The sequence below is a fragment of the Bos mutus genome, chromosome 7 (genome assembly GCF_027580195.1).
Source record: "Bos mutus isolate GX-2022 chromosome 7, NWIPB_WYAK_1.1, whole genome shotgun sequence".
Classification (NCBI taxonomy): domain Eukaryota; kingdom Metazoa; phylum Chordata; class Mammalia; order Artiodactyla; family Bovidae; genus Bos; species Bos mutus.
Window position 1 is genome coordinate 86,494,462 of NC_091623.1, and position 144,179 is coordinate 86,638,640.

The window sequence follows — 144,179 nt, forward strand, 5'->3', positions numbered from 1 at the left end:
TTCCTTGGTACATGGCCGCCTTCCTCCACCTTCAAGCCCGTCAGTAACAGTGGGTTGAGTCCTTCTCACATCACTCTGACCTTCTCTTCTGCCTCTCTTCCTTTTAAAGACCCTTGTGAGTAAACAGGACCTACCCAGACAATCCAGGATAATCTTGCTTTCTCAAGACCAGTTTATAAGCAACCATAATTCCATCTCCAACCTAAATTCCCCCTTGCCATGTAACATATATTTACAGGTTCTAGAGATTAGGACATGGGGGCTTCCCAGGTGGCTCAGTGGTAAGAGTCCACCTGCCAATGCAGGAGACACAGGAGACGGGTTTGATCACTGGGTTGGGAAGATCCCCTGGAGGAGGGTATGGGAACCCTTTCCAGTATTCTTGCCTGGAGAATCCCATGGACAGAGGAGTCTGGCAGGCCACAGTCCATGTGGTCACAAAAATTCAGACATGACTGTGTAACTGAGCATGAGCATGGGGGTTTAGGACATAATATAAAATAATCTAGGATAATCTTGCTTTATTCAAGTTGGCTGATTACTAAATTAGACTTCTTTGGGAGCCATTATTCTGCCTACCATACCACCCAAGATAATGAGAATATGTATCCACACAAAGACTTGTGCATGAATGTTCATAACATTATACATAATGGCCCCAAACTGGTAACAACCTAAATGTCTGTCTACTGGTTAACAACAGATAAACAAAGTATGACGCATTCTTAAAATGGAATATGATATGGAAGTAAAAAGGAGCTGTGGATGTCTGTTACCTCATTATGTAAAAACATTGTGCTAAGTGAAATGAGATGCAAAAGATATATAATTCTCCTTATATGACATTTCCAGAAGAGGTAAATCTACAGACAGGAAGCAGATCTGTGGTTGGTCTGGGGACGGGGAATGGGGTCTGGCTGCAAATGAACACTGGGGAGCTCCCCAGAGTGATGGAAATGCTCGGAAACTGAATTTAGACGATAGGTGATGGTTACACAGTTCTATGAACTCCCTGTACAAACCTTTGAATGATATAAGGTGGGTTAATTTTATGGTAATTTATAATTCACTGAAACTCTTCAGGGAGAAAAGTGTTTATGCAGGTCCAACAGGGTTGTGGCCTGGTAGGAGTTCAAGGCCAGGTGAGGAAGGCGGCTGAGTCTGGTAGCAGCCTAGTAGACCTGAGGGTTTGATTATGCACGGGATGACTGAGCAGATAAGTAAATATATTAGGATAATCGAGGCTGGTTTTCTCACTATTAGAGGAAGGAGTTACAGATAAGGAAAGGGGAAAGTGAGATTGAACCCAGTGTTGTCAGCCTAGAATTGGAGGTATTGGTATAAATACTTGGTTTTAAACATAGATAAGTTTACAAATTAGCATATATGTAAATATGATGTATATATATGTATTCACATATGTATATATTACTGAGCTCTTTCTACTAGGAGGGCATAGAAACACCTACATAGCAAATAGCATACCTGGTTGCTAAGGTAATGGTTTCTAATGCTGGTTTTCACTGAAGAAGATCAGGACTGCTTGGAGAAATGGCTGATTCCAGGGGTGGGGCAGGAAAAGAACACAATGAGTTGGAAATACCTCCTACCAGAAAGTATGGAGGTGATCAGAGAATGATGTGGACATGTCCGAAGAACATGGAAGTCAACTTGAAAGGACTCCCACTGGTGCAATCTGGGACATTTGAGCATCATATTATATAATAGTAATGGGTTAAAACCTAATAGCATTCCATGAGTCCACACTGGTTTAAATTAATGCAGAAAAGAAAGCTCTTTATCATGGTAGAATGCCAGCTGATCAATGTAGAAGGACTGATGGGGTTAGAAAAAAATCTCCACTCGGCATTCATTATAGTGGTAATGAATTCAAGTAAAACTCATTCATTAAAGTAGTTTCCTATTAAAACATTCAGGGACTTCCTTAGCAGTCCTGTGGTTAAGACTTCACCTTCCAATGCAGGGGGTGCCAGTTCTATCCCTGGTTGAGAGCTAAGATCCCACATGGCTTGTGGCCAAATACCAAAATATAAAACAGAAACAATATTGTAACAAATCCAATAAAGACTAGGAAAAAAAACCCAAAACATTACAAAATATATTTGCATGCAATGATGAGCCAGGCCTTGCTGCTGCTGCTACTAAGTCGCTTCAGTCGTGTCCAACTCTGTGCGACCCCATAGACAGCAGCCCACCAGGCTCCCCCGTCCCTGGGATTCTCCAGGCAAGAACACTGGAGTGGGTTGCTGCCTTGTTCTGTGCTAATCGGATATGTAGCACCGTCCGTTCCTACCTTGAATGGTCACAGGCTACTTTTTTAAAGTTTATCTGTTTCATGGCTCTGCATTCTTTTCCTGGGTGTCTGCTGTCAGTTAGTAGCTGTCTTTTTTTTTTTTTTTTTGCTGTGGCCTGTATTCCATCTGCAGGTAGTCCTGCTTGATCTTATTGGCAGCTCCCACCTATAATTTCCAATCTGTTGTGGCTTAGGACACCATAGGAACAAGCTTGTTAGGGGCAGCACCACTGGCTCTGAGGGACTTGTGCATGAGGAGAGGGCATGGGCTTTTGTACATGGAAGCTGGGACAATATTTTGGCTGCTCAGAGACCTTGTGGCCTATTTCCTGGCTCCTACGATACTTCGAAGAGGTAAGATTGCCTGAGCATTGGATATAACTAATGACCGCCTTTGGTTTGGGGGGACATCCGGTTTCTTTTCCTAAAGCAGAGTCACTTGACAGGTCAACATGAGAATACACACTCTCTGGTCACCACTGGAGCCCGTAGGTTGCCCAGTGTTAGTAAATTGGCTGAGGCCACCTGCAGAGGGAGTCAACCATAGACAGACGCTTGGGAGATGGCTCCGGGGGGCACACCAGTCAGATGATCCTTTTAGTGAAAATGAGCAAACTCTTGGCTGTTAATGAGCCGAATAATTGCCCCAGTCACCTATCCAGACTCAGACCCTTTTGCTCAGAGACAAATGCTGTTTCTTCACTTGCCAGTCCACACATTCCACAGGCCTGTTCACGTCCATGTAGGCTGGGTCATCATGAACCCTGCAGCTGTGTCTGTCTTTAGCTGTCAGGGCCTGGGAGGAAGATACTTGCGGGGGCATATCCTCCAGACAGCTGTCATGGGGCCAGAGCCCTCACTGACAGTGACACCTCTGGGACTGGGAGTATGGGCAGGACAGATGGCCCTGGGCTATGGGAACCTGTCCCAAGATGTTTGGTCTACCACCCACAAATAGACATCCATCATCCTGAAGCTGGAAATTTGGTTTCTGTACTCATTTTTATGTGTGTTTATGTTGGCTGCTCTCCTCAAAATAACCTTGGCCAGCTGAGGAATAAGGGAAGTCATGCTGTGTCCACTCTGAGAGGGTAATTCCAAAGGGATGGGTGGGATGGTCAGGGACTTTTCTGATAGGGTACGACATGCCTCTGCTTGGCTGAGCTTGGTTTTAATGTGGGCCGAGTGCTCTCTTGGGAGTGGTAGCGAGGGTATGTCATGCCAGAAGAGGCCCCAGAAGCCAGCTGGCACCACGTGGAAGGCAGTTTCTTCCAAGGAGCAGCCATCATGGGCCGAAGAGGGTCTGGGTCTGGGGCCCATGCAGCAGAGCCCTCAGTGGCCCTCCTTTCTTCTTCTGAAAGTGAAAGTTGCTCAGTCGTGTCCAACTCTTTGCGACCCCACAGACTAGAGTTTATGGAATTCTCTAGGCAAGAATACTAGGGTGGGTAGCCTTTCCCTTCTCCAGGAGATTTTCCCAACCTAGGGATCAAACCCAGGTCTCCTGCATTGCAGGCGGATTCTTTACCAGCTGAGCCACCAGGGAAGCTCAAGAATACTGGAGTGGGTAGCCTTTCCCTCTCCAGCAGATCTTCCTAACCCAGGAATTGAACTGGGGTCCCCAGCATTGCAGGGAGATTCTTTACCAACTGAGCTATCAGGGAAAGCCCTTTCTTCTTCTAGGCCCTGTCGTATGGATTTGGGAAGTACCTGTTCTTTGTGTACCCCTCTGTACTGGGCTGGGCACATGCAGCCTTCTCTGGTAGGAAACACAGGCTGGGAAGTGACGCTCTGGACTCTCACATCTGCCAAGAGAAGGGGACAAGCTACACAGTCACTTCCTCCCTTTGCTTTGGAGCCCCATGTCCCCATCTGTCATTGAGGGGGCCAGATTAGAGACCCTCTAAGGTTCCTTCCAGATAACATGATACTTGCAAAGCCACCTGCCTGGAAACTGTCCTCAGTGAAGGATGTGTCTGTCCCCATAGGTAGACCCCTAGGCATGGAGTTCATGCAAGGCAGGGGATCAGTGGCATCCTTGCTGGCAACTTTTAAGATTTTTTTTTTTTTCTTTGAGTTTATACTTGGTCACTGTGGTAGGTCTAAGTGTGAGTTTCTTTTTTTCTGTTCTACTTGGGATTCATTTGGCTTCCTAAATCTGAGGGTTAATATCTTTTACCAATCCTAAAAAAGGATCGGATGAGATATACAATAAATAAACTTTCTCAATCGATATTCCATTAAATTTTGCAAGGAAGTACTTATGACAGAACCATTTACTTTTTGCTCACAGATTCGTAGGTTGGGCTCTGGTGGCTCCACTCCACATGGAGGGTTAGATTTGGATCTAATCCACATATTGTCATCCCAGGATCCAGGCAGAGGGGACAGCAGTTACCGGAGACATGTGAGAAGCCAAGGCAAACCACAGAAGCACATTTAAACTCTGTACTTCATGTCCACTCACAGTCCATTGGCCAAAGAAAGTCACATGGCTACGCCCAGAACAGTGGGTGGGAAGTCTCGTTCACTCAGGGAAGGGGCTGAGGAAAGATGTTTTTTTTGCTGAGCAACAATGCACTGTATCACAGTCTGTCCACCTAGCCACAAATATCCACTTTAAGCCTCAAGCAGAACACACTTCCTTTCTCCCCAAGACTGTCTGAAGTTTTACCCAATGATAGAATCCGGCTCAGAGTCTTGTAATCTCCATGAGGTCTCTTGGTCCAGAGTCTTGTGAACTAAAGAGATAAGTATTTGCTCTCTACCCCAGCCCCTTCCCCTGCAAAAGGAGAAACTACACAATGTGTAATTGAAAAATGGGGACAGTGACCACAATTATTATTCCTTTTGACTAGGGGAAGAATGGGAGGCCCAGAGCAGTGGCCCATGGTAGATTCCTCTTTCTGGGAAAATACAGAGAGATCCTCTTCTTGGGAGGGTAGGCAATAGTCCTTGATTCTTTCTTGAATATTCCTGGATTCCTTGATTCTTGGAGCAGTACCCACATCCATTGTTCTCCGTGGCTCCTGGTTTCACCTCCTGGGATTTTCTCCCTCTTCCATTACCCTCCTTGCATCCCTCCAAAGAGAGTGTTAGAATGTATGCCTTCCTTCCATGGCCGAGAAACTTTCTATGGAAAGTGGGGGTGGGTAGAGGCAAAGGCTTTTTAAAAAAATCTATCTACGTTTGGCTGCGCTAGCCTTCGTCGTGGTGCGCGAGGCTTTCTCTAGTGGTGAGCAGGGGCTGCTGTCCAGTCGTGGTGTGGAAGCGTCTCACTGCAGTGGTTTCCCTTGTTGCAGGGCATGGGCTCTAGGGCTCCCGGGCTTCAGTAGTTGCAACACATGGGCTCTAGAGCGCAGGCTTAGCAGTTTTGGGACACAGGCTTAGTTGCTCCGTGGCATGTGGAATCTTCCCAGACCAGGGATCGAACCCATGTCTGCTACATTGGCAGGAGGATTCTTAACCACTGGACCACCAGGGAAGTCCCAGGTGCATTTTTAATGGTAATATAACACTCTCAGAATCATGTTTTAAAATGTGTTTGATTTTATTGTATTTTTATTACTTACCTCTAAAAATGTTTTTGAGTTCCAACTGCATACGCCACAAGCCTTTGGAGGACTGCCCCTCCCTCTCTCCTTCCCTTTCCCTCTGCCTCTCTCTTTTTCTCTCTCACTTTAATTATAGGTATGCTGAGTTAATCAGGCTTCCACAAGAGGAAAGCCTGATTTTGTTCTTTATCTACCAGGTATGATCTTAATCCCCTCAGATTTTAGCAAATGCTATGTGATGGTCACACCTGTGATTCGATCTGTGCTCTGAGACAGTGTCTTAAAGCCTGTGCCCTTGATTTGGTCTTTGACCTAAGACTGCATCTTTATGGCCATACCCTCAACTTGGTGAGAAAGCAGTTCCATGTTGCAACTTTGCAAGTCCAGGGATTTCGGGACCCTCTCCATTCTGCTTGCAAACTGGTCCCATGGTCAGTTCTTCCCTGCGCTCACTTCTCTCCTGTGCCACCCTATGAAATGCAGTGAGTAACATCCAACTCACTCACAGAATCATCTTTTATGACACTTCTTCACGGGAAGCCATAAATACACGAGGTGAATCTCTTTACGGGTTTCCAGGGCAGCAGTTTTCCCACCACATAACGCAAGTGCCGTTTCTCCAGCCCTGCTTAGTGTTCCTGTCCACCTGCTGCCCGGTCCCAAAGCCAGGGCCACAGACTTTAGGCTGTCATAGCAGCCCTCACCTAGGCACCAAGTTCTGTATTAGTTCTAGCAGCAACAATACTTTCTGATAACTTCAGGGCTTACAGCAAAAACAAATGCTTCCTTTTAACTCTGGGATGTGCAGGGCTTTTGTTCTGCTCCACGCTGTGGGTCAGGTCTGGGTCCATGCCACTCTTTGAATATTCTGGGCTCCAGGCTGAAGTGCCGACCGCTATGGAGGGTGTGCTCATCTCATGGTGTATCACAGAGTGTGAGCACTGGCTTATTTTTACACAGCGGTTCTTTCATTTCCCGCCCCACCCCACCATCCCATTCTATCTTTGTGCCGGTCTCTAAGTTATTTGTTTAGATCTTTTCCAGTGAGTTAATTCTCACATCATCTGTGTTTTAACTGTTCATTGGGCATTTAATTTTATGTTTCATTTCTGGAAATTCTAAGTTGATTCTTTTTCAGGTATGCCTGGACAGTTTTGAAATGTTCTTTTTGCATTATGTTTAAGCTCACTGGTCTTAATTTCGGTTTCATGTCTACAAATTTAGTATCTGGTCCTTGGGGCCCAATTTTGCTGCCGTTGTTCTTGCTGACTCTCACTCCTGGTGCCTTCTTTGGGTCCTTGGTAATTTTTCATGGCGAGTTCATAGCTGACTGATTGTAATCTGCAAGCTTCTTGGGAGGCCTGGGCTGAGCGTGCATCCCCTAAGGAGCTTTTGTGGGTGCTTCCTCTTGCTGCCTGAGGATACCACTCTCTGAAGTCACTTTTCTTTTGTTTTTCTTTTTCTTTTATTTTTTTAATGTGGGCCATTTTTAAAAAGCCTTTATTGAATTTGCGACAATATTGCTTCTGTTCTGTTTTTGGTTTTTTGACTCAGTCCAAGGCATGTGGGATCTTAGCTCCCCAAACAGGGATTGAACCCGCACCCCCTCCATCAAAAGGTGAAGTCTTAACCACTGGACCATCATGGAAATCCCTGAAGTCACTTTAAATCAGCATACCTTCCAAAAGTTTCCCAGACTGAGAAGGTGTTGTAAATTCATGTTCAGAGCCAAGCCTGGAGACGGCCACGTTTCCCAGTTCTCTTGTCCCAGGGACCGAATTGGAGGAAGTAGATCTCTTGCAGAGTCCTGGGTCTGGGCAGAGGTCTCAGTTCAGACCTCCCCCTTGTGTCTGCTTCTGGGTTTGGCAGAGGCCCAGGGACAGCTCATGGCTTTAGTGTTCACATGGCCTTGGCCTCCATATAGCACTGTCGCCACATCTGTTAGCATTCCCCACATCTGTTCCTTGCCTCTCTCCCTGCCTTCTTGGCTTCCTCTGCTTCGCCTTTGCATTTAAATTTATCTTTATTGTGTCCAATCCAGCATTTCTGGATGTTTATAGTGGGAGGGTGGTCGGGCACAAGGGTAGAAGGTCTCCCCTCCGTGGGATACTTACTGCTTCCTGGGTGCACAGCAGGCCCTGTTTCTCTAGAGGCCTGGGGGGCACAGTCCTGGACGCAGCCCAAGGACCACCCAGAGGAAGGAAAAGGCCCACGTGCCCTGCATTCTCGTCAGAGGACAGGGTGGATGGGCAAGGAGGGATGGTAGAGGAGTACTGACTGTGAATTTATTGAGTGCCTCCTGTGTGCAAAAGTCCCATGTTAGTGCCTCTCTACTCATATTTCATCCTATTTAAATATGGATTTAAATCCTATTTAATCCTCACATCAACCTTTTGATAGGCTTATTATTTAAGCCTTATATAATCCTCACAACAATCTTTTGTTTAATCCTTCTTATTTAATCCTCACAACAACCTTTTGAAAGGCTCAGAAATGGCAAGGGATGTACCCAAGGTCACACTTGTAGTGGGCAGCCAGGTTGAGAAGCCAGGCCTACACCATTTTCGCTTCTTTAGAAACCAAGGCGCAGGTGGGCCTGGCCATCTGTGATGGGCCGTAGGAGAAGCAGCCTGACCCGTCATGTACTGCCCTGTGCAGCTGGGTCTGAGTGTACATGTGCAAGCTGACAGGGGGCACCCATGAGGGGAGCCTTGAGGGGACATTCCCCCTCGTCCCTTTTCGTGATGGTTGTAGAAACTCAAAAGTGTGCTTTTTAAATGAGGTAGAGAGATGCTGTATTCTCTGGGGGCAGGGGGCTGTGGTGCGGTGGGGGCTGGCAGGACGGCCCAAACCCTGTCTTCTTTAAAGTCAGCGTGTGGAGTCACTGGTGACTCCAGCATGGACTCTTCAGGTTGAGAGGCAGGGGTTGGGGGTGGTGTGGATGGGGCTTGGCCGTGTGGTGCTCACTCTGCAGAAGTCCTGACTGCTCCCGAAACATTCGCCAGCCAGGACTCAGGGGGCCCTGGATCCTCAGGTGTTTTATTATTTTTGAAATCTAGATTATTTCCCAAGGATGACAGCAGCTTTGACACACAAGTCTGGCTCAGACTTTCTCCCCCAGCCCAGCAGTGTCTGCGTACACCTTTGCCTCTGAGCAAGCCACATTTCCTGTCTCCTCCTCGGCACTGCCCCAGACCCCAGGCAGTCTGCTCCTTTGCAGCAGGGTGTCCCCCTCACTGAGAGGGAAGGCTTCAGCAGATGTTGGAGGCAGAGCAGAAGGAAGCTGCCCTCAGCGGATACTGAGACCTGTGCGGTGCTCACCTTGGCTTTCCCAGGCCAGCAGGGGCAGGGTGCTCTGTCTAAGGAGTGGGGCAGGATGCTCTGTCTAAGGAGGGGGTGGCCTGGGGGCTGAGGGGCAGGCTCAGCTGCTGCACAGTAGTGCCCTGAGCTGACTGTAGGTCCACAAAAGCTTTCTGGGCACAGCAGCCTGGATGCTGGGCCTCTGGGCAGAGTTCTGTGGTAGGAGGGCAAATGCCAGGGCAGGGAGCAGAGAGTTTCAGAAAGTGGATCCAGGATACAGATGAGCCTATTTGCAGGGCAGAAATAGAGATGCAGATGGAGAGAATGAACATGTGGATATGGGAAGTGGGAGAGGGGCGGAAAGATTAGGAGACTGGGAATGACGGACGTGCGCTGCCATGAATAAAACAGACAAACAGTGGGAAGCTGCAGTATAGCACAGAGAGCTCAGCTTTGTGCTCTGTGGTGACCTAGAGGGGTGGGATGGGGGTGGTGGGAGGGAGGGTCATGAGGGAGGGATGTATGTATCAGTTCAGTTCAGTCGCTCAGTCGTGTCCAACTCTTTGCAACCCCATGAATCACAGCACGCCAGGCCTCCCTGTCCATCACCAACTCCCGGAGTTTACTCAAACTCATGTCCATCGAGTCAGTGATGCCATTCAGCCATCTCATCCTCTGTCATCCCCTTCTCCTCCTGCCCCAATCCCTCCCAGCATCAGAGTCTTTTCCAATGAGTCAACTCTTTGCATGAGGTGGCCAAAGTACTGGAGTTTCAGCTTCAGCATCAGTCCTTCCAATGAACACCCAGGACTCATCTCCTTTAGGATGGACTGGTTGGATCTCCTTGCAGTCCAAGGGACTCGCAAGAGTCTTCTCCAACACCACAGTTCAAAAGCATGAATTATTTGGAACTCAGCTTTCTTCACAGTCCAACTCTCACATCAATACATGACCACTGGAAAAAACATAGCCTTGACCAGATGGACCTTTGTTGGCAAAGTAATGTCTCTGCTTTTGAATATGCTATTTAGGTTGGTCATAACTTTCCTTCCAAGGAGTAAGCGTCTTTTAATTTCATGGCTGCAATCACCATCTGCAGTGATTTTGGAGCCCAAAATCCACTGTTTCCCCATCTATTTCCCATGAAGTGATGGGACCAGATGCCATGATCTTCGTTTTCTGAATGTTGAGCTTTAAGCCAACTTTTTCACTCTCCTCTTTCACTTTCATCAAGAGGCTCTTTAGCTCCTCTTCAATTTCTGCCATAAGGGTGGTATCATCTGCATATGAGGTTATTGATATTTCTCCCAGCAGTCTTGATTCCAGCTTGTGCTTCTTCCAGCTCAGCGTTTCTCATGATGTACTCTGCATAAAAGTTAAATAAGCAGGGTGACAATATACAGCCTTGACATACTCCTTTCCCAATTTGGAACCAGTCTTTTGTTCCATGTCCAGTTCTAACTGTTGCTTCCTGACCCGCATATAGGTTTCTCAAGAGGCAGGTCAGGCGGTCTGGTATTCCCATCTCTTTCAGAATTTTCCACAGTTTATTGTGATCCACACAGTCAAAGGCTTTGGCATAGTCAATAAAGCAGAAATAGATGTTTTTCTGGAACTCTCTTGCTTTTTCCATGATCCAGCAGATATTGGCAATCTGGTTCCTCTGCCTTTTCTAAAACCAGCTTGAACATCTGGAAGTTCATGGTTCACGTATTGCTGAAGCCTGGCTTGGAGATTTTGAGCGTTACTTTACTAGTGTGTGAGATGAGTGCAATTGTGCGGTAGTTTGAGCATTCTTTGGCATTGCCTTTGTTAGGGATCAGAATGAAAACTGACTTTTTCCAGTCCTGTGGCCACTGCTGAGTTTTCCAAATTTGCTGGCATGTTGAGTGGAGCATTTTCACAGCATCATCTTTCAGGATTTGAAATAGCTCAACTGGAATTCCATCACCTCCACTAGCTTTGTTCGTAGTGATGCTTTCTAAGGCCCACTTGACTTCACGTTCCAGGATGTCTGGCTCTAGGTGAGTGATCACACCATTGTGATTATCTTGGTCGTGAAGATCTTTTTTGTACAGTCCTTCTGTGTATTCTTGCCACCTCTTCTTAATATCTTCTGCTTCTGTTAGGTCCATACCATTTCTGTCCTTTATCGAGCCCATCTTTGCATGAAATGTTCCCTTGGTATCTCTAATTTTCTTGAAGATCAGTGGAGAAATAACTCCAAAAAGAATGAAGGGATGGAACCAAAGCAAAAACAATACCCAGTTGTGGATGTGAGTGGTGATAGAAGCAAGGTCTGATGCTGTAAAGAGCAATATTGCATAGGAACCTGGAATGTTAGGTGCATGAATCAAGGCAAATTGGAAGTGGTCAAACAGGAGATGGCAAGAGTGAATGTCGACATTCTAGGAATCAGTGAATGAAAATGGACTGGTTTGTGTGAATTTAACTCAGATGACCATTATATCTACTACTGTGGGCAGGAATCCCTTAGAAGAAATGGAGTGGCCATCATGGTCAAAAAGAGTCTGAAATGCAGTACTTGGATGCAATCTCAAAAATGACAGAATGATCTCTGTTCATTTCCAAGGCAAACCATTCAATATCACAGGAATCCAAGTCTGTGCCCCAACCAGTAACTCTGAAGAAGCTGAAGTTAAACGGTTCTATGAAGACCTACAAGACCTTTTAGAATTAACACCCAAAAAAGATGTCCTTTTCATTATAGGGGACTGGAATGCAAAAGTAGGAAGTCAAGAAACACCTGGAGTAACAGGCAAATTTGGCCTTGGAATACGGAATGAAGCAGGGCAAAGGCTAATAGAGTTTTGCCAAGAGAATGCACTGGTCATAGCAAGCACCCTCTTCCAACAACACAAGAGAAGACTCTACACATGGACATCACCAGATAGTCAACACCGAAATCAGATTGATTATATTCTTTGCAACCAAAGATGGAGAAGCTCTATACAGTCAGCAAAAACAAGACCAGGAGCTGACTGTGGCTCAGATCATGAACTCCTTATTGTCAAATTCAGACTGAAATTGAAGAAAGTAGGGAAAACCACTAGACCATTCAGGTATGACCTAAATCAAATCCCTTATGATTATAAAGTGGAAGTGAGAAATAGATTTGAGGGACTAGATCTGAAAGATAGAGTGCCTGATGAACTATGTATGGAGGTTCATGAGATTGTAGAGGAGACAGGGATCAAGACCATCCCCATGGAAAAGAAATGCAAAAGAGCAAAATGGCTGTCTGGGGAGACCTTACAAATAGCTGTGAAAAGAAAGAAGCAAGAAGCAAAGGAGGAAAGGAAAGATATAAGCATCTGAATGCAGAGTTCCAAAGAATGGCAAGGAGTGATAAGAAAGCCTTCCTCAGCAATCAATGCAAAGAAATAGAGGAAGACAACAGAACGGATGTATGTATGCATATAGCTAATTCACTTGGTTGTACAACTTTATAAAGCAACTACACCCCAATTTTTCAAAAAGAAGAGAAAATGGACCCTGGGTTCAGGTTGTGGTCCATCGCTTGCCTGTGTGACCTTGGGCAAGTTGCTTGACTTCTCAAAGGCTCACTCTCCTCCCACCTTGTGAGTGAGAGTAACAGCAGTGCCCTCCTCTGTGTTGTTGCTGCTGCCTTTTGCACAAGGCCTGACACATGCTAAGCAGTCAGTTAGTGCTCCCTGTGGTTGGTGTCATTGTGGTCGGTGTTAAGGAATCCTGGAGTCCATGGTGCTGACTTCCATTGGCTCTGGTCTGAGCGTCAGGATGACAGCTCAGACCATAAAGCCCAATAATTCAGAGCACCAATGTAGAAAGTGAGTTGCCAGCCGCTAGTACTGGCGCAGTGACACCCCTCACTCTGGGAGGAGGGCATCTGAAAGGCCAAGTGGGATGAGCAGGTGGTTGAAGGGGGAGAGCCCTCCTGGTAGGTTCTCCAGCGAGCCCGGCAGGTGAGCCAGTCTTCTCCTGCTTCTCACTCAGAGGCAGCTGGTCTACCCTGCCTGCCTCCTGGAGGTCAGGAGACAAGGGTCTTTCCTGGAAGAAAGCTGCAGAGGAGCCTGGGCTGCCAGGGATGAGAATCTGGAGAAAGAGCAGGCATACTAGGACCTCAGAGAGAATTAAGAGAAAGCCACCATGTCTGACATTTGGAGGAGGGTAGATACTTACCCACTAGGCTGCACTGTGCCTGGGACTGGGGTCTGGTCAGGATCTGCAGGCTCAGCCAGCTGCAGAGGTGGGCATTGATCCTGGACTCATGGACTCCAGAGCCCGTTCTCAGCCTGCTTGCTGTGTGTATCCCACTGGAGCTTCAGTGTGTGTCTGCTCAGAGCCTGCTCCTCCAGCCCTCTGTGGCTCTGCATCCCCTACATCACCGCCTGGCATGGGCTTCACAGGGTCAAAAACTGGTCCAAAACCAAGTGGCTGGAGCCCACGCTTGGAGCTTTGTTAGGTGGTACCATGAAATATTTGAGTGGGGGCACAGCAGCCTGATGGGGGAAGGTTTGGGTTAAGTAGTGGAGGGCCTGGGTTCTATTTCCCAGTAGGGCTAAGGGCATGCCTGACCTTGGAGCCAGCCCTGGCCCAGAAGAGGGGCCTTGTGCCCCTGGGCCCTCAGAGTCATGTTCATCGGGTGATGCTGGGAGAAAGCACTTTGCAGGGAAAGCTATGTTTCATCTACTGGATTTCCTTCCTTGCATGACACACGTGATTCCGCTAACCCTTTCTTGATGGCAAGTCCATCTTTCCCTGTTCCTGGGGGTGTGTGGGCCACTTATGCCCCCAAGATCTATGAGGACAGACTCTTGTAGATGGAATACAATACCCCACTCCCACCCAAAGGTGCTCAATCCTAATCACCTTTACATGGCACAAGAGACTTTGCAGATGTAATAAAGTTCAGGATTTGGAGATGAGGTTACATGGCTGGGTCCAGTGTAATCATAAGGCCCCTTGTAAGTAAGGGAGGAAGGCAGGAGTGTCAGAGACAGAAGGGGTGGGATGACAGAAACAGAGGTCAGAGAGAGGCAGAGAGGAGTTGGAAAGTGCTACACGGCCAGCTTTGCAGATGGCAGAAGAAGCACGAGCCAAAGACTGCAGGCGGGCTCTTGACACTGGAAAAGGCAAGGAAGTAGGTTCTCCCTCCGCCCTCCCCACCGCCCCCAGAAGAAACACAGCCGGTGACACTTTGATTTTTCGTATAATGAGACCCATTGTGGACTTCTGACCTCCAGAACTGTAGGATAGCATGTGTTGTTTTAAGCCACTAAGTTGGAGATAATTTGTTACAGTAGCAATGGGAAAACAACTCCAGACACTAAGACCTGAGGGCCTGAAGGAGACGATGAGCACGGGGCCTTCCTGGATCTGCCCCAGAGCCTCTGCCTGGGGCCCTGGACACTGCTGTCTGCATTGGTTTCCACTTCTTCCCTTGCCACGACCGGACACTCTGCTGGTGTGTCTTTGTGAGCATCTTCTATCTTCTCGGTGTTCATTTCCTTCAGAGTTGAGTCCAACAGCCGATCAGGAGCAAACAGAAAAGATAGCAGGCCCCTGAGGGAAGATCAGGCCTCACTGACGGGGAATGGAGCCCCCTTTTCCTACCAAGTCATAACTGTGAGCTTTGTGACAACAGTTTCTCTCCATTTGGCTGCACTTCATCAACAATTTCTGGCCTTATATCAGTGTTCCAGAGGGCAGAGCTCCCAGAAGGCTGAGTGCCAGCCAAAAATGGGTTCCATGTGCTCTCAGGGAACACAGGACAGCTCACTCCACTCTCTGGCCTTTAGAGAAAGCCAGTACAGGAGTGGAATCTGAGTTTTTATCAGAAACGCCTTTGGCTTTGGTGTACTCAGAGAGCAAGCCCTAAAGACGGCATCCGATTGGCAGCTGGCTTTGTTAGAGGAACTGGCAGGCTGTGGTGATAGACAGGGGGTGGGAGGGGGGTCCATCAGCTTTGGTGTTTTGCTTTTTTCTAAGGCCTTAGGAATCTTCCATGACTAGGCCAGCCTTTGCTCCTAGCGGGGGCCTCCTCCCAGAACCTGATTGATCCACACATTCCTTGACATTTTAGAAACTTGAAAAAACAAATCAGCTCTTTATCTAAAGAAAAATTTAGCACAGACAATTAACCTTGGGATATGGGCATTTCACGGAGAAGGCAATGGCACCCCACTCCAATACTCTTGCCTGGAAAATCCCATGGATGGAGGAGCCTGGTGGGCTGCAGTCCATGGGGTTGCGAAGAGTCGGACACGACTGAGCGACTTCCCTTTCACTTTTTCACTTTCATGCATTGGAGAAGGAAATGGCAACCCACTCCAGTGTTCCTGCCTGGAGAATCCCAGGGACAGGGGAGCCTGGTGGGCTGCCATCTATGGTGTCGCACAGAGTCGGACACGACTGAAGCGACTTAACAGCAGCAGCAGCAGCATGGGCATTTCAAGGCTGTTATAAAGGAGAGTGAGGCAAAGACAGAAAGGCAGATGGACCAAGACAGTGGTGCTTACCTCCCCAGAACTGACATGAAGCTGGTAGCTGGGTCTTGAGTGGTTTCTCTGCACTGGGGCCTCAGTTTCCCCACCTGCTACCCAGGTGGTTCCCCATGCACCCAGCCACTGACTTCTACCTCATACTGCCAGTTGATTCTAAGCCTGAGTATTGCCACAGGCCTGTGTTTTACATGACTTTACAGTGAGGAGGTCTTGCTTCATTCAGAAACAAGGAGAAAATATTTCATGAATGATTTCAAGAAATTCTCCTAGAAACTAAGAATTCCCTGAAGGTGGTTAACAGACAGTTCTCAGAATTTGCAAAGAGATAGTCACTTTTCCAGGTGCTTCCAGACTAGGGTGTGGCAGAGAGATGTCAGACCTTTAAGAGGAATGCCAGGCGGCGGGACTCCTACCTCAGTCCCTCCCCACCCCACCCCTTCCTGAGGGCACTGCCAGAGGACTTCTGTTGGCCTGGCCTCCACTGCTGGCTGCAGGGCTTAGGCTCTTGGAGCCACGGTTAGTTAACTCTGGAGTTTGAGCCCACAGAGAAAGTTTGATTTTCTGCAGCAGGTAGTAAACTGTCCCCACACACTAGACCAACTCCCTGAGCCCTGAAAGTGTTGTAATAAAACCACTACCTTCCCTCCCCAACAACCATCGCCAACTCAAATGAAAATGATTCCTTTGTAGAGTTGCTGATTACAAAATTCAGCTAAGTTTCTTGACACCAAGTGTTTCTTACTGATTAAAGGACCTGCTTGGCTTTCCAGCCTGGAGTGTTCTGTTCTAAAGAGTTCATGGTCATGGCCTTTGGAGTGTGAAAGAACTGAGATTTAAACCCAGTTCTGTCTCTTTCTCCCATGTGAGCTTCTCACTTCTCTTGTTCTCCAGAAGGGGAGACTGGTGTCCTCCTCATGGACCTATTAGGCTTGAAGCTGCCATGTATGGAGTGCCTGCATGTGTGTGCACGCTCGGTGGTGTCCGGCTCTTTGTGACCCCATAGACTGTAGCCCTCCAGGTTTCTCTGTCCATGGGATTTTCCAGGCAAGAATACTGGAGCCGGTTGCCATGTCCTACTCCAGGGAATCTTCTCGACCCAGGGATTCAACCCACGTCTCTTATATCTCCTACATTGGCAGATGGGTTCTTTACCACTAGCGCCACCTGGGAAGCCCAGGTGGGAAGCCTGCACTAGGGCATAATAGTCACAGCAATCATGGTGGGTGTGTGTGTGTGTTGGGGACATCACTGTTCCTATCTTAGAGACAGATTATAGACTCAAAGAAGCTAAGTGACTTATCCAGGGTTACAACTTATAAGTGGCAAAGCTGGAACTTGATCCCAGAAATCGACTCAAATGTCTGCGTTCTTGACCACTGAGTTCATGCTCACCAAGTGCCCAGGAGGCCTTGTACTTAGTAGGTGCTCATGCAGGTGAGTGAATAGAGAAAGAGCTGTGTGCATGTCTGCAAACCTGACCTGAGAAGTCCTATCACAGGCGTGAAACCGTGGCTTCTGTGACCTTGGCATGATGGCAGGCACACGGTGCCCTTGGGGATTGTTCCAGGGTGAGGCTGGGCAGGAGAAGGCCCTCTGGGATGCCTGAGCTGTCTCGTCCTCTTCCTCCTGGGTGAGCATCACTGGAGCTCGAGTCCAGATCCCAGATCCTGGAGGCGGGCACAGAGGTGCTTAGATTTAAGGGGTAAGTTCAAAGCAGAAAGGAAGCTCTCTTAAAAATGAAGGGCAGTGTGAGTGTCGGGGCCAAGGGAGGATGGTTGAGAATTCCTAGTAAAACTTTACAGCTTCCGCATTTCCCCTCCTCTAAATCTTCCCATGAAAACCGTGCGTCTGGGGGGGCCGTCTCGGCTGAGTGAGGGCAGGAGCCACCCATTAGCCCAGCTAGGGAGGGCTTTCCGGCTTCATTAGTGCTGCCCGTGGTCTGGTGGACAGTGGCATGCTAAGTGGGTGCCCGCTACGGCCCAGAGGTGAGGAGAAACAGCTACAGACGCCCGCGGCAGCCGGGTGGTGCCCACGCTGCCCTCCAGCCCTGCCGGGCCGCATCTGTGCAGAGGAAGCTCAGCTGTTGTCCCTTTTATGCGTATTGACTTAGTGGAGTGCAAACATGTTAAAAGTTCACTTTCTCCTTTATGGAAGTCTATAAAAAGGCTCTTAAACTGGAGTCCTAGGGCTTCAGCGAGACACACGTAGGCTCGGGCCCTGGGGAGGGCAAGGTCCATCCCTCTGCCTCCAGCATGGGGTGTGATCCCCTCAGCACGAAGCCTGAAAGCCCTGGTTTAGCCAGCATGGCTGCGGTGGACGCGTGACAGTGGGCAGAGAGGTCCCGACTCAGGGGCTGCCTGAGGCCTGTGGGCGGTCTGAGCCCAATGCCTGGCAATTGTTCAGTGACTTATAGACAAGTGAACGAAGGCTCTGGGGCTCATGCCAAGCGCCCAGCCACCGTTGCCCTGTCCTGCTCCCTGTGCCTCGGCATGGGCCACAGCTAGGGCTTGGGGCAGGAGCGCCTCCTGCTCGCAGGTACATACAGTGGCATGTCCGCCTGACACCTGCTGCCCCTTTGCACCCTGCTGACCTGACCCTGCAGAGGGCCGCACTCCCTGCAGGGGGCTGGCAGCACAGCTCGGGCCTTCCTCCATTGTCTGCCCCCATGGTCCACTGAGCTGATCCCTCCAGGAACTCGTAGGCCTGGTGGGCTGTGGCAGCCCCCCTGGCCAGGAGGGGTCTTCGCAGATAAGGCTGGGCTTTCCTGAGAGGAAGAAACATTCAGAGCTACGTGAAAGGCCAGAAGGGAACTGGCACTTTTGGGAAAGAGCAAGCATTCCTCTGGGTGCAAATCTAGTCAAAGCACAGAGGGTCAGATGGAAATCCGCACCTGAGGGGAGGCTGGCTGTGCAGTTGGAGCTGGTTGTGCCCCTCTGCCTTGCTTGATTGAGCTCTTAAGTCCATTTTGTCTTGAGTAAAATGGAGATATGTCACTAACTGGAGCATGTTTGGAAGGTGGGGGTTAAATGTAATACAAGTATGAGGCATGCAGCAGTGCATGGATTTTACTGTTTCCACCATCACAATTATCAGTCCCTGTCCCTGTCATTATTGGCAGTATAGAAACATTTGCTGGTGGAAGTGCCTCGGCCACGGTTGTCGCTCCACACACTAAATGGTATGAAAAGCTTGGGGTGTTGCTCGGAAGCACTCCGTGGACTGATGTTCTAGAACAGAGCTGCCCGATACAGTGGCTACTGAGTACTTACAAGGTGACCAGTGAAAACAAGGAGCTGAATTCTTAATTTTATTGTGTTTTAATGAATTTAAATTTAAATAACCACATGTAGCTAATGGCATAGCTACATTGGATGGCACAGTTTTAGAAGGTTCCCCCCAAACTGGGCATTGCCCAGCTCCTCTCTGTGCTGTGATAATACAAGATGGGGAAGGGCTTGCCAATGACACCAGCCCCTCAGCCATACACAGTGCTGGGTTACAATTGACCATGGTATTGATAACCACGTGGCCACGTTCCTTTGAAGCTGGCCGCATGGAGATGAGCTGGCTACTGTCAAACACTGACCCTAGCCAGAGTTTGGATTCTAGCCATGACAGCCACGAGGCTTCTGACCTTTATGGGAACCAGAGCAATAGAAAGAAGCAGCTCATTTTGATGGAGCATCTGTCCCTGACACTGGGCTGCCAACTCCATTTTAACAGATGAGACCACCCCTGGAAGAGGCAGGGTGACCTGTCGGGACTTCATCCCCTAGCGGTTCCTCAGACCACAGAGATAAAGACGAGCCAGGTTTTGCACTGACTGAGGAGACACCAAAGTACAGAGGCTCAAGGTCTCAGGCTGCAGAGTGGAGCTTTCCTGGCCAGGCAAGGCATGGTTTCCCATCAACAGCTGTGGGGATGCAGGCTCAGAGGGTCAGGGGGACCAGCCCAAGACCCCACAGGGAGGTGGACAGCCACTGGCAGCAGGATGGAGATCAGGGGCTAGGTCTCTGAGCCCACTTCTCCCATGCCCCCCTCCCCGGTCCCCCCGCAACTCTGCTTCCACTTCCTGCGGCCACCCTCAGCCCCTGAATGGACAGGCCCCACCCCGGGGCGCATCCTCATGCACTGGAGGGTGGGCGGGGCCCAGAGTGGGGTGGTCCTGCCTCCAGGGGGCGCGGTGTTTGGTGGGGTGGGGGGCTGACAGCTGACAGCCTTAATGGGCACATTGTCCCCTCACTGCAGAGAGCGCCGCCCGGCCACTTCCTCACACGCCGCGCGCTGGATGAGCTCATGTCTGAGGCCGCGGGCGGCGCGGGGCGGCCGAGCTGGGCTGCAGGGAGGCCCGGCGGCCGCGAAGCCCGAGCGGCTGGGGCGGCAGAGTCGTGAAGCGGAACGTTGTAATGAGCGACGCCGGCTGGATTTATGGGGCTGCGCACGTGCGCCTGGCCTTCCTGCGAGGGCCTCGCCTGGGAACAAAAACAAGCCCTGGCCCAGGCACGGCGCGACTGGGTCTTAACAAGAGCCCACTAATTACTGGAAGGCCTCGGCCAGGTCCCCGGCCTGCAGAGGAGCAGAGTCGGTGCTGCTTCCTGTGTCAGCGTAGGCTTCGCTGGAGCCGGTCTCTTCCCAGGAGGACGTCCAAGGCCAGCCTCTCCCTGGCTCTATGGCCTCGTGGAAGGGGCTGATTCCACCCGCCCCCATCCTCAGTTTTCCTCATCTGTGAAATGGGATAACGCACCTTATGAGGCCATTGTGGGGCGTTCTAGAAGGAGCAAGAGTTGACTTGAGAGGGACTTACTCCTGGTTTTGAATCCTGTTCAGCCAGGTTCCTACTGTGTGGCCTGGCCAAGTCACTGCACCTCTCTGGTGCAAGTTGCCTCACCTAGAGTGTGGGGATAGGCTTGTTCACTGTCAGGGTCATTGGGAAGGTCTGCCAAGAGGACGCATGCAGGCTCCTTGGTGTTCCTAGCATTCATACTGCTGCCGCTTCTCCGTGCATGATCACATCCCTGGTTGTGGTGTTAGTGCGGTTTCCCCTGAGCGTGGAGGTGGCAGACAGGGTCTTGAGCGGCTGGCATCAGGTGATCCTGCCCTGCGCCCTGGTGGTCTGAGCAGCTCAGGGTCGGACCCACGTCCTGTCCAGGGCATTTGGAGACTCACCAGGGCCAACAAGCGCCATGAGCTTGTGATCACAGCCTCTCTCTGCTGGTGGGGAGCCTGATGGGACCAGGATCCAGGCCTTGGACTGAGCTGCAGCCTGTTGTCCTGTCCCGGGGCTGGGGCTGTGAGAGGCTTCCTGACTCAGGCATGTATGTCGGGGTCATCAGGAAATGCTGCCCATGGCCCACCCAGGACACCTGCCCAGGTTAATACCCTTGCCTGTGAAAGGTGTGACCTCAGCCTCACTGGCACACAGGCCAGGGCTCTCGGCCGCCGTCACACAGAGGTTTCTCCTGCACACATTTCCCGCTGCTGTCCCTGTCTATTGATACTGTGGATTTAGCATCTAGCCAGAAAGTTTCCATGTCCACACCCTTTTCAAATCAAGATCCAGGGAAGTGGAAACAGCAGATACCACGAGATCCAGGCTGCCGTTAGCTGTGCGGCCGGCTGGCTGGTGTCAGCCGAAGTCTGGTGCCAACATCAGACTTGACTCTGAAGCCTCTCTGTGCACACACGGAGCCAGAGACCCAGTAGGGTGTTGCTCCAGAACCGGAGCTCCAGGAGTGGGCGTATGCACCTGCGTCTTCCTCCTTCTTCCCCTCTGAGTCAGGCACTCTGACTGCTGGCTTGCTTCTGAGGGTCCCAGCAGGCTCGGCTTGACCGTGATTTGTGCAACCCTGAGAGAGAGTCCCTCTTCCCTTCTTCTTCCCTGGGGTGAGGCACTGAGGATGCCACAGGGCACTCAGGGAGGGTGGGGTCTTCTTTGCTTGCTCACTGCTGTACATCAGAGCTGAGGGCGGTGCTCGGCCCAGAGGGCTCCGGGGGTGTGTGTGAATGAACAGTACTTGCTGTCTGATGGGGAGATGGCCGTCAGCGCCAGACAGCTGTCCAGCAGGTACAGTGCTGTCACTGGTGGGTGTGCAGGCTACACCAAGGAAGGACACCCAGCCGGACGATGGGGTCAGGAGGGCTTCCTGGAGGAGGTGGAAGGGCAAGAGAAGAGACCCAAAAGGTCAAGCAGGGTTACACAAAGGCAGCAGTCATGTGTTCGGGGCCGAGGAACTGACACATGCCAAGTCTTGCAAGCAAGATATGACTGGCCTGACACAGAGTCAGGACAGGTATAAAGAGGGGCGGAGGTGGAAGGTGAAGCTGGAGAGAACAACCAGCCTTCCTCCATTCTCAGGCCTTTATCGACTTCGAAGACAGCTTTTAAAACTTCCATGGATGGTCTCATATCCTTAACCATTTTATAAATGGAGACATCGACCATCACCTCAGGTGTGTTAGGATTGAACCCTCTGTGTGTATGCAAGTCTTGCATGCTGGAAAGGGCCAAGTGATGGGGTATGGTGATGGTTTCGGGGTGCTGCCCTCTGAGTAGCCCTGGGGTTACTGGGGACACTTGAGGCAGAGGAGGGTTCAGCTGAGGGGCCCCTGGAAAGTGAGGCTCCCTGGGGGTCACCTCAATGGATGCTGTCTGCATCCTCCAGGTGTTAGGGTCTGCTCATAATGAAATCCTGGAGGGGCCATCAGTGGCTGTTGGCAAGCATGTCGTAAGTACTTGGCTGAGCCTAAGTTCCCTGAAGTTGGTCCAGCCTTTGCCCAAGGTGGCATCTCGTTACAGAAGCTGTGTGGCAAGACCAAGTAAGTAAGTGGCTTCTCTTCTGGGGCTCGGAGGCTGTCTCAAGGTGGGAATCCGTAGCTCAGACCTGAGGGGCCCTAATGAGGAGCTGCCAGGGTTCAATTAGGCGCGCGGCCCCAGCTCTGCAGTCTTTGACTGACAGCTCATTACCCTGCTGCCATTTTGGGGCAGTGGAATTTAATCTCCCAGATGGGAAGCAAATCAATTTGCCCATCGGCCACAGCTGAGCCTCCTTGAACTCAACTCTAATTTATTCTCCTAAGCTTAGGAAGCTTTGTCGTTTCAAGGTACAGAAATATCAGGTTTCCCAGCCAGCCTGGGCATGGTGTGCATAGGTGAACATGTCGAGAAGGTCAGGCCTGGAGCCCAACCTCCTGTTGGTTGGTGGGGACTGTGCCATCAGCCTGGCTAGGAGGAGACCAGGGTTCTTGCCCGGGAGGCCAGGCTCATCTGTGGGAAGGTTGTATATGGAAATTGAGGGCCATGTGACATCCCAGGTCATTGGGATCAAGGTCGCCTGCCCAAGAACTCAGCCTGGAAGGGACTCCTGCCAGCAAGGCACATGTGACCGGCTCACCTGGGCCGCCTGCATCCTGGGGCCACGTTCTTCTGTGTTGGGGTCGTGGCTCTGGTTTCCTAGATTTAGACACAAGAAGATTCAGAGGGTGTCGTCCTGGGACTCTGAGCTTTCTGCCCTCCCTAGTGAAAAGTGAAAATGTTAGTCACTCAGTTGTGTCCGACTCTTTGCGACCCCACCAGGCTCCTCCATCCATGGGATTCTCCAGGCAAGAATAGTGGACTGGGTAGTCATTCCCTTCTCCAGGGACTCTTCCTGACCCAGGGATCAAACCCAGGTCCCAGCAGATTCTTTACCATTTGCGCCACCAGGAAAGCCTCCAAAGTGTCATCATAAACCCACAGTGCACACAGGGACCTTTACCTTGTAATACCAGGTCTGTGCTCAGGACTCAGGTGGCCTCTCGCCAGTGATGACATTACCTGTGGCATGTGCGCCAGGACATGTGACGGTGCCCCCTCTGCTGTGGGTGCTGGGCCCCAGTGGGCTCTGGCAAGCAGTGGGTGCCCCTTCTAAGCATGCTCAAGGGAGAGTTAGCAGAAGAAGCACATTCAAAGGGTGAAACAGGCCAGGGAGGGCTTTGCTGAGCAGGAAGGTAAGCTGTCTTATAGAGCAGAGAGTCCTGGCTGATTCTGTTCAAGGTGGATGTTTCTCTGCTTGTCCCTTGATTTTGCCCCCTCTGACACACAGGGCCTGGAGTCTCCTGCCTTAGGTGAGTGAAAGTGAGCACATGCACGTGTGTGGGAGGGTGTGTGCATACACGTGTGAGCATGGGTGTGAGTGAACATGTGCGTGATGGTGGGTCACTTGAGTGGGAGCAGGGGAGTGAGGGGAAAGTGCCCTCTATGGAGAGAGAGTTTCTGAGATTCTTTCTCTGAGTTTGACAAAGGCGCCCGGCTGGGTTGGTTTTCAGGGGTCAGGGAAAGGCCAGTCTATTTACACACCTTTGCTGAGGAGCATGGAGGGGCGGTGATGGGGGCCGGGATTAATGAGCAGTTTTATTGCCTTGCCTGTCAGGAGGGTCATGCGATATTATTTTGATATCGGGGCCCCCAGAAGCAAACACAACGGGCCAGGTTATAAATGGGAGAAAAGCCAAAGAAAAGGCGGCCTCACCCTTTGCCATTGAGTGTTTCCCTTTCTTCTCGGCCAGGGTTGGCCTGGGACCCTCCTCCCACCCCCAGTGCCTTCAGGTGGATCGCTTCGAGGCGGCACTGAGGCCAGCTCCCAAGATAACACCGGTCAGTGGCGCCTGGCCATGAAAATTAAACACCATGGTTGCTAAAGAATAAATGGGCCATGCCATCCCCCAGCCACCGTGGCCTCTGATGAGAGCTGGACCACTCAGGGTGACTGAGGATACAGCCTGCATGACACAGAAGGAAACAAGGGGGCTACCAGCACCCTGAATCGACTGGTCCAGGCTACTACCGTCTCCAGGAAGGCCAGACTCAACAACAGACCAGCCGTGGGGCCTCAGGGTTTTGAGGGATGTGATGGAGTGAGAGAGGGCAATTACTGCGCATCTCTTATTCCCATCCCTTCCCTTTCCTTTTTCTCTTCTTTCCTTCTTGCCTTTTTTTCTCTGTCAGGGCTAACTGTATCTAGGACCAAACACAGTCACCTGACCCAGGTAAACACACCCATGGATGGACAGCTCCACATGCTGGGGGCAGGGATGGGGCAGAGCTAGGGCTGGCGTGGCTGCCTGGCTGTGAGCAGGCCGCAGACCCGGACCTCCCAGCACAGGGACACGACGAGCTTCCCTGGCTGGGACAGAGATGCCTGTGTGCCGTCCGGCCGCTCGTCCCTGTCTCCTGGCTGTCTTGGCTTAGAGGATTCCAACCTTCCCCACACAGCCTGGCTGTAGGTTGTCTGCTCCCAGAAAGTCTCCCTGAGCACTGTGAGCCCGTGGGTGCAGCTCCCCCTGCCAAGCCCCTGCCCATACAGTGGCTAAGTCTGTGGGTCACCCACACTGCTGGGCAGAGGCAGCGTCTCACCTGTCCTTGCAGGAGGCCCTGGCCTGAGCCTCATTCAGAGTAAGCGCCCCGTGAGTCCTTGAAGCCCACTGCGCATGTGTGCTATGTGCTCAGTCATGTCTGACTCTCTGCGACCCCGTGGACTGTAGCCTGCCAGGCTCCTCTGTCCATGGGATTCTCCAGGCAAGAATCCTGGAATGGGTTGCCATTTCCTACTCAAGGGGATCTTCCTGACCCAAGGAATGAACCTGAGTCTATCGCATCTTCCTGCACTGGCTGGCAGATTCCTTACCACTGTGCCACCTGGGAAGCCACTGGATTGTTTTAAATACGTGTTTCTGTTTGCCTATCATCCGGGTTCTGGGTATACCCCCAGGCCAGCTGCATAGGACCTAGAAGTTGAATAGGCAAGAAGCCATGTCTCACTGGAGTAAAATTTGGGAGTGCATACCATAGGAGGGGCCAGTCCCCAGGGCAGAGGGGATGGGAAGAACTCCATCTATAGACATAGACAGTTGAGTTCAAACCCCATTCCACACTGATAGCTTGGGGGATACACTTCACCTCTCTGTTGTAATTTTTTCATCTATAAAATAGGGAGGGTATGATCAACCTCCTAGGCTTGCCATGAGAAGTAGATGAAATGATGGATATAGAGGACCAGTACACACACGTGTCCACATGCACACGCACACACACACACTCACACAGTAGTTGTCAGTGTGGTCCCAGTTGGAGCCATGGCACTGTGTTAGATCTCAGATGTCATTTAAGGAAGCTCATAGGCTTTCTGACGAAATCGTCTGGATTATTCGGGGCAGAGCCCAGCTGCCGAGGGCAAAGGTTGCTCCTCAGAAGTAAGCAGGAGGGGGTGTTGTCTGCCCAGCTGCCGGCACAGGCTGCGTTGCCGGCTGCATCCTGAGGTCGGGCTGGGGCTCAGGCGTGGTGGCCGTGGGGTGAGTGGCTCCCTCCCTGCTCACTGCAAGCCTGCCTCCAACACAGCTCACAGCACCAGGGAGATGGGGACAGCCCTTACCTCTGCAGAGGCTGCAGGTTTCTCCCTTCCCAGAATAATCTCACTTCTGGTAAATTTTACTAACTGCAGACTTTTCATTTGAGGTCTGTGTACGTTTCAAGTGGTTCCTTGCACTCATACCATTTTTTTTTTAAGTAATGAGCTGTTTTCTTTTTTCCCTGTAAACATGAGGCCGACATCAGAGAACAGTTTTTGATCTCAGTTTTGAAAACAGACAGGGTGGTTTAGAGACGATGGGGATCCCAGGCGAGGGGTTGGCGTGCTTTCCCTCAGTGTCACTGAAAAGAATTTCTTCAGTGAGCCCACATTTCAGGGGCACAACACACTCTGGATTATCGAAAGTTTAGAAACACTTAGGTGATTATGGTAAATAATTCACACAAATCCTGACGAATGCAGTCTATTCTTTTGTGCACAATCGAAGAGCAGAAACCTGCAGCGCTCTCCTCTCTTGGCTTCCCATCCTTTGAGTGACATCTAGTGGACGATCTCTGATAAACACAGGACTGGGTTTTAAGGTGTTCCTTTTCCAGGGCGAAGGAAATGCCATTTACCTAGAAACTACTTAAACCTCTGTTCCATCTGTGTTTCAGTCTCTGAGTTGAAAATGGCACCAAGGCCAAGTGGCCTCTCTTTGTTGCTGATTAGTGTGCCATCTTGGGCCTTGTCTTGGTGGTCAGCATTTCTGTGTTTAAATCTGGTTATCACGAATTACCAGTGTGATCACAAGGTACTCAATCTCTCCCAGTCTGTGTTCTCAGCTGTAAACTGGCTCTAACAAAAGGACCTGCCCTTCAGGGCTGTCACAAGGGCAGAATGGATGATACCTGTAAGAGACTCAACACAGTGCCTGGCACACAGCAAATAACCAGCTCCTAGAAGCCAGCGTCCACATCACAGGTGTCATCTGCACAGACAACACTCTTGGGTGAATGGATACTCAGTATGGTTTGTCCAGGAAGACGTGTGCAGATATTACTGATGGAGTGATATCATTTTTAAGATGCATCTTCTTTTTTTCTTATTGTTTTAAAATTTTTTATATTGGACTATAGTTGACTAACAATGTTATGTTTCAGGTGTACAGCAAAATGATTCAGTTATACATGTATTTATTCTTTTTCATTGTTTTCCCATTTAGGTTATTAGAGCATACTGAATAGTTCCCTGTGCTATATAATAGGTCTTTCTTGATTATCTGTTTTATATATGGTAGTATGTATATGTTAATCCGACGATGTATCTTTAAAAAAAAAAAACCTTTCTTTTTGCCAAAATATAATTAATAAGTAGGAATATGTGATCTAGACACAGTAAAGATCTTGGGGGGAAAATGTAAGTCTTAATAACACCTTATGTTTAGGAAAATTTCAAAAAATCTTTCAGGTTTGAGTGAGAAGTGTTGTAGTTGCTTTTTCATTGAAAAGGCTGGTTGTGTGATGGCTTAGGAATTCTATTTTTATTTCATTAGGCACAGTTTGGAAAGGAAAAATGATCCTTTACATTCATCCAAGATATGCAGCGTGCTATGTATTTCCTCCTGGGTAAAGTCTGCTTTAGAATCAGGCACGTTTCTTTTCTAAAGTGACAAAAGCAGTCTTCTGTGCCTTTTAGGCAAATTTAGATTAAGGTGAATGTACCTTCTGAAGCATAGAGTGTCTGCATTTTGCTAACAAGTTGAGATAGCCAGAGTTTCGCTACTCTAGTGTGGCAGGGATCATCCCTAAACACCCACAGCTGTAAAAGCTGACAGCATGATGGGGGCCTTGGTGACAGCACCTTCCTTGCCTTTGGAAAGCTCCCAGTAACAGGGACCCCATCCTGTAGGAAACAGCATGGCCCGGGTTGAGGGCTGAAGGCTTCTGTCACTCCATCTGGCAAGTAAGTGGCCCAGGGGCTCTGGGTCCAGCCATGAGTCAGAGAGATGGTAAGGAGGGAGGAGGTGGCAGGAGAAAGCGGAGCTCAGAGTCTAGAGATCCAGGCTGGAAGACCAGCCTGCCACCTGCCACCCACATGGCTGTTGGAACATCTGCTTTCTCATCCATGAAATGGGATCGCACCCTTGCCCGGTGTCATGGGATGAAAGACTTTATACGAACTCCCCCCCTAGAGACCATCAGGGTCTGAGGCTGCTCTCCCTACCCCAGGGTGCAGTGACCACTGTAATATTTCTCAGGGGTGGGCTGCCCCACCCAGGGTCCCCCATTCCTGTGATGAGAGAAACCGACTTAGGACTCAGGGCACAGTAAGTTGGAACACACCAGTCAGAACAGTTTAACATTTTACTAAATCAATTCACACAAATTCCAAATTGCAAATATAATTAAGGACAACAGATTCTGTTCTGCCTTTTAAATCTTTCATTTTTCAAATCCAACATTAAGACAAAAAGTAAACAAAAATTAAGTCTGCTGCAAATTCATGATTTTTCTTCTTGAGGGGAGGAAAAAAGGAACATTATAGTAAAAAGAACGCCACTGGGTGTACAATAAAGCACCACGACACACGGTTACAAAACGGGCTTCCTGCGCTCTGCCCCACGTAGAAGACTGCTCTCCCCACTGCTCTGCATCAGGCAGGATTCCATTAAAATAAAACTATAAAATCTCCTAGGTTACACTAAAGTCAGACACGGTCTGGAACAGTGCTTAACAACAGTAATGTCAACTATCAGTGCTAACGTAAAAACATTTTAGAAGGTCAAACACAATTAAACTGGAAACCAAAACCTTATTTTCCCTAGATGAGCAAAACTGGGGGGAAAAAAAAATGAAAGGGTTCCCGCCTCCCACTAGGAGTGGAGGGGATTTCTTTTTTTCTTTTCTTTCTTTCAAATTGGAGGCGGGGGCATGGTGCGGGCTGGCCTGCAGTTCCTCAGCCTAGTTGGCATCCAGCTTGGCCATTTCCTGCACGTATATGCCTATACTCTCACTGTCGAAAAGCACAAAATACACCGTTTTGATGGAGGAGGACATTGTGGACACGAAATAACTGGAGATGGCCTTCAGGATCAGCTGAGCTGCCGTCTGCTTCGGAAAACCGTTCCTGTGAGAGAGAGAACGAGGGCTCAGTAACTACGGGGCCACGGCGGCCACCGGTCCACCCTCCCCAGCCACCTCCTCCCTCCAGGAGCTCCTCGAGTTCCCTGTGCCATGGTGGCCTGGTGCTGTGTTGGGGTTCACGAGCGGCCCTCAACCTCTGGCTGCTAGGACACAGGTGTGAGAGCCCAGGGCCACCAGGCAGGGGAAGGATGAAGCGGCGGCAAACTGTGTCCTGCAGGAAAATACGCTGTGTGCTCCAACAGGGGGCGTGCCATGATGCTTTCTGAGAGGCAGTTAGCAAGGCGACAGGTCTGTGTTTCGTGGCGTGTGGGGCGTGTGCTATCTCTTGTGGGCGGTGTGAACACTCACGGTTCTCTTCCCAGCATCACTGGGACTAGCATGGGGCTTGAGATACAGCCCAGGCTCCCAAAGGCTCCCCCGGGGGCTCAGTCTCAGGGGTAATGGAGGCTGGAGCTTCTCCAGGAAGCACCAGCCTCTGTCTTGTCCACGGTAAAGGGTTGCACCCTCCCCATGGGCCTTCCGATTTCATGGGTGCCGAATATCCTCCTCCCAGTACACACCAGCTTGGACACCCCATAGGCCTGAGTGTCAGGGAGCTGTGTAAGGGAACAGCCCTGGGACAAGTAGGCTCTTCATCCCAAGGGACAGCATCCAAGTCTCCACGCCAAACTGACATGAATTCACATACAATTCCATTTAAAGTAAATGTCACGTGGCTCAGAACTCAGGCAAGAATCTGAAAGGCAGGACTAACAGGATAAGCACTCTGCTCCGTGTGTGCCCGGGGCCGTTCCTGGGCAACATTGCAGGTGCGGACCCACAGGATCCAGGACTGTGACTAGGCTTAGTATAGGGCAGATAATGGCCCTGGATTCAGGCTCTTACTGACCCATCTACAGTTCAGGATACTGAGGGCAAGAGTGAGGGGCTGGAATCCACGGGGATTTCTTTGTTCATCTGCAGGTCTACTGTCTTCCATCCGACCTGACCTTGGAGTGTGAAGTGTGGGGCCAACTTGATTTTGCTTCGAATGGTGTGCCTGCTGCCCGGCGAGAGGCTTTCAAATGTGTCAGGTACAGGATTTCTCCCTGGCTCATTCGCTAAGCGCTGTGAGATGTGCACCACCTTAGCTTCTTTTGGAGTCGCACTTAATCTCGTCAGCACTCAGAGCCTTTCAGGGCCGAGGAGAAAGCCATTCTTGCAACTTGCTTTCAATCAAACAGGGCTTCACTCAGCTTGATAATGGACCCCTACTAACTCCTGAATGCTTCAGAAGTGAAGTTCACTCTTAGATGACACGGGCATCACCCCAGACCTGTTCCCAGTCTGTGCAGAGGAGCCTGCAGGCTGTATGTAGTAGGTGCACCCCAGAGTTGGGGCTCCCTCACAGGTTCCCCCGCCCCAAGCACAGGGCACTCCTGGCGGCAGCCAGCATACACGAGCCTGTAACCAGACCAGGGTCAGAAGCTGAGGGAGAGCTGCAGAGGTGTTCTGGCCAGGATGGTGCTCCGGACAGGCAGCCTCCACCTGAGGACCCCCTGGGGGCTCTGTGCACCAGCAGAGTTGGGGTGACCAACAGGCGGCCTGGGGTGGAGGGTGGTGGGAACAGTGCAGGAAGTTTCTCATCCCCACTCCCGGACCTGCAGGCTCAGCCTGGCAAGAAGCTGTTCTCACAAGCCTGGCTCAGCTGCCTTGACTCTCCTCACGGGAGTCAAGAAGCACAGAGGCCATGCTGTCCAGGATAAGACGCAGGCTGGAATGACTGCACGAAGTAAAGCTGACCTTCTATTTTGGCGCTTCTCTCTGGTGAGTGTGCTGTGGGGCACCCAGCTCACACCCTGGAGGGGCTACCCTTCCTTCCCCACCCCCAACTCTTGAAAGGGGGACCAGGCCCACTTTGGGTGCAAGCGTGCAGGCACAGGGTCCCAGGGTCACCCGAATAAGGGCCCCCTTGAAGCATCTCACCAAGAGCAAATGTTTATTTTCCTGCTGTAAATACAGATGCTGTCCGGAGAACTCATCAATTAAAACGATCCCACTTGTTCTGATCCTGATGAGAAAAGCATGAGAAGGGGCAGGAGTGGGGTCGCGGGGTGGTGGTGGGGGGCAGCAGCAGGACCGCAGAGCTCCACCCACCGCTGGGGGCAGCCTGCACTCAGGCCAGAAACTCCAGGGCCTTCTGACCAGGCAGAGCTCGGCCTGTACACACCACCTGGCTAGGTAGGGGCCGGGCAGCACTGGGAGGTGTTACCTCTGCACTGGAAGCCCAAGACCAGGCTCCACAAGCCCCAGACACCCTACTAACGATGCCCTCCTGGGTGTCCTTGCCTGCATAGGTGAGCTGGGCCGAGGTGAGGGACTCTGTCGTGTGGCCTGATGGTCACAGCTCACCTCCTCTGGCATGTGCCCCACTGGAGCTGGCTCTGGGCAGGGCTTCGTGAGCTGCCCTCGTGCCACTCTGACGCTGCTCTGCCCGAGCCAGGGGAGATGGTGTGGTACAGAGACGTGGCGGGGCCTCTCTGGGGCGCCCTCACCAGGCCAGCCACTGCACCTGTTGTGCCCAGCACTTTCTGACACAGACCTTCTCCCCCAGCTTCCCATTCCTCTGCCCTGGAGGATGTGTGACTCTGACTGAAGGGATATTAGTCCCTGTTCCTCTCAGTCAACAGTTCTCCACTTTAGCTTCTATCAGGATTATGGAAGGGTGGCCAACATGCAGTTTTCTGGGCTCCAGCCAGGAAGTCTGATGAGGTGAGCCCAGGGACCATGCTCTGAGAGCCACTGTTCTACACACAGTCAGGGTAGACTTGATAATCTGAACTTGTACTGTGGGCCCAGAGGTTAAGAACCTACAAGTGGGGAGGTCATAGAGCTACAGTGCCCAGGCCTGTATGCCCCACTGTTAAGGGAGCACAGGCTGATCTGGCTTGTCCTGCAAGGTTGCTGTTGGGTGACTATGAACATGATCTGTTTCCAGGAGACCTCTTGCTGACAAACGCAGACCTGTGTCCGAGGCAGTCACAGCCTGAAGAAGAAACTCAGCCATGGGACTGTGGTCACTCTGGACCACACAGGCCACCAGGAAGGAATGGAGGTGGCAGCAGCTTTCCTCTTGTCTTCAGGTACGGCCTCAAAACAATTTCTAGTAGGCACACTTAGAAGTATTTGTAATGGAATGGAATGTGTAAGACGCAGCAGCCTGGAGCCCCACAGGACTTGAGTCTGGGCCCTGGCTCTGTGCCTTGTTTCCCCACCTGGTGAAATAAGGCGGGTAATCAAGTATTTATTACCTGGAGAGGCTGTGCACATTGAACAAGACACTACACAGAGCCCTCAATCAATAGTGTCACCTATAAAGTGGGAACAGGGTCTTTCTAAAGGTACACATGGTGGGAAATGGCCTCCCAGGCCCTGTGACAGCTGGGATTGGGTGACTGCTGCTGTCTCTGCTGACAAAGTTGTAGTCAAGGCACCCAGAGGGCCGCCGTCCAGGCCTGCAGCATCCAGTTCTCGTGGAGGGCCGTCAGCCGTTGACTGCTGTGGTGTGGGCAGGGGCTCCATCGCCCTCCTGGTGCAGCTCCGACCAGTTTAGAGAGAGGTGCTCACCTCTGTGTGTCTCACTCATCTCTTGGCTTAGTGGCTGGCTGGCTGGGCTCCCTCGTGGGTGGAATAACCGCTGCCTCTCTGCTTGGCTGGGTCTTCCTCTCCAGTCACTCTGTTCTACCACTGCCGCGCTGTGTCTGCCTCCTGGCTGAGACCAGTTGCCACCGCTTCTAGAGTGAGGGTGGACACGGGCTCCCACTCCAGTCAGATCCCAGTCTGAATCGTGCCGACCTCTCTCAGCACAAGCTTCCTCCACTAGGAAGCAGGTTCCGCGTGGTGCTGACGATGGGGATGCAGGTGGGCTTTCCCGAGAGCTGGGAGCCCCCCATGTTCCATGTGGCCCCTCAGTGTCTTAAGGTGCTTTGTGAGAAAGGGCTTCCCACCCCTCAGAGGGTTTATCTTCCACTTTGACCTTTTTTATTGCCTTGACCAGACTAAGAAGGTGTCTAAGCTTCCCTGAAGTCACTCCAGTTGTGTCTGAGGCCTCAGTCTCCATGACTGTTGCAAGTGGACCCCATGGGCTACCTCCGTGTGGTGCCCTCCCAGGTCACCTGCTCGGTGATGGCTGGGGGCTGTCTGTACACACTGGTTTCCTGTCCACTGTCCCATCTGGATGGCAGAGATTCGGGTTCACAGAAGAGGGTTTCCTGCCTCCAGCTGGGCTGAGCCCCTCTTCATTTAGGGCTTTGCCAAGCGTCCCTGCTTCCAGTGAGCTTGGCCTCCAGGCCTGGTAAGGCAGGCCTGCAGGCCAGGGGCAGTGCTGAGGAGGCTGACCAGGGACCCAGAGATTCCTGTGGGGAGAGGCTGTGTCTTGGGAGCTGGAGAGCCCAGGTGGATTTTCTGGAGGGCAAAGACTAGAGGCCCAAGCCTGAAGGCTAAGAACAAAAGTGGCTTCTAGATGGACTCTGGTCTTCACGGACCAGGCCACCTGTTTAGTTGTCTCGGCTGTTTGGAAGATGGCAGGTAGCTTGCGTGATGCGGGCAGAGTGTCTGTCGCCCCATGTGGACCCCGTCTGCTGGGAGTAGGTCTACTTCACACTGTGCTCCTGGGCCTTCCTGTGCTCTATCTGGCTTTGAATAACTCTCCAACCAGAGACAACTCTATCCAGAGGTAAAGACCAGGCTCTCAGGGTCTGAGCTGAGAGCAGTAGGTTACAAGAGGGTGAAGCTAAAATTCAGAAGGCATTGGCATCCAACGCAATGCCTCCAAAGCCAGAGAGAGGCCAGGGCAACAAAACCCCCCAAGAGGCCTCTTACCTTCTCTTCAGGGCTCATGTAAGTAATTCTCCCCAATAGAGTTTGTCTCTTCTTTGTATTTGTCTTCTAAGGCCCATGCCCAGGGAGCAGGGAGGCTGATGCTGTGGCTGGGCAGGTCAGGGAATTCCAAGCAGTGTTTCCAAGGTTGTCTAAAATCTCCCACAGAGAGTGTGCAAGGAGTGGTGTGATCCTCTGGCAAGGCTGACCAGAGGGGACACTAGGTGGGGGTTCCATGTGCCTAATATCAAGAGCACTGAAGCCAAGGGCCTTGGATGAAATGCTGGCTCTGCAAGTACATGCTGTGTGACCTCTGGTGAGTGACTTAACCGCTCTAAGCTTCCCCTTTGCCTTTGAGTTGAATTAACAGTGCTGCTCACCTTGTGGGATTGCTGTGAGGATACTGCAGATAGGAGGTTTAGCACCACTCCTGAAACTCAATGAACAGCCATAAATGGTAGTTTGAAGAAAACAAACTGGCTTTCCTTTTTAGGCTCATAAATCTAAGGAGAGTTTAATCAAAGCCCCACACTAGCTGTTCCCCAAGTGCTGCCCCTCTGGAGAGGGGTCGTCCCCTAATGTCAAACAGAGCAGAGGGAGTCGGGGGGAATCCATAAATACTGTGAGCAGGATGCCCAAGGACAGGAGGGCCAGAGGCGGTTTCCCGAGCCCAGGGCTACACTGTGGGTCTCATTTGCCTTCAGTGGGCTCTAGGATTGGCTCCTACTCTTAGGGGCTGGAGGAAGGCAGTGCAGGGGTGTGGTCAGCCTCCACATGCCCGTGACACCGGGCCTTGGCTGAGAGAAAGTGATCCCACAGCCCTTCACCAACATGTTTGCATTTATATTGTTTTCATTCCAGCATGACTTTTATGCTGGAGACACTGGATGCCACAAACAAGCTGTTTTATTTCCCCTCCTAAACCCCACTGTGATTTACTGGCCGGCTCTGGTGTAATCCCATTCTCTGCTCATGAAAGGGAGGGCAGCTGTTTACACGGCTCTGTGGGGCAAGGTCTGCCCCACAGATGTGGGGCCAGGCGGCAATGCACATGTGCTTGTCTTTGGCATTCTGCCCTCTTAAAAGCTTTCAACTGATTATTTTTTAAAACATTTTACTCCGTGAAAAATGTAAATAAGTTTGTAATAACAGATGCTCTTTTTATGGGCATGACTTCTATGCTTCAATTAAAAATTTCCCAATAGTCATATGAAGGAGCGTGAAATTATTACCTCCAATAAAGACTCCTCTATTGCTTCTCTCCTCGGAAGCACCTTTCATCAGAGTAGATCAAAGTGCATCCGAAACGCTAATTAACTGTGCCTTAGAACCGTCTGTGAGGAAGGGCAGTCCCTTAGCCTCACTAGCTGATAAGGCAGGCCAGGGACAGAGAGGGTGATTCACTTCCCAAAGGTCACACAGCCATGCCAAATAACAGAATTTCTGTGGGAGGATGGGAAAGTGGGAGAAGCAGGAAGCTGGCTAATTATGCTCAGATCCAAGAGCACGTTGTAAAAAAAAAAAAAAACTTGCAAGGGCTCTGGGACTGAGTAGGGTCAGTCCCTGGGGAAATTCACTGCTGGGTGCTTGCTGACTGCTTTATGGAGGGTGCGTGTCTGCCGGGTGCTCTTAGAACCAGCCGAAAGGGCTGTTAGATGCTCTAGCTCGGTCAGCTTTGCTTTCTTTTCAATGTGTATTTACATGGTATTGGCTTTTAAAATGATGGTCAAGTTTTGCTTCTGGCAGAAGAGAACAGAATGAAGACGTATGGCAACTAGAAAGACAGACGACAATCCAAAACACCAACGGCGTGCGTTCTGGACGTACCTGCACTTGGAGGTGATGGGGCCAGAGCACGGGGCAGGGTGGGCACGGGGACTCGAGGCTGGGGCGGCGTGCATGTTCCCTTGTCCTCTGTGCAGGGTCCAGCCTCCCACACACCAGCTTCGCTAGTAAGCCCCAGAAGAGAGCCCGCTTCTGCCCTTGTGCCCCCTCCCACTGCCCAGAACTGCAGGGCCCGAGGGGAGGTGTGGCACCCATAGCTCAGCTCCAGGAGGGGGACGCTTCTTCTGTCCTTGCTGGAGAGGGACGGGGAGAGGCAGAGGCTCCGGGGAACAGTCTTCCCGTATCAGGCCCTCTGGTGTGACTACTGTGACCCTGGCACACGGTGCCTGTCTGCCTACAGGCAAGGCCTTCTGCGTATAGTGGCTAAGCTCCGCTCAAGCAGACATCCCAGGACCGCTCTGGCATGTGGGCTGTGGGCCCCTCAGTGATGGCACTGTTCAGGGAAGCAGCATTACAAGGTCTGCACAAGGGTACAACCAGCCAAGTCCACTCTCTGTCCTCCTCGTGGGTTTGGAAGGGGAATGTTTGAGAAGAGCAGCTTTCTATGTGCACAAAGAACGGTTCTGGCCCAGGAGGACAGTGTAGCTGGCCGCGTCACGGGGCGTCAGTGTGCTGGACCCATGCTATACTGCACAGCCCACCTTCCTCAGGTGTTGGGAGGCACTGATGGCAGAGACCCTGCAAGGCTCTCCGTGTGCGCAGGATGCCCCAGGGACCGACACCTGCCGACACAGTGCCCTGTGCTGTAGCAGCTCTGAAGGCCACTTTCCACTTGCTACTGTGCCCTGTCCAGAGGGTGAGGCTTCTAGAGGCCTGAGGCTCAGACCCTGGGGAGGGAGGAGCCTGGAGATGTGACGGGCAGTGAGACACAGCCTCAGAGGCAGCCATCCCACCTTCTTCATGGCAGAGTTCTCAAAGCATGCTCTTTTCAGAGAGCACCTTAATGTCTGAGCGGTCCTGAGATGCTGCATGATGAAGGGGACGATCACGTTTCTTTTACAGGGTAGGGGGTTAGAGCCAAAGGCGGGGTTCGTCTGCCTGCTATCACTCGGCTGGTTAGCCAGGCCCAAGCCCGAGTGCAGTGCTGCTGACAGGCAGGGACCTTACGGGCTATGTGCTGACATCTGGGGTGTACCACCTGGGGTCAGGGGGGGTTGTGGTTGGGGGCTTGTGGCTGAGTCCTACCTGCCCCATTAGAGGTTCAACAACTCCACCCTTCCAGGGCTGCCCCTCTGGGTTGTGTGTGTGTCTCAGGGGCAGTTGTACTGTTCCCCACAACCTCTGTAAGTCTCCCTGGGGAGATTTCAGGGCTGGGAAGAGGGGTCAGCCGTTTCACGTACCTGCCCAGTCAGATCCACCTCATGCGCAGGGCAGTGAAACACAGGTAGAGAGGAGGGTGGAGAACACTCGGGAATCCCACAGGGAAGGGGCTTTGCCTAGCGAGCGCTGGACGCAGCCTCAGCTGAGCGTGTGCACGGAGCTCTCTGCCAGTGTGGCCCACACGCCCCGGGGAGGGCGCCACATGCCCTTACCTGCCGCTACCGATGGAGGGAAAGGCAATGGACTTCAGCTTCTTGTCATCCGCCAGCGCCAAGCAGTTCTTCACCGTCTTCTCCAGAAGTTCCTCACACTTGTCTGCACCCCAGATGGGACTGTTACAGTGGATCACAAACTTGGCGGGCAGGCCATGGCCTGCGCTGACAGCAGCTGCAGGGGACGAGCGAGGAGCAGTGAGTGGGGTTCCCACACAAAGCGCAAGGACCACTCTCCAGCACATCCCCCCAGACGCGTGGCCCCAGAGCCGCCTCCCTCTAAGGGGGACGTCCACCCCCACACCTGGGAAGCCGGCGTTAGGATGCATCACCATCAGGAACTTTAGCCAAGGTCACAGTAAACACTCTCCCTACCCTCCCAGAAGGCAGAGCGTTAACCATCTAACTTGACCAAATGTGTCAGAATGTTTGTAGCCTCCAATTAATTGCCTTCTGGGGTCTCCAACCGCCTTTCCCTCAAGTGGATTCATGTGCATTTAATTATGATGTATCTATAAATCTCTCAGACATGGTTCAGAATAAACCTATTGGGAAAGTAAATAGCATGTCTGCTGTTCTAGTCTTCTCCCTGACCAACCCATCCTGCTGGTTTTGACAGAATTAATTGGACTGTGTTTTTAGGATGGAACCGTTTCCCATCTTACTCTCTTCCTCTCCTAGGAGAAGCCTCTCTCCAGCTAAAGACAGTGGTCTGGGTCTGCTCCCACCAGGAAATGTGACAGGTCAGCCCCTGGCTCCCAGGGCATGTACCAGGGTTCCCATCCCAAAAGCTGCAGCGCAAAGAAGGTGGTTCTAGAACCAAGGTGTCTGATGAATGCTGCCTGCCAGATTTCTGTACAGGAGCACACTCACGTCTCCATCCACCGTTCCACTAAGACACCCAAACCTTTTTGATCAAATGTTCCCTAAACCCAATTTGTGAAGAACACCCAAGTGCTATCCAGGGGTCTTGGTTGTTACTGGGTCTGCTATTTGACTAGCAGAATCCAGAGAAGAGGGATTTGTGAGAAGTGTCTCATGCAGTAGCAACAGTCTGAACCCAAAGTCACAGGTCTGACTTTGAGTCCTGGCTCTGCTGACTGGTTCAAGAACTGCGGGCTTGACTGACACCATGGGACTTAATTCACAGGTCTGCCCACATGAGAAGTAACTGCTAAACCATGCTTGGAAAAGATAAAACCTCTGTTAGCAGTGATTATCTATTTCCTTCATACTTAAAAATATTTTAAAACATTTTCTAAAATAGATCTTAGAATAAAGATCAAAATGTGTTCGCATTTTTGGAAACAAGCAAACATACCTTTAGTTGTGCTAAGTCTAATGGGTTGGCACCAGCTGTGGCTCCTCTGTCACCAGCTACGATGGTATGTAGCAGCATCAGGGCCCCCCTCTCATCACACCTCCTGCTGAGGGCCACCAAACGGGCTTGAACTGAAGTACCAATGGGAAGGACGCCGGGCTAGCACAGAGAGGCGCCAGGAGGGGACTGAGGAAAGGCCAGGAGCCCCTGGCTGGGTGCTTTATGCTGTGCGTGTCCTCCCTGTTCAGTGTGGGCAGTTCCAAGGGCAACTTCCTGCAAGAGCTTGGTAACTGTGCCCCAACAAACTCTCTTCAGTGCCTTGCCCTTTGCAGGCAAAACTGAAATGAACTGGCAGAGCAGAGGTCAAATGCAATGCCACCCTCTTATTACCGCTCATGTGCAGGCACTGAGGAAGGAGGCGTAAGGCCTGGGGGACCCTCAGAGAAGGCTGTGTGGGTGTGACCTAGGAACCATTGATGCCCATACTTAATTAAGATTCATTTTAAAAATCATAAATAGGATGTGGAATGGGCACTGGGGAACCATCTAGTAAGAAGAGGAAACGAGCCCAGAGAGAAAGGAAGGGAATGGTCTGTTCTCACACAGCTGGTGGGTGAGTCAGCCTTGCCCCCTGTCCTGACTCTCAGGTGCTCAGGAAACCCTGTGTCCACCTAAAATCCCCCGGTCCAGGCTGGCAGCAGGGAGCAGTGCCCTGCCTTGAGTTCTCAGCAGTAATTCTCCTCATCTCACACTTCATTTTCTTACCCCTCTTATCAGGAAAGGTATAATTGGCAAATGAGAGATGTGTATTTATATTACTCCCATTAAAAACACAGATGGCTGAATGGAAATGATTCATTTGCATCTCTCATCAGCAATTTTGCAGATGGCTCAGTATCACTATAATTCTCAGCTCTCAGATTTGCCAAGTTTGGCTTCTGTAACTGCTTAAAATTTGAGGACTAGACATCAAACATTTAGAAGCTATTTTAAGTAATAAGGAAAAAACTTTAGAAAGGCAATTTTCACAACCCTTAACTCTCCTGACAATTAGTGTGTGATAAAAAGTCTACCAGGCTTTCTTCTGCCTCCATCTCGGAGACACCCATACACCTCTGAATTCTAATCTGTCCTGTAAAATGGTTTCCGTGATACAGCATGTACCACTCCCAGATAAGCAGGGTGCTGCCCCTCCTCACCTCCAGCTACTTCCAAGGGCCCGTTCTTTTTCCGGAGTTCCAGGACAGCTTCCACAAACTCCTTGCCACCCTTCTTCTCTAGCGTGTTTCCTAGACAAGAACAGGGCGAGGTCAGATCGCCATCCCCGGGTCCCAGGGCACACACAGACACTTAGCATGTCAGATGATTACATACTAAAAATGATCTGACCAGCTAAATTCCCAGGCAGCTGCAAGATAGGAACAAAGCTGTGGCTGAGTCAGAAAAGTGAAACTGAGAAGAGATGCACTATCAGCCAGTCACCACTCTGCACGGCTGGTCACTGGGCCACCTCTGCTGCCCCTTTATGTGGGGGTGATGGGGTGACCCTGGATGTGCCAGAGATGTGAAGGCGACGCCTGTTCTCTGCAAGCATGCCTGTCTCGCATGCTTTCCACCAGCGTGAGAAACCAGATGGTGCTGGCTTCCAAGGCTGATGCCTCCCCCTGGATTTTCTTCCCTGTCTCTGGGAGAACCCCCAAATAAGGAGGTTTTAGAGGAAGCATAGCAGGCCCCCATCAGGCAGCTAGCTCTCCTCTTGGCAGCAGGCCCAGAAGAAAGCATTCAGATTTGGCCACCTTTGGGCTAGCCCTACTACCACGCTTAGTTTCTATTTTGCAGCTTTGGTGTCATGTGTGAATTAAAAAAAAAAAAAAAAAAAATGGCCTCAGACAGTATTTCCTTAATCACACTAATGACTCAGAATCGTTTTAGGTAAAGGAGGGCAACATCAGAAACAGAGCTTAAAGATGAACTTAAAGCTTGGAAAGAAGGATGTCTGTTCAGGACCAGATTTTAAAAATCAAATGGGATTTGGGGAGCACTTCTTCTTAAATTAGGGTACTTACTAAGTAATCAATTCCTCCTATGAAAGCCAAGTTCCCAAATATGATTATCGACACCTGTAATAAGGTCTGTGGGTTAAATGTCTCACTAGGGAGAAGCACTCAGAATCATCCTTTTAAGTTTGGCCAGCATGGGGCCTCGGTCTTCCCTAAGCTCTGCTTCCTCAGCTGTGCACATTTTAAAGTACATTCCTCGCAAGAGGATAAAATACTCCCCTTAAGATTCACCGTTTGTCATGGAAAATTCCAGGTGCCCCCGGCATATTCTGTTATGGGTCAGTCAGGGTGCACTGGGATGCACCAGCCCAGATTCTCTTTGGATTCACCCTGGAATGACTAGGTCTGATTATCTTAGAGAAACCTGCCTCATTAGCATGTTATTGTGGAGGGGTGAAGTAAACCCAGGAAGTGTCTAGAAGGAAAAGCAGATGGCCTGGGCACTGTCACAAATAAGTCAGCACAAGGGCTACTGGCAAGCACCACCTATAAGCCGCCCACTCTACGAAGTCTGGGGGCCTGAATGGTTGTGAGCAGCAGGCCATCATCCATGAGGAGCTCTCAGCTAGGGGAAGGCCTGGCTTTCAGACAGAGATTAATGTGGGATCCCTGAGGTGGGATCCAGTGCCCCTCCTCGTTAGCCCGCAATGCCCACAAGCCTTCACCTGTGCTGGAAAGCAGTGAAGTGGGCTTTAAATGGCAGAGGCGTGCAGAGGTAAAACACATCCGCCCGCTTCAGAGACTTTCACTGACAGCGGCAACGGCCTCTGGTGTTTGTGACAAAGTTCAGCATCCAGGACAGTGCCCAGTGGGCTTAGGGGAGCAGGCTTGGGCCTCATGGCTCAGCTTCAACCACCGGGAAGTGCAGAGTTTGAGGCTACAACCCAGGTGAGTGAGGCCCAGTTACAGGATCACCCGAAACATCCATGCAACTGAGAGAAATGAATCTGAAGTCTAAAGTCGCTGGATCCCAAACACTGCTGACCATCTACACCTGGTCTGGCCTTCCCTCCTCATCCATCCTCCAGCTTGAGGGATGAATACGAACATGCTCTAGGCAGGACTATTTCAGGACGCATTCTCTAGTCTTCCTACTCTTTACGAGGAATGGGAAATTTGGAAGGTAATATCAGTGCTGTATTGATACTACTGACACCTTTCTGAAATAGAAAATTTAAGAAAATGGGCTGATTTATAATTAAAGGTGTTTTATCTTAGGAAGAGTGTTTACTTTAAAATTTTTACTTATAATTAAATCTTGCTTTAATTAGAAGTGAAATTTGCACGTTAAATTACACTTAATGCATTTCCCAAACTTAAAAATTGAATCCTAGATTGCAGGCAATCAACCCGGTCAGGACTTGACTCCTACACACACATATGTATGCACATGTTCATGTAGACACACGTGTACTTTTTAACAAGAAACAGGCCCATTTCAACTGTATTGTCAACACTCTTAATGTAAGACTCTTGCTTTTTAGGCTTAACTTCAGGGTTAATCATAAAGCAATTGGCTTATTTGCCCCCAAGCATAAACATGTGTTACTCCCATGAGAACAAGAACATTATTTCATGCTTAGAAAGCAGGCATAAGTATCAGTGTTCAAAACAGCCTAAGCAAAAATTTAGGCTTGGACAAATGTCAGGCTCAGCCTGTGGTCTATTTCACTGTTAGAAAGAACTTTTTGATGGGTAAAAGTTAATCACTGGGGCTAAGCATTCCTGCACTCGCATTCCTTCTTCCAGCAGTCTCGGGACTCGGGAATTCACACCAAATATGAGAAGTGGAGTGATTACATCCTCGCTTCCTCTTTTCCCCTCTCACACATCAAAGTGGGAGCTGGAACCAATTGAGACCATGTGTGAATCTGGTTGACCATTATTTTGGTATTGTAAGAGATCTGGGTTCAGTTCTAGTTTGGACTGGTTCAGAGAAAAAGCACAGAGGTGGGCTTTGGAAGCCCTGAGTTCTAGTCCTGGTACAGTCTTGCTCCTTGGCCAGTCAGGTTGTCTGGACCTGTTTTGATAGTGTCTGGGAGTGACGTGCCAGGTAGCCTTGGCAGAGCTCTCAGACCCAGGTTAATTACATGTCACTGAGGCTACTCTTCCCTGCCCTGTGCACATGAGTGAGTTAAGGGCATGTGTGTCAGAGAGAAAAGCACTAGCCCTGTCATTATTCCAAGGAGACCAGTTCCATTCATGGTTTATGAAGGACTGAGCTCTTGTGGGGTGGGGACAGTTGGCTCTGCCTGTTACCCCTGCTGGCCCCTGCTGGCCTCAAAACCTCCAGCTCCACCTCCTGGTGTGGCTAATCCTGAGGAAAGACTTCCCAAGAAGCAGCAGGCTGGCCCTTCCTTTCTCTCCCCTGGGCAAGATTTTTTTGCCCAGCAAGTTTCATAATTTCCATTTCACCCAAAGTCTGGGACGGCAGGATGAACCCAGGCTTTAGCCAATCCTGGCTGAAAAGATAAGCCCTTAGCTGTTTGTTTATTTATTTTCCTCCAAATCAGTACTTCCCTCCCATCAAGTTCTCACTTGGTTAAGAAAGGAAGTATCTTTCGCTTAAGCTGCCTGACTTAGGAGCTCTTAAACTCCTCCAAAATCTTGAGAAAGGGGAGTTTATTTTAATTGCCTACAGCCTGATTTCATTTGGGCCTAGCAGGTTTGGCAAATCCTGACTTTCCATCCAGTTTGTCTTTCCATCCTTATCCAAAATCCAAAATGCCCAGGAGAGCAATCAGCCCAAATCCCAGTGGCTGGGGCTGACTGTGAACAGCGGGCTTTGTGACTGACACTGAGCAGAGTTGGATAGCTACAGATTGCTAAACTGCTGTGCTGCTAGTGTCTGGGACACTCATGCAGATCCCTACAGCCTCATCCTTCAAGATGACTTCACTTCTGTCCTTAATAGAAACGTAGCCAATTCTCTTTGGAAGCTGGTGTTGGAGTCTACACTCAGAAATGCTGCTCTCAGGATCAGCACGCTTACGTAAGAGTCATACGTGCACCTGAGAGCAAGACGACAACAGCGAGCCCCTCTCACGAGCCAGACGTGAGGCGCGGTGCTTCGCTTACGTGACTTAACGTGATTCAACACAGTTCTCATTGTTCACACTATTATGGACAGGGAAACCGAGGCACTGAGGAGGAGTCAGGTGACTTGCCGAGGCCCCAAATCTGGGAGATGGTAAGGTTAGGATTCAGGATCCTACCTCCTACCTAGCTCCAAACCTGCGCTGTTTTGCCATCACTCCCCGATGCCCTCACACCCACATTACAGAAGCCCCTCAACACATTGGTACAGCAGGGCACTGTCTATGCCAGTCTGCTCACTCTGCCTTGCCCCACCCACAGCTACTTAGGGCCAGATGCCAGCTACTTAGTGCCAGATGCCACCATGTGGGTCAGCTGCTGGGGAGAGGAAGGGGCTCTCTGGGTCCAGGAGAGTGTTTCTCAAGAGTGTCTAGAAACACAAAATCAGAATGAGGGGACCTTCGTGCACTTAAGGTCTGAGAACACGAGAGTGGGAGAGGGTTGTCAAGTTCCCCCAGCGTGCACTTAAAGTTGAAGGCCACTGTCAGGAACGAGTGTGCTTCTGACACAGACCTGTGAACAGGCGTTGCTGCGTGTCTGGTCCATAGAAGGGCACAGAAGCGGTCATGGATGCCACGCAGCGCATTGGGCTGCATCCCCCTGGCAGCTTAAAGCTGTGCCTCAGGAAGCAAGTGAGGACATGATGTTGCTGAACCAGTTTCCAAACCAGAAGTGGGCCCAGCTGGGAGCGGCATGATGTAACCTGGCTGACAGTTAGCTGTACTTCTCGCATTCACGACCCGGGGACGGGAGACCCGGGGAAGGTCAGGACAGCTGGAAGTGTGAAATGAATGCAGCCCTGCATAGCTGTCAAAGGATCAAGCTGTCTGCGGCGGCCGACTGACCATGCACACACACACTCGGCAGCACCCGGCTAGGCATTACCTACTTCACCACCGGTGTAGAAGTCAGTGTTTGTCGGGTGAACGACAGCATCACTGTCGATCGAGGCAATGTCAGCCTGTACAACTTGCAACTATAACAGGTAAACAAATGTATATCAACTGTGTTGGACCGAGACCCACGCACAGGCACATTTACTAAGGCCCCAGTGGCAGGGCTGGCCTACCTGGTCGATTCCAACATACGAGCCAAAGGGCAGTCAGTCCACGAGGTGTGCGCACGTGTGGGTGGGGGTGAGCGGAGGAGGGGAGGGATATCAAATGTGACATGTTTAAATTAAACATTTGAATGACAGGTCCAAAAAAAGAGAAACACACACGAGATCATTTCCAAAGGTTAAAAGAAAGAACAACGAATGCCCCGTTTCACTTCGCAAAAGCCTGTAAGACTGGCACCCCACTGAGAAGGCTACTAAAACATGGCATCTGGTTTTTTTTAAATGTGGACTATCAGGCCGACCAAAACAACAAGTTTCTCCATTTTCTCGGCAGCAGTCACCGTTTAGGGTTTGATTTTTATTCCTGTGAAGTTCATCATTTTGTCTACCTTCAAGGGACATTTCTTGAAAACGGAGAAAACAGTATAGGTGTGCACAGAGGAATTTTTATTCTTTATTCTTCCCCTTAGATGTGTAAAAATATTTTTCTAGGCCTACCTCTTATTCTAATCTTGTTTTTATGTATATTGTGAATAGATGAATCCTCACCTTTTCTAGCTTGTGGGCACTTTTTTTTTTCCCCCTAAAAAAAGAAAGTATCTGTTTAAGGCAGTTGGAAAACAAGTTCAAGCAGGGCATTTTTGAGTCCCAGTTTTCACGTCTTCAGCCCATTACTGCACCCAGTTTGTGTGGGTCGGGCCTGGGCTCTGGCATGGGTGTCTCTCCCGGTAAAGAAATCTGCTATCTTACAAAGGTGGCCAAAAATGAGAGCTAAAGGCACACAAAACATACCTAAGTCAGTATCAGATATACGGCTGCCTTGGTGGGCACCTGCTGCCCCCGCAAGGCTCACAGCTAAGGAGATAGAAGCCTTCATTGTGCCCTGAGCCGACGGCTCCTCTCTGCAAAGGTGAGACCACAGAGTGGGACTCCTGAGGGCTACCTCTCAGCTTGTCCTGAACTGTCCACCCTCCTGGACAGGGACTCCACAGCTCTGGCATAGTTTTCCTCTGGAGGAACTCACTCAGAAAGAGAATGAGTGCCTTCTCTCTAATATCATCTCAAGCCAAATAATTCATGAAGGTGGCACCCAGTCATATACTGTTTTCAGTTGTAGGAAAAGTTGAAGTGGCAGTACGTGGTAAATTTGGGGGAATCCAATTTGCTGGTGGATGAAAGACACCTAATAATATCCTGATGTGCAGCTTAACCGTCTCCCTTCTCAAGTGTTTTCATGCTTTGTTTAACTGTCATTTCTAATTAAGGCTTAAATGGAGAAACTCATTTTGTAGTGACCTGAGATGTTTCAATTCTTAAAAAAAAAAAACAAAAAAACAAAAAACACAGTTTTAAAAAATCCCCCCCAAAGTAACCAGCAGTCAGTGTGATCATTATGGAAGAGAATTTAGATGGCAATATATTTATAATCAAGGGGAAAGCAGCCAATAGGGCTTAACAAAACATAATCACATCATTCCCAGTTGGAAGGGCTTAGAGTAAGTAGACATTCAGTGTCTACTCTCAAATATTAATCTCGGTTTTGGGAATTTAGTTTGACCATCTGTAATTTGAGAAGATGAAGAGCCTAAATTCTGGATTCCATAACTTTTCAACTGACAGCTGATGGTGCCAAACCCCATCCCCAATTACCTAGGTCATCTTTAAGGTCAATGTCAGCATTGGTAGGATTGATTATGGCCTCCACCTCAAAGCCGGCTAAATTACTGATTTCACTGTGAATAAGGTTCAGCTGAAAAGAAAAGCATGAGGTGGGAAATAACAGGACAGCTGGGAAGTCACAGAGATGGGAGCCTTGGGATATAGATGAAGGGCAGGGGATACTCCAGGTGCACTGGGCACAAAGGGGAAGAGGGACTCTGGCTAAAATGAATCCGTTTCAAACAAAAGACTCAAATGCCACTCAGGATGCTAAAAAGAAGCAAGCTAGGCTGAGGGTCTAGAACCTGTTTGGTGATGCCTGGGGCCAAAGGGAAGCCTAAGCCAAGTCAGACTGAGGGGGTCTACCTTCGTTTAAAAGGTGGGTGCCAAGATCTGGGTGCCAAGGTACAGCAGCTGTCAGGACCCAGAGTCAACTCCTCAGGGCTGGGTAGGGTCAGGGGGTATATGGAGCCATCCTCATTTTTGAGCAATGGGATGCTGCAGAAGTCCTAGCTGGTCTGGGCAAACCCCTAGCAGCTCTGCCATTCTCTTCCAAGCGGCCATGGGTTTCTCAGGCTCTTCATGTCACTGTGAACACTGGCTAAGTGGCTCCCGTGCCCTGCTCGGGGGTGGTGAGGAGCAAGAATGGTCTGTTATTTAGTAATATCTAATTTTATATGCCTGTTAGCTATGTGATGCTGAAGATCTGACCAAACCCAGGAAGAAACACAGTAGTTCTCCATCAAGACAGTATGTCTTTTAAACTGGGTTCACTTGTTGGTGAGGCTACTCTGAGGCACAATGGGTAGAGTGTTTTCCTTGAGTGACTTTTATGAATATCCCACCAGCCGAGTCCTTGTAAAGCGCCACTGCATGTCCTGCCTCCCCGCTGCTATTCTGGTGCCACAGCAACCCTCACTCTGAGAGGAATCTACGTTCTAGACTGGCTGTCAGAGGTGCAGGGGGATTGAGCTGACCCAGGACTCCCCTTCCTGCTCTCAGGCCCAAGGGCCTGCAGCGGAGTGCTCACTCTCTCCCAGGGAAGATGGCTGTTCTTCAGTGACAGAAATTCCGACCAGCTGCACAGAGAGCCATGCCCAAGCGGCCCCCAGAGGAGCTGCTGACCAAGACAAACTGCAAGCCTGGCTCGGGGAGCTGACCACACCCCCTGGGCCCAGGTGGGGCAGGCGTTCACCCCCCAGGAAAGGGCCGTGTGCGGACACTCGGCCGGGATGCTCCTGGCCACAAGCTCCAAGTGACTGAATTTCTGGGGCCAGACCATTTTGTGCAAACAAAACTAAACAAACAAACCAAACCCTGGCATTCTATAAGCTATAGAAATATTGCCCCCCATTTCTGATTCCCAGAAGCAATAAGCAGATTCTCAAAACAGGGACCTGCTTAGACTAAAAGTTGTGGAAATGAACTGGTCTTATGGCCAGGGAAGGACCCTGGCTAGACCTCACCACAGTGAAGGGAGGCCCATCTTTAGTTAGGGCTCAAAGGGAGAAGAAGCCCAAGTTCTCTCCACTTACACTTTCTGCGGTGTGATTCTCAGCACTGCAGGGTGATCGGGGGCCCTGATGTTCCTGCAGCTGGAGGATGCCCACTGAGGCAACCTCACATACTGACCCACTCAGAAGCATATGTGGGCCCTGGTGCCAGGACAGAGGCACAGAAGGGGATGGCATCGGGGCGAGGATACTCATGGTTGTGCTCAAGGGGAAGGGGTGTGGGTGGGGTGTGATCTCAGAGTAAGGCAAGTGAAGCTTCAGGACAAGGCAAAGGGTTTGATTATGTATCATGTACGTATTGCATATGACATCAAGCAAAAGCTGTTTATAAAAGCTCAAATTAAGCCAATATTCCCTGCTCCCTCCACCGAAAATAAAAACTCACACTGTGTGAAGCAGCAGGAGGTTCTAGCAGGAGGAATGGAAAGGAGAAAGGGGGGGTGAGCAGGGGAAACAGTCCACTTGGTTTTATGGGTGAATACGCTTTAAAGACATCTGGGAGATTTTTTTTTTTTTTTGGTTTGTTTTAAAGTCATACATGTTTAAATCTTTAAAACTCATGCTGTTTTTCCCCCCAATTGTATAGATGCTTCTGGATTTGTATTCAGAAATGCCTCAATGGAAAATCAGCTATTTCCATGGGCTCTGATTCAACTAGCCAGGGAGACCCTGGTAGATTCTCCCTGTCTCTGCCTCTGCCTGGGGAGAACTGCCCCCTGCTCTTTAGGGAGAGGGGTGTTCTGGGGAAACCATAGGGCTTCAGGGCCTTGCTGAAGTGAGGGAGAGGTTGCAAACAGAATTCCGAGTTCTCTCTGGGCTCACCTTCCCTCTGAGTGGAAGCAGCCCCTTCTTGGAATCACAGAATCCTGCCTGTCAGGCAGCCACTGCCCCTAGCATGGAAAAGCCCTAGCGAACCAAGTGCACCTTCAGTCTCACCCACATCCGAGCCTTGATTTCCCAACTCTGTTCTGCCAGGTGCCAGGCTCAGCAGAAGTCCTCAGGGTGAGGGGCTGAGCCACAAAACAGTATTGCTCTTAAAAATGTTTGTGCCTGGGGGAGGCCCAGTCCGTGTTTGTGTCGGGGAGAGGAATGGGGAGGGGAGAGGACAGATTGCTTCAGGCACTCTGGAAAGGTACATGGGCACTCAGCTTGGCTTGGGCAGGCTGGACCAGGTGCAGAAGCCGACAGTGATCTGATCATCTGATCACGAACAGGGACAGAAGCTCCCCTGGACAGGAGGACAAGTAGAGGCTGCGCATGCACATGCCTGGAAAGGATCTGGATGTGCAGAGGACATATGCCAACAGGCCTGGCAGGCCCAGAATAGATGTCCAGTAGTAGGAGGTCCCAGGACCGCCCCCCCAAGACCCACCCCGGGTCAAATCCTCTTGGGCCTCTCACCCAAAGGGATGCCCAGCTGTCTGAAGCACATGGCAGAGCAGGGGTGTTTGTGGGCTGGGAAATCAGATGTCTGGGGCACTGTGAACATTCCCAAGTTGAGTCTGATTTTCTGGGAGTGGGGAGGCTTGTTAATGATTTTGGAATGTGAGTAAGATGACCACTTCCTTAATATTGGGAAAGATGGAAAACTAAGTTTTAAATCCCAGAATGGTGAATTTAAAATATCTGTGAAGACTACTGGCCACTGGAGAAAGTAACCAAAGAGCATCACCAGGTATACAGCAGAAAGGGGGGCCCACCTGGCTATGGGGCTGGGGAAAGGGGACTGAGCCAAGGGTCCTTCAGGATCTCCTCCACCCTGGGGACCTGATGATGCCCAGGTCACTGGGCTCTGCTGGAGCCAGCCTCTGATGTCTAGGGTCCCCAGTCTTCCCTCGAGGAGTTATGCCTAGTGAATCCTTGTTGTCTACTTCTGATGTGAACTCGTTAAGGTGTAAGCTCCTTGAAGGCAGAGAGAGGGCCATCCAATGTCTAAGACAGTGCTCGGGTCTCTGTAGGCCCACAAACAGAGCTGGGATTGAACATCAAACATCCAGACACAACTCTGTGATGAGATGAACAAACTGCTTCCCTGAAAGCAGGGATATGGAGAGGTCAGAGCTCAGAAATTTCCCTTGTCCTGGCTGGGACCTGGGGTGGCTCAGAGCTGACCTGGCCATCCAGGAACTGGCTGGGAGGCAGCCTGCCTGTGGTAAGGAAGGAGCTGGTGGCTTGGGGCTACTGGAAGGACATCTGGGATATCTTGACATGACCTCCTTGGCTAAAGGAAGCAGTACAATCCTTTTTTTTTATTTTTAACATATGTGATCAGAAATTCAATTTTAGGGAATAACAATATTAAAGATTATCTGAGTGACTCACTGAGTATAGACTGTCATAGTCCAAGCTTTGTCTCTCTCATTCCCTTACAATGGACAAGGAAGAAGACTTCTTTCCCTGTATCCGCCACATAAAATGGAACTCTTCTCCTGTCCCCAGGGTCCACTTCAACTAAGGTGGATGGAGAGGCAGAGGTCCTCCACAGAATTGTCTCCACCTCCTCACAGAGCACAACGTGTCCCCGGGGCCTGCTTCAGGACCCACTCCCGCCCCGGCCTCTCAGGTGAAGGGGCTTCCTCCTCTGTGCTATGCTGCCCAGCCTGCAGGTATGCCTGGTCCGAATCCCCCAGAGGCTCAGGCCTGGTGGTGGCATCTGATGCGTTTCAGGCTAGCATGGGCCACCCGAGGATAAGGGCTCAGGACACTGCCGGAGGAAAAGCATGGGATCGCCCGTGCCCTAAACTGTCTCAGAAGCCAACCGTCTGCCATAGGATGGAAGCGGGTGGTGGTGGGCCTTTCCTCCATGTTGCTGCTTCAAGAGCCCTCTCTCTCTTCACTATTCCCTAGCCCCCAGGACTAGGGTGTCTGGATCCGAGGAAGAAAACCCCTGGTGCCTACCCCTGCCTCAAGCAGCCTACAGGGGTTTGGCTGCAATCCTGATAGTGTGCGGTGTGGGCGGGGAGGGCACGCACACAAGCCCTCCTGACACTGCCTTCCCAGCCGCTTCTAGTAACACTGACTCTTCCAGGGAAGTCCACATCACTTACCACCACTGACGAAGATTTATAATACACCTTGGAGGTACTGCTTTTGAACACAAAGCTTTTTAAATCTCTGAAAAGACGCTGAGAATCTCCACTGAATCACAAAGCAAACACATCTAGTCAACTCGGATTCGCAGCACTGTTTCCCTTTTGAAAACAATTCAACAATGTGTGTGAACACTGGGTAAAATCAAAGAATAATGAGAGTGATTACTCCTGAGACAGCTGTATGTGAAATACATCATCAACAATTAGAGCCCCGGTTCCTAAGCCCTGGGCCAGCTTCTCCTGTGAGTAGCTTAGCAACCATGCCTGTCGGGACTGCAGTGAGCACAGCACCACCCTTCTGACCTCAGCTCGCCTGCACTAGTCTAGCGCTGGTGTCATCGTCACGGGTGGAAAATAAGACTCGTAGAACATAGGGTACCATACAGCCATCACTGTGAAGTACCCTCTCTGAAACATTTCCAAAAATCCAGGTCAGAATTAATGCCTGTACTAATGACATTTTAAAATGTGCTTTGTGTGAAAATTCCTGTGTGTCAGTCTGACAACTCAGGCCCCTTTTGCACTAAATGCCATGATTTGCACCCAACAGTAAAAACTAACAGAGGGCCAGAAAGTACTGCTTCAAAGTAATGCTGCTAACTAGGAACATTTACTCCCTTTCTCACGCTGCAGGGGCTCAGGGTTCCAAAGACACTATTTTCTAAGAGGGTGCCCCGGCTGACTTGAGATGCTGATTTACTCTGTGACAGCACTTTTGGGGAGACACAGTTTACTCTGCTAAAGGGTGCCTACAGGACTGGGTCTGGGGTAGCTCATCCTGGATGTGTGTATCTCGGGTCATGAAGCTGGACGGGAAAGAAGGTGGGTGTTTCTTCCGGCTCTGCACTCAGCCCCTTCTCTCACAGCTGACCATGTTACACTGGGCTCCAGCTCAGCCCATCCTTTCAGGCTTTCCCTCCAAAAGTCAAGATATCAAACAGCCACGTTAGCTTTACTATCAAGCCCACTGCTTCCTTCTTCCTGTATTTCCTATATAGTATTAGATAACACACCTGTAAATTACTCTAGAGTATCAGTGCCTCTCTACAGCATTTTGGACTTCCCCTTCCAACCTAAGTCAGGTGTAGTAAGTGTTCACTGGATTTGTACTTTCTGGTACTTTCCTGCCTGTGGTGCTGCCCTGAGGTCAGAGGCCAGACTATACCCATCATGGAGCAGGTGGCGCTGCTCGGTCACAGCAGTGCTAGCCATGAATCTACAGCCTTTGCTGGCTCCCTCCCAGGCCTCATATGTAGCACATGAGGCCCTGATCCCATGGCCAAGAAGAGCATTTTTATGTGTACACAGGTGCCGTATGGCCAAGTACTGCCACTGTAGGGATCCTGCAAGGGGGTGCAAGGAGTTCCGATCTGAGGCTGGTTTTGGAGTAAACAGCAGGAGTGAGCAAGAAGAACACAGGGAAGGGAGAGGCACCCAAGGGTGGGGCAGGGGAAGGAGTGAGGGAGAGGGTGGCCCCTGGGCTGAACTGTTGTACCTGTTTAACAGGCTTCCAAGTCCCGGCTAATAGCATTGGGGATCTAAAGCACACTGGAGCTAGTCCTTAAATTGCAGAGCGTTTTCACACTTTAGTTCAAACGAAAGCAATCTGGGTGACAGGTCACATTAACTTTCAATATATTACCCAAAGGACAGGTTAAAGGGTGAAAGTAAACCCAGGTGGTTGCCTTCACTGCTGTGCTGAAATTTTATCAATAAAAAATATTTTACACAAACTTTCAAAGCCCCAGACCTTAAGATGACAACTAGTGCTGCGTATATTTTCCCTTTGAAAAATGCATACAAAATACAGACAATGGTTATAAAATGTACACTGTAATGGTTATTTGCTGGAACACAGAGTCCACCACAGGAATTGCATCATGAGAGCCTGAGTGCAATTAGTGACAGGAAGCGGGAGGAGGAGGAGGAGGCTTGCAATGAAGTGAGCAGGAGGACTGTGTCACTGAGATGCAAAAGAAAACTGACGGTGAGCTTTTAAAAATGATGCAGCTTCAGGACCAAGTTGTTTACCACATTCAAACTAAATGCAATTTACGTGGAAGTTCAAATCTATGCCTTTAATACTTTTTAATGTAGGATTAAAAAAAAAAAAAAATCAGCCAAGTAATTCCCACTGTCTCTCCACCCCCTTTTTTGGTGTTAACAGAGAAATTTAACCCTCCTTCTGAGGTCTTAAAAGCCTTTGCATCATTTTTATTTTCAACAAAAGTGAATCATCTGTTACAAAACCATGTAGTGTCCTGGCAAATTTACACCACTGGGGCAGCCGAAAACACACTGCCCACGGTGAAAACAAACAAACAACTGGCTTGAGGACTCCTCAGGTGGCACGGTGTGTCTAGCGACAATCTCGGCCCCTGGATCAAGGCTCCACCTCCAGTATCCACCAGAATGCCTGGGCTGCCAGCTAGATCTTTCTCTTTCCAGGCCCTGGTTTTACTTTCTGGCCAAGATTATAGGATGGCCAGGTCCTCCCATGTACGCAGCTCCTTCCACAGACCGAGCCCAGGGTATCTCCAGCCCCACAGGAGCTCCTGTCCCTCTTCTTCACCACATCTCCTCTCCCCACCTGCCAATCTCCCCTCAGCACCTGGCCCAGCCCTCCCCGAGTTGGTTCCTAAAGCTGCCCGCCCCTACTCTCTCTGCCAGCCCACAAGGCCAGAAGTGGTCCGCAGGCAGGTTTTCTGCTGGGAGAGGCACCCTTCAGTCCCAGGGCACGTGAGCAGACTGGGGAGAGCGCTGGCCTACCTTCTGGCCGAGGAAGAGGCTCTTGGTGGAGAGCACGGTGAAGCCGTCGGCTGGTGTGCCCTCGGTCGTGCTGTCGGCGCTGGCGGCCTTGCTGACTTCTCCCTGCTTCTTCTTACACAAACAGAAGAGTCAGTATGAGGCCCGCACAGGTGGAGGCCATGTGAATCTGGGCTTTTCCAACAGACAGGTGAAAAGAAAGCCTCGCCCATAATACTCAAGAGAAAACAGAAAACTAAACCACTACCAGCTCTCAGCATTTGGGGGCTGCAGGCCTGCATTCAAGCCCAAGCATTCCATACAGAGTGCTAAATTGTATTTTCATCACTTCAGAATCTTAAAAAAAAAAAAAAAAGCTACTTAAAGGCAAAACTTAACAGTGATAATTTACAACAGAAACACTTGTATAACTGTAGACCAAGTAAATGTCTCTTAATTCAGGGTCTTCACTTTCTAGATGCCTGTACAGTATTCACATCTGAGAGGAAAAAACAAACTACTCTGGGTACTTAGTTGTCAAAGAGCCAAAAAAGCAGACCAAGGACCATCACCCTCCAAGCCTCCCCAGCTCATGAGGTAAGATTCTCCCACTTTCTTTCACTAAGACCCGCCTTGGAGAAGCCTCCATATGGGGGCTGTTGGTGAGCTGATCTGCCCCCTTGAAATGCTCCAATCCCCAGCAGTGGGCATGAATCTTGGCAGGCTCCTGGGCCTCTTTCTGGCGTCATTCACATTGAAGGATGTACACCCTGGGGTTTCCAAGAGCCTTGCAAGGGTATGTTGTGTAGAGAGGTTTAATTACTCTCCAGATCCTCAGCTTCATCAAGTATTTACCTCTTCCTGAAATGGATCAGTCCTAAGAGTGATCTAAGCAGCAATCAAGGCTTCATGCTGGGCCTCCCCTCACAGCCACTTCTCAGTTCCCAAGAGTGGATATTGTGTGGCGCACCACCCTTCCAGTAGGGGTACGTGCCTTTCTCAGTCTTTCATTTCTCTTAAGGATGAGGTGTGTATTAGAAACGGATATTTTGGCTCATTTGGGGATTTATTTTATATTCAGATATATTGTCGAGTGAGCAAGGTGAGCACAATGGCAATTTTTGTTTAAGGTACTTCACTTTTTTTTCTTCCCCCAATTATTATCAAAAAGGACATCACTCCTGAAGGATGGTCTAATGGAAGCAAATCAAGAAAGTAGGGGGTGAGAAATATAAATGGCTATGCCTTCCTGAAGGAAGGATCTGGACAGTAAATTCAGGGCAAGGCCCGTGCCCTATCCATTTGCCCTTTTAATACTCAAATTCATTAACATATTAACATTTTTTACTGACATTGAAAAGTAAGGTCTAGTTTTACTAAGTACTTTAAAAATAAGGACTGGTTTCGCATTTAGGTTACATGGCTAACCTGGAATATTTTCTATAAATTAAATGAGCTAAATTTGATGCTCCAAGGTGTTTATATAAATGATAAGACAGAAAGCATTTTATTAAGAAACATGGTATTAGCAAAGATCTATTAAAATTATCGCTATTCTGGTTCTCCTAACAATTTGAGTGTATCAAATTTGACAAGTAAAAGAGAAACACGTATAATCAACAATTACATAGTAAGTCTTAGTAAAGCCTTTTTTGATATACTTTCCAGGAAACAAGAAAGGCAAAGGCTGGATGACAAATCCTTTCACAAGTCAGATGTTTCTAATTCTGTGCTTTCAACAAAACTGAAGAAATACCAAACTGAGTTAGCAGCTGATTCATCATTAAAGAAAGGACTGATGGAGCTTAATTAATAGTAGAGTACCAGTGCAGGTTTCTCAGTTGTGATGAATGTACAGGGTTATGGAAGATGTTAACAACAGTGAGACTAGGTGAGGGATATTCAGAAATTCTCTATACGCGCTTTGTAACTTCTATAAATCTAAAACAATTCTAAAATAAAACATTAAAACAAAGTGATGACAGATTACTATGTGATTGTTGGCATGTAACTCAGAAAGAGTTCAGAGGATTGAGTGATGTTGCTATAACAAAATCCTTTCCATTCCCATTTAATTATTTTTGTGAGCAAGACTTTCCAGGCACTGTACCTATAAGTATAAAAATATAGGATGATGATTCATTTTTACAATAAGCAATGTTCATCTTAGGGTACTTAAGTTAATTGAAAAAAACTATCTCCTTGAATCAATCCTATGACATGATACTTTTACTTTCTCAATAGTTAAAATGTGTCGAGTATTTATCAGCTTGATCAACTGTGTATTATTAATAAAGATGATAACTATCCAGTCCTGTGCAAACCATAACATTTAGTGCTTTTAAGATCACAGGAAATTTTTTCAAAACGAATTTAAATTTATGTTAATTATTTTTGTTGTGCAAATCACTAACACAGTACAAGCAAAGAAAAATGTATTATGTTAGGATAACATTTTCTGGAGAAAGGGAAGGGAAACAAGGGTTCAAAGGAGAAAAATGATGCAGATTTTCCAACTGTTAAAAAAGAGCCTGCTTGTGTATTTTATGGTATATCAAACCATCACAGTAATTAGATTTACTTGGATACATTTAAAGGAGTGATGAAAGAGCTTTCTTTTTAAATTTCAGTATTTATATCAAAATTATGCCCTTTATAGATATTTAAATTTATTAGTATGAGAAGTTTAGTTGTCAAATTTTAGATGTATGAGATATGAAGATTTTCAAAACTGCTTTAGGAAGTATGCGAGCAAAAAACTGTTAAAGCCAATGGTCTACCCAGTGACCACCACTCATACAGGAGATATTCAGTAAATGCTTGGGAATGGAGTGCAGTTGATAAGTAGACAAAGATTTACTGCTTCTGTCCAAGGATACATGAATTTTAAGAGATCAGAAAGCCCTAAATGATAGAATTTCAGGCATCTGGGAATTGGAACTGGTTTTACTGGGAGGAGGGGCCTGAAAGGCTCCCTGTGATCCTCATACAAGCCAGCAGCTGCCTATGCAGTCAGGTTACAAAGCTTAGCCTGTGGTAATTAAAACTGGTAATTTTCAGCAAGCATTCATTTGCATATGGTCATCTGCACTAAAGCTGTTGCCCCATACTGTAAATTGGTCCAGTCACTACGGAAAAAAAAAATATAAAGATTCTTCAAGAAATAAAAAATAGAACTACCATGTGCTATAGCAATTCTACTTCTGGGAATGTATTCAAAGGAAATGAAAACATTTTATGAGGAGATATCTGCACCCCATGTTCACTGGAGCATTATTTACAATAGCCAAGACATGGGAACAACATAAGTGCCCATCAACAAATAAATGGATAAGGAAAATGTGCAAACACATACATACAATGGAATATTATTTAGCCATAAAAAAGAAAATCCTGCTGGGAACCTGAAAGAGTTCCAAATAAGATGAATGCAAAGAAATCCATGCCAAGACACATTATAGTTAAAGTGGCAAAAGTTAAAGATAAGGAGAGAATCTTTAAAACAGCAAGAAAAAACAACTTGTTACCCAAAAAAACCCATAAGATTACCAGCAGATTTTTCAGCTAAAACTTTGCAGGCCAGAAGGAAATGCCTTGATTTTCCTAAGTGCTAAAAGTTAAAAAAAAAAAAACTTCCCACTAAGAATACTCCACCCAGCAAAGTTCTACTTGAGAAGTGAAGAATACAGATAACAGTTCTCCAGAGAAGCAAAAGCTAAAGGAGTTCATCACCACTAAACTCACCTTACAAGAAATAATAAAGACTTCTTTAAGCTCAATGGAAAGGGCACTAATTTACCAACAGGAAAATCTACAAAAGTATGTGTCACTGGTAAAGATTTACAAATACATAGCAAAGGTGGTAGATTATTAACTTATAAAGCTAGCATAAAAGTTAAAAGTACTAAAAATAACTAACTACAGTAATTAGTTAAGGACATACGCAAGAAGAGGCTTCCCAGATGGTGCTAGTGGAAAAGAATCTGCCTGCCAATGCAGGAGACACAAGAGACGTGGGTTCTATCCCTGGGTTGGGAAGATCCCCGGAAGAAGGTATGGCAACCCACTCCAGTATTCTTGCCTGAAGAATCCCATGGACAGAGGAACCTGGCATGGACAGAGGAGTCCACAGGGTTGCAAAGAGTTGAACACGACTGAGGCAACTTAGCACGCATGCAAGTACACACAAGCAAAGAAATGTAACATGGAGGGAAGAGTAAAAGTGTAGAGCTTCTGAATGGGATCAAACTTGTTATCAATTTTAAATAGACTGTTATGTTGTTATACATAAGCCTCAAGGTAAAGAATAAGCCCATAAGAGAAGGCAATGGCACCCCACTCCAGTACTCTTGCCTGGAAAATCCCATGGATGGAGGAGCCTGGTGGGCTGCAGTCCATGGGGTCGCTAAAAGTCGGACACGACTGGGCGACTTCCCTTTCACTTTTCACTTTCACGCATTGGAGAAGGAAATGGCAACCCACTCTGGTGTTCTTGCCTGGAGAATCCCAGGGATGGGGGAGCCTGGTGGGCTGCTGTCTATGGGGTCACACAGAGTCGGACATGACTGAAGTGACTTAGCAGCAGCAGCAGATACGCAAAAAGAAAGAAATGTAAGCATACTACTAAAGAAAATCATCAAACCACAAAGGAAGAAAGCATGAAAATAAAGGAACAGAGGGACTACAAAACAGACAAAAACAATTAAAATGGAAATAAGTACATACCTATCAATAGTTACTTAAAATGTAAATGTACTCAATTCTACAATCAAAAGACAATGAGTGGCTGAGTGGATGAATACATAACACCCATTGACGTGCTGCCTACAAGAGACCCATTTCAGATGTAGGAATATACACAGACTGAAAGTAAAGGGATGGAAACACATTTTCCATGCAAACAAAAATCAATAGAAAGCCGAGGTAGCTATACTTCTATGGGACAAAATAGACTTTAAAACAACAGACAATGAATGACATTGCATAATGATAAACAAGTCAACCCAACAAGAGGATATAATATGTGTAAATATTTATACACCTAACATAGGAGCAAATAAATTTATAAAACAAATATTAACAGACCTAAAGGAAGAAACAGACAGCAACACAATTATAATAGGAGACTTTATATCCTATTTTCATCAATGGACAGATCTTCCTTCCAGAAAATCAAAAGAAATAATCCCATTCACCACTGCAATGAAAAGAATAAAACACTTAGGAATAAATTTACCCAAAGAAACAAAAGACCTATATATTGAAAACTATAAAACACTGATGAAAGAAATCAAAGATGACACAAATAGATGGAGAAATATACCATGTTTGTGGATTGGAAAAATCAATATAGTGAAAATTAGTATACTACCCAGAGCAATCTATAGATTCAACACAATCCCTATCAAGCTACTGAAAGGTTGTTGCTGAACCATGCAAAGATGCCGGGATTCTTGGCCTCCAGAGGAGAAGAATTCAATCCAGGGCCAGAGATGAGACTTGATCACTCAGAGCTTTTGTATAATAAAGTTTTATTAAAGTATAAAGGAGACAGAGCATTATCCTACCAAAACAAGGACACCAAAAGAAAATTAAAGGCCAATACCCCTAATGTACACAGATAAGAAATGCTCACCAAAATATTAGCAAATTGAATTCAACAATACATTAAAAAGATAATACACCATGATCAAGTGGAGCTTACTTCAGGGATAGAAAAATGGTCCAACATCTGCAAATCCATCAGTGTGATACACCATATCAACAAATGAAGGATAAAACTCATGATCACATCAATAGATACAGAAAAAGCAACTGAAAAACTTCAACATTTGTGATGAAAAACCCTCAGCAAAGTAAGTACAGAAGAAGCATACCCCAACATAATACAGATCATATATGCCAAGCCCATAGCTAATATCAGATTCAATGGTGAAAAGCTGACAGCTTTTCCTCTAAGATTAGGAACACAACAAGGATGCACACTCTTGACACTTTTACTCAATGTAGTATTGGAAGTTCTAGCCACAAGCAATCAGGCAAGAAAAGGTATCCAACTCAGAAAGAAAGAAGTAAAATTGTCACTATTTGAACATGACATGATATTATACACAAAAAGCTCTAAAGTCTCCACCAAAAAAAAAAAAAAATAAATGAATTCAGTAAAGTTGCAGGACAAAAAAAATCAATACATGGTGTTCTGCAGTGTTTCAAAACATACACTGATAATGAGCTATCATAAACAGAAATTAAGAAAACAATTTACGACCACATTAAAAGGAAAAAAAATACCAAGGATTATTCTTAAACAAGAAGGTGAAAGTCCTGCACAGTGAAAACCATAAGACATTGATGAAAGAAATTAAACACACAAATAAATGGAAAGATATTCTATGCTCAAGGATTGGAAAAATTAATACCATTAAAATGTTCATACTACCCAAAGTAATTGACAGATCCATTACAATTCCTATCAAAATTCCAATGGAGAGAGATCTCTGCGAGATGGTGGAACAGAAGGGCCTGAGCTTACCTCCTCTCATGAAAACATCAGAATCAAAACTGTTGAGCAACCAGTGACAAAAAATACTAGAATCCAACAAAAAAGGTATTTTCAAAGAAAAGAAGAAGCCACAACAAGATGGTAGGAGAGGTGCTTTTGTGATATTATCAAATCCCAACCTTTAGCCAGACTCAGCAAGAAAAAAAGGGAGAAGACTCAAATCAATAAAAGTAGAAATGAAAAAGAAGTTACAACAAACACTACAGAAATATAAAAAATTGTAAGAGACTATTGCAAGCAACTATATGCCAGTGAAAATAAACAATCTAGAAGAAATGGGACTATTCTTAGAAAGGTACAATCTCCCAAGACTGAACCAGGAGGAAATAGAAAATATGAACAGACCAATCACAATCACTGAAATTGAAACCATAATTAAAAACCTCCCAGCAAATGAAAGTCCATGACCTGACTGCTTCACAGGTGAATTTTATCAAATATTTAGAGAAGAGTTAACACCTATCCTTCGGAAACTGTCCCAAAAAGTCACAGAGGAAGAAAACTTCCCAACTCATTTTATGAGGCCACCATCACCCTTATCCTAAAACCAGACAAAGATACCAGAAAAAAAGAAAATTACAGGCCAATATCACTGATGAACATAGATGTAAAAATTCTCAACAAAATACCAGCAATCTGTATCCAACAATACATTAAAAAGATCATACACTATGATCAAGTGGGATTCAACCCTAGGATGCAAAGATTTTTCAACATCTACAAATCAATCAATGGGATACACCGTATCAACAAATTGGATATGATCATTTCAAAGACACAGAAAAAATTTTTGACAAAATTCAGCACCCGTTTATGATAAAAAGAAACTCTCCAGAAAGTGGGCATAGAGTGCACATACCTCAACATAACAAAGGCCAGTTACCTGGAGAATCCCCATGGACAGAGGAGCCTGGCGGGCGATAGTTCATGAGGTTGTAGAGTCGGGACACACTGAGCAACTAAGCACAGCACACACGACAAACCGCCAGACCTACAGCTAGCATCATATCCAGTGCTGGAAAGCTGAAAGCATTTCCTCTAATATCAGGAACAAGACAAGGATATGCACTGTCACCACTTTTTTCAACGCAGTTTTGGACGTCCAAGCTGTAGCAATCAGAGAAGAAAAAGAAGTAAAGGGAGTCCAAACTGGGAAAGAAGTTAAACTGTCACTGTTTGCAGATGACATCATACTGTACAAAGAAGACCCTAGAGATGCTACCAGAACACAACTAGAACTCATCAACGAATATGGTAAAGTTGGAGGTTACAAAATTAACACACAGAAATATGCTGCATTCCTATACACTAACAATGAAAGATCATAAAGAGAAATTCAAGAAGCAATTCCATTTACCACTGCATCAAAAAGAATAAAATACCTAGGAATAAACATACCTAAGGAGACAAAAGACCTTTATTTCAAAAACTAAGATGCTGATGAAAGAACCTGAAGAAAACATAAACAGATGGAAAGATATACCAAGTTTGTGGATTGGAAGAATCCATACTGTCAAAATGACTGTACTATCCAAGGCAATCTACAGATTCAATGCAATCCCTATCAAATTACCAATGGCATTTTCCATAGAACTAAAACAAAAAAATCCTCAAAATTTGTACTGGAGACCTGACCCTGAGTAGCCAGAGCAATCTTGAAAAAGAAAAATGGAGCCATAGGAATCAGGCTCCCTAACTTCAGACTAAACTACAAACTCACAGCCATCAAAACAGTATGGTACTGGCACAAAAATAGAAACATAGATCAATGGAACAGGACAGAAAACTCAGAAATAAGCCCATGCACCTATGGCCAACGAACCTATGACAATGGAGGCAAGACTACACAGTGTTGGAAAGACAGTCTCTTCAACAAACAGTGCTAGGGAAAACTGGATGGCCACATGTAAAGAAGTTAGATCATTCCTTAACTCCATACACAAAAATAAGCTCAAAATGAATTAAAGACCTAAATGTCCGACCAGACAGTATAAAATACCTAGAGGAACACATAGGCAAAACACCCTCTGACATAAATCACAGCAACATCTTTTTTGATCCATCTCCCAGAATAATGGAAATAAAAGCAAAAATAAATAAATGAGACCTACTTAAACTCAAAAGCTTTTGCATAGCAAAGAAAATAAACAAAAAGACAACCCACAGATTAGGAGAAAATATTTGCAAAGGATGTGACTGATAAGGGATTAATCTCCAAAATTTACAAACAGCTTATGAAATAGCACCAAAAAATGGGCAGAAGACCTGAATAGACATTTCTCCAAAGAATACATACAAATGGCCAATAAACACATGAAAAGATGTTCAACATCATGTTATTAGAGAAATGCAAATCAAAGCTACAAGGAGATATCACCTCACACCTGTCAGAATGGCTATCATCATAAAATCCACAAACAACAAATGTTGCAGAGGGTGTGGACAGGAGGGAACCCTTCTCTGCATTGTTGGTGGCAATGTAAATTGGTATAGCCACTATGGAGAACAGTATGGATGTTCCTTAAAAAACGAAAAATAGAGCCACCATATGACCATAATCCCACTCCAGGGCATATATCCAGAGAAAAACATGGCGTGAAAAGATAAATGCATCCCAATGTTCACTGCAGCATGGTTTACAACAGCCAAGACATGGAAGCAACCTAAATGTCCATCGACAGAGAAATGGATAAAGAAGATGTGGTACATATATACAATGGAATATTACTCAGCTATTAAAAGCAATGAAATAATGCCATTTGCAGCAATATGGATGGACCTAGAGAGTGTCATATGGAGTGAAGTAAGTCAGACAGAGGAGAAATATCATATGACATCTCTTATATGTGGAATCTAAAAAGAAATTATACAAATGAACTAACTTACAAAACAGGAGAGAGACTCACAGACTTCGAAAATGAACTTATGGTTGCCAGGTGGACGGGATAGAGACTTTGGGAAGGTCGTGTACATGCTGCTATATTTAAAATGGAGAACCAACAAAAACCTACTGTAGAGCACATGGAACTTGCTCAATGTTATGTGGCAGCCTGGACGGGAGGGGAGTCTGGGGGAGAATGGATACATGTGTGTGTATGGCCGAGTCCCTTCACTGTTCACCTGAAACTACCAAAACACTGTTAATCAGCTAGACCCCAATACAAAATGTTATTGCTGTTAAAATTTTTTAATTAAAAAAAATCACAACTGCTGAGCAAACATTGACAAAAAATAGAACCTACCAAAAAAAGATATTTTCAAAGAAAAGAAGAAGCCACAACAAGGTGGTAGAGAGGTGCTTTTGCGATATTATCAAATCCCAACCTTTGCCAAACTCATCAAGAAAAAAAGGGAGAACACTCAAATCAATAAAAGTAGAAATGAAAAAGAAGTTACAACAAACACTACAGAAACATAAAAAATCATGAGAGACTATTGCAAGCAACTATATGCCAGTGAAAATAAACAGTCTAGAAGAAATGGACTATTCTTAGAAAGGTACAATCTCCCAAGACTGGACCAAGAAGAAACAGAAAATATGAACAGACCAATCACAAGTACTGAAATTGAAACTCTGACTTAAAAACTCCTTACAAACACAAGTCCAGGACCACATGGCTTCACAGGTGAATTTTATTAAAAATTTAGAGGAAAATTAACACCCATCCTCCTCAAATTCTTCCAAAAAACTGTAGAGGAAGCAACACTCCCAAACTCACTTTACAAGGCTACCATCACCCTGATACCAAAAACCAGACAAAGATATCACAGAAAAAGAAAATTACAGGCCAATATCACTGATGAATATAGATGTAAAAACCCTCAACAAAATACTATCAAACCAACCCAACAATACATCAAAAGGATCATATGCCATGATTAGGTGGGATTTATCCCAGAGATGCAAGGATTTGTCAATATCTGCAAATCAATCACTGTGACATACTACATTAACAAACTGAAGAATAAAAACCATATGCTCTCAATAGGTGCTTAAAAAGCTTTTGACAAAACTCAACACCCATTTATGACTAAAAAAAAAAAAAAAAAAATCTCCAGAAAGTGGGCATAGAGGAAACCTACTTCAACATAATACAGTCCATACACAACAAGTTCACAGCAAACATCATTCTCAATCGTGAAAAACTGAAACCATTTCCTCTAAGACCAGGAACAAGGCAAAGGTGTCCACTCTCACCACTATTATTCAACATAGTTTTGGAAGCCCTAGCCACAGCAATCAGAGAAGAAAAAGAAAGAAAAGGAATTCAAATTGAAGAAGTAAAACTGTCATTGTTTGCCAATGACATGATAGTATACATAGAAAATCCTAAAGATGCCACCAGGAAACTACTACAGCTAATCAATGAACTTGGTAAAGTTGCAGAATACAAAATCAATGCACAGAAATGTTTTGTTCTTATACACTAACAATAAAAGATCATAAAGAAAAATTAAGGAAACAATCCCATTTATCATTGCAACAAGAAGAATAAAATACCTAGGAATAAACCTACCAAAGGAGGTAAAAACTTGTACTCAGAAAACTATAAAACACTGATGAAAGAAATTAAAGATGACCCAAACAGATAGTGAGATAGTCCACGTTCTTGTATCGGAAGAATTGATATTGCAAAAATGATTATACTACCCAAAATAATCTACAGGTTCAATGCAATCCCTATCAAATTACCAATGGCATTTTTTCACAGAATTAGAGCAAAAAATTTTATAATTTGTATGGAAACAGAAAAGATCCCAAATAGCCAAAGCAAGCTTGAGAAAGAAAAATGGAGCTGGAGGAATCAGGCTCCTTGACTTCAGACTATAGCATAAAGCTAAGTCATCAAGACAGTGTGGTGCTGGCACAAAAACAGAAATATAGACCAATGGAACAGACTAGAAAGCTCATAGATAAAGCTACACACTTAATCTATGACAAAGGAGGCAAGAATATACAATGGAGAAAAGACAGTCTCTTCAACAAGCAGTGCTGGGAAAACTGGACAGCTATATGTAAAAGAGTGAAATGAGAACATTCTCTAACACCACACTGAATGTCTAAGAATTGATGCTTTCAAATTGTGATGCTGCAGAAGACTCTTGAGAGTCCCTTGGACAGCAATTAAAACAAACCAGCCAATCCTAATGGAAATCAGCTCCGAATATTCACTGGAAAGACTGATGGTGAAGCTGAAGCTCCAGTACTTTGGCCACCTGATGTGAAGAGCCAACTCACTGGAAAAGACCCTCATGCTGGGAAAGACTGAGGGCATAAGAAGGGGAGGATGGAAGATGAGATGGTTGGATTGCATCATCAACTCAACAGACATGAGTTTCAACAAACTCTGGGAGATAGTGAAGAAGGAAGCCTGGCGGGCAGCAGGAAGTCCATGTGGTCACGAAGAGTCAGACATGACTGAGAGACTGAACAACAACAAAAACAGCATACACAAAAATAAACTCCAAATGAATTAAAGACCTAAACATAAGACCTGGCACTATAAAACTATCAGAGGAAAACATATGCAGAACACTCTTTGACATAAATCACAGCAGATTTTTTTTTTTTACCTACCTCCTAACGAAAATAAAAACAAAACTAAACAAATGGGACCTAATTAAATGTAAAAGCTTTTTGCACAAAGATAACCATAAATGAGACAAAAAGACAACCTTCAGAATGGAATGAAATATTTGGAAATGAAGCAACTGACAAAAGATTAATCTCCAAAATATATAAACAGCTCATGAAGCTCAATAACAAAAAAACAACCCAATCAAAAAATGGGCAGAAGACCTAAACAGACATTTCTCCAAAGAAGACAACTATTGTCGTTTAGTCACTGAGTCATAGCCAACTCTTTTGTGACCCCATGGACTGTAGTCTGCCAGGCTCCTCTGTCCATAGGATTTCCCAGGCAAGAATATTGAAGTAGGTTGCCATTTCCTTTTCCAGGTGATCTTCCTGACCTAGAGATTGAACCCATGTTTCCTGCTTGGCAGGCAAACTCCTGCATTGCAAGCAAAGTTTTTTTTTTTTTTTTTTAACCACTGAGCCACTAGGAAGCCCATACAGATGGCCAAAAGGCACACGAAAAGATGCTCAACATAACCAATTATTACAGAAAGTGCAGATCAAAACCACAATGAGCTATCACTTCTCATCAGTCAGAATGACCAAGCAGGGAACTCAGCTCAGTGCTCTGTGGTGACCTAGATGGATGGGGTGTGGGGAGAGGCGGAGGTCTAAGAGGGAAGGGATATATGTATACACAGTTTGTTCACTTTGTTGTACAGCAAAACGAACACAAAATTGTAAAGCAACTGTACCCCAATTAAAAAATAAAAGAACAGGTATGTGTATAACAAAAATAACTTGGCTGTACACCTAAAACTAATACAACAATGTAAATCAAATATACTTCAATATAAAATTTAAAAGATAAAAATGTGCTCTTAAAAAAAGAATGCATATATAAACGTGTGTGTGTAACTGAATCACTGTGCTTTACAGCAGAAATTAACAATATTATAAATCAGTAATACTTCAGTTAAAAAAAAAAGAAAACAGTAAAATGTGAAAAAGATTCCAATGGCATTTTAAAAAGAAATAGAACAATCTTAAAATCTGTGTGGAACCATGAAGGACCCTCAACTATCCCAAGCAGTCTTGAAAAAGAACAACAAATCTGGAGGCACCATGTTCTCTCATTTTCAAACTACATAGGAAAGCTGTAGTAATGAAAACAGTATGGCACTGGCAAAAAGCAGACAATGGAACAGAATAACAAGCCCAGAAAAAAACACCAGCACATATGGTCAACTAATTCACAGCAAAGGAGCCAAGAATATACAATGGAGAAAGGACAGTGTCTTCAATAAATACTGTTGGGGAAATTCAACAAGCAATGGAAAAGAATAAAACTGCACCACTATCTTACACTATACACAAAAATCAACTCACGACAGACTAAAAACTTGAACATAAGAGTTGACACCATAAAACTCCATGAGGAAAACAGACAGTAAGCACTTTGATATTTGTATTGGCAATGATTTTGGAGTTGATGCCAGAAGAAAAGGCAACATAATAAGTAGGTCTATATTAAACTAAAAGGTTTCTACACAGCAAAAGAAACAATTGACAAAATGAAAAGGCAACCTATGGACCTATATAAAAACTCTGACAATGCAAGAGCTAAAAACTCAAGAGCACTTTTCCAAAGACGACACACAAATGGCCAACCAGTACATGAAAAGGTGCTCAACATCACTAATCATGAGGGAAAATGCAAATCAAAACCATAGTGATATAGCACCTCACACCTGTTAGAGTGGCTATTATCAAAATGAAAGGAAATAACAAGTGTTGGTGAGAATGTAGAGAAATGGGAACCCTAGTACACTGTTGATGGGAACATAAATTGGAGCAGCCACCTTGGAAAACATTGTGGAGGTTCCTCAAAAAATTAAAAATAGAACTACCACATGATTCAGCAATTCCACTTCTGAGTATTCATCCAAAGGAAACAAAAACACTAACTCAAACGGATATAAGGGCTTCCCTGGTGGCTCAGCTGGTAAAGAATCCACCTGCGATGTAGGAGAAATGGGTTCGATTGCTGGGTCAGAAGATCTGCTGGAGAAGGACAGGCTACCCACTCCAGTATTCTTGGGCTTCCCTGGTGGCTCAGCTGGTAGACAATCTGTCTGCAATAGGACATGTGCACTCCACGTTCACTGCAGCATTACATGTAATAGCCAAGATACAGAAATATGGAAACAACCAGAATGGCCATCAATGGAAGATGGATAAAGTATGACACACTTTATAGTATAGTTAATATACAGGGGGCGTAGTTAATACCCCCTATATAAACAGAAAGAAGTATTAATCAGTCATAAAAATGAAGGAAATTCTGCCATTCGAGACAAAATGGATGGACCTTGACAGCACTGCTAAGTAAATATGTCAGAGAAATTAAAATGCCATATATACCGTATAATCTCTCTTATATGTGGAATCTTAAAAAATAGTAACAAGAAAACCAAACTCACAGGAAAAAAAGATCAGATCTGTTACTAGGGGCAGAGGATTGGGGGAGGAGGGATTGCAGGAAAGTGGTCAAAAGGTACAAACTTCCAGTTATCAGATAAGTACTAGGAATGTAATATCCAACATGAGGACTATGGTTAACATTGCTGTATGAAACACAGGAAATTTGCTGAGAGTAGGTCCTAACAGTTGTTATCACAGGAGAAAAAACTTTTTAATATATGAGACAATGAATACTAACTATACAAATAGCTGAGAAAAGAAGAAAAGTGAAGGGCAAAGGAGAAAAGGAAAGAGATACCCATCTGAATACAGAGTCCCAAAGCACAGCAAGGGGAGATAAGTGAACAATGCAAAGAAATAGAGGAAAACAATAGAATGGGAAACACTAGAGATCTCTTCAAGAAAATTAGAGACACCAAGGAAACATTTCATGCAAAGATGGGCACAATAAAGGACAGAAATGGTATGGACCTAACAGAAGCAGAAGATATTCAGAAGAGGTAGCAGGAATACACAGAAGTGTACAAAAAAAGATCTTAATGATCTCGGCCAAGTCTCATCTGCTCTGATGTATGAATTTCTGGAAATTTCATTAAAAAGTCAGCAAAATTTTGCAAGGATGGCATCTTCACAAAAGAACCATCCCTTTCTTTGGCATCCCTTACCAGAACATTCATCCCTCATTTGCAGTTTAAAATATTTCTCAAAAAAGAAAGAGGCACTCTCCCAAAATCATCTTCAGCTTTTCGCCAGGCAAAAAGGAGCAAATGTATTTTCTTGATCAAGGAGAGTGATTCACACATGAGGGTGGAGTTCAGTTGAGGCGGTAGCATGGATATATATTTGAAAAATCTGAGGTGAGATAACTTTTTATCAGAATTTTTGGCAAAAATTATCTTCCTGGCGATGCCCTAAATATTATCCTGTGAATCTTGGCGAACCTTCTGACAAGGGGTCTCAACCTAGAAGATTTAGGCACAGTTTCCTTTGAATCTTCAGTGTTCTGTTTTGAGAACGGTCCCCAGGTTTCTATGATGTGTTGGGGACCCCGCACGAAGGCCTGCCCCCTTCTCTCTGGGAGGAGTCAGGCGTGCTCCCGCCCTGTGCCACGAGCTCTCTTCTCTGTCACTGGAATGCCTAGATACCTCCTCCTCCAAGTGTGGCCTTCCCAGAGAAGCCTCCCCTGACCAGCTATGAAAGGCGACACTGCCCTGCTGTCACTGCACTTGGCCACGGGCAGAGAGCCACGCACCCCCACCCCGCTTCTGTAATGACTCTGCCTCCCTCACCAGACCAGAGCTCACTGAGCACCGAGGTGCTATACCCTCGCTACCAAGAAGGGGAACAAGCACACGCTGACGAGAAAACACGCGTGCATCTTCCTTCAACAACTCAAGTGTCAAACGGGAAAACAGTAAGGCAACTTTCAAAATTTCTTAATGGGATAATATGCTGTATATGTGAGTAATAGCCATCAAGGTTAAAAATACACTGTCTCCTTCAGCAAGTCCACTTGGAGGACTTTCTCCTACAGATGACTTGAACACAGAGACCCAGGCACAGTGATGGTCACTATGGCACGGTTTCTCCGAGTGGACACAAGGAACAATCCACAGAGAACTGGGTACACTGGTTCTGTTTACAGTATCAGTAACTGGGGTCACACCATGAGATACTAAAGCAGCTCACATGCCAAGATGAACAACAACTGCCAAGAGAGTAAGAGAAACAGTTGATGTGTGCCAGACACTGCTGCAAGCATTCCACATGGATTCTCTGTTAAGCTTCCCAACCACCCTGTGACATACCTCCAGTTTACAGATGAGGATACTGAGATGCTAGAGAAATAACCTTTCCAAAGTCACACAGCCAGGAACTATCAGAACTGGAATACAAAGCTGGCACCAGTAACCACTGAAACCACACTGCCAAATCACTGGGGAATAAGATTCATAAAAGAGAAGCGAAAAGCAAAGGACAAAAGGAAAGATATGAGCATCTGAATGCAGAGTTCCAAAGAATAGCAAGGAGAGATAAGAAAGCCTTCCTCAGCGATCAATGCAAAGAAATAGAGGAAAACAACAGAATGTGAAAGACTAGAGATCTCTTCAAGAAAATCAGAGATAACAAGGGAACATTTCATGCAAAGATGGGCTTGATAAAGAACAGATGGTATGGACCTAACAGAAGCAGAAGATATTAAGAAGAGGTGGCAAGAATACACAGAAGAACTATACAAAAAAGATCTTCATGACCCAGAATAATCACGATGGTGTGATCACTCACCTAGAGCCAGACATCCTAGAATGTGAAGTCAAGTGGGCCTTAGAAAGCATCACTATGAACAAAGCTAGTGGAGGTGATGGAATTCCAGTTGAGCTATTTCAAATCCTGAAAGATGATGCTGTGAAAATGCTGCACTCAATATGCCAGCAAATTTGGAAAATTCAACAGTTTGGAAAACTCAGCAGTGGCCGCAGGACTGGAAAAGGTCAGTTTTCATTCCAATCCCAAAGAAAGGCAGTGCCAAAGAATGCTCAAACTACCACACAATTGCACTCATCTCACACGCTAGTAAAGTAATGCTCAAAATTCTTCAAGCCAGGCTTTAGCAATACGTGAACCATGAACTTCCAAATGTTCAAGCTGGTTTTAGAAAAGGCAGACAAACCATAGATCAAATTGCCAACATCCGCTGGATCATCGAAAAAGCAAGAGAGTTCTAGAAAAACATCTATTTCTGCTTTATTGACTATGTCAAAGCCTTTGTGTGGATCACAATAAACTGTGGAAAATTCTGAAAGAGATGGGAATACCAGACCCCCTGACCTGCCTCTTGAGAAACCTATATGCAGGTCAGGAAGCAACAGTTAGAACTGGACATGGAACAACAGACTGGTTCCAAATAGGAAAAGGAGTACATCAAGGTTGTATATTGTCACCCTGCTTATTTAACTTCTATGCAGAGTACATCATGAGAAATGCTAGGCTGGGCATGGAAGAAGCACAAGCTGGAATCCAAATTGCCGGGAGAAATATCAATAACCTCAGATATGCAGATGACACTACCCTTATGGCAGAAAGTGAAGAGGAACTAAAGAGCCTCTTGATGAAAGTGAAAGAGGAGAGTGAAAAAGTTGGCTTAAAGCTCAACATTAAAAAAACTAAGATCTTGGCATCTGGTCCCATCACTTCATGGGAAATAGATGGAGAAACAGTGGAAACAGTGTCAGACTTTATTTTTTGGGCTCCAAAATCACTGCAGATGGTGACTGCAGCCATGAAATTAAAAAGATGCTTACTCCTTGGAAGGAAAGTTATGACCAACCTAGATAGCATATTCAAAAGCAGAGATACTACTTTGCCAACAAAGATCCATCTAGTCAAGGCTACGGTTTTTTCAGTGTTCATGTATGGATGTGAGAGTTGGACTGTGAAGAAAGCTGAGCGCCGAAGAATTGACGCTTTTGAACTGTGGTGTTGGAGAAGACTCTTGAGAGTCCCTTGGACTGCAAGGAGATCCAACCAGTCCATTCTAAAGGAGATCAGCCCTGGATGTTCATTGGAAGGACTGATACTAAAGCTGAAACTCCAGTACTTTGGCCGCCTCATGTGAAGAGTTGACTCATTGGAAAAGACCCTGATGCTGGGAGGGATTGGGGGCAGGAGGAGAAGGGGACGATAGAGGATGAGATGGTTGGACGGCATCACTGACTCAATGGACATGGGTTTGGGTGGACTCTGGGAGTTGGTGATGGTCAGGGAGGCCTGTCATGCTGCAGTTCATGGGGTCGCAAAGAGTTGGACACGAGTGAGCGACTGAACTGAACTGAAAGATGTATGTGTGTGTGTACATATATATTTAAAGTTAGTAGTATCGGGAAGGCTTTATATATCCACATGCTTTCATGTGCTTAGACTTTCTCAAAGGGTGCATGGAAACTCTGCTCTGGGGAGAAGTGGGAGGACTGTGGTGTGAGTGAGATTTTATTACCACGTACTCTTTCATACCGTCCAAATTCACACACACTACCCACACAAATATTCATTAAAGCACTAAACTGTAGGGCTGGAATGGAACCCACTGTTTCACTAGGGGGGGTAAACTGAGGCACAGAATCACCTGAGGCCACCCAATTAGAAGGAGAAACCCCAAGACACTTGCAAGGGCCCTGGACGCCCAGCACCTGGTGCGTTGTGTCGCCTTCTCTAACAGTTTCCACTATAGCTGACTCAGCTGTCACAACTGCAGACTTTCAAAATCTTCCAATTACATAGAATTGGGGGAAAAATTATGATTTGGAATTCAAGTGTTGACACTTGAAAAATACCAACTCCCTTTCACTACAAGTGCTTTAGCATGTAACTAAGGCTTTTTCTGCATGTCTCTGGAAAGGTTATTTTCAGAACATTCCACTTAAACCTGGAGATGCAGGGTTCTCTGCTGTTTCTGGGAGCTGACACCACAATTTACATTAAACAAATGTTTTGAAAATTAGCTGTTCACGGTTCCAATTTCAGCTTCCCCCAGGGTTTAATGTTAGCCAAATACTGGTACAGTAAGCAGACAATGTGTTTTATTGTGTAGAAGAAAAACAGACCACCATAACAGACTTCCTGCTTTTGTAATCAAGGGAGAAGTTGAGTGTTCAAGTGATTATTGGCATATGGTTATTAGAAACACCGAGTTCCAAATATAGCTACTAGAAGCTAAAGACATACACACACACACACGCCCTCTGTATTTCGAGTCCAAAAAGAAAGAAAAAGCATTCCCAATGTTTGGTAGGCTGTGAAGTTCATAAAGTCATGGGGCAAAAACTATGGCAGTAGACTGGGGATGATAGGGAATCAGGTTCAACCCAGGACTGCCAGACACACTGGAGTTGAAGAGGTGCTCAAACATCAAGAAGCAGTGGCCCATGTGAACAAGGCCACACTCTGGCCACGGCACAGGAAGGCTACGTGCAGGGACGCAGCTCTGCTCCTACTGGCCCCTGGTCTGCGGGCAGCCACCTCCCTGAGGCCCACAATCAAGAGATGATGGACTTGGCATCTCTGTTTTCTTTTTTAACATTTAAAAAAGCCAGGATGCCCTGGCTTTGCCCTGTCCTGCCCCTCCCCACAAATGCAAATGTTGTAAGGGGGAAAAAAAAAAACCAGTTCAATCTGTTAATTTTATAGTTAGCAGGAATGAGTAACAGCATTCTGTGAAATCCCCTGCCTGCCCCTAGCCTGCCCCAAGCCTCCTCCAGGACTTGTGAGCTGGGTGGAATGCAGTGTCTGGAAATAACTTATAGGACACTCTCCAGTATTAGGTTTCTCTCTCAAAGAAGTGGGAGTGATTCTGAGCCTGGTGTGCAGGGTGGGGTGGGGTGGGGTTGAGAGGCTCTGTGGGCAAGAAGAATTTTGATTTTGTAGTTTTCAGGAAAGTGAAGACTGAAGGCAGAAGGGGATGGCAGAGGATGAGATAGCATCACCAACTCAATGGACATGAGTTTGAGCAAGCTCCAGGAGTTGGTGATGGACAGGGAAGCCTGGCATTCTGCAGTCCATGGGGTCGCAAAGAGTTGGACACGACTCAGTAACTGAACTGAGGGAATGAGGGAAGTGACTGTCTACATACAGACGGGTGAATAAAAAATATAGCCTCTTAATACCTTAGCTAAAGAGTCCACAAACAGTGTGGGTGGGAGGTTAGAGGTCTCAGAAGGTACCCCTCCATTTGGTGAAGGCCTGCCTGATCTCTGGACGAGCTTGGAGGAGGGGACATGCTGGGAGCGTGGGCTGGTGTGTGGCTCTGGGTCAAGGCTCCTAGACCTGTCCTGGGAAGGTGTCTCACCATCTCACTCCGGTGAGGCCTCTGGTAGAAACGTCCTGACACTGACACTGCATTAGACCCCTCACAGCATTTCCAAGGGGATATGACTTACAAAATAGGAAAGCCACCTTCTGCCACAAAGAATTTCCTTAGTCTGGCTGGGGGGCCGGAAGGATGACTCCTGAGACAACACCATAGAACAGGGCAGCCTTCAGATTCCATTTTACTAAACGCAGAGCAGCACTGGCCCTAGCTTCCTGGTCCTGGAGTCTGTGACAACAGCAGAGAGGCAGGGCCCAGCAAGGAGGAACAGAGAGCATGCGTCCCAGTTACCCGGGAGTCTCAGATGGCTGAGTACAACCAGTTAAAGGCGTGGGCCTCCAAAGGGCAGATGAGCCAGATCCTGGCTTGGGATCAGCTGGCCCGCCCTACTCCAGAAGACATTAGGTCACACTCACGAGAAGGTTTCGCTCCCCACAAGATCAGCACCTATGGCCTAGTCTCAGTTCAAACTGGGTCTGGCAGGAGGAGCCCAGACAACACATCCATTTTCCTCCTAACAAGGCAATCATTTCAAAGAGCTAACTGTCTGAACCATTCCTGCTACAACAGGCTCGGAAGAGGACATGAAGCCATGGCAACACAACAACAGTTCTGACGTGTCAAAGGCAAGCGTTGCAGCCGGCACCTCTGGGCAGGACTTGATAGTTGCTCGCACATGGAAGCTCCTGCACACACAGGTCCCTCCCCACAGGCGTGGGCATCTCCTCGAAGGGCAGGCACCGGCCCCTTCCAGCCTGGGGCTATCTGCCCCAGCACCTCCTCACATGACCTCTGCCTAGGGAAATCTAGTTTCCCACTTGCATCCAGACTTTGGCCACTTGACTCCGTTTGTTTCCATAGGCCCCCACCCCGAGAGGGGAATGAGCCCTCAGCAGGAAGGGGCACCCTTGTGACCCCACCTACCTGCCCCTGCCTGGCCCCACACCTCACACATCCCTGCCAAATCACATACTCACCTTGGATTTCCGGGCCCCTTTCTTGCCCCCCGTTTTCTTAGACACGGGCTTCTTCTGGGACGGAGACTTGGCCTTTTTGGCTGGGGGTGGTGTGATGATGGCTTCCAATTTCCCTTTGGATCCTCGTTTCTTCGCTAGCAACTCTGGATGGATGTTTGGTAACACACCCCCACTGGCTATGGTGACTCCTTTTAGCAGCTTGCAGGAAAACCAAATGAGCAGAAAGTGAGCTGGACCACCCCGTCCATGACCTTCAAGAAGTCAATCCTCCCCACCCATGCTCCTGCTCTTGGTTGGCAGAGCTCTCTCCTCTATGGCATCTACAAGGATGCTAACAGGACCCTGGCTCACTACACAGGGAGCAGGCCTTCAGACTCCTTCACTCGGGTGGAGTTTCCAAACCATCTTTCTTCCAGGAGAGTCAAATATCTTTCTTTATTCCCCCCACCCCCAACCAATAAAGTCTTGGGGAAAAATTGCCATGGGGGGTGGGGGGAGGGCAGGGAAGTGGCTAACAGTCACAAGCAGTCCACACCCTTGACAGCCAGCCAAACACCATCCTCCCTCTGGACAGACAGCTCTTGGGCCGCAAGACCACCTGCTGGGGTGTTTGGGTCAGGGAGGCAGAGGAGAGCCCCATACCTGATTCAGCTCTTCATCGTTGGCCACAGCCAGCAGGATGTGCCGGGGCGTGACCCTGCCCTTCTTGTTGTCTCTTGCTGCGTTGCCAGCCAGCTCCAGAATCTCCGCTTTGGGGAAAGGAGAGGAAGGGCGTATGGTCACATTATAGCATCAGAGAGCTGTGTGCACCCTTCCAAATCCTCTGTTCTTGGTGTCGGGAAGGGGAGCAGGCAGCAGTGTCCTGACCCTACCCTGAGCCATGAAGCTGCAGGCGGTCTGCCTGGAAACACTTGGTGGCAAGTCACAAAGGTGTCGAGAGGCAAAGCTGAGGGAATAAGGGAGACCCCTAGCCCAGCCCATTTGTTGTGGACATGCAAAACTGAGGTTTAGAGAGGAGAAAGAACCACCAGCTACAGGCCCTCAGTGAGGGGTGGTAGAGCTCAGATTTGAACTCTCTTCCCAGAACAGGGCTGCCCACAGCCAGCATGCCAGATATCATCAGCATCAACCCCATGGGGCCAGCAGTGTGGCCCCTGAGCTAGGAGTCATGAAGGGGTTTCTGGGATGTCAGGGGGAGGTGGCATGTTACTCAGTACATTTCTGTTAACAGAATCAATGTAACAGAATCAATGTTGAATGCCTGCACACTCAGATTCAAAACTAGAAGGATATGACTGCACCCTTTACAAAGTCAACATCATAAAAACATAAAAGAAAAGAGGTGGGGTGTAGTAGATTAAAAGAGGCTACACAGACACAACAGCCAGATACAAAGTGTCAATACTCAATGGGATCCTGATTGCAAAAGAAGTTATAGAAGTCATTCTGGTGACAACTGAGATTTGAATGTAGGCTGGATAGTAGACACAAAGGAATTACTGATTTTCTTGGGTGTGATAACAGTACTACCACTTTGAAGGGAGCATCTTGTCCTTAGGAGATACATGCTGAAGTATTTAGGGGTGAAAGGCTCTGGTATCTGCAATTTACTCAAATAATTCTGAAAAAGTCTACAGAGGAAAACAAATGTGGTGACGTAACAAAGGTGTTAAAGTTAACACCTGTTAAGTCCAACTGTGACGTGAGAGAGTAAGACATCAGAGTTCCTCTCTTAACATACTGTATATTTGACATTTTCCACAAAATAATTAAGAACCCAGAAGGAGATGAGCCTGACCTATAGTTGGTGCTAAGTTAGAGGTTACTAACCAATCTTTTGGGACAAGGTCTCAGCAGACAAGACGACAGGTCTCCAAAAGCACCAAAGATGGGAGAAATGAGGAAATGCCCTTCAGTAAGAGATTTTTTTCCCTCCTTGGTGGCCTAGTTCTCTTTGTGAACTGTCAACCTCGTTACTTTCGTCTCATTTTCTTAATGAGAAATGCAGACTGTCCCCAAATGTGTCTTACATCCCCACTTCTGCAATTCTGTCCACACCACAGCCCTGCCTGCAATATCCATCTAGCCCACCCTTCTGGGCTCAACTCAAGTCTGGCCTCTTCCTAGTACTAAAGGATTTATAATATTCAAAGTTATGTTGTAAACACTAGACTTGTCCAGCAAAGTTAAAACTTGGCGGCATTGAAACATGTAAAGTATCATGTAAGAAAAGAGTTGCCAGTCCAGGTTCGATGCACGATACTAGATGCTTGGGGCTAGTGCACTGGGACGACCCAGAGGGATGGTATGGGGAGGGAGGAGGGAGGAGGGTTCAGGATGGGGAACACATGTATACCTGTGGTGGATTCATTTTGATATTTGGCAAAACCAATACAATTTTGTAAAGCTTAAAAAAAAAAAAGTTAAAACTTGGCATCATTATAAAATAACTGCGGAAAAAAATTCTAGCTACATTAAAATCACATATTTAAATTTTACAATATTACATGGTTTACCCTGGAGAAGGAAATGGCAACCCACTCTGGTATTCTTGCCTGGAGAATCCCATGGACAGAGGAGCCTAATGGGCTATAGTCCATGGGGTCGCAAGAGTCGGACACAACTTAGTGACTAAACCTACATGGTTTACAATGTTAAACCACTATTACAGATGAACCCAATACAAAAGGAGTCCGTGTGTCAAACTGCAGCTGCTTGGCTACCCATAGCTGGATCAGGAGGGTTCCCCTCAATCCAAGGCAGGAATTCCATAATTGCTGCACTGATGACAAGTGGACACCAGGGGCACCTGAGGCTCTGCCTGCTTGATGCTCCCAGGTCACAGGGATCCTTATGTGCATGTGCTTGGCACCAGAGTGAGGCCCAGGGAGGAAGGGGATGTAATCAATACACCTCCCACCCTCATCCATTAGCTTCAACAGGACTGTTCCCCAAACAGTCTGAGTACCAGGATCCCGTCAATTTTACTGAAGCTTCCCTGTAACTGATGGTTGGCTGCGTGTGCCGAAGCCCAGAGGAGATGACCCTATCATGACCAAGCAAGAAAGAGTGCTTGGGATGCTTAAGTGACCTGATGTCCAGCTGCAGAAATGAGCCCAGCTTGAACTCCACTCTGCCCCGTTCATGGAGGAGGCAGTATACCTACAACACTATTGTCCAACTCACCGCCTGGAGGAAGCCAAGCAGAATCCCAGACCCTAGGAGTCAGGGCACAGGAAGGAGAGCCACCACAGCCAGCCCATGTGGCAGGAAGGCTGGAGAGGGGCTGCTGGCACCACTGGGCTGCAGCCCGCTTGGCTGGCTTCCTGACCTCTCCCACCCCTCACCTCCCCAGCCTTTCTCCACTGTGAGGCCACAGGAAACACGGGGCCATCACTATCTACAGCAGGAATATACAGAAGGGGGCTGGGGTATTACAACTTTGTCCCCATAATGTGCTAAGAATCCGTTACCAGGCCCTCATTAAAAAAGAGACAGAGAGAGAAAGAGACAGAGAAACCCACAGTAGTGCCCTAAGCCCATCCCTGTGGTAAGAAGATCGTTTGAAATTACGGTTTCTCGGGAAAGTGGAGGTGGCCTGTTTCCTCTTCCTGCCCAGAGTACTGGTGCAGGCTCTCCCCTAGAGAAGGCACAGTGGCCGTTGGTGGGGGTAGGGGGAAGAGGGATGTGGTCATTTTATTTTTGGCATCACTACTTTAGCTTTTTTCCTGTGGGGAAGGTGGTAACGATGAATTGCAAAGACCTGGAGGGTGGGGAAGGGTCACCAGAACTCCAAGTGTGTTCCAGCATCTGGGTGAGGGACAGGCAGTATGGAACACAAGCATGAGAAGCAGCGTGCTTCCCACTAAGCAGCACCCACAGCTGAGAAATAAGATCAATTCTCCAGGAAATCCCCTGAACTGCCACTAGTTTCACAGCCCCCACACACCCCTACACTCTCACATTATGGGGAAAATCTCTAATGGCCCAAGTCTCTCCACTTGCAAAATCTCAAGGATTGTGCTGACTGGTAATTCAAGGCTTCCCCGGTGGCTCTGTGGTAAAGAATCCACCTGCAATGCCGGAGACGTGGGTTCGATCCCTGGGTTGGGACGATCTCCTGGAGAAGGAAACGGCAACCCACTCCAGTATTCTTGCCTGGGAAATCCATGAACAGAGGAGTGTGGTGGGTTACAGTCCACAGTGTTGCAAAGAGTTGGACACAACAGAGCAACTAAATAGTGACAACTGCTAATTCAGCCTGGACTCAGGGATGCCAGACAGGATCCATCTGGGAGTGACGATGAGATGGACATGGAGGGCTTGGGGAGGTGTGTGGAGTGCGGCAAGGAGTATCTAGCACCTTGGAAATAGCTAGGCTGAAGTGTCCTTTCTGTGTCATTCCTCTGCCTTTTCACCAAGGAGCCAGAAAACCCCTTTCTTTTTGCAAAACTCCAGCTCACTTTTGATCTGTGAAGACCAAGATAGCTGGCCCTCCCACTCCCTGTCTTCAAAGAGTGGACCCTCAGCCCTGTCGGGAGGGAGGGAGCGGCATCAAATGGGGTAACAAAGAAGGGCAGAGGTTCAGAGTTTGGTTGATTGAGCCAGAGCTTTATCTTCTGTTTACTCCTGCATGTTTTCCAGATGGATAGTTACCATAGCAACTCCTTCGTCAAGGGACACACAAGATGGAGCACCTCAGAGACACACCTTTTATGAGAAGTGTGTTCCCGGCTCCACCCTACCCCTGCACTGCGGCAGGCAGAGGGCTGGGGCAGTTGACAAGAGACCAGAAAGAAGCAGGAACCCAGAGCACAAACTCGCCCCTTGCCAAGGATTCAGTAATATGTTCCCCTCTTTCATCCTCAGTCCAGTTTTAGAAACGGCAATCGTAAAGGGCTTTCCTGGCTAAAAGAGGGCTGCCTGCTGCAGGGGGGGAGGAGAGGTGCAAAACGCCAGCAACTCAACAAGATGGATCAGTTCCCATCTGCTCTCCAGGGCCTGTTTGCAGGAGGGCGGGAGAGAGGGCGCTGAGTGCTCAGGATTTGGGGCAGGGCACACGCCACTAAAGGAGATTTCCTGATTAAGTTTCCTTCCTAGTTAAGTGATCCTTGGCTTTGCAAATGATAGCAAGGACACATCTGTGGAAGCCCTGCGCTCAAGGCTATGCCTGGGTTCCTGCCACTGTACCCACTGCCCAGGGGGACAGGCCCCTCCTGGGCCAGGCCAGAGCCAGCTTCAGCTCTACCTAGACTTGAATGGAATCCATGCCTTCCTACCAGGGAGGGTTTGCTGCACTTGATTCATCTTGTATTTCAGAAGGTTTTGTGTGTCTCTAAATTTTTTTTGCCTCTGTCTATTTTGAGAAAAGGGATTCTGAGAACAAGAACTAGACAAGCACCACATTTACAGACGAAAATTCTTTTCTCCATGGTTTGCAGTGCTCTGTGCTTGGATCCTGCCTCAGAGGGAGTTTCAGGAGCCACAGTGCAGAGACTGTAACCGAAACAAATGGAATCTGTAAGAAATCAGCAAAGAGTGGTTAGCAGGAAAAGAAACAGACCCCTGACCAGGGTCTGCACCCCCTCTAACTTTGTCACCAATGACCGACGCTGGGACAGGTTTGGGGCTCAGAGCCTGGGGGGTCACCTCTGAGACAACTCAGCTTGGTGAAGTTCCGCAGTGACAGACCCTGCAAAGGGGTCAGGTCGAATGATGAGTTACACTAGCCAACTCGTGTGCCAGTCTCCTGTTCTAAGATCTTTTTAAGATCTAATTGGTAAAACACCTGAGTATCTCTGGCTCCAACTCCTGGCCAGTCCCTGTCCAGTGGTGAGCCACTGGCTCCATCACATGCCTAGTGATGCAACCTTACTCTCCCCTCAGAGCAGCAGGCAGGGCAGAGGCACCCCTGGGCCCACCATACCCTGGCCACGAGGAATGCGACCATTTTAGGGCCACTTGACGAGATCCCCACAGCCTTGAGTAACAGCATTATTTGGCAGCCTTCTCGGCTACAGCCCAGCTGTCTGAACGTGAATGCCTCTGACAGGTCTACTTTCCAAGTTCACTCAGAGACCAAAGGCTTAGTGTCTTTTTTTTCCTTCTCCAAGCGTCTTGCATATAGTCCTATCTGTTGTACTGAAGCATTGTGTCTATCTTCCTTCAGGGAGATGAAGTCATGGTTTGCAGAATTAGACCCCTAACAACTAACAGGTGATGCGTGGAGGCTGCGCCAAACTTTAAACACAACTCTTGCAAAGGAAAGAGTCAGGGGCTGCTACAGAACTGTTTGAAGCGTCTTCTCTCACAAAAGAAATATTAAAAAGAACAACCAGAAATCAAAGAAAAGCAAATGTTCACGTAATCCCAGGGAGAACACAGATATTTGCTATGAAGCCAACAACGTGACAAGGAATCTGTTTATTGTATTTCCTTCCATTCATCAGGCTGCCATCAGCAGTTCATTGAGTTCAGAGCTGTTTTACACTATTCTGGAAGGCCTTAACCCAATCAACCCCAATCGGAGACTGACTGCTAAGTGTTTCCTGCATCTTGACTGCACCAGTTTCCTCCAATTCCCTCGGCAGCCCAGAATCCACCTTTTCGGGTGATGAGTGGCAGGAACTGAAGCCCACTGAGCCATTGGCCTGCAGCACCAGGGCCTCGCCTGTGGGCCACAGCAAAGCTCTCCACTCTGCTTGTCCCGGGGGCCTCCAAGGAACCAGTGATTCCACAGGGAAAATAAAATACCTTGTCTTCTGCCCAGAACAGCAGTAACTGGGGGTGTTATGTTCTGGGCAGAGGACAGGGTATTTTGCAGCAATGAGCCATTCTGTCACTTTTCTGCAGATATTCTGAGTCTCACACAAACTCAGCCATTGCTGTTACGCCCACAAGACAGACCCCCCTCCTCAGGGTCCAGGTGGCAGCATGTAGTCCAGTATCCCACCTTCCCCACAAAGTCTCCCAGTAAGAAAGAAATGCAGCTTAGTATCAAGTTTCTAAAGTAAGCTAATTCTTTTACACATTTTAAAATAAATAATTAGTACTTTTGCATATACACATTAACAAGAAAAAGATTATGATTCTTGGCAAATATTACCATCATCTAACCCGCCAACCCAGTCTGGTGCTTGAGTATCTTGCCTCTCAGGAAAGTCTTCCTCTTCCTTCCCCAGATCACTGGAGGGTCTGTGTGAGCTCACCTCCTGGGTCCATCTTCAATGGTGGCTGCAGCCCCACATAGCACCATGGTTAAGCAGGGGCATGCCGTCAGACAAGCTGGGTGCGAATCCCAGCTCCTGCCCTGAGCTGTGAGATTTGCCAAGAAACACCCGTGCCTCAGTTTCCCATTCTATAAACGGGGCGTGAGGTCACCTCTAGGCTTGTGAGGATTAATGAGTTACCAAATTACATGCCTAGAACACTTGGTAAAAGTCAACTTCAAATACTGACGCCACAACCACACACTTTTATCTCTTAATAGAGTATAGCAGGCTTGATTTCTAGGAGAAGAAAACTCTTTCTTTTCCTCGATGTCCTCTATCAAAATAACTGGCTGTCTGGCTAGGTGGATAGATGGGATGTACGTGAGAGCTGAGAGGAGGAGGAGAGATGCAATATGGAAAACCTGGTGTTTCCTCCCCTGATAGTTTACCCTTTGCTGTTACACTTAACAGTTTACATATGTTTGAAAAATGCACTTGAACCTGCTTAACCTCAGTGCTGCCAGACTTGCCTTGATATTACGCAGCACCCAGGGCGGCCCCACAGGCAGCCTCTGCCTAGGGATGGGCTCTGGGGCTTTTGTCTGACCCGGCAGGGGGTGGCGTGGTGCGCAGGAGCAGAGCCAGCTGCTGAGGCAGCACAAGTTGAGGCCCCAGGAGGAAGGCAGGAGGCCAAGGTGGCTGGGGAAGGCCAGAGGAACCTGCTCTAACCGGAGGCCTGGCCAACAGCCGGGCAGGGCCCTCTCCGCACGGCTCACTGCTTTCAAGGACTTGAAATTCATTTACAAGGAGATGGTTAATATGTATGTTTGTTTTTGATATGGAAAATCATAGCCATTTGTTCTTAATTTATCTCAGAAAGGGGTGAACAATCAGAGATGTCTGCTGAAATGAAAAGATTTGAGGAGTGTGATGTAAAGAGGAAACTCACTTAAAGAACCCTGACGTGGTGCCATTTCTGAGACAGACTTCTGAAGTGGAAACAAGGAGCGGAGCGGGGCTTTGGTGGGCTGCCATCCTACGGGGAGGTGCATGCCTGTCACTGGCGATGCCTGTCGCCCGCGCTTACACATGCCATTTAGGAGCTATGGCACAGCTCGGCTGCCTGGGAGTGGAGTTGGCGACCAGGTCTGAGGGAGACATTTGGCTCTACCCACTTGGGCACTGACTGAGCTTATCTTGTGTGCAATTTATCTTTTCAAAATGTAAGAAATAAACTGAATACATAGCATAAATGAGAAGAAGTGACTACGCTAGATGCCACCCCACTGGCCTTGGCAACTGCGTGTCATAAGCACCCCCCGCCTTGACATCTGTCCTGGCATGCTTAATCATGCTTCTGGGATTAAAAAAAAAAATCTGAGCACGTGAAGACTTTTTAGGTTCTTTCATAAATGACTTTTTAGAGCCATACAAGGGTGTCATAGTAGGGGAGGTCCCCTAGAAGGGGCCTGGGGTCACCTTTAATAGCCCTGCCCCAGCTCTATCTGTCCACACGGATTCCCAACGCGAGGCCCACTGGTCTAAGGACTTGTCTAAGCTCCGTCACCCAGGATTCCACCTCTCGTTCACTAAGAGGACAGTGAAGGGACATCAGGAATAAACCTTCTGGCTCTCGGTTGGCTCTTAGTCCACTCTCGGTGCTGCTGAGCACTACAGCCACCCACACTGACTGGGCACTGCCCTCCGCTCGCCTCATTGCGGCCATCTGCAAGCTTCTCCCCGAGGACCTGTGTGTCCTGTTGCTGCTACAGGCAGCTCCTCCCACACTGATCAGACTGCCCCTTCCTAGAGCCCAGCACCCGTCACTCCGACATCATCACCCCGCTTGTGCTCACGCACTTCCTTCCCACAAGCCCTCAACTTTCCTCCTTCCCGTCAGGGACTGCGTGTCCTTCCAGGTTCATCCTTTAGGACCCCTGTCCTCTTTGCCCATGCCAGGCCACGGGGTTGTCTCCCGCCTGGCACATCCACACCACGTGCCCTCTAGCGCTCATGTGAAATTACAAAGGGCCTGCCTCCCCAGCTGGGCTACGAGGACAGAAGCCAGTGTGGAGGCCTGGGCATATCCCACCTTCTGGAGACGTCCGCTGAAGCCAGAGGAGAGGCAAAGTGGACTAAGTGCTCCCGAGTCCAGTGCTCTCCTTTTAACAGGTAAGGTTTCGGCCCCATTGAGAGCCTACAGAAATGCTCTGCTAGAGGTGAGTTAGGAGAAGGCACTGGCACCCCACTCCAGTGTCTTGCCTGGAAAATCCCATGGACGGAGGAGCCTGGTAGGCTGTGGTCCATGGGATCGCAAAGAGTCGGACACAACTGAGCGACTTCACTTTCACTTTTCACTTTCATGCACTGGAGAAGGAAATGGCAACCCACTCCAGTGTTCTTGCCTGGAGGTTCCCAGGGACAGGGGAGCCTGGTGGGCTGCCGTCTCTGAGGTCGCACAGAGTCGGACACGACTGACACGACTTAGTAGTAGTAGTAGAGATGAGTTACTGTGCTCAGTGACCTTTGAGAAGTACTTCAAACTCCTGGAGCCTCAGTTTCCTCCTAAGCAAAATAGGTGGTTTGTGGATTCAGTGAATTACTCAATGTCAAGCACTTAGCCAATGCCTGACACACAGTAAACGCTCCATGTATGGCAGGTATTTTATTACCTAAACCGCCCTGCCTTTGCCTGCACTCAAACACTGCCCTCTGTGCCCCCAAACTCACATTTTGACAAGCCATAGTTTTAATCTGGGAGGGAGACTGCCAGGGCCTGGGGCAGAGGTGGAAGGGCAAAGAAAACAATGCTATTGGAGTTAAGGACTGGCATTTTCTGAATGAACAGCAGACACTGACTTTTGGCGGTCAACATCCAGATTTACAGAGCCAACAGAGAGCTGTTAACCAAAGACTACCTCAGGTACCAATTACCACAGGGAGCATCAATCAGGACACTGGCAGCAAGGGAAACCGAAAGCTAACCTTTTCCAGAGACCCTGGATTTCCACGAGGTTCTCACAGTTCTGCAGGCAAGAAATGTGGGCTCTGGCAGAGATGGAGCCGCCTTCTCTAAGGAAGACATATATAAAAGTCTTCTATCAAGGCAATTCGATACAGGTCCCCCGGGAGACCCCACAGGCCTCTCGAAGTACCAGGGAACATAATGCTTTCTGGCCACTAGATGGAGGGCACTTGTCTGAAAAGGAAGAAGGTAGGGTGGAAGATGAAGGGAGAGAGAGGGAAGGAGGGAAGATGGAGGCAGGTCAGAGCTGTAGGCTGGCTGAGCCTGGCAAACCAGAGGAGAATGTGTGTCATCATCGGGCACCAGAGCTGGAGGGGGTGGAGGGGAGAGACAGGCCGGGAGACAGAGGGAGGCCGCCTGTGGTCAGTGCCCCTTGGCGTTTGTGTACTTGCTAGAACTTACTTATAGCTCTGAGGAGTGGCTTTTTGCTCTATAGTATTTTCTGCTGGATTGACTAGACACAGAAGCCTTGAGACAGGGAAAGAAAGTAAGAGGGCTATAAATATGCTTTATTAGTTGCTGATAATTTTAATAGGAAGATATTGAGAGAAGAGATATTTGTGGAATTCTTACTCACTTCCTCCTCTCAGTAAGTTAGCAGGTCCTTTAAAGCCATTCTTGATGTTCATTCACAGGGGGACCCAGGGGTATGTATACTTTGAGCACCCCTCCTGGGACACTGCCACTTTAACCAGACCTCCTGGCTCCCTCTGCGATGCGAGGTACAGCTGAGACATCCTTTTCTGGTGGGAGTGAGAGATCAACTCTTGAAATACCCCCAGTGCCTTCCTGTTTGCCACCAACTGCTGCTCTGCCACTAGCCTATCCTCAGGCTGGGCTGGGCCATGATGCCCTGAAGTTAATCCTAATTACTCATATTAAAAACTCCAGGAGTCTAGTTCAGCTCTCATTCTTACCAATTTCCTGGTAGCATCTGCCATTAGCACCATCCCCTCCCCTCCAGAAACTCATCCTTCCCCTAACTGGTCTTCTTCCCCTTCAACAAAAATCCAAGTGCTGAGCAAGAGAGTCTACAGTGATGAGAGAGGGGTGAGAACGGCACAGTCCCAGACCTGGGGTCACTAATATGTCCTCTGCAATGTCTGGCCCGTCAGACAGTCAATACACATCTGTTGAAATCAACAGTGATTCTTCAGACCCACCCCCCGCCCCACCCCCCCCACGCAGCACCCAGCTCAGAATCTTGTACCTGGTCAGAGCTTGGTAACTCTGTCACAAATAGGTCATTACAGATGAATTACTAAACCACTGAACAAGCACTGCAGCATTCAGAGGGTGATGCAGGATGGAAGTGCAGGGACACTCTCTGAGGCACTGGCCTGGTTTCATGGATTAGAACAAACACTCAAGATCCATGGCTTGCAGTGTGAACTACAAAGCTGTCACCCCAGGGGAATTAGTCCCTGGATGGCCCAGGATCCAGGCAGGCCACCCTTCACAGTCTCAAGTCAGGATGCGAGGTTGGCTCAGGGGGGTGGGGGGTGAGATGGAACAGGGATGCTGGGGCAGGTTAGAGGCAGATGAAACACCCTCAGATTTGGGCTCAGATACACGTACACACATCAGTCTCTGCATCTCACAGGCACCTATTATTTTTTGGCATTACATTTTCTAGATATATTTCAAAATGAAAAGGGGAGGAATATATTTAGAAACATATATTGCGTATATAAGAAACTGGCAATACTGATTGTCCCCTGGGAGGAGACCTGGGTGTGCAAAAGAGTAGGGAAAGAAATGCATGTCTCACTGTATGCCTTTGGGGAACATGATTTTTATCATTGGTATATATTACTTATTAAAGAAAATAATGTGCTGCGTGCTTAGTCACTCAGTCATGTCTGACTCTCTGTGACCCCATGGACTGTAGCCCGCCAGCCTCCTCTGTCTGTGGAATTCTCCAGGCCAGAATTCTGGAATGGGGAGCCATTCCCTTCCCTAGGGGATCTTCCCAACCCAGCAATCAAACCCAGGTCTCCGCATTGCAGGCAGATTCTTTACCATCTGAGTCACCAGGGAAGCCCAAGAATACTGGAGTGGGTAGCCTATTCCTTCTCCAGGGATCTTCTCCACCCAGGAATTGAACCGGGTCTCCTGCATTGCAGGTGGATTCTTTACCAACTGAGTGAGCAGGGAAGCCCAAAGAAAATAATTACTTTCTATAAAAATTAAAACAGTGAAAAACCTGCCAGATATGAGAAACATCTCATAAAATGCATAACAAGATAAACACACCATTGAAACAAAAGAAAGTCCAGAAATAGCCCTATGTATATACAGAAATTTCATGTATGATAAAAGCAGCCTCTTCGATCATCGGGGAAAAGCTGGAATACTCAATTAATTGTGTTGAGATAAATGGGTAACCATATGAAATAAAATTAAGTTGATTCCTCTCTACACTATATCAGGAAAAATTCCAAATGAGTCAAAGTAAAAATGTAAAAAATTAAACCATAAAAAGTACTAAGCAAGAGCATGAGGGAATTCCTTTGCAGCCTTGAAGAGAGGTAGACACTCTGAACAATAACTCAAAATCCAGCAAAAACAGTCTCATAAAAATTTCTGATACTAAAATTATTCAGATAAAATAGCTAATCATTTCACTCATATTAAGTCATCACTTTGTACGTTTTAAATATATACAATTATATTTGTCAATTATTCCTTAACAAAGCTTGGGAAAAAAGAATTATTCAGATAAATACATAAGAATGTGTGTAAAATACAAAGAAAAATATGTGTAAAATACAAAGAAAAATTTGAAAATGAAGAGAAAACAAGATATCGTGAGGAATGACCAAGTACATTCACAAAAGAACCAAACAGAACTTCTAGACTAAAAAATAACAAAACAAATTAAAAATTCAGTGACTGAATTAAATAGCAGATAAGACACAGCTGAAGAGAGAGTTAGTAAAGTGGGAGATAGTTTTACAAGACAGACCTGAAGTAATTATCCAGAAAGTAATTTGAAAAGACAGAAATGAAAAATATGAATGAGATAACAGATATGGAGCTTAGAAAAACCACTAACAAATCGTTAATTTGCATTCCATAGGGAGAGACTAGAGACACTGAAGAAATAACAGCTAAAAACTTTATGGATAAGATATAAAGACATGTTCAAAATCAGAGAAAATTTACCACCAGAAGACCTTAGTCAATGACATTTTAAAGGATGTATGTATGTAAAGTGAACCCAGGCAGAAGGCCTGAAGTGAAAGAGGCATGCACATTTTGGCTCACACACTTTTCCTTGCCCACATCCAGAATCAGTTTTGTAGCGCTCTGAGCCTTCCCACTAGCCTAGGCAAAAACAGAACCCCTCATGAGAACTCATCTAAGTACATGCAGACCCCAATGACAGAAATGAAAAGCTGCGTACCACCCTTCAAAGAGAAATCATGGAGTAACAGCGAGACTCCTTGACCACCGAGGTTTACTAGGCCACACAGCTTATCTTCAAGAAAGCAGCTGTTTTCAACCAATGGTGGTAGAACAGTCGCACATTCGTATGCAAAAACTGAATCCAGACACAGACCTAACACTCTCTGCAAAAATTAACACAAAAGGGGTCAGAGACCTAAATGTAAAATGCGAAACTATAAAACTCCTAGAAGATAACATAGGAGAAAAATCTAGATAATCTTGGGTTCGGTGATGCCTTTTTAGATACAACACCAAAGGCACAATGCATGAAAGAATTGAAAGTTTTTTTTTTTAATTAAAAAAAAAGAAAAAAAAACACCCTTCTGCTCTGTGAAAGACAGTGTTGAGAGAATAAGATAAGTCACAGAGCAGGAGAAAATATTTGCAAAAGAAAGCAATGAGATCTTTCCTTTCTCTGGTCTAACCCATAGGGCTGGGAGAGCAGGGGACATGGGGCCATTGTTTTATGAAGGTGCCCAGATCACACTTACACTCTCCTGGACAACCGCATGGCCTCCTTAGGAGGACTGGGTGAAGGACCAGATAAAAATTCAGGTTTTGGCCTCTGCAGCAGATTCAGGAGGCCCTGGGAGAAGCGCGTCCTCAAGCTGTGCTGCAGGATGCCACCTCTGTGGATGGAGAAGCGGGGCACTAGGGTGCCCCACTGCTCAGTGCTTTCCACGCCTGGCCTCGGCCCTGAGGTCCGACTTACCTGGGTAGCTAACAAGCTGGCCATCTGACAACAAGTCACCAGGGAAATGGCAAATGCTAAACTGCTGCTTCTCCAAGCACCTCCTGAAGGTTCATCCACCACGGAATCATCTAGGACTGCCAACGTAGCTCCCAGCTTAATGACTTAATGATTTGCTTCATATGATCATGTACAGTGATCAAGAGCAGATGTTAATAAAAACAGACTAAAATCTAACTCTCTTTTGTGCATGTACACATATACACAAAAGGCATTCGGTGCCAGCTGCTATCTCTAGGCACTGAGATTATGAGTTTTCGCTTCTTAAATTTTCAGACATAAATTACTCACATAACTGGAAAAGGGAACATACATTTAAATACAGTCTGCACACACTGGGTACCCAGCACACTGGGGTTTCAACTTCTGTGTTTCCGATTTTTTTCTGGTTGTAACCCTCTGGCTTATTAAAATCCAGTCCCCCTGAGACCCCACTTTCATCTGCTGACAGGCTTTGCAGAACAGTGAGCCCTGTGGGGTTCTGGGAGCCTCAGGAAAACATGAAGTCTCTAGCAAGAAGAGTTAGCTGGGTCCTGGCCAGAAGTTTAAGTCTAAGGTTGGGTGGCCACGGAAACAAGCGAGAGACACAGCCATTCAGAGGGCTTCGAGCATCACAGAGCCAGCCTGTCCTGTTCTCCCTACCCTATTTTTAGCTGTGTGAGTACAGGACACACTTGGCTGTTCCGGATAGGAAAGCAGTAACAAAGGCCAGGTAAGTGACAGAGCCAACTGCAGGCTCTTCCTACCCTAATCTTCCAGGCTTGTCGGATCCTTTCTTTCCCAGGCCAGAAATGCCAAGTGTGATGGATGTTTGTTGAAATGAATATCTGTGTAACAGGGCACACTGCTGACAGAGGAGGCCTCTCCCTGTCATACCTACAAGAGAGGGGGGGCAGGGATGGAATGCAGACAATGAATACCACCAAAGGGATATGCAACAGCTGACCTGAGTTATAGATCAGAAAGCAAGCAAACTGAAAACCTGGATGAGGATGATCACTTTACTAGCTAACATGAGGCAGAGGTGTATCTTTAACACCATCCCTTTTCCCTGGGGTTTTACTACAGGATGTAGTCAGGCACAAGGGCTAGGACACATCCAGTCTGCAGAGTGGCCATAAGGGTCCCCTGGGTGAACCCTGCTTGTTCCCCAGGTCAGGACCTGACCCTGAAAACTTCACCGTGGTTAGCCTAGTACCTACAGACAGCTTCAGAATGGAGCACCTGCTGTGAGAGACGCCAGGTGCCTGCTAGAAGTGTGTGGAGGTCCTTCCTGGTCACCAGCAGGAGATAAGAGAGAGAAGACTGAGGTCTGAAACACAGGGTGTGGGGAGGGGCAGGGAATGGGGAAATGGAAAGGGACTGGTAGGTGAAGAATATGCAAACCTGGATGTCTTCATTATTTTGTAGATTAGAGCCAAAGATGACAGAAAAAAAAAATTGTAGGCATGGCCTTATCCTATAAGAGGTGGAAATATACTATGACCGTAGGTTTTAAACAGACCAGAGCAGGATATCCAAATCAACAGATCTCTCACAGTGATCAACTTGAGAGGGTCTACACTTATTACAAAGTGTCGACATTCAGTCTTGAGATGCGAATTCCCATCCTCCTTACTGTCGAGAAATCAACTGAGAATAGATTTGATTTTTGCAAACAGGCTTACATCCTAGGAGGCAGGTTGGCAGCTGTGTGATCAGGCTATGTAGCAGTCTCTAGACTCCCCCACCCAAAAAAAGATGTCATTGCACATCCCTTTGGATTTGATGACCAGGAACCAGGTCTGTCCTCTCAGGAGTTGGGTAAGCAACTCCAAAGGCACTTCCCTCCAGGGTAAGCCCAGTGGGCAAGGACTCTCATCTGGCACCTCAGTGACGAGCACAGCCCTGAAGAGTGCTGGGCCCTCCCCAGGTCAGCAAGTGAGTGGTTCAGCTTAGCAGAATAAGCACACAGCGTCCCCAGGCCACAGCCTCACGGCACAAATGCTGAACACCTTCTAATATGTTGAGCCCTGTATGGAGGCAGCAGACCTAGCTCTCCTGATCTATTAGACAAGCTCTGCACCTCAGTGCCACAAGCCAGACCTCAGAGCATCCTCCATGGTGCCTTAAGCTTTGCTTCTTTAGCTGGCATTCCTCATGGTCCCATTTTCACATCCTAAACCACCAGTGTCCCCACACTGCATCATGCAAGGTGTTTATAGGATAGCTGTTTCTTGAAAGGCTTTCTGATAAAAGTTTGGGAACCACTATATATCTAAGTTTCTCCCCTTGGGGATTCAGAAGGACACCCACATGTTAAAGGCTCCCAAACATGCTGCAGTAAACAAAGCTGTTTCCCAGTGGTTCCCAAACTAAAACCAGTTGCTTTACTGAGGAACTCAACAAAAGGTATTCACATATCCATCTCAAAACAGGGAATGTGAATACAGCCATCTCCCAGTTTCACCCACAGAGCCCTACGTTTTGGTGGACTACCTCTTACATTTCACCAAATACCTGGGCTCTGCTGAACACAGTTTGAGCAATGTTGACCCAGGGTGCTTTGCATCCATCTAGTCATGGCATGCTTGCTTTCTACTCTTCCACATATACTTTTCATCCCCCCTATCACCCCCACTGTAGGACTCCAGTGCTTTTAACTTGCCCCTTCAGTTCAGTTGCTCAGTCGTGTCCGACTCTTTGTGACCCCATGAATCACAGCACGCCAGGCCTCCCTGTCCATCACCAACTCCCGGAGTTCACTCAGACTCACGTCCATCGAGTCAGTGATGCCATCCAGCCATCTCATCCTCTGTCGTCCCCTTCTCCTCCTGCCCCAATCCCTCCCAGCATCAGAGTCTTTTCCAATGAGTCAACTCTTCGCATGAGGTGGCCAAAGTACTGGAGTTTCAGCTTTAGCATCATTCCCTCCAAAGAAATCCCAGGGCTGATCTCCTTCAGAATGGACTGGTTGGATCTCCTTGCAGTCCAAGGGACTCTCAAGAGTCTTCTCCAACACCACAGTTCAAAAGCATCAATTCTTCGGCGCTCAGCCTTCTTCACAGTCCAACTCTCACATCCATACGTGACCACAGGAAAAACCATAGCCTTGACTAGACGGACCTTTGTTGGCAAAGTAATGTCTCTGCTTTTGAATATGCTATCTAGGTTGGTCATAACCTTCCTTCTAAGGAGTAAGCGTCTTTTAATTTCATGGCTGCAGTCACCATCTGCAGTGATTTTGGAGCCCAAAAAATAAAGTCTGACACTGTTTCCACTGTTTCCCCATCTATTTCCCATGAAGTGATGGGACCGGATGCCATGATCTTCGTTTTCTGAATGTTGAGCTTTAAGCCAACTTTTCACTCTCCACTTTCACTTTCATCAAGAGGCTTTTGAGTTCCTCTTCACTTTCTGCCATAAGGATGGTGTCATCTGCATATCTGAGGTTACTGATATTTCTAGCGGCACTCTTGATTCCAGCTTGTGTTTCTTCCAGTCCAGCGTTTCTCATGATGTACTCTGCATAGAAGTTAAATAAGCAGGGTGACAATATACAGCCTTGATGAACTCCTTTTCCTATTTGGAACCAGTCTGTTGTTCCATGTCCAGTTCTAACTGTTGCTTCCTGACCTGCATACAGATTTCTCAAGAGGCAGATCAGGTGGTCTGGTATTCCCATCTCTTTCAGAATTTTCCACAGTTTACTGTGATCCACACAGTCAAAGGCTTTGGCATAGTCAATAAAGCAGAAATAGATGTTTTTCTGGAACTCTCTTGCTTTTTCGATGATCCAGCAGATGTTGGCAATTTGATCTCTGGTTCCTCTGCCTTTTCTAAAACCAGCTTGAACGTCAGGAAGTTCACGGTTCATGTATTGCTGAAGCCTGGCTTGGAGAATTTTGAGCATTACTTTACTAGCGTGTGAGATGAGTGCAATTGTGCAGTAGTTTGAGCATTCTTTGGCATTGCCACTGGTCTATGGACTTGTGTGTTCCCAACATCAACTTTCCCTAGGGCAAAAACCATGTCACATGTTCCTATTTCATATCTCCTAAACCTCCCAGCACTGAGCAGGGCTGTGCTGTGCACAGGGAAGAGATTCCAAAGAGGCTTTCTGAGCTGAACTGAATTCAAGTTCCTCTAAATATCACTTAAGAAAAAAAGTACCACAGTAATACCAGAGCAAAGACAATGCCTCAAAGAAACTACCTCAGTTTCCCCATGATAATACTTCTTTTTATCTATAATTTATTCAGTGTTTACTAAGAATGCTGGCGAAATTCATAAGATGCAATACCAATCTTCACAGCAACCTGAGAGTTGGGGCTACTATCACCACTTGGCTGGAAGGTCAAGGGCCCTGGGGTGGAGAATGGACTGTGCTGGGGCACCGGGAAGCCCAGCAGACAGCATAACATTCCTCGGGAGGCGCTCTGGGAAGAGTCAGCAGGGCTGCAGAGCCAGGCACACAGAGAGCTGGGGAAGGAGCTGTCTGGTCGCCAGACTCAAGCCTGTTCCAGATGTTGCCTCTTCCTTTTAAGTTTGGCAGATGATTGGGCTCTGCACCCAAGAGGAGAAACAGATGCCAGCTTCAAGTTTCAGAGAAGACGCAGGCCCCAACCTCCTCCCACAAGCACCCCAGCCTGGAGCAGACCATAAGGAGGAGTACTCCGTGGTCCCTCACCCCTGAAGACATGCTCTTCACAGGGGATCATCTATCTGGACTCTGATGGCCCCTGGTCTGCAGGACTGCTGTCTGTCCTGATGCTCTTGTGCTGGTCTGGCCTCAGCTCTGGCCTAACCCAGGCCTAGGGCTGGGCATGCTCAGCTCCCAGTTATCTAGAAAACCCCTCAAGGTTTTCATGAGCATGCCAAGAGCTCAAGACAGAAGTAGCTTTCAACACCAGACAGAATAAGAGTTTGGTAATAGGGCACCTTGGTGTTGAGGGTGAGTCTGGCTTTAGGGGTGTGTGTGTGTTAGCTGCTCAGTCATGTCCAACTCTTTGCCACCCCATAGACCGTAGCCCACCAGGCCCCTCTGTCCATGGGATTCTCCAGGAAAGAATACTGGAGTAGGTTGCCATTCCCTTCTCTGGGGGATCTTCCTGACCCAGGGATTGAACTTGAGTCTCCTGTATTGGCAGGCAGATCGTTTACTGTCTAAGCCAGCTTGAGGAAGTGGAGTCAGATGGCAGCTTGAAATAAACCAGAGGGAGTAGGCCTGTAACAGCCAGGGCGTTCTGCAGGTGCCTGGTCAAAGGACCCCACAGCCGAGTGGGCAGGGACAGCCCCACCAGCATCCCCAAGGCAAGCGGGCACCCTCGGTCACCTCAGCAGCCAGAGCAGGACTACTCCCTCTCTGCCGTCACCCTAACGTCACCAGGTTAATAGCTGGGCACTTACACTGTGCAGACACAACAAAGCACTTCACACGCACCCTCTCATTCCCACCTCACAGTAAGTCCATGGCACTCACTGTAACCCCCATTTCACAGATAACAGAACTACAGCTTGGGGATGTGAGTGAGCTGCCTAGGCCATAATGAGGAAATGGCAGCTCTGACGCCAGGGTCCCTAGTCTTAACCACCTGGTTCTGCTGCCCCTACCAGATTCTACTGGACAGCATGGCACCCCAAGTGGTGCCGCAGGCTGGCCGGAGATGTCAGCTCCCTGCTCCAGAGCTACCTGGCCCTAGGTGGGCCCTGCAGCTCAGGCACCCGAGCATCCAGACCCCTCCTCAACTCTCCACCAGAGTGTTCTCACAGGAGGCCAGGTCAAGCCATGTCAGAAGAGCACTGGGTGGCACCCCATCACCGTGCCTGCAACTGTGTGCCACCTGTCAGAGAAGGAGACAAATCCTCCAGGGGACCTTTCAGGTGACAACTAGACCAGCAGGGCAGCTCTGGTCAGCAGGTTAACACACATCCTCCAGGAAAAGTTTTCTGAAGCCTGATCTCAGCACGTGTGTTCCTGCATCATCACCGCCTTTTCCTGGTTTGTGCCTGCCTCTGGACAAAGCTTCTGGGGGTCGGGGGAGGTCTTGCTCTGGCTTGACTCTCAGCACTGGACACAATGCAGCTCTCCTGAGGACCTGTGGAATGGGTGGCACTTTGCTCAGATGCCGTGTATTGGAGCACAGTGTCTGAGCCCGAAGCTACATTAGCGTTTCCCAGCTCTGGGAAGAGGCTGGCACCCAGTAGGTGCATTGTGAAGGTGGCAGAGCTCTTTCCTATCCCTCACAGGGCTGGTTGGCACCATCTCCCTTTCCAGGTCTCAGCTGATTATGTCTCCTCCTCAAATAAAACCCTCCTGGGTCAGTTCACCTCCAGGCCCCCAGGCACTGGGGCTCCTTGGCCAGTTTACAGCCTCCACAGCCCTTGGCACAGTCAGGAACCATCTGGGTTGGCTGGTTCTTCCTTCCAGACTAGAGCATGAGCTCCATGGAGCAGAGACTATTTCTGCCCCAGCTACTCCTGTGCTCTGGAGCTAGCACAGGGCCGGAAACAGAGCAGGTACTCAGTAAGCATGTGAAATGACTGGAAAGGGTCTTCTGTGAAACAGGAGCAGACAGCAGAGCAGAAAGAGAGCTGGGCCACCTCTACTTCTCTCTCAGGGACCAAAGCCCAAGTTCTGAGCAGGCAGATGGGCTCCCACAGCCCAGCCCGAGGGGCTCAGGACGGATCACCTCCTGAGAGCAGTCATGGCGGGGCAGGGCGGGTGGAGTGCAGCAACGCTCCTGAAACTCAGCTCCTGCCCATCAGACAACCGGACACAAGTGGCTAGCAGTGATCAAGTATAGCGCTGAGGGCCCAGGACATCTCCCAAGGTCCCATCCCACAGACCAGATGACAAGTCAGGGCCCCGGGCAGTGGTCACTCCAATGACTCAACACTGTGGGTAGGCAGAGAAGACGGCTCAGATTCACCTAACTATAGCTCTTCTGGAAGGACTTGGTAAAATTTCAAAATATGTATTACTTTTTAATACACAGGGGTTAACATGGCTAATGCCAGAGTAAGGATTTGCCTTCAGTGACTTGGCCAGCTCCAGCACTGGACTGCCCTGATCATTCCCACCCCACTTTCGGACCACTACTGAACCCAGGACAGTCAGAGATGGACACAGTTGCGGGGGTTCAGGGTCAAGGTGCCCGGCCCCCATGAGAACAAACCTGCTGACCTGGCCCTCACATGCGCTGCGCTCAGTTTCAGAGCCAAGCAGACACAGACAAGGAAAACATACAGATTTTCTGTGCGGCACAGACAGCTGTTGCCTCAAACGTGATGGAGCAGCAGTATGCCCCCGCCAATGCCCTGCTAACTAACAAGAGGGAGCTTGATGGAAGAAATGAAACTGCTGTGGTACTTGACCTAATGAATGCGTCTGTGAACATCCCAGTGTCATGCCTGTGCCAGGGGCATCATATGATTCGGGAGCCAGGAAACACAGGTTGGCAGGATTTACACATCATGTCAACTTTCCCCACTGTGCTCAAAGTCCCTTTGGATCTCACAGCAGCCTGGAGTTGGTAAAGCAGGGACTGTTGTCTCCAAATGAGTTGAAAGGAAATTGGGATCCGGAGAGGTTAAATGACTCTCTCTGGGTCACAGAGCACTAAACTGCTAAGCCAGACCTTAAAAGTCTCCTCTGGGTCCCACCCAGTGGCTTCTCCCCTGGTCTCCCTGGCCAACTGCCAGCATTACATGTGGTTTTCCTGGGTGTGACACCTATGTTCTGGGCTTCTGTTTCCTCATCTGCATAGTGAGAAGAACCATGCCTATGTCATGCTACCAGGCATGCCACCTATGAGTCTCTGACAAGCACAGGGTCCAAGTTCCAAATACGTGCAAAGGCCTCACAACTAGAACCCCCAATACTTTTTATGCCTAGACACTTTTAACAGAACACAAAAACTCTAGAACCCTCATAGTTGTGAGGGGAAGCCTTGGGTCTTGTCTTAACGAGAAGGCTGGGAGAGCAGGGAGCAACCCAGCCTTGTCTTGCTGAGTCAGTCTCTCCTTTCTCTCTAGAGAGATAGCTGTCCCCACCTGCCACTTGCCCTGATGATGTATGGAGAAAAAACTGGTAAAAGCATTACAAAGGGACAGCAGGATGTGCCCCTTTGCAAGTACTTCCTGGTTATACGTGGCAAATCTTTTTATGCCCTGAGGTTGGTTTCCTCAATACTAAAAATGGCGGCTGGGGTTGCAGGGGGGTGTACGTGAATCCTGCCCAGCTGACCTCCCACAGTTGCTATGGAGTCACCAATAAGACCAACAACATTTTATCTGGGAAAAGGACCAAGGACCCCCCACCCCCCGTCACCTCGCCCCAGAGGGATGGCTGATTACTAGACTGGGACAGGGGAAGGTCAGGAGGAGATGAGAATATCTCATTTTGTTGGAAAGAAAAGAAATGTACAGAGTGATGGAGAGGGGGAAGAAGGGCATAAAATCCAGCCTGAAGGTCAAATTTGAGACAATGTGACCAAAATACTGAGTAAAGACATGGCAGTACATAACATGTTAAATTCTAAAAATCCACGAACCAGCATTGATAGAAAAAAAAAAGAAGGGAAGGGCAGAAAGAAAGCTCTTCTTAGCAGAAGAATGCCAACTAATAAATGTAGGAGAAAGACAGAAATAGAAAAACCACTATTTTATAACCACCCTAGTGATAACAGATCCTGGTAATAAGATCATCAAGGAATGCTAACGCCATGGGTGAAAGGCTGAGATCCAGGATGTGCAAAAATGCACAGACACCACCTTAATCCAATGACCAAAGTGAAGATCACCAGTGACAGGACAAACCCACAGCAGGGGCTCCTGACACGATGCCAGAGAAGGATTCAACATCGCTTACAGAATTCTCCTGCCAAAACATTTAACCTGAATCCAAGCCTGAGGCCCACACAGATTAAAGGGCATTCTGCAAAATATCTAGCCTGTGCCCTCCAAAAACATCCATGTCATCAGAGATTTTTTTTGAAAAGCTAGGGAATTTTTTAAAATGAACCTAAAGAAACCTGACAGACAAATGCAATGTATGATCCTAAAATGGATCCTGGATCAGGAAAGAAAATAGAACAAAATCATAAAGCACATTATTGGGACAATTGAGGAAATTTCAAAACAGACATTATTATAATAGGTAACAACCAAACAGGTAACAGCCAAAAATAAATGTATACGTGTGCATGCACATGCATGCACACACACACACACACACACTCACTCACTCACACACACACACACACAGTGGAGAGAGATAAAGCAAGTGGGTCAACATGTTCACAGACGGTGCATCTAGGTAAAAATGTGCACTCACTGTTCTTCTAACTTTTCCGTAGGTTTGAACATTTTCAAAATAAATGAACAAGGTCCTCCCAATCCTTGGAAGCTGTGTGTCCACAGTGACTCAAGCACACTCACCTGTCAGGTACTCCAGGACGGCGGCCATGTACACGGGCGCCCCCACCCCGATCCTGTACTTGGGGTGGCCTTTCTTGATGTACCGCAGCATCCGGCCCACGGGGAAGATGACTCCCGCCTTGGCGGACCGGGAGGTTTTGGTGGACTTCTTCTTCCCACCCCGGCTGGACATGGCGGTGGCCCTGGAGATGGATCAGCAAGTACACTGTGGAGGCAAGCGAATTCTCGGGTCAGGATTACTGGGGACATCGCCCCTTTCCCCACACCCTCTGGCCCTGGAAGAAACGGGCTGTGCTGGCAGATGCCACCGCCTACAGTCGCGGAGCCCTGCGAGCCCAGTTTCTGCATTCCACCCATGTGCTTCAGCCCTGGAAAAAAGAATGGCTTAGCTTTTCACATTTTATACCATGACATCAATTTTATCAGCCACTTCCATTTAAACGTTACTCTGACAACGACTGCTCTTAAGTGCCTCGCCTTTATGCCACATGATGTAAAAGAAAATGGGGTTTCTTGGCTGAGATCTATATGCTTGTTTAATAATTGTATTTTCATACACTGGAGACCAGGGCTGATACATTTGCTGAACACTTGATAAAAGAAAACTATGTCACCTGCCTCTACAATGAAGACGTTAAGTCAGACACTTAGGTTCTTTGATGAGAGCAGCCTCTTTCCCTTGCAGTCCTTTATCTGTGAGAGGCAAGAATTGCCCACAGGAGTTAATCGGGCAGCCAGGTTGGAATATGAGGCCCTCTGAGCACTTCCTGACTGCTAGTCAGGCCTGTCCTCAGAGAAGAGAGTCCTTCCTTTCTTCTCCAACCCACTCACCATCCAAAATGCCCCATACCTCTTGTAGGGTCCTCTCTTCTCCACCCCGACTGTAACTGGACCCAGGTCACCACTATTTTAACCAAATGATCACACATTTGGTCCTGAAAAGGTCTTCCCACCACAGGCCACACTCTAATCCACCTGCTCTCCACTGGCTGAGCTGTCTCCATGCACACAAATCTGAGTATGCTGTGGTACTGTTCTTAAGTTTTCCCTGCTGCCACAATTCCCAAGACGCAATCAGAACCTTTGGCCTGTCATGCAATGCCCTAGAAATCTAGGCCTGCCACACCCATCGAGCTTCACCTGTGCTTCCTGAGGTCTAAACGCAAACACAGGGAGTACCCCCAAATGTCCTCCTCCACAGTAGTCGTGCCCTTTAGCCGGGACCTCCTCTATCCTTCACGCTTTTCTGCCTTCTGCCCACCCTCCCGCGTGCTCCGTCCTCTGGGTTCCCATGTGCTTCACACCACGGCACTGACGTGCGCACATACACACTCCCCCGCCCTCTCTCCCTCGTCACACCACGAGGTCTCAAAAGGCTGCCCCTGACTGTATTCCTGGCGCAGTACCACACAGCAAGGTCGCAGACGTTTACTAGGAGCATCGAGTCATTCACGTATGCACTTAAGGAATCACGCTTGGGACGGAGACGACAATGCACAAGGCAGTTGGGGCCTTGTTCTCCCAGAGCTGGTGGGCACAAGAAATACTACATAACCCTCAGTCACTCAAATGGGAACTGTGAAAAACCAGTGCAGGACACTGCGGAAGGGGCTGTGAGAGGCCCTAGCCTGTTCCAGGGCACCAGACAAGACTTCCCTGGAAGACACAGATGCTCAGACCACTGAACCAAACAGTCAGGTCTCCCATTTACTGGTAAACTGAGGTCAAGCTCCAGTGTGGGCTCCTCCGGCTCTAACAGTCCCTATCTCTGTGACCGTGGAAGTCACAACGTTAGGAGTCCTTGTTCCTGACACCCGACCCTACATTCAAGATATACATGGTCCACATCTAACATCAGTATGACCCTCAAGACCATCTTGGATGGTCGGCCTGACAGAGATGGCCAAAACAGGAGAAGGCAGAATTTCTGGGTACTCTGACAGGCTCATCAGAATTAAGGGGGCTCAAGGCCTGTGTGATGAGAACCCTGTATTTCACCCTGTCAAGGGAGATACCTAGTCTTAATTGATCATTGATTGCTAAAGAGAGTCCCAGAAGGGTCTGGTTTTTCTGAAACAAATAGTTGGCTCCACTTCTTCTGTAATGAGCTCTGTTTTAAAACATTCCTGGCAAACAGGTGCCCACGCTCACTCTGAGCAGGAAATGGTATTTGTACTTGTGTGTGCATGTGTTTGTAGGGAAAAGTTGGATCTGGGCTCCCAGCAGTCTTTGGCTTTAATACAAATATGTTGCACAGATTAACCCCAGACCTTTAGACTGAGAGTTTTAATGGTTCCCCTCTTCCAGCAGGAGAGGCCAGTGACCAGGGATGGTTTATGCAGCTCAGCCCTGTTCTTCCTGGTGCACAGACTCCAGCTCTGTCTCTGGGTGGACCTGCCTGGGTATGTTTGGGGCTGACTTTGTGGGAATCGGACAATGTCCTGTCCCAGACAGGAGCCACTAGTACCCAGGGACATGACACGCCTATTCTTCAAAAGTAACATTCCTGGGGATCCCCTCTGATTCGAGCCAAGAGCCTTTAGTCAACAAGCTGGTGACTCCCGAGTCCCTATCCCAGCGTACACCTGGCTGCCGAGCCCCAGGGCTCTGTTCTGATTGCCCTCAGCAGGGCCTGCTTTTAAATCCCATGTGAACTCCTGTGGGTTTCTCAGCCCCAGCGGTGGCAACATCATGCATCAAGCTACCAATCAGGGGCCAGTCTGTCCCTACTTCTCTGCCCACCTCCACAGCTCCCAGTCATTAGCCAGGCTCCGTTGAACCCACTTCCATAACTTCACAAGCCTCTTCCCGTCTCTTTGTCCTCCCTGCCTTGGTTCAGCTCCTGCTCCTCGCCTGTTCTCCACAGCATTAGTCTCTCTCCATGGATGCCAGAGGATCTCTGCCACTTTGCTGGCTCTCCAGCTCCCAAGCCAGCCACAAACAGCATCCTTTACTTCTTCAGCACTGCTTCCCATCACCCCTGCCTGGGCTTAGATGCCCAAGTTGCCCTTGACTTCCTGACCTGTGAAGCCATGTCCAGAATGTTTTTACACATGCTGCTTCTCCTGCCTGAAACACCCTTCATCCTCTTGCCAAACCTGAATTGATGCTCACACAACCTCTCCTCTTGGTCCCAACCATGGACTGGATTGTTCACTGCTCCGTATTCCCACAGTACATACCCTGGCACCTCGACGTGTGCCTGCCTCCCTAGCTCGACTCAACTAGGACCTACTCCATGCCAGGTGCTGCAGTCATGTGCAGATCCCCAGGTTCCAAGAAAGACCTTATACATCAGTGCTTAAACGTCAGAGCCATCTTCAGGTCTCATTTGGAACCAGACTCCTCTGATAAAACAGCCCTGAGTCTTCATTCCCTCCCCAAGACTGCCCTGAGGAAGTTCTGTTCCTTGCCCCTCCTCATGTTCTTGCTGCACTTCTAGCAGTAAATCCCTAAACTGTAGCCACAGCTATGAAAGAATTCTAACTGAGCCACGCAGCTTCATGATATCCAATAATGTGTGGTGATTTTAAAAACATCATTTGGAAAATCGCCTTGGAGCGGTGCAAACTCCAGATAAATCCACGAGTGCGGCAGGTCCATCCTGCTCTTCAGAAGTCTAGGAGACAAGGTCGGTTACGGCCAAGCACCAGCATGGGGAGGCAGGGTGGGAAGAGTAACTGTGACATAAGTGGCTGCTGAGCACTGCGATTAATAACTTGAGTTCCAAAGTCAGACTAACCCAATTCAAGTCACAGATCCACCACTGAGAGCCTATATATCCTAGGCCAGCTGCTGTAACAAATAAGCCCCTACTTCTTATTTCTTACCTGGGGAAAGTCCATGACTGGTGTTTCTCTGCAGGATGATTCATGGGTCCAGACTCCTCCCACCCTTCAATGCACAATTTGGGGTTACCACTGGAGGTAAAGGGCCATGGAGGAAAATACCCAGCGGCTTTCAGAGGCAGGTCTGGAAGTGGAGCACACCACTCCTGATCATGACCTACCAAGTACAACATGGTCACCTGGCCACACCTACTGCAAGAGAGGTTGGAAAATGTCCTCCAGCTATTTCCTACAGAGAAAAGAGGAAACAGCCAGTCTCTGTAACCTGACAAACCAACTTGAGAGCTGACCCTGAAGCCAGGGTCTGAGTGACCAGTCAAAGCCTACTTTGAACCATGTCCTGCGTCAAGCCTTTTCTGAGAGGTGGACAGTCCTTTGTCATGCAGAAAGTGGCTTCCCATGCATTCAGCTTCTCATTGGGGCACTGACCTTGTTCACAGGAGAAACAGCAACAGTACCCTGCCAAACTGACAAAACTGTGTCCTTCCTTCCTGGATTCATCAGCCAGGAGGGCAAGCCATTCAGCAAACCAGAAGCCCTCAGCCCTGCAGAGGGTTCCACATGCTTTGAAGACAGTGATAGGTCTTCAGGCAACCCTGGCATCTGTTCATTACTGAACATTAGCTTGACTGTTATCAGATCAGGAAATGAAGATTTTGTGGTTGATCCTGAAGGGATCTCTGTGGTCTTTATCTCAGCAACTCCTCCAGCTATAAATCAATCACAATAGACATGAACCTTGTTTGCAGAAACCCAAAGTTCACGCAGACACAGAGGCGGAGGGGGCTCTACAGAGAAGAGCCAGGCTCAGTGAGAAGCAGGTCTTTGACAACAAGCCCCTCAATGATCAAGATGTGACTGTGACATTGTGATCTGTCCTCAAAGCACAGGACAAATGAGATGCCTGGCTGTGAGGATCCCGTGAATAAGACAGACAAGAAAACAAAGGGAAGGGGAACAGAGGCAAGGAGGGCAAAGGGTCACCCTACTACACTGTTGTTCTCCTCGCCAACAGGGCACCACAACTGGCTCCTCCGTGTGCCGCAAACCACCTTCATCCCCACTTCCACCCTTTGGGACATGCCGCTCACTCGGTGTGGAACTCTCTCTCCTGCCCTCAGGCTGGGGCGATTCTGCCTAGTGGATCCAACATTTCTCTGATGATGGAGATTGATCAAGGAGCTCCCTCCTCTGCCTCCCTGCAGTGGCTGAGCCAGGTGGCCCCCAGTTCTAGTCTAGTGTGCAGCAGTCCCATGCCCAGACTCTGGCTTTGTACAAGACCCAACCAACTCTGGCCCATCTTTCCTATTACCAGCCATGAGGGCTCCACCAGGCTGAATCACTCTATTTACTCAGTAGACATTCCTGCAGTGGCCCCTGAGTCCAGTGAGAAATCCCTTTTAATGAACCTCAGCCACCATTGAAATATGCACAATTGTTTTTCTCAGTCTTATATAAACGGCTCTCTATAAGCAGTTTCCAGCCCTTCCCTGACTGTCACGCTGGATCCAACTTATACAAATATTCTAAAGCCACCCACCCCACTCCTAACACTTGTTACACTGTATCACCACTGCCTCTGTTCTTGCCTGTCTTGATGGGATGGACCAGGCCACTCTGCTCACTGACTGTATCTCTTAGAACCTACCACCCTGTCTGGTTCCTGCTGCTGCTGCTGCTAAGTCGCCTCAGTTGTGTCCGACTCTGTGCGACCCCATAGACAGCAGCCCACCAGGCTCCCCCATCCCTGGGGTTCTCCAGGCAAGAACACTGGAGTGGGTTGCCATTTCCTTCTCCAATGCATGAAAAGTGAAAGTAAAGCTGCTTAGTCGAGTCCGACTCCTAGCAACCCCATGGACTGCAGCCTACCAGGCTCCTCCATCCATGGGATTTGCCAGGCAAGAGTACTGGAGTGGGGTGCCATTGCCTTCTCCAGTCTGGTTCCTGAGAGGCCCTCAAGTGCTAGCTGGGTGGTAAATGATAAGTTACAGTGGCTGGGGGCTCTCTTGACAAAAATGAGGGCTGCATTTGCAAGGATCACAGGACTCAAATGTGACAAGTGAGACACCAATCCGGGAGCTTCTCTGGGACCATTCATGTGGGAGACCAGACCCACAAAATTCAGGAAGCTTGTGGGGCTACCCTGGGGATTCCCAAGAAGGGACCACCACCATTTCCCTGATGGCTGAGGTATGAGCATGCAGAGGCCTTCGGTGACCATCCTATGACTCCAGCAATCTCCCTTTTTGCAGTTAAGACAGGCACAGTAACACAGACCAGTGGAAAAGACTTACCTTCCTCATATCTGTAAGATGCTGACCTCTGTTAAAGCTGCCGCCTAGAAAACTCTCAAAAAATCAGGGCACTCACGAAACCATTGGAATGGTCAATGGTAAAGTCTTTTATATCTAAGGAATGAATGTGTGCATATTGATCTTGAGCAAAATATTGATTAGAACTGCTGGGGGGCTGCTGGTCAGACAGCCCTATCTCTGGCCCCCAAAGATGAAAGAATCTGAGCTATCAGCGCTCAGGTCACTGTTACAGAGTGAGGACTGCCCCATCCATTCCCTGCCAGGGGATAAGTGCCCGCATGTCCACATGCATCTGTCACCTTCCCATCAACTCGAATCACCAAGGCAAACCTGAGACACTCAATTCTGACGTGCAGGACACTAATCCTGTTTACAGCATTCTCTTCCATTTACTCCCATCATACCAAATGATTAACAGTGACACTGCTGTCATGTCCCCAGAGGCATGTGGATATACTACACAACTATCACTTGCAGAGCTGGGGTTCACAAGATGCACTCTGATTGGCTCAGAACAGAGACTTGTTCTGGTACTTTGGCCAATCACGAAAAACATCTCTCTCCATTCATAAAACACTATACCACAAAATGAAAGGGATTACTAAAGAACTTACGGTCCATCCTCAGTGAACCAAGGGATTGCAAACAAGAAGAAAAGGACAAATTGAGCTAATAAATAAACCTTAAACTGAACACTTTGTTCCAGCAGATTTTACTCTTCTCATGTGTCAGGATTTTAGTGGTGGGAAAAAACAAAAGCCAAAATGAAGAGTGTTATTTACTACAAGCAGGAACAGTTAGCAGGAAGGCAGTCTGGGATTAAAACGTTCACCTCTGCAAATCCACTCTGTGGTATGCATCCTGAGCGACACTAAAGGAACCAGCACTACATTCCAATAGTTGGTATGGCACTGCCTGCCTCCTTCGCAAGGAAATTTTCCTTCAAACCTCCTCTCCCTGTTAAAGGACGTGCCAACTAGGAGACAGTCACCCCAGTGGAAGGCCATCAGAGGAACATGGGAGCTTCAGTAGGGCAAGACCCTGGTCAGGCTTAGCATCTAGAAGCTATTCAATGTTTGTTGAACAGATGAAGCATCCCCAAGAAAAGACATCTTCCTCCTATCCAGAGCCTTTGCAGGCTTATTATTGCTCTTGGGAAGAAGTTTAAATCCCTCAGTGTGTTTCTGATCAGGTTCCCCCTCTGTGATTTGGTCTGTTTGGCCCTCTGGCTTCACTAGTTTCCCTCCAGAACCACGACTTCCTGAGCCTCTGGCAGTTCCCCCATGTGATCTCTACTCTCATTGTTCTCAGACTTCGCACAAGCGGGCCAGGTCTCAAACACTTGTCCCTACCTGCCCTCCTTTGCCCAGTCAACTCTTACTTGGTCTTTCCGTGCCTAGTAAGGGCTTGCTCCTGGCTAGGTTACTGTCCTGGGAGCTGCTATGAGAGCTACTGTGGCTTCCTGCACTGACCTTGCAATGGACACTTGCCTGCCTTCTGCTCCTCATGTCAGCTTCCCAAGGGTAAGAACTCGACATTTCTTCTTTTCTTTTCAACTACATACCAGTTTATTAACAAAAGGATATAACTTGGGAATAGTCAGATGGAAGAGATACATACATACGGTGGTGCAGGCAAGGGCATGCATGGAGCTTCCACGCCCTCTCCAAGTGTGCCATTCTCTCTAAATCTCCACTTGTCCATCAACCTGGATGCTCTCTGCACTTTGTCCTTTGGGGGTTTTACAGAGATTCCATTACATAGGAGACATGACTTACCAAATTACTGGCCACTGGTGATTGATTCAAGCTCCAGCCCCCTCCCCTCCTAGGAGGCAGGGGGACATGGCAAAACTGGACACTTTCTTGATCCAGTTCTGTCCCTAGTGCTTGACCCCCAAGAAACCTGATTCCCAAGAAATATTCCCTGAAGACTGCAAGGCACTGATCTAGAAGGCTTGATCCAAGCTAACAAGCTATACAATTCTCTGGAATGAAGAATTAACCACTTGGGCTCACTCATAAGAGCTGAGGTAGGGCCCAATGTATTTCTAAACCTACAGAACTCGGGAAGGACCCATAAGACAGACGTGGGCCCCACTGACCTCTGCCCTTTCCCAGCCCAAGAACAGGGATCTGAAAAAGCTGACACAAACCCAAGGGCACAATCCAAAGAGAACTAGAAGCTGCTGCCATTCTGATGAATACCACATATAGATTCTTGTTGGGTTTTGTCAAGTTGGGCTTTTGTGAGTTTGGGCTTTTATTTAAGTAAACCTCCTTTGAATGGCTTGGGGTAGCATTAACTTTGAAGATATTAGAGGTAGGTCCCAAAATTCATGTATATAGTCCAAGCCTCTCTTGGAAATAAGAGATGAAAGGGTCTTCCAGAGATCTGCTATCTGGAGGACCAGAAAAAAACGGCAGCCTGAGATGTACCATTCTCTGACCCTGGCCCACTGGGTATAGACCAAGCCAGTGACTTATAGTTGTATGAAGTATAGAATGTCGTGTGTGATGGGCTAGACAACTCAAAGTTTAGTAAAACATAAGCCATCCCATCCTCATTCTAAAGGCCCTGCCTCAAACAATTTTCACTTATTTAACCCCCTCCCTCCTCCTAAATACCTTTATCGAAGGATCAGTATTAACAATGGTAAGAGATCAAAACAGTAACAAAGTGGAGAGATTTCCTACTCTCCTCCTAAAAATAGAGTAAATAAGATTTTAAAGTCTTGAGGATTTAGGAAGAGGAAGAAAGAAAAATAGGTTGAAAAATACATCTCTCCTCACTGGGGAGCCTCTTGTGCAAGACTGAGATGCTGCTGCCCAGCTTTGGTTAGTAGTGTACATGGGTATTAATTCCAGGTGCAGCAGAGAAGTGTCCATTTCAGAGCTAATAACGCCTCTGAAAGCAGACCAGTAATCTAAAGGTGGCCTGGAGTAGGTGGATTCCATCTAATTCACAAATAGAGTCTCCCACTCATTGAAATTTAAAACTTCAAAATTTCCTGAGTCCTTGGAGCAGGAAATCTTGGAACAAAGCACTTTCCCCCTCTTTAATGATGACACCTCAAACCACATAGGTAGGAGAGAGAGAGAAGCTAGCAGGAGCGCCCATCTAATTGTCTATTCTTATACGCTGTTTATTGGATCATTAAAGTCTTACAAGGACTTCGTGGTAACTGTAATTGTTGAATTTAAGGCTTGTCTCAGCTGTGTGTCTCTTATTTCCACACTCGGGAAAGTACGTTTCAAGCAATCTGCTGACAAGATCCTTCGTGAGTGATCTGTGGTCCCGGCACTAGTGCAGGTGGCACGCGCCGTCCCGCACACCTGTTGTCAGGTGACTTGACCAGCAGCACCCTGCGCACTCACCTCCTCTTTCCACCCCACCCCCCAGCGAGAGACTTCCCTCCTGGCCTTCTCCACTCGAAGAGCCTACAGCCTTCTGGAGTTACCTTGGGAAAAAAAACAAAAACAAACAACACCTCCCAACCACAAAGCAAACAAAAGGCTGATCACAAAACGAGAGGGCAGCGGGGGTTCCTGTGGCCCCTCTCCAGCCAGTCCCCGGACAAATCCCTCCCCGCCCCGCCTTGATTCCACTCTTGCAACTATCCCCCAAACCCCCATCCCACTCTCCCAGCACACCACCCAGACGCCTACACCACCGCCACCTGGGGCTCGAGCCCCACTTATTGTGCCCCGGGCAGGCAACTCGCGAGCGGGCGGGCGCCTCACCAAGTACAACTCCGCGCACAACAGCTCCCGGGCGCCCAGGCCCAGGCCGACCGGCTCCCGCCGCGACGCCTCCCCCGGCCTCGGGTCCAGCCCGCCCGCTGTAGGAAGGGTCGCCGGGGCACGAGCCGGGGCTGTCTCCTGCCCACAAAAGCGCCCAGGCGCGGGCAGGAGGACGCGGTTCTAAGACAAGTTGGCTTCCGGGTTTGCTTTTTGAACAAAACCAGAGGATCCCGCGCGGCCCGGGCAGGGCCTGGGAGGGCCCCGTGCGCGCGCGAGGCCCCGGCGTGGGCCGCGTTGAACCCAGCAGCCCGAGTCTGCAGTGCGCCGCCAGGTGCCCGCCAGGCCCGGCCGCTCCCATGCACTCTCGGCAGGAAGAGCGGGGCAGCCGGACCCGGGCTGCGGGGACGCGGCGCGGCGAGAGGGCCGGGGGGCACTTACGGGGCGGCTCGGCGGCGGCGGCGGCAGCTGCAGCAAGGTGTCTGGCCTGTGCCCTCTCGGCCGCTCGCGCCTTTTCTCTCCGCGCTCCTCGCTGGCCCGCCCGCCCACCTCCTCGCTTCCCGCCCGCGCGCCCCGCGCTCGCCCCCTCCGCCCGGCTCCGCTGCCGAGTGAACTGGAACCAGTCGCCGCGGCCCCGGGATTCCCACAATGCACAGCGCGCCGCTCGTCACATCCCATCCCGTCCCCGCGCGTCCGGCCACCCCTCCCGCGCCACCTGGGCGCCCCAGGCTTGACCCCAAGCCCGCAGCCGCGCGCGCGGGGGCCCTCCGTGCTGTACCTCCTGGACGTCGGTGGGTTAGTTCCCCGGCTGCACGGCGGCCCCAGCTCTGGTCCTCTGTCACCTGGCCTGGACGCCGCACGCAGGGTCCCGCCCGAGCCGGGGACTCGCCCTGAGCTAAGTCCTGGCAAAGGGTCGGGACCCTGGGCAGAGGCACTTCTCCAGCGTGCGTCCCAGCCTGTGCGTCTAGAGGAACGCTTACTGAGCGCCTACTGGGAGTGGGTGGGGTGGGGTGGGGTGGGGAGGGCGGTGGGGGAGGGCGGCTTTCCCTGCCGATCTCTAGAAGCCTTCTCATTGACGCAGGGCGGGAGGCAAAACTGCTGTTATCAGCAAGCATTTTCCCCTCCCCAACCAATGCAAACCTCCCTCGCACCTCAGAACCTCCCGCTGTCTTTGGACCCAAGCCCTTATCAAACCTGGTCTTCCCCACGACCAACTGTTGTGCATCTGGCTCCCCTGGAGTTCTTCGCAGTGACCCCTAGAAGTCTGGATTTGCTTTGTTGCATGGAAGCCTTTTACTTAGATTCAGCAAATGTTCGCTCTTGGACCCAAGTTGAGATTTACTAAACAGTGATTCTCTATCATCACACACATTTTTGTTTGTTTGCTTTTTAATTATTTTCCCTTTCCCTGTATTTTTAAAAATTAATTTAGTTTTGATTGAGACAAGCAACAAGAGGGGGCCGCTGCAAAACCCAACTTGTATTTCTAAATTGGTTTTTGGCCTTAAGACCTTAGTGACCCATCCCAAGAGCCCTCCAGCTCCTCCTCCTCTCCCCTCCATCCACCAAAGGCTGAGGGGGAGGGGGGAGGCATTAGCACCCAGTTGAACCAAATTTAGATAATAATACAGACCCTGCAGAGTTGTTCTGAGGCTGCTGAGTTGGTGGTGGAAGATTATGAGTCATTAATGACCACTCCCTTCCCTCAGGTTGCCCCTGTAGCAACGCTGGTAACCTCCCTTCACCACGATGCTTTACACTGTACTGCAAAAGTCTGCAAAGCAGTGTCCAATACATGCCACTCATACATTCATTAATTCATTTAACTACTGTGGTCATATTTCGTGCCATGCATCAATTTGGGTGATGAAGATGAAGCAGTGAATAGAACAGGCAAAAATCCCTGAACTCCAGATGTTTGCAGTCTAGCTGGGAAAGAAAGATTATAGGCAAAAGAGATGATGTATCAGATGGTGTAAATGCAATACAGAAAAATAAAGCTGTAACTGGGAAATAACTTTTGTGTTCTATTACAAGTTAATCACTAAAGGAGTGTTGTCTATAAGCTTAAATTATACAAAATGGCCCATTTCTGGTAACTCTGTCTTAAGATTTAACTCAAGGGAAATATCCTGACCAGGCCCACCTGTGAATGGCTTCTTGGAAGAAGAAATTAACACATCCCCTTTCCAGGCTGACCAGAACCAGGAAATGTTTGACTTTACTCCCTCCCCTTTTAGTATAAAAGAAGCCTGAATTCTAACTCAGGTAAGATGGTTCTTTGGAGGCAAGAGTCCCCCATCTTCTTGGTTTTCTGGCTTTCCAAATAAGTCGCCATTCCTTCTCCCAACAACTCATCTCTCGATTTACTGGCCTGTCATGTAGCAAGCAATATGAGCTTGGGCTCAATGACAAAGCAAGGAAGAGGGATAGGGGTATAAGTTGGGATGGGGCTTCAAATTTTAGAAAAGGCCTCATTGAGAAGGAGACATTTAAGGAACTGAGTGAAAGTGAAATTCACTCAGTCGTGTCTGACTCTTTGCGACCCCATAGACTATACAGTCCATGGAATTCTCCAGGCTGGAAGAAGGGAGCGGGTAGCCTTTCCCTTCAGGGGATCTTCCCAACCCAGGGATAGAATCCAAGTCTCCTGCATTGAAGGCAGATTCTTTTATCAGCTGAGCCACAAGAGAAGCCCGAGAATACTGGAGTGTGTAGCCTATCCCTTCTCCAGGGTATCTTCCCAACCCAGGAATCAAACTGGGGTCTCCTGCATTGCAAGTGGATTCTTTATCAACTGAGCTATGAAGGAAGCCCAAGGAATTGAGGGAGCAAGCCAAGTGGATATCTGGGGGATTGGGCGGGGGAGGTATTCTAAGCACAGGAACAGCAAATGAGGCAGACAGAAGCATCTCTGAAATCAAAGTACAGTGAGTGTGTTCACAAGAAAAGATAATGTGTAACATGTTAGAGGTGTTAACTATGTAATCATATGGCAGTATATAAGTGTAACAAATCAACAGGTTGTACACCTTAAACTCACACAATGTTATAATGTCAATAATATCTCAACTTTTAAAGTGTGAGGCTGTTGTGGAATGAGTGAAAGGAGAATTACAGGAGATGAAACTGCAGAAATGATGATTCTTCGGGTCTAAAAACAAAGCATTAAGGATGTGTGAGGATTCCCCCACGGAAGCTGCAGAGAGGTCTCAGAAGAGGGACAGAGACCACCACCACCCACCTTTGCTCTGTGCTTCCCTTCTCCTTGGGGACGTCCCTCAGTTCTGCAGGGGCCAGCTACCAGGTGAGGCTTATGTAGGCCACAGCGAGTCAGGAGGATGCCAGACTCAGTAAGTCATTCAGCAAACACTTGCTGAATGCCTGCTGTGGACCAGTCTCCTTCCAGGAGAAAAACCCTCTAGGTGCACTGCCACATTGCCTAGGTTCTGGTCTGAAATGTAAGCAGTACAGTACCCCTGGAAACCTTAACCGGAGAGACCAACCGGGCTGGAGGAAAGCCCAGGCGTGTGCGGAGACGGGGAGACACCTACAGCCTGCTGCTGCCCTAGTCGTTACAGACCTGAGGCTTCCTCCTCCCCAGGTCCGTAAGTGATGTTGAAGGCCAAACACAGGGCAAGATTGTCTTAGAGATCTGCAACCCTAGCGGACCAAGAAGTAATTCGCTCACCTCGACCCCAGCTTTGGTCTCTAAGTTGGTTTCCCTGGTGACCTGGAAGTGGGTCAAGCCTACAAGACTGGTTTTTCTTCCATCCTATTGCACATTCACCATGTGTCAAATCAGATATATCCCATCATTTCTGTTTCACAACAGCCCCCAGCAGGCACACTATTTCGGGGACATTTCTACCCCCATTTTACAGATGAAGGCACTATAGATTCGGAGAGCTAAGAAAAATCCTGGGGTTAAGACAGTGGGTAGGCTGGCTGCTGCTGCTGCTGCTAAGTCACTTCAGTCATGTCCGACTCTGTGCAACCCCATAGATGGCAGCCCACTAGGCTCCTCTGTCTCTGGGATTCTCCAGGCAAGAACACTGGAGTGGGTTGCCATTTCCTTCTCCAATGCATGAAAGTGAAAAGTGAAAGTGAAGTTCGCTCAGTCGTGTCTGACTCTTAGCGACCCCATGGACTGCAGCCTACCAGGCTCCTCCGTTCATGGGATTTTCCAGGCAAGAGTACTGGAGTGGGGTCCCATTGCCTTCTCCGGGGTAGGCTGGCACTGGGGTTCAAATCCAGGTTCATCCAGGACCTGAGTTTTCATGACTCAGTCCTGAATAAAGCCCTTCTAGGCATGCCCTTCCTCCACACCCAGTATCCATCCTCCCCATGCTGCCACCCCCCCAGTTCAGAGTGGGTCTTCTTGTCCCCAAAGTCATGCAGCACTGTCCTTGGGTTAGAGTCCTCACCCCTCCAGAGCTGACCTCGGTGCTGTCTTCGCGCCCCTCATCCCTCCACAGTGTGCCATTCACAGAATCACTGGGAATATTGTCCCTGGGAGTTCAAGATTCCCTCTCTCTTCCTCTCTCCCAAAGGCTCCACACCCCCTTTCTCTTCCCTCTAATTTGTCTATCCTGTTCTTCCATGTTGGGGGCATGCCCTCTCCCCCAGTCAGGCTCAGAGTGTTCCATCAGATTTTTTTCTTTACAATTGCAAAATAAATGCATGCTCAGTATGTAAAACTTGGAAAATAAAAATGCACAAAAGCATAAAAATCACCCTAAGTATACCTAGGAGAAAACCACTGCTTCCTTTTCAGTCTTTGTATCCATATCTACTTAATATTAAATGTATTTGTGTTTCTATTGCATTTAGGACTCGTCACCTGCTTTTTAAACTTAATTGCCCTTTATAAACATTTAACCTGTTGTAGGTATTCTACAATAGCAGTTCTCAAACTATTTGAATTGAAAACACCTCTACTCTCTTAAATTATTGAGAACTGCAAAGAGCTGTTGTTTTACATGGGTTGTATCTGTCAATATTTGCTCTATTAGAAATTAAAACAAAAATCTTAAATATTAACTTATTCATTTTTTAAATGTTAATCTGTAAACAAGTTTCATGCTAAAACAATGTATTTGTATGAAAAAAACTATATTTTCCAAACAACCAAATTTTAGTGAGAAGAGTATTACTGTCTTCCAACTTTGCACATTTCTTTAATGTCTGTTTTAGCAGAAGATAGCTAGATTCTCATGTCTTCTGTATTCAGTCATTGCTATCTATTGTTCTAAGTATATGAAAAAATACAGTCTATATAAAAAATACAGATATGTATTTTGGAAAAATAGAGGATTTTAATAACCTTTTCAGATAATTTTGGATATTTTTCTTTGATACTACTCCAAAACCCCAAAAGTAGTAGTTTCTTAAAGGTTAATAACAATATAGAATCTGAGACCAACTGATTTGGTAACATCCATTAATCTACATTTTTATTATTTTTAATGGATTTATTAATCTATCTTAATTTTTATCCATTATTTTGATGGACCATTTAGCAATGCATGATTTGATATAATCACTCATTGGTTGTTTGGAAAATAGTGGTTCACTGAGTTATACAGATCTCCTAATCTTCCAAATGTGAACTCCTTTCATGGTATAATGAGGAAATCACATTTCTGATATCCTTGATATCAGCAGAGGTTTTTAAGTACTGAGAAGTTTCCAAGCTCATGGTGGCAGATACAAATTTCCCAATACTGTAATTTTTGGTTGAAAGTTCAAATTTATCATTGGCAACATAACATCACAGTTACTTTTCTTGAAGTGACAAGTTCATTTCATTTCTTTTCAAGAAAACTTCCACCATATTCTCAGGGCTGCATTGTGACTTTCCTGGGCCTCAGGCATTCTTACCTTCTTGGGCTCATTTAAAAACAAAAATCCTCCAGCACTGGTGTAAAGACAAGTATATTAGCATGAAATATACAACTATGCCTAGTGGGGATTTCAGCCTGGTACACACCAGAGTCTGAACAGTTCAATCACAGTTCATCTGTCAGGCAGGCTCACCTTCGCCATAAGGAATAGAGCCAAGGCCCACATGACTTTATGGACCATGAAAGTGTTCCCATTTCTTTAAAATCAGAAGAAGAAAATGAAATTCACTTCTTTTAGATCAAATATTTTAATATATAACATTCATACATTTGTCCCTATGCCAACACAGTTGTAAAATATAATCTTTATATCTTTTTATAAAGGAAAGGGCCCGCAAAGACAAAAGTGCCTGGAGCTGATGAAAATATTAACATAGCCCTGCTGTCTATTTTCGTTTCAAGTAAAATGGTGTTTCGTGAAAAAAGCAGCTAGTTTAGCCCACAATTCAATCACACAATGCTTTTCCTTAAGGCAACCATCCTAGTGTGTTAAATAGCTGAACATGAAAAATGAAAGTGGTTCAGTTGTGTCCTACTCTTTGCGACCCCACGGACTATACAGTCCATGGAATTCTCTAGGCCAGAATATTGTAGTGGGTAGCCTTTCCCTTCTCCAGGGGATCTTCCCAACCCAGGGATCGAACCCAGGTCTCCCGCATTGCAGGTGGATTCTTTACCAGCTAAGCCACAAGGGAAGCCCAAGAATACTGGAGTGGGTAGCCTATCCCTTTTCCAGCAGATCTTCCTGACCCAGGAAGTAATTCACATATACTTCTCATGTGGTCACAGAGAACATTTTAAAATGTAAAGTATGTTCTGAAGGGTTGAGATCAATAAAATTAGTAATTTTTACTGCTTTATTGTGGAGAAGGAAACGGCAACCCACTCCAGTATTCTTGCCTGGAGAATCCCCATGGACAGAGGAGTCTGAAGGGCTGCAGTCCATGGGGTCTCAAAGAGTCAGACATGACTGAGTGACTAAACAACAACAATTGCTTTATCAAGGACATTCTTAAATGAACTACTGGGATTTTTTTTTCTGGCAGTGCTTGGCAATAAAGGATAAAATGATTATTAGTACAGTTTGGTGTCATTGCTGATATGTGCTAAGTCATCAGCAGTTTTACCCACAATTGTTTCTGCACCACTGGTGCAAAGATCAAGACAATGAAAAAGCTAAATATTGTCTTAACATTATCACAAAAAGTTTGAATTTTGTGAACCCCTGCAAAGGGTCACAGTGACCTTCAGCGATCAGCAGACCCCATTTTGGGAACCACTATTCCAAACATCCTGGGTTGTACCATCACTTTAAGTGAAGTCGCTCAGTCGTGTCCGATTCTTTGCAACCCCATGGACTGTAGCCTAACAGGCTCCTCCATTCATGGGATTTTCCAGGCAAGAATACTGGAGTGGGTTGCCATTTCCTTCGCCAGGAGATCTTCCCAACCTGGGGATTGAACCCAGGTCTCCTGCATTGTAGGCAGCCACTTTACCATCTGAGCCACCAGGGAAGTCCAATCACTTAGTTAACCGATTATTATTGGTTATTGCTGTTGTTACTGTTTTTCTTTCAGGCAGTTTTGCATTCTATTAGAAAAACCTGATGCATGTCCTTAGCAATACATCTTAGTGCACATCTGACGGCTGAAGGTTAATTCTTAGAAGTGGAACTGCTGGATCAAAGATCCACAGTTTAAAAGCTTTAACGCAGGTAGCCAAGTGGCCCTCCAGAGATCCTGGGACTGGGCTGGCAATGGGCAGGGCTGAGCATTCCTGCATTTTCCCAGCACCTCTCAGCCCCACCCTGACTATTCTCCAAGACCTTTGATGATCTGAGAGTCAAATGGTGGGGTGTCACCATTCCCCTGGTTTAGGTTGACCTTATTTGTGACCTTATTTGTGGGCAGAGAGAGGTCTCTAGTTAGTTCCCAAGCTTCTGATCAAGCCAAGGGGTGGCTGTGGGTGTGTGGGTGTAGATGTGCACGTGTGCGCGTAGGAATCCCAGGAAAGAAAGAAACTGCTCTCCACCACCCTCTGCCTCCACAAGCAAACAGATGCACCCTTTTCTACGGAACAGATGCACCACTGTCTCTTCCATTGGAGCCTTTCTAACTTACTTGATTACTTCAGAGATAAGTTGTCTCACTTTGATCTGTAATTAGCGGCAACATCTGACTCTTACCCCGGTTCTCAACAATCCCCACCCCCTCCTGTCTTTGTTAAGCAGTTAATGCCTTTCTTTAAGAGAAGTACAGGTGAATATTTACCCTTGATTGAAAGTAACAAAGGGACCAAGGAAAACCATCCTCTGGTGTAGGAGGGGCTGTATTACTTTTTTCCAGACCTACAGGCATCTCAAGATTTAAATATTTTCCCACCCACCCCCAGGTTAGAGCTGGATTGAAAATATGGTTTGAAAAATTCAGGCTACCAGAAGAGCAGTGGTGCTCAAAGAGACCTTTGGGGGTCCCTGAGATCCTTTAATGGGGTCTGTGTGTCAAGACTACGTTTATAATAATACTAAGGCTTTATTTGCCTTTTTCACTGTGTTTACATTTGCACTGATAGTACAAAAAGCACTGGTGGATAAGACCATGTCTTAGCATAAATCAAGGCAGTGTCCCAAACTGTTAGCAGTCATAGAATTCTTTAACACACACACAGTTTCACTTAAGAATTAAAAGTGTCTTTAAATGAGCAGATTTAAAAATTTTGAAAGCTTGTGTCTGCTACCATGAGCTTGACAGCTGACAGCTTCGTGAAACTTCAGAACCTTTATGATAATATTGGTGATGGTATTCTAAGTAAAATAATTTTCTTATATTGTATAATAAAAATCTGTTAACATTGGGAAAAATCTTAAATATCTTAGAGATATATAATATAGTACAACTTAGTGAACTAATATTTTCCAAATGACTAATGTATGATGTTACAACATTATGCATTGGCTAAAAAAAATCCATCCAAAGTGAAAGAAAAACCAATGGGTTTAATGGCACAGAGTATGAAAAGTCCAGTGATATGCTTTAATATCACTACCTTTAAGAAACTACCATTTGTTGAGTTTGGATGTAGAATCAGAGAACAATATCCATAATTATCTGAAAAGGTTATTACTGGGTTGGCCAAAGAGGTCTTTCAGTTTTTTCTGTAACATCTGATGGAAAAACCCAAATGAACTTTTTGGCCAACCCAATATAATACTCATCTCTCGACTACATTCAAAACAAAACAAAACTTTGCATGGGAAAAGAAAACCACCATAATAAAGTCAGAAGACAAATGACAAACTAGAAGAAAATACTGGCAAGATACAACACAGGTAAAAGTTATTATCCTTATCTTAATCTGCTTAGGCTGCCATAGCAAAATACCATAAACTGGGTGACTTAAATAATATAAATTTTCTCACAGTTCTGGAAACTGGGAAGTCCAAGATCAAGGTTTTGGTACAGGTCAGTTTCTGATAAAAGCTCTCTTCCAGGTCACATGGCCACTTGTCTTCACATGAATTTTCCTCTGTGCATATATACAGGGAGGGAGGGAGGGAGAGAGAGAAGAGGTTACTCTGGTGCCTCCTGTTATAAGGACACTAATCCTGTTGGATTAAAGCCCCATCCTTATGATCTCATTTAAACTTAATTACCTCCTAAAGGCCTTACCTCAAAATATAGTCACATGGGGGGTTAGAGCCTCAATATGAATTTGGAGTGGGGGAGACACAATTCAGTCCATAGCAGTCATATAAATGTATCTTCAGAAAACTGGGGGAGGAGATTTAAAATTCTATTGAAAAATGCTCAAATGATACAATCAATTAACAAAAGAAATAAAAATGGTGCTTAGACTTCTCTGGTAGTCCAGTGGTTAAGAATCCACCTGCCAAGGCAGGGGACTTGGGTTCAGTCCCTGGTCTGGGAAGATTCCACACGCCGTGGGGCAACTAAGCCCATGTGTCGCAACTACTGAAGCCCACAGGCCCTAGAGCGCGTGCTCTGCAAGACGAAGACACTGCAATGAGAAGCTCGTGCACCACTAGAGCAGTCTCTGCTCACTGCAACTAGAGAAAGCTCGTGCGCAGCAATGAAGATCTAGCCCGCCCGAAAAGAAATAATTTTTAAAATGGTGCTTAAAATATGAAAAGATGTTCAACTTCACTCATAAGAACACTATAAATAAATATACACCTAGATATTTCTCACTTATCAGACTAACAAAGGTTCAAAAGCTTGAAACTGCATTCTGTTGGCACAGCTGTAGGAAACAGGCTCTCATACATTCCTGGTAGAGATACAAACTATTACAGACCTAAGGAGGGGAATTTTACAATATTTAATAAAAGTATCTCTGCATTTACCCTTAACCAAGCAATTCTGCTTTTAGAATTTACCCTGAAAATGCACCCCAGTGATACAAAAATGCCTGCTCATGAGATTTTTCACTGCTTCATTATTTGTAATTGCAAAATATTGACCAATACCTAAGTATCCAAGCATATAAGATTGGTTGAATCAACTCTGATACATGTACATAGTATACAGTACACACTGTAAAAATTAAGGATGAAGATCTCTATGAACTGATTATGGGCTGATTTCCAGGAGATATTGTTAAATGAAAAAAACAAAGAGCAAAGAAGCATATATAGTGTGCTATATTTTGTATAAGAAAGAAGGAAAACGAAGAAAACATACATGGGGCTTCCCTCGTGGCTCAGTGGTAAAGAATCCACCTGCAAATGCAGGAAACATGGGTTCAGTCCCTGGTCCAGGAAGACAGTCCACATGCTGCAGAGCAACTAAGCCGGCACCACAACTGCTGAGCCCCTGCTCTGCAACAAGAGAAGCCACTGCAGCGAGAAGCACACACCACAACTGGAGCTTAGACTCTGCTCACTACAACTAGAGAAGAGTCCACACAGCAATGGAGACCCAGCACAGCCAAGATAAATAAGGGAAAATAGTTAAAGCAAATAAAAACATACATATATCTCTACAAATAGGAATGAGCATGCATGCCTACTTAGTTGTGTCCAACTCTTTTGCGATCCCATCGACTGTAGCCCATCAGGCTCCTCTTTCCATGAGATTTCCCAGGCGAGAATATTGGAGTGGGTTGCCCTTTCCTTCTCCAGGGGATCTTTCCCACCCAGGGATCAAACCCATGTCTCTTGCATTGGCATGCAGATTCTTTACCATTGAGCCACCTGGGAAGCCCACAATAGAAAACACAGAAGGGATAAACCAGAAAACAAAGAACATATTTACCTATAAGGGATAATGGGTAGAAAGCAAGGGAGATGGATAAAATTTGAGTATATTTTGCACACTTTTGGCTTTTGGAAGTATGTTAGAGTTCTATATATTCAAAAACTAAAATTATTATTTATTAGAATGAACAAGGAGAACATTCCTAAAACTGAAATCAAACTAATACCAATGAACTCAATTGTGTTCCAAATGAATACCATAATCGTACTGAATGCAGACGGCAAAGAAACAATCAACTTTCCATGGTGGCTCAGTGGTAAAGAATCCGCTGACCAATGCAGGAGATGCAGGTTCGATCCTTGGGTCAGGAAGATACCCTGGAGAAGGAAATGGCAACCCACTCCGGTATTCGCACAATTGCACTCATCTCACACGCTAGTAAAGTAATGCTTAAAATTCTCCAAGCCAGGCTTCAGCAATACATGAACCGTGAACTTCCAGATGTTCAAGCTGATTTTAGAAAAGGCAGAGGAACCAGAGATCAAATTGCCAACATCCGCTGGATCATTGAAAAAGCAAGAGATTTCCAGGAAAACATCTATTTCTGCTTTATTGACTATGCCAAAGCCTTTGACTGTGTGGACCACATTAAACTGTGGAAAATTCTTCAAGAGATGGGAATACCAGACCACTTGACCTGCCTCTTGAGAAATCTGTATGCAGGTCAGGAAGCAACAGTTAGAACTGGACATGGAACAACAGACTGGTTCCAAATAGGAAAAGGAGTTCATCAAGGCTGTATATTGTCACCCTGCTTATTTAACTTATATACAGAGTACATCATGAGAAACACTGGGCTGGAGGAAACACAAGCTGGAATCAAGATTGCTGGGAGAAATCAATAACCTCAGATATGCAGATGATACCACCCTTATGGCAGAAAGTGAAGAAGAACTAAAGAGCCTCTTGATGAAAGTGAAAGGAGAGTGAAAAAGTTGGCTTAAAGCTCAACATTCAGAAAACTAAGATCATGGCATCTGGTCCCATCACTTCATGGCAAATTGATGGGGAAACAGTGGAAACAGTGGCTGACTTTATTTTTCTGGGCTCCAAAAATCACTGGAGATGGTGACTGCAGCCATGAAATTAAAAGATGCTTACTCCTTGGAAGGAAAGTTATGACCAACCTAGACAGCATATTCAAAAGCAGAAACATTACTTTGCCAACAAAGGTCCGTCTAGTCAAGGCTATGGTTTTTCCAGTGGTCATATATGGATTTAAGAGTTAGGCTATAAAGAAAGCTGAGCGCCGATGAATTGATGCTTTTGAACTGTGGTGTTGGAGAAGACTCTTGAGAGTCCCTTGGAGTGCAAGGAGATCCATCCAGTCCATCCTAAAGGAGATCAGTCCTGGGTGTTCATTGGAAGGACTGATGTCGAAGCTGAAACTCCAATACTTTGGCCACCTGGTGCGAAGAGCTGACTCATTTGAAAAGACCTTGACGCTGGGAAAGATTGAGGGCAGGAGGAGAAGGGGATGACAGAGGATGAGATGGTTGGATGGCATCACCGACTCAATGGACATGGGTTTGGGTGGACTCCGGGAGTTGGTGATGGACAGGGAGGCCTGTCATGCTGCAGTTCATGGGGTCGCAAAGAGTCGGACATGACTGAGTGACTGAACTGAACTGAACTGGTATTCTTGCCTGGGGAATCCCATGGACAGAGGAGCCTAGTGGGCTACAATCCATGGGGTCGCAAAAGAGTCAGACACAATTTAGCGACTGAACAACAACAAATCTGATACTTTGTCTGTGGTGAGAAAGGGAGTTATGGAAGATTTACAAACAAAACCTGAACCATTTTTATTGAGTTTGGTATTTTGCAGTGCTGTAGGAAAATCGATTCTAAAACAATTTTGTATCTATTATAGGTTTTAGGAAAAAGGGTAAATGTGGGTTCTCAGCAGTAGGGAAATGAGGGATGTAAAAATATAGAATGCAGGAAGGCAAGAAACAGCCCTACAGGGATGAATGGGAACTGGAAATACCAGGTGAACTCATTTCTAAAATAGGTGTATGTAAATGTGCATGTGTCTATACCTACATATGTGCACACACATATATCTACATCTGTATATAGATATATACATGTGTCTTACACATGCATATATTACCTAGCTCTGTATGCTGAAAAGAAACCCCTGGGGCAATTACCATATCTATCATACAGATCTTGATTCTAATACCATTTCCTACTAAAAGCAGCTAGGGCTCCTTGGAGAAATGGTTCATTCTAGAGTTGGGGCAGGAAGTACATAAAATGAGACTGGAATATCTTGTTATCCTTAATATAGGGAAATATACATGCACAGGTACACACACGCAAAAAACGATGGGAGCCAGTTTAAGAAAGAGGCTCCCATGGGCCAAATTTGGGACAATTGAGGGATTCGTGAATCCACACTGATTATAAAAAGATAATACATGTACAAATATGTAATATTTATTTATAATATAATATATACATATATTGTTGTTCAGTCACTAAGTAGTGTCCAACTCTTTGCGACGCCATGGAATGCAGCATGCCAGGCTTCCCTGTCCCTCACTGTCTCCGAGTTTGCTCAAACTCATGTCCATTGAGTCGGTGATGCCATCCAACCATCTCATCCTCTGTCACCCTCTTCTGCCCTCAGTCTTTCCCAGCATCAGGGTCTTTTCTAATGAGTTGGCTCTTTGCATCAGGTGGCCAAAGTATGGAGATTCAGTTTCAGCATCAGTCTTTCCAATGAATATTCAGGGATGATTTCCTTTAGGATTGACTGGTTTGATCTCATTGCTGTGCAAGGGATGGTCAAGAGTCTTTTCCAACAAATTCCAAAGCATCAATTTTCAGTACTCAGCCTGCTTTATGCTCCAATTCTCACATGTGTACATGACTACTGGAAAAACCACAGCTCTGACTGGTCAGAACTTTGTCGGCAAAGTGATGTCTTTGCTTTTTAATATGCTGTTTAGGTTTGTTATAGCTTTCCTTCCAAGGACCAGGAGTATTTTAATTTCATGGCTGCAGTTACCCTTCATGATGATTCGGAAGCCCAAGAAAATAAAATCTGTCACTGGTTCTACTTTTTCCCCTATATATACATATACACATATATTAATAATATATATCAGTTCAGTTCAGTCGCTCAGTCATGTCCTACTCTTTGCAACCCCATGGACTGCAGCACACCAGGCCTCCCTGCCCATCACCAACTCCCAGAGTTTACTCAAACTCATGTACATTGGGTTGGTGGTGCCATCCAACCATCTCATCCTCTGTCGTCCCCTTCTCCTCCTGCCTTCAATCTTTCCGAGCATCAGGGTCTCTTCAAATGAGTCAATTTATCGCATCAGGTGGCCAAAGTATTGGAGTTTCAGCTTCAACATGAGTCCTTCCAATGAATATTCAGGACTGATTTCCTTTAGGATGGACTGGTTGGATCTCCTTGCAGTCTGAGGGACTCTCAAGAGTCTTCCCCAACATCACAGTTCAAAAGCATCAATTCTTCGGTGGTCAACTTTCTTTATAGTCCAATTCACACATCCATACATGACCACTGGAAAAACCATAGCTTTGACTAGATGGACCTTTGTTGGCAAAGTAATGTCTTTAATTTTTAATATGCTTGTCTTCCAAGGAGCAAGAGTCTTTTAATTTCATGGCTGCAGTCACCATCTGCAGTGATTTTGGAGCCCAAAAAAATACAGTCTGTCACTGTTTCCCCATCTATTTGCCATGAAGTGATGGGATCAGATGCCATGATCTTAGTTTTCTGAATGTCGAGTTTTAAGTTTACTTTTTCACTCTCCTCTTTCATCAAGAGGCTCTTTATTTCTTCTTTGCTTTCTGCCATAAGGGTGGTGTCATCTGCATATCTGAGTTTATTGATATTTCTCCTGGCAATCTTGATTCCAGCTTCTGCTTCATCTGCCCCAGTGTTTTGCATGATGTACTCTGCATATACGTTAAATAAGTAGGGTGACAATATACAGCCTTGACATACTCCTTTCCTCATTTGGAACCAGTCTGTTGTTCCATGTTCAGTTCTAACTGTTGCTTCCTGACCTGCATACAAATTTCTCAAGAGGCAGATCAGGTGGTCTGGTATTCCCATCTCTTTCAGAATTTTCCACAGTTTATTGTGATCCACACAGTCAAAAGCTTTGACATAGTCAATAAAGCAGCAGTAGATGCTTTTCTGCAACTCTCTTGCATTTTCAATGATCCAGCGGATGTTGGCAATTTGATCTCTGGTTCCTCTGCCTTTTCTAATCCATCTTGAATATCTGGAAGTTCAAGGTTCACGTATTGCTGAAGCCTGGCTTGGCGAATTTTGAGCATTGCTTTGCTAGCGTGTGAGATGAATGCAATTGTGCGGTAGTTTGGACATTCTTGGCATTGCCTTTCTTTGGGATTGGAATGAAAACTAACCTTTTCCACTCCTGTGGCCACTGCTGAGTTTTCCAAATTCCCTAGCATATTGAGTGCAGCACTTTCACAGCATCTTCTTTTAGGATTTGAAACAGCTCAACAGAATTCCATCACCTCCACTAGCTTTGTTCATAGTGATGCTTTCTAATGCCCATTTGACTTCACATTCCAGGATGTCTGGCTCTAGGGGAGTGATCACACCATCATGATTATCTGGGTCATGAAGACCTTTTTTGTATAGTTCTTCTGTGTATTCTTGCCATCTCTTCTTAATATCTTCTGCTTCTGTTAGGTCCATACCATTTCTGTCCTTTATTGTGCCCATCTTTGCATGAAATGTTCCCTTGGTATCTCTAATTTTCTTGAAGAGATCTCTAGTCTTTCCCATTCTATTATTTTCCTGTATTTTTTTGCATTGATCACTGAGGAAGGCTTTCTTACCTCTCCTTGGTATTCTTTGTAACTCTTCATTCATATGGGTATATCTTTCCTTTTCTCCTTTGCCTTTAGCTTCTCTTCTTTTCTCAGCTATTTGTAAGGCCTCCTCAGACAACCATTCTGCCTTTTTGCATTTCTTTTTCTTGGGGATGGTCTTGATCCCTGCCTCTTATACAATATCACAAACCTCTGTCCATAGTTCTTCAGGCACTCTGTCTATCAGATCTAGTCCTTTGAATCTATTTGTCATTTCCACTGTATAATCATAAAGGATTTGATTTAGGTCACACCTGAATGGTCTAGTGGTTTTCCCGACTTTCTTCAATTTAAGTCAGAATTTGGCAACAAGGAATTCATGATCTGAGCCACAGTCAGCTCCTGGTCTTGTTTTTGCTGACTGTATAGAGCATCTCCATCTTTGGCTGCAAAGAATATAATCAATCTGATTTCAGGTTTGACCATCTTGTAAAGTCCATGTGTAGTGTCTTCTATTGTGTTGTTGGAAGAGGGTATTTGCTATAACCAGTGCATTCTCTTGGCAAAACTGTGTTAGCCTTTGACCTGCTTCATTTTGTATTCCAAGTCCAAATTTGCCTGTTACTCCAGGTATCTCTTGACTTCCTACTTTCCTACAGTTATACATATATTTATTCTTTTATAGATTCCTTTTCATTTTATTTCTTTAAAAAACTAACATTAGTTTTTTTTCTTTTAATAAAGACTGCTGACAACTAATTCTCTCATATTTTCTTCCTTAAAATCTTAAAATCTTAAAATGTCTTTATTTCATTTTCATTAATAAATTCTATTATGCAAAAATTCATACATTTACAAAGTAAGCAGGAAAATACAATTAACTCCAGTATATTCATCACTTATCTACAACAATTAAATTCTGTCATTGTCTATACTTCCAAACTCCCCAACCTGATGGTGATTTTTAACAGTTCTTTTAAGGTAAAATACACATGCATAAAAGTGCACACATTTTACTGTGCAATTCTGACAAGTGCATACATCACTTAATTGCTTCCTTTACCATGATACAGAATATTTTCATCACCTTAGAAAATTCCCTTGAGTCCCTTTGCAGTTAATCTCTACCTCTGGAGGCAACCATTGTTTTGATGTTTTTCTTCGTATTGGTTTTGACTGTTTTAGAACTTCATAAAAGTGAAATTAGAGAGTATGTCTCTTTTGCCTTCAGTTGTTTTTGCTTAGGATATCAATCCATGTTGCTGTGTGCATTGATTGTTTTTACTGTTGAATATCCCCACATTGTATAAATATATCATGATTTGTTTATCCACTCTCCTGTTGATGAATATTTGGTTTTGAAGGGTTTTTTTTTTCCAATTTTTTGTTATTGTGAATAAAGACATGTGGCACATTCTTATACAAGTTGGTTTATGGATGTATGTTTTTTTTATCTCTTGGATAAATAAGTAGGATTGGAACTGCTAGGTCAAAGTGTTTAAGTGCATATTTAACTTGCTAAGAAATTGCCAGAGTTTTTCACAAAATGGCCATATTCCTTCATGTTCCTACTAGTGACATGAGAGATTGGGTAGCTCTACATTCTTGCCACTTTCCTGCTGCTGCTGCTAAGTTGCCTCAGTCGTGTCCGACTCTGTGCGACCCCATAGACAGCAGCCCACTAGGCCCCGCCGTCCCTGGGATTCTCCAGGCAAGAACACTGGAGTGGGTTGCCATTTCCTTCTCCAATGCATGAAAGTGAAAAGTAAAAGTGAAGTCGCACAGTCGTGTCAGACTCTTAGTGACCCCATGGACTGCAGCCTACCAGGCTCCTCCGCCCATGGGATTTTCCAGGCAAGAGACTGGAGTGGGGTGCCATCGCCTTCTCTGGCCACTTTCCTAATGTCTTGTAATGTTGAGCACTTTTTCACAAACTTAATGGCCATTCAAATATCTTCCTTTGTGAAATGCCTGTTGAGTCTCTCGCTTATTTTTATGGGGTTGTTTTTCCTTTAAATTATTAACTTGTAGGAGTTTTTATGTTTTCTGAATATAAGTTCTTTCCAAGTTATCTTGAAGATATTTTCTTCCAGTCTGCGACTTGCCTGTTTATTTTCTTCCTGGTGTCTTTTGATGAACAGACACTTTTGCTTTTGATAAACTACACTCAATCAATGATTTCTTTTATAGTTATATCTTTCTAGTTCTGAGAAGTCTTTGCCTAGCCTCAGATCATGAAGATATTTTCCTTACTATTTTATAGTTATAGTTGTTACATTTAGGTTTATGATCCATGGCAAATTAAATCTTATATATAGTGTGAGGTAGGGAGGTAAAGTTTCATTTGATCTCATATGGATATTTAGTTGTTCTAACACCGTTTGATGAAAAGACTTCTCTTTCCCCACTGGTTTGATTTGGCATCTTTACTGAAAATGAATTGACCACATACATGTCTCTTGAAAATAATGTGGATTCTGAACTCATTTGGTAAAAATTTCTCCCCTCAATAAATCTTATATCCTTTTACCTCTATTGCCTCTTTCTCTAATGCTTTTGAAAATGATTTTTTTATAAGTTGTCTGTGTTTCCAGGTTTTTGTTTTTTTTTTTAACTGGGAGCACTGCCTTGCCACAAACTACTTCACGCATCTGGAAGTGGACCTCTTAGTGTTGAATATGCTGTTGATATTCTAACTTCGTGGTGACAGATGCTCTTTTCTCTTCTATGAATTCTGGGTTAACAATTTCCTTCTAGGTCCAGGTTTACTATATCCCATAATATCTTAGCTGTTCCATAACAAAATTCTATAGCCCGGATGGATTAAACAACAAACTGTATTTTCTCAAGTTTTGGAGACTGAGATTCCAAGGTCAAGGTGTGAAGAGATTTAAAGCCTGGTGAGGGCCCTTTTCTTGGTCTATACACCTTCCTTCTGTATCCCCATGTGGTGAAAACAGAGAGGGGTCTTGTCTCTTCCTCTTCTTCTAAGGGTACCACTCTCACCATGAGAACTCCATGTCAGCTCATCTAAATCTTAATTACCTCCCAAAGGCCCTGCCTCCAATACCATCACACTGGGGATTAGGGCTTCAACCCATGAACTCTGAGGAGACACAAACATTCAGTCCACAGCTCATGAGTTTTAGTATGTTGTATTTTCATTATGATTCAGTTAGTTTCTCCTCTCCCTTGTGACATTCTTCTGACCCAAGATTTATTTAGAAGTATATTGTTTAATTTCCAAACATTTGGGTATTTTCTAGTAAGTTTATTGCTATTGATTTTTAGCTTAATTCTACTATGGTTAGAGAATATCTTCTGTATGATTTCAGTTCTTTGAAATTTGCTTTATGGCTCAACATATGTTCAATTTTGGCAAATGTTCATATACACTTGAAAAGAATGTACAGTCAACCCCTGAACAACCAGCAGGTTAGGAGCTCTGACTCTGCACAGAAGCACAAATCCTAGTATAATTTTACAGTCAGTCCTCCATATCCAGTCTTACATCCTTGGATTCAACCAACAACAAACTGTATAGTACTGTAGTGTGAAGTGAAGTGAAAGTCGCTCAGTCGTGTCAGACTCTTTGAGACCCCATGGACTATACAGATCAGATCAGTTGCTCAGTCATGTCCGACTCTTTGCGACCCCATGAATCACAGCACGCCAGGCCTCCCTGTCCATCATCAACTCCTGGAGTTCACTCAGACTCACGTCCATCGAGTCAGTGATGCCATCCAGCCATCTCATCCTCTGTTGTCCCCTTCTCCTCCTGCCCCCAATCCCTCCCAGCATCAGAGTCTTTTCCAATGAGTCAACTCTTCGCATGAGGTGGCCAAAGTACTGGAGTTTCAGCTTGAGCATCATTCCTTCCAAAGAAATCCCAGGGCTGATCTCCTTCAGAATGGACTGGATGGATCTCCTTGCAGTCCAAGGGACTCTCAAGAGTCTTCTCCAACACCACAGTTCAAAAGCGTCAATTCTTTGGCGCTCAGCCTTCTTCACAGTCCAACTCTCACATCCATACATGACCACAGGAAAAACCATAGCCTTGACTAGATGAATCTTTGTTGGCAAAGTAATGTCTCTGCTTTTGAATATGCTATCTAGGTTGGTCATAACTTTCCTTCCAAGGAGTAAGCATCTTTTAATTTCATGGCTGCAGTCACCATCTGTAGTGATTTTGGAGCCCAGAAAAATAAAGTCTGACACTATTTCCACTGTTTCCCCATCTATTTCCCATGAAGTGGTGGGACCAGATGCCATGATCTTCATTTTATGAATGTTGAGCTTTAAGCCAACTTTTTCACTCTCCACTTTCACTTTCATCAAGAGGCTTTTGAGTTCCTCTTCACTTTCTGCCATAAGGGTGGTGTCAACTTTGTATCTGAGGTTATTGATATTTCTCCCAGCAATCTTGATTCCAGCTTGTGCTTCTTCCAGCCCAGGGTTTCTCATGATGTACTCTGCATATAAGTTAAATAAGCAGGGTGACAATATACAGCCTTGACGTACTCCTTCCTATTTGGAACCAGTCTGTTGTTCCATGTCCAGTTCTAACTGTTGCTTCCTGACCTGCATACAGGTGTCTCAAGAGAAAGTGATAGTGAGAATGAGAAGTGGTAGTAGATCCATTATTTAGGTCAAATTTTTTTTATTATATGGCTCAATTTTTTTTAATCCTGATTTTTATCTACTTTTTCTAACAGTTGCTGAGAGGAGTCTATTAGTATTTAAGTCTCCCATTGTAGTTGTAGGCTTGTCTTTTTAGTTCTGTCCAGTTTTGCTTTTTATGTTTAGAGCCTCTGTTGTAAAATGCAGACACATTTGGAATCGTTATATATTTCTGGTGGACTGACCCTTTTTAAAAAATTCATAATCCCTCTTTATTTCCTATAATGCTTTGTTTTGAAGTCTACTTAGCTACACCAGTTTTATTTTAGTTATTGTTTGAATTGAGTGTCTTTTTCCATCTGCATTTTAAAAATACTTCTGTATCCTTATAATTATACTATTTAAAGAAACATTTGGTTAATGTTGTTTCTAAATCTACTCTTAGACTTTTACTTGTAGCATTTTCTTCATTCATACTTAATTTTATAACTGATATTTAGGTTTCAGCATTACAACTTACTATTTATTTTCTATTTGTCCTACCTCTTTTACATTCCATTTCTTTCCATATTCTTTCATATTAACTAGTATTGTTTTTTTTCCTCTCTATTGACTGTGACACATTCAGTTTCTATTCTGTTGGTGGTCAACCTAGAGACTCAACATGTCTTCAGTTCAGTCGCTCAGTCGTGTCCAACTCTTCGCGACCCCATGAATCGCAGCACGCCAGGCCTCCCTGTCCATCACCAACTCCTGGAGTCCACTCAAACTCATGTCCATTGAGTCGGTGATGCCATCCAGCCATCTCATCCTCTGTTGTCCCCTTCTCCTCCTGCCCCCAATCCCTCCCAGCATCAGAGTCTTTTCCAGTGAGTCAACTCTTCGCATGAGGTGGCCAAAGTATTGGAGTTTCAGCTTTAGCATCATTCCTTCCAAAGAATATCCAGGACTGATCTCCTTTAGAATGGACTGGTTGGATCTCCTTGAAACATGTCTTATGATTTATTAAAATCTAACATAAATAAATATTTTAGCAATTTTCCAGGCAATACAAGAATTTTAAGATATCTTAACTCTGTGTATCCCCATCCTTTTGCCTTTGAGCTACTGCTGTGCTTTAATTATGTAATATATGTGTTTATTAGTATTTAATATGCATAGAGTTTAATTACAAGTGATGTTAAATGTATGTTTATAATCCCACAAGTCATTATTATTATTCATGTTTTCAACAGAGAAAATTCATTTGGTTTAACCTACCTGTTTACTTTTTTAAAAACAAAATTGTATTTTAGGATAGTTTTAAATTTACAGAAAAGTGGCAATGATAGTACAGACAGTTCTGTATACCTTGCTCCCACTATGCCCTATTGATAACAATTTATATTACTGAGGTATATCTGTAACACTTAAAGAACCAACACTGGTACATCACTATTAACTACACTTCACACTTTATTTGGTTCCCATTAGTTTTTTCCTAATGTTCTTTTTCTGTTCCAGAATACTACATTTAGTCATCACATCTTATCTGGTCTGTGACAGTATCAAATTTTCCTTCTTGTGGACGACTTTGGGAGTTTTGAGAACTGGTGTTTTGTAGAGTTCAGTATACCCTCCTTTACACACATTCTCCTCTCTCTGACTCACTCCCTTTCTTCCTCACTCCAGCTTCCCCTGCAAGTGTGTTTCCTAGCAAAGTGACAGCATGCAAGTTTTTGCCTCTGGCTCTGTCTTCTAGAAAATCTGGGCTGAGACCTTCTTGTTCTAGGTAGCAGATCTTTGAAATCCCCACTGAAAACCTGGGCTGTTCATCGCATCTTCTCCTGACTGGCAGGTCTGAGTCCAACTTTTGTTCCTGCAACCTGGTGAGAGGCTATCAACAGTTCTATGCTTTCTCATCAGTGCTTCAGTCAAAAAGTCCCAACTGGCAAACATCTCAAGGAGATAGGGATGCCAAATACTGGGCTCAGATTCCTGGCTTCCCCTTCTCTTTGAGATCTTGCTTCTGGAAATCTTTTGTTGCTCTTTAATGCCATCAACAGTTTAAAATATTATATATATATATATATATATATATATATAATTTCTGTCTCCTTTTCTAGTTATTTTCAGCTAGAAGCTTGGTCTGGAAGAAAGCTCGTCCCCCACCCAACCACCCATTCCAGGAAGCAGAACTCACAGCCTTGGGTTTTAATAGGAAACCACAGGGTATTGCTAAAGAAACTGCTGTTTCCTTATAAACTCTTGCAGGCCCCCAGCCCAAGTGAAAACAAAATGGGACTCTGTCCTCTCATGTGCTTCTCCTTTTATTTCTGTTTTTTCCCCCCAGTGCCTGTTTTCTAACAGCTCTGTATGTTTATTTGGTGGAAGGTAGCTTCAGCACAATTTTTCCTTACGTCACGCAGCTGGATCTTTCGGTGGGAGAATTTTTAGATATGAGGGGAAAATACAAGCAGAGCTAGTCCTTGGAACAACTGCAAGGGAGATGGAGGTGGAGGCATGTATCTCAAAGAAGCTTTCCTGACTGTTCCCCATCCCATCACCCAGAGACCTCCCACAATCCTCGTGTCAGCTTGACTTTTTTCATAAATATTGACTTCACTTCTCCATTTCACAAGGACTCAGTTACTATACGTACATCAGCTATTATATAGTATTGCCCTCTGGTGGTACAGAGCTGTTAGCCCTGTAGTGAACGTATCCAGAATGCAGCTGTTCTGAGAACTTTGTCAACAAAGGAGATGGCAGAACAATTTAAAAAAAAAGAGACAGAGGACTTGCCAAGTCTCATATCTTACAATGAATCTTATCTCTTTGCTCTCTTGCCCTAACTCATCTGGGAATCTAGTAAACAGTACCTATTACAACTGTTTCTGAATTAAAAGTCAACTGGTAACAGGCAAGAGGCCTCTTTGGCTTCTCAGATTTTTAAAAATTCTTCAGGGATGGCTCTATGTTGCGAAAATAGGGGCGATCTGGAGACCAGGATTTGTCTAGTTTCAGAATGATTCTTGTCTTATTTAGACTAACTGCTGTAACAAGTAAGCAATGCATTTCAACACTTTACACAATAAAGTTTACTTCTTGCTTGTGCAATGTCCATCATTGGTTTACCTGATCAGGTGACTTTTCTACATGGCTTTCCTCCACATTATGTCACAGGGACCTGGACTCCTGTCTTACAGAAAAGAAAGTCCTCTTCAGAGAACTCTTCAATTAGCCAGTGGACATGAAAAGTAATCAAGGGTTGTACATGGGAGGGTTTATGGGTCAAACAAGGAATCTGTATCCATCACTTCAACCCACTCAGGGTATTCCACTGGCCAGAATCCAGTCACGTGACTGCGCCCACCTGCAAGGGTGGCTAGGAAGTATAGCTCAGTGCTTGCCACAGGCCTCATTTGTATGTGTATGTGTATGTGTATGTGTATGTGTTTGTTTTTCTGCCTTCTGAAGCAAAAGTAAAAGCAATGTCTTTGCTTTTGCCAAAGAGCCCCTAAACCTTCTTGGCTTTTTCACTCCTCAGTTTTAAAAAACCGTGAATTAAGAGCAGCACTGGAAATGGTTTGTTCAGGCTTTTAAGATTGGAAGGAAAATACTTCTAAATTAAAACATGGAATAGTTTCCTGGTCCTGCGTGAAGTCTAATCAGTCAACACTGTTTTATTTTTTATTAAGGTAACATTGGTTTATAATATTATGTAAGTTTCATGTGTACAACGCTGTATTTTTACTTCTGTATACCCTACAGTGTACTTACCTCCAAAGATTTAGTTTCCATCCATCACTATAAAGTTGGTTCCCTTTACCCATCTCTCCCCTCCCCTTGCCCCTGTTCCTCTGGTAAGCACTACTCTGTTCTCTGTATCTGTGTGTTGTTTTCACTTGGTTTGGTTAGTTCACTTATTTTGGGGTTTTTGTTTTGTTTTTTAAATTCCACATGTAAGTGACCATACAGTATTCATCTTCTTCCATCTGACTTATTTTACTAAGCATAATACTCTCTAGGTTCATCCATGTTGTTGCAAATCAGCCCACATTATTTTTTAACTAAACTTTTTCATTGAAATCTATATAATATTAAAAAAAGAAAAGAATCCATAAGTAACCAGCTCGGTGAATTTTCACAGGGTCAATACAGACATGTGACAATCACCCAGATCAAGAAATAAAAAATGAACATGACCATGATCTCAGAAGCTAACAAGTAAGGGTTGGGGAGGATTTCTTAGTGATGAAGTAATTCTAGCAGCACTGAGTTTGGGCTATGATACCGCCTCCATTAAATATTAGCTCCAAAGTTGAGAAGAAGATAAAGAAGCCTGGGTTCTGCCCTCCCCTTGATTCTAACCAAGAGAATTACCTTTGGCAGGTCACTTCCCCTCTCTGTCTCTTTCTCCATGTGTACAATGGAAGGCTTGACTAGCAAGCCACGAAGGTCTCTCAAGCTGAAACAATGAGGTTTTAAGACTTACCACAAACCCCACAAGATGGGGTATGGTGGGGCCAATACATGACAGATCACAAAGGAATCCCTGGGGTAGAGAGATGCTCAAGTCCCAAGCTGTCCCCAGACCTGATGGAAGCCACCTCCACTGAGTCCTCCAGATTGACATCCTGGGAGCAGGTCACCACTGCTCTGTTACAAATGGTGTCCACCCACTTGGTGTTCAGGTTTTTTTGCCTTAATTCAGTTCTGTGTGTACTGTGAGGGCTGACCTTGGAGGGTCAGGGAGGTGCACACATAGCCTGTGTGTGCTCAGTTGTGTCCGACTCTTTGCGACCCCAAGGATTGGGGCCCACCAGGCTCCTCTGTCCATGAAATTTTCCAGGCAAGAATATTGGAATGGGTTGCCATTTCCTTCTCCAGGGAATAGCCTGGGGCTAAGGATTTCAGAATACGGACTTAGATAGACTTGGGTGCAACTCTGACTTTACCACAGACTGACTATGTGACCTCGGATGAGGCATTTATTCTCCCTGAGACTCAATGTCCTTATCTATGAAATTCAAAGGATACAGTCACCTACCTTAAAAGTTCTGGTGCAGGTGACAGGAGCCTAATCTCTGTAAATACGCTTGGCATTATGCCTGGAATCTACATGCTAGTGTTAGTTGGGAGAACTGCCCTTCCATGCTAATCCTCCAACAAGGCTGCTGTAACTCTTCCCCCATGACAAAGGGTCAGAAACCTATAGCCTGGAAGAGAGACATAGGAAAATATAGGTTTGTTCTACAGTGAAGTCCAGAATAGTCCCCTTTATTTTCTCTTACCACTCCCTCTGAACCCTCTCTCCCCTGGTACTGGAACAACTCATTTCTCATGATTGCCAGAGTCATTTTATCCATAATAATCTCCTTGCAATTTAATCTGAGATCTGATAATAACCACTGATGTAATTATAATTAATAAGAATGCTTAGAACATGTAGAGTGTTTTTTCTCCTATGTTTCCCAGAAAGCAGTGAGAAAAAACAGGCTTCCAGGTCTTGCAATCTTGAGCTTAAGTAATGGCTCCACTACCCACTAGCTGTGTGACCTTGTACAAGCGACTTAACCTCCTTAAAAATGAGAAGATGAGGCGGACTTATTGTCAATTCAACCCTCCTTCCTTGGAGAGCCTGGGAAGTTCCCCAGGCTCCCTTGCAGCTAAAGTTATGGATGGGAAGTAAGTCCCACTAGTTGGTGGTTCTCATGGGAGGTTTGGAGCTGAAGGAAGGAACCGATTCCTCTGCCAAGGCATGCTTGGCTGTTGTGAGTCTAGAGGCAGTCAAGAAAGAGGGTCATCAGCTTCAGGCTGGGAGAAGTCATGTGACAGTAGCCATGTTGGCAGCTATAGCAGCTTCCTGATGTCCCACCAATGTAGTGGGTCCTTATAGATACAGCTTTTATCACCCCTTTGCATATGCAGCTCTTACCATAATCTTATTGGCACTTGATTTCTGATACAAAAATCCCCCTTTGCTCAAAATACCTAGAACTTATTTCTTGCACTGAACCTGACATAGGATGATGATACTGCTAATTTTTTAGGATTACAAGGATTACGCAAGCTATTAAATATAAAATACCTGTCATAGAAGGAGTACTCAGTCAACAGTAGTCACTGATACTTATTATAATAAGACTGTGTAGGTGTTAAAATTTGGGGGAAACCAGTTCTGTAAATTGCATCTTGCCGCCCACTGATGTTAGCAGGATTTAACACACACACACCCCACCCCCCGCACCCCCCTCTTTTTTTCCAAGCAGTCAGCAGGCATCTATAACAAGAGGAAAATGATCCTTGGCTAATGTTGCTTTCCCCTTATGTTCTCGCCAACAATTCATGTTGCCTTAAGAGATTAGGCCTTTTTATTGCTTGCCTCATTGCCCTGCTGTCTGCACCAAAGTTACGTCTTGGCTGGCTGGGCGTGTCCTTCTGATGGAGTCCAGGCCTGCTGCACAGAGAGCAAGGGGGTTATTTGATCTCCTGACTGTGGCTCTTACAAGTCCCATTGAGAGTGTGCTTACCCACAAAGCCCTGCTATGCTAATTGGCCCAGTGTAGCCCAAGAAGCAAAATTTCACCTAAAATGAGTGTTTTTTCTGGCAGGATTTGGCATTTGGGAGAAGGCAGCCTCTATGGGGACTCAGGGGTTAGCTCTGCAGCCCATCCACCGCTTCCCAGACACTCAGAACCCCCATAGCTAATAGGCAGCAGCTTCTCAATGAGGGTGATGAGGGGTCATGGGGGAGGATCCCCTACCTCCAGATAGATTTTCATGCCCCCTGGACTAAAGTCCTGGAATACAAGAAAACTTCTCTGATTGGACATCTCTCAAAATGGATCCAGAGCCTGATACCTTGCCCACTAAGCAGTGTTCCACAGACACTGTGGTGGGAAGGCAGAGGAGCTATTCTCTCCATCTCTGTCTCACATGTTTGTTTGCTTTTTATTAAAAAGCTGGATGACATTCTTCCCACTGTTAATTCTCATTAGGGTGGTGGTGGTTTAGTTGCTAAGTCACATCCAACTCTTGTGACCCCATGGATTGTTACCTACCAGGTTCCTCTGTCCATGGGATCCTCCAGGCAAGAGTACTGGAATGGGTTGCCATTTCCTTCTCCAGGGGATCTTCCCGACCCAGGAATCGAACCTGGGTCTCCTGCACTGCAGGTAGATTCTTTACTGACTGAGCTATTAGCAAAGACTATTCTCATTGTCAATCAGTCAGTCAGTTCAGTCACTCAGTCGTGTCCGACTCTTTGCAACCCATGAATTACAGCACGCCAGGCCTCCCTGTCCATCACCAACTCCCAGAGTTCACTCAAACTCATGTCCATTGAGTCAGTGATGCCATCCAGCCATCTCTTCCTCTGTCGTCCCCTTCTCCTCCTGCCCCCAATCCCTCCCAGCATCAGGGTCTTTTCCAATGAGTTAACTATTCCCATCAGGTGGCCAAAGTATTAGAGTTTCAGCTTCAGCATCAATCCTTCCAAGGAACACTCAGGACTGATCTCCTTTAGGATGGACTGGATGGATCTCCTTGCAGTCCAAGGGACTCTCAAGAGTCTTTTCCAACACCACAGTTCAAAAGCATCAATTCTTTGGCGCTCAGCCTTCTTCACAGTCCAACTCTCACATCCATACATGACCACTGGAAAAACCATAGCCTTGACTAGACGGACCTTTGTTGGCAAAGTAATATCTCTGCTTTTGAATATGCTGTCTAGGTTGGTCATAACTTTCCTTCCAAGGAGTAAGCGTCTTTTAATTTCATGGCTGCAATCACCATCTGCAGTGATTTTGGAGCCCCCAAAAATAAAGTCTGACTCTGTTTCCACTGTTTCCCCATCTATTTCCCATGAAGTGATGGGACCAGATGCCATGATCTTCGTTTTCTGAATGTTGAGCTTTAAGCCAACTTTTTCACTCTCCTCTTACACTTTTATCAAGGGGCTTTTTAGTTCCTCTTCACTTTCTGCCATATGGGTGGTGTCATCTGCATATCCGAGGTTATTGATATTTTTCCCGGCAATCTTGATTCCAGCTTGTTCTTCTTCCAGCCCAACTTTTCTCATGATGTGCTCTGCATATAAGTTAAATAAGCAGGGTGACAATACACAGCCTTGACGTACTCCTTTTCCTATTTGGAACCAGTCTGTTGTTCCATGTCCAGTTCTAACTTTTGCTTCCTGATCTGCATATAGGTTTCTCACTGTAGCTCTTCCTAAAAAGGCAAAGTTATCCTTCAAAGACAATACACAAAATCATTAGATTCTGGAGAGAGAATCAGATTCTGTCCCTTCCACTGGTAAGAGCTTCACAAGAGTGGGTCCCCGACTGCAGGGCTTCACTGTCACTAATCCTGCACCTCTGCTCCCAGGTCAGTCACTGTCTGCCCAGTCTTCTTAGAAGATCTCACACCCTCCCTCCCAACTCCCAAACTCTTCAAAGCTGCTTCAGGACTATGAGGTGCTGTTGATGGGACACTGAACTCAGCACTAGGAACCAGTGTTTGTTTAAAACAACAAAGAAGAAAACTCACTCTTTGAAAAACTGACAAAGATCCCCTTCCCTTTACTTGAGTCCTTATCTCTCTCTGTTGAAAGTTCTGTCTCCTTTTTAAACAGTAGAGTTCTCCAACTTTAGCATGCATGAGAATTATCAGAATAAAACCACAATGAGGTACTACTTCACATCTACCAGGATGCTTACAAAAAAAAAAAAAGCCACATGGAAAATAACAAGTGTTGGTGAGGTGGGGGATGGAACCATTGTGCATGGGGATGTAAAATGGAACATATGGTAGAAAATACCCTGGCATTCCTCAAAAAGTTAAACATAAAATCATCTACGACCCAGCAATTCCACTACTAGGTATATACACCAAAAAAAAAAAAAAAAAAAAACTGGGACTTAAACAGATACTCAAAGACCAAAGTTCATAGAAGCATTATTCACAACAGCCAAAAGGTGGAGTGTTTGTCAATCAATAGAAAAATGAATGGGAAAATAGCATGTGATACATCCATGAGATGGAATATTACTCAGTCATTGAAAGGAATGAAGTTATGATACATGCTACACTGTGGATGAAACTGAAAATACTTACATTAAGTGAAACAAGTCAGACATAAAAGGACACATATTGTATGATCTCACTTACACGGAGAAGGTAATGGCACCCCACTCCAGCACTCTTGCCTGGAAAATCCCATGGACGGAGGAGCCTGGTGGGCTGCAGTCCATGGGGTCACACAGAGTCGGACACGACTGAAGCGACTTAGCAGCAGCACTTACATGAACTATCTAGAAAAGTCTGACTCATAGAGACAGAGAGTAGATTAGAGAAGATTACCAGAAGTTTGGGGAGTTATTGCTTAATGACTACAGAACTTTCGTTTGGGGTGATAGAGAAGTTTTGGAAACAGATGGTGATGACTACACAACAGTGTTGATGTGACTAATGCCTGTACAGGATTCAGTTCAGTTCAGTCGCTCAGTCATGGCCGACTCTTTGCGACCCCATGAAACGCAGCATGCCAGGCCTCCCTGTCCATCACCAACTCCCGGAGTTCACCCAGACTCACGTCCATCGAGTCAGTGATGCCATTCATCCATCTCATCCTCTGTCGTCCCCTTCTCCTCCTGCCCCCAATCCCTCCCATCATCAGAGTCTTTTCCAATGAGTCAACTCTTCGCATGAGGTGGCCAGTGTACTGGAGTTTATTATTCATTTAAAAATGGTATAAATGTTGGGCTTCCCTAGTGGCTCAGTTGTAAAAAAAAATCCACCTACCGATGTGGGAGACACGGGTTCCATTCCTGACCCGGGAAGATCCCACATGCCTAGGAGCAACTAAGCACGTGCACCACGGCTATGGAGCCTGTGCCCTACAGCCCGGGGAGCTGCAACTACTGAGTCCACGCGCCACAACTGCTGGACGCTGTGTGCGCCCTAGAGCCCACACTCTGCAACAAGAAAAGCCACTGCCACAAGTAGCTCCCATCTCGCCACAACTGGAGAAACGCCCCTACAGTAACAAGACCGAGCATGGCCAAAAGTGAATAAATAAAATTATTTTTTAAATGGTTTAAATGCATATTTTATGTTACATATATTTACCACAGTTTTGTTTTTTTAAAAAAGAATTACCTGAAGAGCTTGCTGAAATGCATATTCCTGAAATCCACTCCTAGACTTGACTCAGTAAGTCCAGGTTGCATCCCGAGATGTGTCTTTTTAACCGTGTTCTCAGTTCCTAGAATCTGACCCGCGTCTGGTTATCTTCGTGATAAACTCTTTACCGTGAGCAATTTTACCGCACCGGTTGGCCATTAGGCACTTCTGCCGTAAAGTACGGTCAAGTAAGTGATTGGTTTCAATGTCGTAAAAGATAGTATATAAGAGGCCGCTAGTCACTTCACTCTCACTTTTCACTTTTCTGCATTGGAGAAGGGACAGGCAATTCTCCAGTGTTCTTGCCTGGAGAATCCCAGGGACGGGGGAGTCTCATGGGCTGCTGTCTATGGGGTCACACAGAGTCGGACACGACTGAAGTGACTTAGCAGCAGCAGCAGCAGTCATTCATAACGGTCTTCCAGAGCACTGATTATTGATTCTTTTGGCTAATTTAGATTAACTGTTTCCTAATACCATCTTTATCAAATTTACACAAATTTTTTTGTTTGTGGGACTCAGCATGTGGGATCTTAGTACCCCCATGAGGGACTGACCCCAGGCCCCGTGCTGTGGAAGGACCGAGTCGTAACCATTGGACTGTCAAGGCATTCCTTCTCTTGCAATATTAGAAGTTGGGGGCAAAAAAGGAATGGAGCACTTCCTACCTCCCTGCCCCCTCATAAATGGTTACAGGTATTAAGTTTCTTGAAAATGGTGGGGAAAAAAGGTGCTATTTCATAGTAGGTAACTTGGGAGAAGGCAATGGCACCCCACTCCAGTACTCTTGCCTGGAAAATCCCATGGACAGAGGAGCCTGGTGGGCTGCGGTTCATGGGGTCTCTAGGAGTCAGACGCGACTGAGCGACTTCACTTTCACTTTTCACTTTCATGCATTGGAGAAGGAAATGGCAACCCACTCCAGTGTTCTTGCCTGGAGAGTCCCGGGGATGGTGGAGCCGGGTGGGCTGCTATCTCTGGGGTCGCACAGAGTCGGACACGACTGAAGTGACTTAGCAGCAACTTGATGGAAGGAATGATGCTAAAGCTGAAACTCCAGTACTTTGGCCACCTCATGCGAAGAGTTGACTCATTGGAAAAGACTCTGATGCTGGGAGGGATTGGGGGCAGGAGGAGAAGGGGACGACAGAGGATGAGATGGCTGGATGGCATCACTGACTTGATGGACGTGAGTCTGAGTGAACTCCGGGAGTTGGTGATGGACAGGGAGGCCTGGTGTGCTGTGATTCATGGGGTTGCAAAGAGTCGGACACGACTGAGCGACTGAACTGAACTGAACTTGACGGAGGGACGTCCCTGGTGGCTCAGATAGTAAAGAATCTGCCTGCAATGCGGGAGACCTGGGTTGGGAAGATCCCCTGGAGAAGGGAAGGGCTACCCACTCCAGTATTCTTGCTTGGAGAGTTCCATGGACAGAGGAGCCTGTCAGGCTACAGTCCTTGGGGTCACAAAGAGTTGGGCACAACTAAGGGACTTTCACTTCAACGTGATGTAGACAGAGTTGTGGTACTAGCACAGAATTTGTCTTAGATGATTTGGTGAAACATAAAGACTGTACATGTGATGAAACATTTAAATATAGTCCAATAGTACTACCAGTTATATGGGCTATACATATTGGTTGAGAAATTGCAGAAACTCTTAACCTATTTGTTTCCAGGGAAATTTGAAGAGGTTTACGGCAGATTATTTAATATTGTAAAGAATTGCATACATCTGACATTAGATCCTGAGCACTTAGTGATCAACTTTGAGAAAGGAAGATCTCTAAGATATACCCAGGTACAACTGTAATCATAAACCTACACACATTTTGGGCTACCTAGGTGGCGCTAGCGGTAAAGAACCCAGCGACAATGCAGGAGAAGAGACGCTGTGTTCCATCCCTGAGTTGGGAAGATCCCCTGGAGGAGGGCATGGCAACCCACCCAGTATTCTTGCTTGGAGAATCTGATAGACAGAGGAGCCTGGAGGGCTACAGTCCACGGAGTCTCGAAGAGTCAGACACGACTGAAGCGACTTAGCACACACGCACACACATTTTAAATGTATTCAAATAGTTATTGTATTTTCATTTTCCACAATAAAATCTTTTAAAATCTTGGTTATTAATTTTCATGTTTCATTATGTATTATCTAATGTCCTCTTTTATTTTCATTATTTTATCTTTTATGTTATTTCAATGGCCAATTCACTGTGCAGCGAAACTTCCAGCAGCAAAGATTCTTAGGAATATTGGTGTGAAAGAAGACAGCATGACCAACTCCAGGAGGTGGCTGGAACCCAAATCATCCCCTGCTCCTGGCTTTTGCCAGACTGAGCAGAAGAGCCTTTCTGGAGTAGTGCAGGGTGGAGAAGAATACAGGACAAGGTTCTGAGTGCTGGTATGACATCTTAATCTGGACTGTATCTTCTAAGCAGTGGAGAATAACAGAATACTCTGAGCAAGAGGGCCATGTGATCAGATTTGCAGTGGTTTTTTTTTAATGTATGAAAAATTTTGTAAGAAGTGAAAAGAAGAGTATAATGTACCTCCCATGAACCCATACTGAAATTGAACTTTAGCTTTTTTTACACAACTGCACTGCCTTATCTCACACAATTAACAGTAGTTTCTTAATATCAAATATGAAGTTCATATTTCAAATTTCTAAGATGGTCCCCAAAATGTTTTTGTTTTAAGGTTGATTTGTGTGATTCGGGATTCCAATCAGGCCCACATATTACATTTGTGACTTTGTTTCAGAAAGGTCACTAGAGAAAGTGAAGTTTGAAAGCTCAAGTGTCCTGGCTTGGGAGAGAGGCCAAGCTGCATTGTTTTGGTTAAAAATACGGATGTGAAATTCAGGAGAGCAGGCTGGGCTGGGATCATCTCTTGTATTTCTAGGTAAGAACGGATGGGGTCTGAGCCCAGGGAAGGACCAGCCCTGAAAGGTGGCAGGCACAGAACTCTTAGTCAATCTTCTGAGAGAGATGGGGGAGAGGTGCCTGTGGCCGAGGTGGCTGACGTGTCTGAGGGTTAGGTGACCAAGCATCAAAAAACGACCTTGACATTTGGTTCAAAGGGCCTGCAGTAACTCTGAGGAAACTCTCAGTGGAATAATGGGAGTGGGGAATCCTTTTGCGGTGCCCTGAGCACTGGGTGGAGAGAAGGATGAGGGATATGGACAACTCTTTCAGGAAACTGCTGAGAAGGGACCAGAAAATGGGCCATGGTGAGAGAGGGAGTCCTGGCAAAGAAGGATATCATTAGGGATGGGAGGTCCATGAGCCTCTTAAAGGCTGAGGCCTGGGAAGGATCAGGATGGTGTGGATAAATAAAAACTGCCTTCTGGAGGACAGACTAGCAGTACGTATCCAGCTCTTCCAAGTGGCTACAATATGGAGTTTCTCTCACAGAAACTGATGCACAGGACATAATCAGAGGTGCACAACATGATTTATCTAGGAGGTTTGTTGTTGCCTTATCAATAACTTATTATTACTTATTAATTACTATCGCTAACATGGATTCGCAACCTCAGCACTATTGACATTTGAGGTTAGATAATTCTCTGTTGTGGGAGCTGTCTTGGGCATCATGGGATGTTTAACAGCATCCCTAGCCTCTTCCCACTAGATGCCAGTAGCCACCACTCGCCACAAGTGGTGACAGCCAAAAATGTCCACAGACATTGCAAAATACTCCCCGGGGGAGGGGCAGAATCACTCAGCTTTTTGAGAATCACTCGGTTAAAGGACGGTATGTCCATTTGGTGGCATTTACAGAGTCATAAGGATAGCTTTCAAGAGTCATTAAGGACATGTTCACAAGTCCTTACAGTATCATATTGAGAAAACAAAAGTCACATCTGTACTTTTAAGTTCAAAAATAATACTAAATATATAAAATACACACGCATCATACATGGCAAGAGGTGGGAAGGAAACAGACTAAAAAATAAGTGAAAGCAACTTAGCATGGGAGGATGAGGGATCTGTTTCCAAGTTTCCACTTTAAAAAAAAAAAAACATTTTCTACACTGAACATGAATGCCTTATATTAGTTTTTAGTACAGTTTTGCCATGGACCTGGCAATTTATTTTAATGAAATTTATTATGGAATGTAACAAAAGACACACAGAAAAGTGCCCAAATCACAAGTGTATGGCTTGGTGGATTGTCACTAAGTGGACACACCTGTGTAACCAGCACCCAGCTCCAGAAA

At 46.6% G+C, this 144,179-nt stretch overlaps 1 protein-coding gene and 1 long non-coding RNA gene across 6 annotated transcripts; one reads left to right on the plus strand and one right to left on the minus strand.

Moving 5' to 3' along the window:
• Positions 1-28,345: 28,345 nt before the first annotated feature.
• Positions 28,346-110,084, minus strand: MACROH2A1 (macroH2A.1 histone). Of its 5 annotated transcripts, none has more exons than XM_070374377.1 (9): positions 109,926-110,084; positions 99,245-99,449; positions 76,027-76,133; positions 75,385-75,582; positions 53,945-54,055; positions 46,561-46,660; positions 39,894-39,983; positions 37,374-37,548; positions 28,346-29,122 (listed from the first exon to the last, which is right to left on the minus strand). In XM_070374377.1, exons 2-9 carry the CDS (start codon positions 99,414-99,416, stop codon positions 28,957-28,959), a joined length of 1,119 nt encoding a protein of 372 aa, XP_070230478.1. In that variant the 5' UTR covers positions 99,417-99,449; positions 109,926-110,084; the 3' UTR covers positions 28,346-28,956. The 5 variants fall into 5 exon arrangements, with proteins under 5 accessions (XP_070230478.1, XP_070230480.1, XP_070230481.1 ...); XM_070374379.1 differs by lacking the exons at positions 46,561-46,660; positions 109,926-110,084 and adding exons at positions 44,736-44,826; positions 109,589-109,777; XM_070374380.1 differs by lacking the exons at positions 46,561-46,660; positions 109,926-110,084 and adding exons at positions 44,736-44,826; positions 109,589-109,776 and having other exon boundaries at positions 53,945-54,052.
• On the plus strand, positions 30,812-35,822 carry LOC138988547 (uncharacterized). Its single transcript, XR_011464824.1, has 3 exons — positions 30,812-30,945; positions 32,117-32,261; positions 35,743-35,822. It is a non-coding gene; the product is annotated as an uncharacterized lncRNA (long non-coding RNA).
• Positions 110,085-144,179: the final 34,095 nt, after the last annotated feature.

What these genes read in the sequence shown, in the direction of transcription:
- MACROH2A1 (XM_070374377.1), bottom strand. Translation starts at nt 99,416, where the DNA reads ATGTCCAGCCGGGGTGGGAAGAAGAAGTCCACCAAAACCTCCCGGTCC. An exon ending in ACGATGAAGAGCTGAATCAG is followed by an intron (nt 75,583 to 76,026) that starts GTATGGGGCTCT and finishes TTTTCCTGCAAG; the next exon opens with CTGCTAAAAGGAGTCACCAT. An exon ending in TGACCTTAAAGATGACCTAG is followed by an intron (nt 39,984 to 46,560) that starts GTAATTGGGGAT and finishes GTTCTTGTCTAG; the next exon opens with GAAACACGCTAGAGAAGAAG.